Raw genomic sequence first — 144,179 nt, forward strand, 5'->3', positions numbered from 1 at the left:
CTAAATCTCTTACACACGTTGCGCAACCTTTCGGATATTATATATCTGAAAACAAGAAACTGGAATAATTACGTTAAACAAACAAATTTGTTTACTACGTGAATGTCAAAGTCGGCTTGATCCTAATCAAGCTAAGCAGTACAAAGCTCAGCATATTGTCCATTATTGTGTTCAGGATACTTTTGGTATTCATTTCATCTCAGATCAGGCCCCTTTTATACACTTACAGATGCCCCAGTTTCAGAATGTGTTTGTTGCGCCTCAGGCCTGTCAAAGCATTCAGAAGGTTTCCAAGTTTGCTTTAACCATGGACTAGGCGCTGATGTGTTCCTAATGTTTAAACCTTCTTGTCCTCAAACTTGTTTCATAACTTTTAGTAAAATGACCTATAAAACAGCCCCCTTTAGCCTATTCTGCCGCGTTCTGGTTGCAGATGACATTATAGGCTTCTGTTTAACGCAAGAAAAGAAAAACACCACACGGTTCTATACCCGATTATTAAATTGTCTTATATGCTCCCTTTGTTAGAGTCTCTGCTATCGGTGGTAAAAATGGTATATGAATTGTCAACATGAATATAGTTTTGGGGATAATTTGATTGATTGTTCAAGTCATCGGAGTTGAAGTTAACCTGCAATGGCGTTCAAGTAGGCCAATCAGCAACCTTCTTGTTAGCCCAGGGTGCCCTCTCAAAAAAGGTCTACTGATAACCCCTTGCCCGCACGATGTGTGGCCAGCAAGAACGGTAAACATGCAAAGACCACGTCACCTCAAATTCGCACTTAAGAAAACACAATGGACATTGACCACCAACATGGCGAAACCAAGATTATTGTGGTGATGTCAGCAGCTGAATGGGTTCAAACGAAGAAAAATCAATAATCTATGGTCAAAACACTTCTTGGAATTTGACAAGAAGTTGTGTATATAATTTATTTTGTTCATAATCGGCGACCCATTTGTCGCTTTCTCGCTAATGGTATAACAAGTTTAAGCTGAAAGGTTGACAGAGTATACCGTGTATGGTCCGCGTATCTCAATAGTTCCACACTCGAGTTTTATCTGTAAAAGAGTTGAATCTGTTGACCTAAAGGGCAAAGTGCCTAGTAAAACTAATAGCGACTATAACTGTCAACGATTCTAGATCATTATGAAGAACTAGTGTGCATCTGCTCAACGCCTTTCACGGCGACCCGTTCAACACGGGAAATTCCCTTCAAATTCACACACTCGGGAGACATTTTCATCAGTTTAAGAAAAGTGATTTTGTTAAACTTACAAAGTCGCTCGGCATCGTATAGTATATATATTCCTCTTTTGAAACAGTACCCTTTTTATATAAATAAGAGCCAGTAAAGAGGGGCACTTTTTGATTGAAAAAGATGCATTTTGACTAAAATAATCAGTTTCCTATGGAGGTCACACCACATTTTGTCATTTTTTGCGGGGGTTGTCCCACTAAATTCAACGGCAAACTCGCTAGCAATCTCGCACCACCAGAAGTCGCATGGTTTATGAAACTAGATGAAATAAGCTTTCCATCCATGTAACAAGTTTTGTGATTGGTGGACTGCAAAAAGGGGCACTTTTTGTGTCAAATCATGAAGTCCGTTAGAGAGATTGCACCCCCATAGTCTGGACTACGAGCCATATGGGTAGTGCGTTATGTGGCGGAAAGCTAGACCTCTTCATACCGCGCGAAGCACAAACATCGTTTAATCGGAAGCAGAATACGTCGTTTGGCAAAGCTTTTTGCTGTTTTAATCCATCGTTCTTTATGCTCAACAATAAATTTATATCTAAGAAGCATTTTGGTTCATCAATGTAGCGTTTTTAATGTCCAAAGGTATATTTGAATCGTGGAATTTTGTGCTTTTCTTCGACTCGAAAATCACTCGACGTGGCTGGATTAGTTAATAGGGGTGTTTTTTGCAGAATATGTGGTGGGCATGCCAAAAATGCTAATACTTCGTTAACAAAATTGCCAAAAATATGGGACCACATAAAATTATCATTCAACACATTAGTAGAAGGGTCCCATGTAATTTTTTTGTTAAATGATGTACAGAAATATCTTGACGAATCAATTTAGTTTGTTGTGTAACATTAAACAATTTTTGTCATTGTTTATGTGAACTATATGTTCAATATTTCTGTATAATCTACTCTACATTATGCGACTTTCAATTAAATTGATTTATTACTCCTACTAACTGCAATGTTTTTGTTTAAAATAAACCTTGTGCTTCCTGCCACTTCTTACGAAGTCTAGAAGTTTGATCCCCTAAAATGTAAATGAATTGTTCCATTCCTGGCTGTGCACTCAAGCCGTTACACAGTCGGCTCACACACAGCGTGAGGGATTATCTGCTCAAAACGGGGCCAAAGTTCTTCATTATGCAACTTTTTTGTTGCCAATAACGTGTGGCAACAAGCCTTTAGACAAATAAAACTATTTGAACAGGAGCTGCTGTTTACCACAATAAAAAGCAAACTTTGAGTTCTGGCGTAATCACTGATTTAAAAAAACAAGGGACCTTCCGATAATGGGAGGCAGTTGCTGTCGTGTGGATGAAGGGTACACACGCAACTTTTTCCGGGTGTCCAGGCTCTGGGTGTGACTGAAGAATCCCAAAATCCAGTTGCTCCATCGAGCTTCTAAGCGTGTTAGTCTCAGTTTGACTGAGGGAATTTTAAGTAACTTTGAGTAGGGTTACCGACCCGTTGTTTTCACTGTTTCTTCGGTAATAAGGAAGTGAAGAGGAAGTCATGAAGGGGCGGAGCCTCCTCCTCCCGTTTCTGCTTCTTGTCCTTCCAGTGGTTTATGGAGGAGTCATACCGGAACCAGGTAAGTTTGAGGACAAGTCGGCCTAAGTTTTTTGTTTTTGTTTTTTTTTGCCGTAAAGCGCGACAAAGGCCTCCGATTGCACCTGCGGCAGGATGTCGGAGAGCGGCTTTGTGTAGTCTTGGTGTAATTCGTTATTGTTGAGTTAGTAAAAACCTTACAACACTACGTCGTGTGCCCGGCAAAAGGGCGTAAGGCCTTACGCCCTTTTGCCGGGAACATAAAGTAGTTCGTCCCAGTAACAAAAGGACGTAAGCAACAAAATGGCTCCTGACATGAAAAATATGTCATTTTTGTTTGTTCTTTTGCTAGAATTACCCTGAAGACATGTTTCCCCATTCCCCATGCAGAATTTAACCTTTCTAGAATGACTTTTGCATGGCAACAAATTTACCAAACTTTCCCGCTCATAATTCTTGAAACACAAATTTTAACATAAATTGCTTACGTCCTTCTGCCGGGAACTTTCCCTTACGTCCTTTTGCCGGGCACTTGAATGATTATAACAACAATGTCTTGCACCAAGGCTATAACCTCTGTATTTAGAGGTTTAAATGCACGAGGGCACACGGCTGTTATAAAGATTTATGATAGATATTCATCAAACTGCCCGTTTTCCTTTTTGCGTTTTTTTTTCCATGGGAGAGAAGTTTTCGCCCGAGGGGTAAGCTCACACCGAGCATGAGATGGATAATATTGAAGTTTTAAAGTTACTCCAAAAATATGGCGAAAGAGTGAGGTTCTTCGTCAGTAAGTCTTAGTAGTAAACAGTCATGTAGTTGATATTCAGGAAACACATTTTCCGATGAATCATTAAATTGTTAGTCTAGGATGGAATTTAACTTGAAAGGAAAAAGAAGACAATCAAATCTTGTATTCAGCGCCGACGCCAATGGGGCCAGGGAAAAAAAAAAAAAAAAACTTACACGCGCAGCAAAACAAAACTATAGAGGGCGCTGTGTAAAGAATCTTGTGCGTGAGAAAAACGTCGCGGAACATTCAATTTCAAGAAGCAAGTTTGGCAAACTTTTGACGAAGAATATTTGAGGTAATTATATGCAACTTCTAAAATAGGGATACTGGAATGGATGGTAGACTACGTGTTTCTATTTTTTGGGAAAGGTGGGTATAAAAGTGTTCTCCGGCATGATAGGGGAAGACGACAGTTGACCCAGACTCGGTTCGTAAACACAAGATAAACTCACGTAGAACGTACAACGTGAGGCCTCCCCTTCCTTGAGTCCCTCTTTCTTTAGTCCTAGACTATAACATGAGGTTCGTTCCACTATCGTTCCCACGAACACGAACCTCATAGTTCTAGGAGTAAGTCCTCCCAAACTGCGCCTCTCGTCGCACACATTGTCTCCGGCTTTTTACTCGCACCTGTACATAATTCTATCTGCACCTGACACAAATTCCTGTTGCCTAAGTCAACACATGCGCTCACACGCAGTGCGTACACCTTCAACCATTATTTGAAGGCTGCACTTTATAAGGAAGAAGAAGAATAATGTGATGGGTGTGTGCATCCATGATTCAGATTAGGGGATTGCATACGGATAACTTTCCGTATGGCGCCACCACTTTTTCACTCATTTTTACAAAAAGGGATATCTCATTGAGGTCAATTAGATACTGTTTTTATTTCATTTCGAATGAAAAAGTGGTGGCGCCATACGGAAACTTTTCCTACATTTTCTAGAAGCGAAAACCTTCCGAGTCCTGCTACCATTTTCTTACTCCTACCTAGAACAATGAGGTTTGTTCCCCTAACTTTTTGGACTTTGTGGACATGATAGCGGAACGAACTTCATAATCGTATTTTTTTTTCCCCCCTTTTTTTTCTTCTCCAGAAGACGATCAGAGCATACTGATCGAAACGTCGAGTTAAACCAAGGGTTCTTTTCAGATCCACCCCAACTCATTAGAGATAGTCATTACATGGTGCTACCGTAAACCTTTCCATATAATAATAGACAAATCTGCCCCTTGACTAAAATGGCAAAATTTATTACTGATTTGTTACCAAAACTTAAAGCAGTTGGTTGTATGTAATCAGCATATTTACTCATTATTACTATTACCCATAAATAAGAAATTAAATTAAAGCATGCTGTTACTGCACCATAAAAACTTTTGGCTTCGGTATTCAATCATGTCATTGTGTACCTATCATTTACAGAATTCTATCTCTCACCTCCCCCCCCCCCCCCCCACCTCTGCTAAGCACAGAAAATCTTGCTTTTAGTAAAATTCCACGCAGGTAGGGACTAGAAAACCCAATCCACTTGCAAGGCTCCGATCCAGGAAATGAAGCGGGGTCCACAGATCGGAAGGCAGGGCAGAAACCACGAGCCAACTTGACTGGCCTTGATTTCTGTTGAGTTAACATTGCAGAATTTGTCCAAACATGTTACTGATAAGGTTGAACGATATCTAGCCCTGGTAGGATGTCAGTGCAATAGAGGAGTCCAACCTGGGCTAACTGATATCATACTTGGCTCATTGGCCTAGAAGGATTGTTTGTATTTGAGCTCATCAAGGCTCTCTTGTTAACAACACAATCATCCACAGATTAGAAATCTACATTGTTGACACAAACCAAAGGTAGAAAAATACATTGAAGGACCATGTTCAGATAGTGCACTAAAGTTAGACTGTCTAATATGAGTAATGGACCTCATAGATTTATGATTACTCTTTATTGAGCTCCTCTTTCACCTCCCAAACTTAATTTTATCGTTGGTTTTTATTTTTCAGAGCCCACCCCTGGCTTTGAGGTACAACTGATTGGCGGTGAAACCCCGAGCAAGGGTACTCTACAGGTAAACTGAAACATTTCCTGACCTTGCACCTTGCCACCTCAGACACAATAGGAGTTCACCTCATCTGTCAAAGATCATCTCTTGTGCCTAAGGCTATGTCCGAAACGGCCACTTAGGCTGTAGCCTACTGCTAACTCACGCTGTTTTTCAATACTGACGAGACGCACTGATCTAGCTGTAGCCGAAATCGCTGTTTCAGACACGGCCTAATAACAAAGCATTCATTTCTGTTTCCAGTAAACATGCTCGGGGGATTAATTGGGTTGGTAGGGAGGAAAAAGAGTTTTAGGAAATTGTTGAAATGTGCACATTGAGAAGAAAGGAAGTGATGGGTGCAAATGATTTAAATTGATTTCTAATTACATTGTGCAATCAGATTTGATAGAATATTTTAGTTGGGTCTTGAATTGTGGTTTGAAGTGAAACGAGCAGTTGGTCAGGAAACTTAAAACTATTGATACTTTTTGGGGGGTTGGCAGGGTTTTAAACATTTTGATTCTTTTCTTGTAAAAGCAGTTCTGGTCCAGTAAACATTTTGAATAACAAACTTGTCTTGTGGACTTTCCTACCAAATTCATGCCACATACTTGATCACTGAGGTGCACTTGATGTCATTGGTGTACCTATTTTCCTTTTCTTTCCAGGTACGTCATAATGAAACATGGGGTTCTGTCTGTGCAGACGGCTGGTCTAGAGAGTCTGCTAGCATCCTCTGTAAACAGTTGGGCTTCTTCGATGCCCTAACTGCCATCACCCTGTCACCCTCTGAAGGGGATCTGATCTGGTTAAATGGAATCACCTGTTCTGGATCCGAGACTGAGTTGGATGAATGTATCTATGAAGACTTTGGAACACCTGTTACGTGCGACAGCGGAGAAGTGGCTGCTGTTGTCTGTACTATGGGTAAGCTTTGAATGTGGCCATCTGGCGGAATATAGCTGTACCTTAACAGGGGCTTCCCTTAACTTTGTATTTCACTCACCAGCCAGATGAGACAACAACATTTTTGGGTCACCCGCCCGCAAGATTTTTTTCACTAGTCCACTTGTTTTCACTTGCATTTGCCGACTGAGGGACCGTTAATTTTGAGCCCATGCTTATCTTGATTCAAGATATCCCTTGGCAGCATTACAACGTTGCTACCATTGCTATACCTTACATTGATTAAAGAGAGCAAGCATACTGGTAGCTACAGTTGTGTCCATGTAACCACCCGTCTTACTCTGTTCAGCGCTTTGATTTTTTTTGTAAAGGCACTATATTATCATTGTTGTTATTATTGTTATTATTATTGTTATATCTGACCACAGAGCAGCCAATGGTTCGTCTAGTTGATGGTGGAACTCCACTAGAGGGTAGAGTAGAGGTACGAATCAACGGTGAATGGGGAGAAGTCTGTAACTTCCTGTGGGACATTGAGGATGCCAACATCCTCTGCGCTTATTTAGATTTCCCCTACGCCTTGGAGGCATCCAAAGACAGGTGAGTTTTGGGGATCACAGAGATTTCCTTTTTTTCTGTGTTGGTTTTGATTGAGATATTTCAAATAATATTAGTCGAATTGGATACTTGGTTCTTTTGTCCGAGTCCTGTGTAAAAATGTAGGCATGGAAAAGGGATCCGTTTTTGTTAAACTGAGAAACTGCAATCACTATTGGGACATGGACCATGACAGAGACAGTGGTACAAGTCAATGGACTCTCTTCTTTGTTGTAGCCAGTAGATCACTACCACCAAGTCCTATGACAAATCAAAACCTCCGCCCAAACTTACTCTTTCATGTTTTTCAAAGTCAGCACCTCGCATTATTGTACTTCAATAGGTTTTTTTTGTTTGAATTCAGAATCCATGACATTCAAATAAAAGACTATTCCTGTTAAACACAGGTTTCAACCAACTGGAGAAACTGGACCCAATCTACTTGACTCTGTGACCTGTTTGGGAGAGGAGAAATCATTCTTTGACTGTAGCTTTAAGTACAAACCAACAGAATGTGGAGGACATGCTGGTGTGGTCTGCCAGTCACGTAAGTCATTCTTATAGAAGTTTTTGTTCATTGTTTCCAGCGGTTGGCGAAGCCACCGAAGGAGCGTACTGTTTCTGATGCAACTTTCCATGTGATCCTCTGTGAGTGCCATTTTGGTGTCTTTTTCTGATGCGACTTTCCATGTGATCTTCTGTTAGTGCCATTTTGGTGTCTTTTCTGATGCGACTTTCCATGTGATCTTCTGTGAGTGCCATTTTGGTGTCTTTTAAACAATTGTACAATTGACCCCTCAATGGAATTTATTGTTAAACCTGGAACCCACAAGGGCAATCTTGACTGCTCTTATTGACTCCCCAGTTATTTGAAGAAAGTTTGATTGTTCTCACTTATCACAGCTGCCAGAGATGAAGTACAGGTCAGATTAGCTGAAGGGCGTGGCTCGTTCCAAGGCAGGGTGGAGCTTCTTCACAACGATGTCTGGGGCACAGTTTGCGACGATGGCTGGGACTTGGAAGATGCCCATGTGATCTGTCGCCAGCTCGGGTTCACCGGTGCTGGCGAGGCAGTCTTAGGGGGAGCATTCGGTGAGGGGAAGGGGCCAATCTTGTTGGATGAAATCGCTTGTCAAGGAACGGAGAGGGGCCTTGAGTATTGCGGCCATAATGGTTGGGAGCAGAGTAATTGTGACCATAGTGAAGATGCTGGTGTGGTCTGCCTGCAAGGTAATGGTCTGTCCATCCAATCTCAAGCACTCTTTCAATCAATAAAACATTTATTTCCACATTCACATCACATGGAGGCGTCATCCTAAAAGCCGAGGCTTGTGGCGGATGTCCCTGTTACAAGATTACAGAACAAAACAGGAAAACAGCACTAAATAGACGAATAAATAAATACATACCACTAACGGTATCAATATATCCGTTTTGCTTATACAGTGGATGAAGGGGATTTCTCGTTTAATATTAACAAAGTGAAGTGAATTATTCTCAACATTTTGACTAACCTGCACTAGTCATCAGTGGGAGACATAAATCTACTCCACAGAGCATTAGTAAGAGAAGTTTTCAGGAACAAATCCTCAAGTAGATACATGTACACAAGGTGTCACTGCAAGTTAAAACGCACCCTTTATTTTAATTAAGACCAGCTTGTTTCTTGAACAAGACATTTGAAGAATTAACGCTTGTGTTTGCTCTTTGTAGAGGGAGATCTGGCTGTTCGTTTAACCGATGGAGCAAGCCCTAACCAAGGCCTCGTTGAAGTACTCATGGACAACGTAAGAAATTATTGTTCCTTATATGAAGGAAGATATGACCATTCTTGAATTGTGGTTGTCTCAACCGAAATCTTCTTTTACCCAAACCTATCGGATGTCTTTTGAAGATCTTTGGATGTAATTAAATTCCAATCCCTACCCTGGGTTAACTTGACACACTGAAAGAGAACCAGCTACAAACACTGTGCATAACACAATGCTTTGCCTGGTATCCTGTTTCTGCCAAGCAGTGCCTTTTGTGCCTTGTACATTTGCCATTATCTACTTTGGGACATCTTAGTTTTTGTCTTGTAGAAGTCTTTTAACGAGTAATCCCAATTTGATTTGGAACTTATAGGAATGGAGAACGGTCTGTTTTGCATATTCCGGCTCTGCAGACGCTGAGGTGATCTGCCGACAGCTGAAATACTCCGGGGCTGTGTCTGCCCTCAATGCTGAAGACATGGGTATAATAACGCCAACGAACACCGATGTGCTAACTCTGGTCTGTGCTGGTAGCGAGTACAAGATACAAGAATGCAATACTTACTTTAAGAATAGATTCTCCTGTGCACCAGAGCTTACTGGCGCTGTTATTTGCTCAGGTAAATAGATTCTCCTGTGCACCAGAGCTTACTGGCGCTGTTATTTGCTCAGGTAACTGGTAGCGAGTACAAGATACAAGAATGCAATACTTACTTTAAGAATAGATTCTCCTGTGCACCAGAGCTTACTGGCGCTGTTATTTACTCAGGTAAATAGATTCTCCTGTGCACCAGAGCTTACTGGCGCTGTTATTTGCTCAGGTAAATAGATTCTCCTGTGCACCAGAGCTTACTGGCGCTGTTATTTGCTCAGGTAAATAGATTCTGCTGTGCACCAGAGCTTACTGGCGCTGTTATTTGCTCAGGTAAATAGATTCTCCTGTGCACCAGAGCTTACTGGCGCTGTTATTTGCTCAGGTAAATAGATTCTCCTGTGCACCAGAGCTTACTGGCGCTGTTATTTGCTCAGGTAAATAGATTCTCCTGTGCACCAGAGCTTACTGGCGCTGTTATTTGCTCAGGTAAAGTTCAATGGTTGGTTGGCTTACACGTTTTATCTGGGCACACTTATATAGAGCTGCTTAAGCACAAACAAATTATGCTTACCAGAACAGGGTTACCAGCCAAACTACCATGTCACATGGACAATTTGTGACTGGTATCATGCTCATTTCTGCTGGTCCAAAGTGAGGTGGAAGGCAGGGTAAGATTATCATTCAGCCAACCCTATCATCTTTTACTACCTTATTAGGGGAAATTGTTGATGACACTCCAGATGTTCCTGTTCGTCTGGTGAATGACGGCCCTGAACCCAGGACTGGAGAGGGCCGGGTTGAGATCTACCAGGATGGTGAATGGGGCAGTATCTGTGATGGTGATGATTGGACACTAAGGGAGGCAACCGTTCTCTGCAAGCAGCTTGGATTTATTGCAGCCGTCAGGGGTAAGAAGGCAGTCATTTACCGCACTGTTGAAATGGCTGTGCCTGCAATTTGTAGGCATAATATTCTTATTACTTTAGTATGTTTACCGATTTTGAGCCACTCGATGATTGCACCAAGTATGGATGCCAAGGAACTTATGAAGTCTAGTTACTAGACACTGAAAAATGCTTTTTATTGTATATAATGCAGGAGCAAAGTCGGAAGAATACGGTGATCCGACTACAGGGCCTTTTTGGATGTCCGCAATCAGTTGTGACGGCACAGAGGACAAGATAAATGACTGTCGCCAGGAATCGTGGGCCAGTAATTGCCCACTTGAAAACAACATTCCTGCTACGGCTATCTGCATTACAGGTAAAGATGGATAGTTTTCTGAGTTCTATGACAAATCCCCTCCCTACCCCCTCCTTTCTGTCACGATTTAATATACTAAAGGATGGGGTCAACAATTAACAACAAGTTTAACAAGGAAACATTTTTTTTTTTTTTGTCATGAAAGGCAGGCTTATATATGTCAAAGTCCTTTATCCTCGATTGGGCCAGTTTATGCATTTATTAACAAACTTTCACAAATGTATGCTCAACTGATCATCAAAGTTGTAAGAAAATAATGAAAGAAAAAAGAAAGATAAACTTTGCCGGCATACATTAGGATTATAATGTGGTGAATGCATCTTGTTTGTGCACAGTTGTACTATCATGCACCAACAGTTGACTGCAGTTGAAGTTTGCAACATCAGCAGCAGATTTCAAATGAAGGGAAGAGCGAATTACTTGTTAATTACGATATTGTCATACTACTGAAGTTCAATTCATTGATGATAATAATTGCAGAACCACTGGACATTCGTCTGGTTGGTGGTTTGACAAAGTACGAAGGCACTGTGGAGGTCTACTTCAGGGGTGAGTGGGGGTCTATCTGTGATGATCTGTGGGGCATAGAAGATGCTAAAGTCGTCTGTCGACAGCTTCACCTTGGTGAAGCTGTGTCTGCTAAGACTCGGGCGTACTTCGGGAGAAGCGAGCTTGAACCGATCCATTTTGATGATGTTGAGTGTCAGGGAGAGGAGTCTACTTTATCCGAGTGCCTCATGGATGCCCTTCAGATCTGCAACCACTTAGAGGACGCAGGAGTCGTGTGCAGTGGACACGGTAAATTTGCTTTCTCTTGCCATTTAAATTTTATTTAAATGTTCCAAATCAACCCTACGTAGCTGGTCTCTGGCCTCAATTTTGTTTGAATGTTTTTTTTATGAGCCTTAATCACTGATTGTTACAAAACAACTGCAGATTATACTAAGCTCTTAGATTATACCCATATACAACAATTTGTGTTAGCATTGTGTACTCAGTATTTTCCTGAGCTCTGGGAAAAAAATCACAGGCATATTGTTCTCGAGTGAGATTTGAAACCAATGACCTTTGCAATATTAATTGCCATTTATTAAACTGCAGATTATTTTATCATTGTTTTTTTTTTTGGGGGGGGGTTTCAACTAGGACACCTTTGTGTTGTTATCAAGTATCTGAACTGATCTTTTGAGTGCGTCTAGTTTCAAGATTTAGATTTGTTCTTTCATATAACTAGGACACCTTTGTGTTGTTATCAAGTATCTGAACTGATCTTTTGAGTGCGTCTAGTTTCAAGATTTAGATTTGTTCTTTCATATAACTAGGACACCTTTGTGTTGTTATCAAGTATCTGAACTGATCTTTTGAGTGCGTCTAGTTTCAAGATTTAGATTTGTTCTTTCATATAACTAGGACACCTTTGTGTTGTTATCAAGTATCTGAACTGATCTTTTGAGTGCGTCTAGTTTCAAGATTTAGATTTGTTCTTTCATATAACTAGGACACCTTTGTGTTGTTATCAAGTATCTGAACTGATCTTTTGAGTGCGTCTAGTTTCAAGATTTAGATTTGTTCTTTCATATAACTAGGACACCTTTGTGTTGTTATCAAGTATCTGAACTGATCTTTTGAGTGCGTCTAGTTTCAAGATTTAGATTTGTTCTTTCATATAACTAGGACACCTTTGTGTTGTTATCAAGTATCTGAACTGATCTTTTGAGTGCGTCTAGTTTCAAGATTTAGATTTGTTCTTTCATATAACTAGGACACCTTTGTGTTGTTATCAAGTATCTGAACTGATCTTTTGAGTGCGTCTAGTTTCAAGATTTAGATTTGTTCTTTCATATAACTAGGACACCTTTGTGTTGTTATCAAGTATCTGAACTGATCTTTTGAGTGCGTCTAGTTTCAAGATTTAGATTTGTTCTTTCATATAACTAGGACACCTTTGTGTTGTTATCAAGTATCTGAACTGATCTTTTGAGTGCGTCTAGTTTCAAGATTTAGATTTGTTCTTTCATATAACTAGGACACCTTTGTGTTGTTATCAAGTATCTGACCTGATCTTTTGAGTGTGTCTAGTTTCAAGATTTAGATTTGTTCTTTCATATAACTAGGACACCTTTGTGTTGTTATCAAGTATCTGAACTGATCTTTTGAGTGCGTCTAGTTTCAAGATTTAGATTTGTTCTTTCATATAACTAGGACACCTTTGTGTTGTTATCAAGTATCTGACCTGATCTTTTGAGTGCGTCTAGTTTCAAGATTTAGATTTGTTCTTTCATATAACTAGGACACCTTTGTGTTGTTATCAAGTATCTGAACTGATCTTTTGAGTGCGTCTAGTTTCAAGATTTAGATTTGTTCTTTCATATAACTAGGACACCTTTGTGTTGTTATCAAGTATCTGAACTGATCTTTTGAGTGCGTCTAGTTTCAAGATTTAGATTTGTTCTTTCATATAACTAGGACACCTTTGTGTTGTTATCAAGTATCTGAACTGATCTTTTGAGTGCGTCTAGTTTCAAGATTTAGATTTGTTCTTTCATATAACTAGGACACCTTTGTGTTGTTATCAAGTATCTGAACTGATCTTTTGAGTGCGTCTAGTTTCAAGATTTAGATTTGTTCTTTCATATTCTGCGCCTTGAACACCCAGCAGGGTGGATATGTGCGCATTACAAGTCTTATTATTATTATTATTATTATTATTATTATATAGATACAGAACCTGAAGTACATATTCGTTTATCCGGCGGTGATGACACCACTGAAGGACGTGTGGAAGTCTACAGTGAAGGGAAGTGGGGAACAGTTTGCGACGACGGCTTTGACATAAGTGACGCGGAGGTTGTCTGTAGGCAGCTTGGTTTCCCCGGTGCCCTACGTATCTCTAGTCAGTTGGAGTTTGGTAAGGGTAATGGCCCAATACTGCTGGACGAGGTACAGTGTGAGGGAACCGAGGAACGTCTACTGGATTGTGAATCGGCCGTTGCGAATGATATCAACTGCGTACATGAGGAGGATATTGGAGTGGTCTGCCGAACGGAAGAAGGTACTGGAAGACAGTTTGATTTTAAGGAAATTGTTAGTAGTGGCCTCGTGTACAGGAATCATATCCTCTCTGGTGTGTCTGATCTGTATAGTCTTGGTTTAGCCACTTGTCTCCTTTAAGCAAGACACTTTGGATGGAATGTAAAGCTGTAGGTCACTAATAGAAAGAGTTTGCCCTGATGTATCTGGTGTTGAGTGGTGAATGCACAGCAGCACCTTACAAGGTGCTTCATAAATGGGTCTCAAAACCCTGTCTTTAAAAAAATTAATAATAGATGCTTTGAGCCAGCCGTAGATAATGCACTTTATAAAAACTAGTTATTTCTATTATTATTATTTTATTTATACCAAATACCTTCCTTAGAGACTGGACCAGAGACCTTCATACGTCTTGCTGACGGAGGGGCAGATAACCTTGGCCGTGTTGAAGTCTACGCTGATGACACCTGGGGATGGGTGTGTAGCCTAAAGTGGGATAAGATCGATGCAGACATAGCGTGCATGGAGCTTGGGTTCACCCAAGGGGCGTACAGAGTATCAGAAGAAGGCGACTTCGGTGAGGGTATAGGACCCCTACTCATGGAACAGGTTCATTGCAGAGGAGGTGAAAGAAGATTGACTAATTGTGAACATTTGCGGTATACGTCGGCAAATTGTGGGAGTGGTTTCGCAGCCGGCGTGGTGTGTAGACCAAACACAGGTATGTTATCCAGTCAAGTTTCATTCTTGACACTCTCAAAGTTTGCATAATGGCTTTAGGATAAAACCTTAAACCTCATAAACCTTACTTAAACCAGAAAACAAAAATTGGGTTATAAAGGTAGTGTGAGAGAGCACGGCTGTTGATCTGGAACTTGAAGTAGCTTGATGGGCTCTTCCTCCAGCTGTACACAGACACATAGTCCTAGATATAAGGAACTGTTTCTGGTAGGGGAAATTTTCAGAAATCCATAATTAAAATCTTACCTGTAAGATGCAACTGATCTCATCAGATTAACATCTCATGTTTACACACGATTTTTAGTAGTGGGTTTGGAAATGAGATATTCCTCATAAATAATCGGCTCTCAACTCATCATGCAAATCTATCTGAGTGTTTGCGCTGGAGCCAGTAATGCACACTGCAGTATGAGTGTTTGCGCGGAAGCCAGTACTGCAGTATGCACTTATTCCAAATATGCGTCACCTGACTGTTCTGACGAGCTATTGTGCATGCACACACGCCCACGACAGGCATGTTTTTTTAAACTAAGAAAAATAATTGAGAGCTTAATTTTTTACAAAAAAGACAGATTAGTGAGGAATATCTGGCGTCCAAAAACAACCGCCAAAAAAGAATGCAGCCTTGGAATATAAATTTGGTAAGATTCTTACAGCTAAGATTTAAATTATTTCACCCTTGAAACGGACCTTCACATGCAGGTCGTCACGGTAGTATTTATAAGGCTAGGTTTGAAGTTGGTTTTACAGAGCATTTTGGATTCATATTGGATTGATTGATTGATTGATTGATTGATTGATTGATTGACTGACTGATTGATTGATTGATTGATTGATTGATTGATTGATTGATTGATTGATTGATTGATTGATTGATTGATTGATTGATTGATTGATTGATTGATTGATTGATTGATTGATTGATTGATTGATATTTGATTGGCTATGTGTACATTTACCAGAGCCCGAGATGCCCATCCGCTTAGCTGGTGCCCAGTCGGAAAATACTGGCCGTGTTGAAATCTACCACGAAGGCCTGTGGGGAACCATCTGTGATGATTCTTGGGACCAAGTTGACGCAGACGTTGTATGCAGACAGTTGGGATTTAGCCAAGGGGCTGTCAGGGCTGCTGTGCAAGCTGAGTTCGGAGCAGGCATCAACACAATCCTGCTGACCGATGTGAACTGTTATGGGTCTGAGCAGACTCTGGAAGATTGCAAGAAGTCAGAGTGGGGAGAGAATAGTTGTGAGCACAGCCAGGATTCTGGAGTTGTATGCATCAATCAACTGGGTAAGACTGGAATTCATATTCATAAAAGCTCAGAAACAGCATTGAAACAAGACACAAATTTACTCATTTTTCTTAAAGAAATGAATTCAGTAAGTTGTAATGCTCACTTTTGGTTATTTAGATATGCAAATAAGATGTTGAATCATATCGTTCTGTTTTTTGAAAAAAAGTGTAAATTTTTTTTTGCTTTTTATTTTTTATCTGACAGGACCTGATGAACCAAGTGTGCGCTTGGTGAGTAAGGGGGAACGAACCAATGCTGGTTATGTAGAGATTTACCATGATGGAGAGTGGGGTACCATCTGTGATGATGACTGGGACTTAATGGATGGGGATGTGGTTTGCAAGCAGCTTGGGTTTGAGCATGGTGCTCACTCAGTTATCGACAGAGCGGGACTCGGTGAAGGAATGGGTCCAATCATGCTAAGCAGCATCAACTGTGGGACTGAGGAGACGATGTTGGAAGATTGTCCAAACAGTGGATGGAAGACTCACTCCTGCAGCCATATTGAAGATGCGGGCGTGATTTGCCGAACAGATCCAGGTAGAAATTCATTTACAAGAATAACTGTCAATATATCATCCGTGGTTCCCACCCCCAAAATATGCTGAGTTTTTTTGCACTACTGAGATGTTTGAAACCTTTTGAGGAGAAAGTTAATCAGTGTTCAAAACAGTAGAAGAAACAGTCAGAGTTGAAGAAAAATCGCCTCTTTTTTGTGTGATCTTTTATTTGATTATTTTAAACCTGCATTCCATTTTTAGAACCAGAGATTCCTGTTCGTCTAGTTGGGGGTGCCGTGCCCAATGATGGTCGAGTTGAGCTGTACTACGAGGGAGAGTGGGGAACCATCTGCAACGACGGTTGGGACATCGACGATGCCAATGTTGTCTGCCAGCAACTTGGTTACCCCGGTGCTGAGAGGATCTCAGATGGAGAGTTCGGGCCCGGTACTGGAACCATATTACTGGATGAGGTGGCTTGTGATGGGACTGAAACCTCATTGGAGAACTGCGGTCACGACGAGTGGAGAGTTACAAACTGTGTTCACTCTGAGGATGCTGGGGTCCTCTGTAGACAAGAAAGTATGTTAGAATATTAAACTGTGGTCATTGTAGAAAATGGCGTTAGTGTGAGCCTCAGAAATGGCTTATGCCCAAACATGCCGCTCAGATCTAGTATGGTACTGACGTGCATTACCAGTGTTTAGTTGAGCTTTTGTTACTCATTGATCCACCCAAACAGTAGCCAAGGTTTTCATGGATTTAATCTGGTAAAAGAACCCAGTGCACTTATCGAAAAGAGAAGGGGTTTGCCCTGGTGTTCCTGGTCTGATATGCAGCATATTGTCCCACAGCACCGTGTAAACAATAACATCCACATACCTTGCAAGAACAAATACTGAGCTCTTTGATATACCCCTAGGGAAGTTATTATACACATAATGAATGTTTATGAGTGCAATGGTGCGAATATGTTCATGAGTTGAAAGATGGAATGTTCCATTCAACGAGGCGGAGCCGAGTTGAATGGAACATTCCAGCTTTCAACGAATGAACATATTCGCACCATTGCACGAATGAAAAACATTCATTATTTGTTTTATATAACATCCAAGTAGATCTTTGTCATTTTGATTGAAAGATACAACTTTCAAAACAAACAATTTCAACTGTAGAAGCTGAATGCTAGTAATTTTACTATGCCTTCTTGCAGTAACACCTGCTGCGTTACCAAAGACACGCGCACGCAGTGATGTTTTTACTCAGCTCTTTCGTTCCATCCGAAAAGTACCATTGCACGCTGCCAGCGTGCAATGGTACTTTTCGGATGGAACGAAAAAGCACGGTGAGTGACTCAGTGTGCAATGGTACTTTTATTTTCTATCACGTGACGGACAATCCTCCAATCAAATGGCAAGGATCTGCTTGGGTGTTATATAAAAAGCTCTATTTATGAACCTTGTATTATTATTTTGTTAAAGCTTGGTAAAAAATGTAAGTTGTAATTTGAAGAGAATTACAATGTGATCATAAAAGGAGCGGAATGCCAGTAATAAAAGTAAATCCAATTTCCGCTGCAGATGGTGAGGATTCTGGAGCTAGCGGCAGTGGGGGCAGTGATAGTGGTAATGTCCGTCTTGTTGGTGGTTCCTCTAGTGCAAGTGGACGTGTTGAGATCTATCATCAAGGACAATGGGGGACCATTTGTGATGATGAGTGGAACCTGGATGAGGGATATGCTGTCTGCATCCAGCTTGGATTCTATGGAGTGACCAGGGTGATGGGGGAAGGGGAGTTTGGTCCTGGTGATGAAAACAGCCCAATCATTGAAGCTGTGGATTGTGACGGCACACAGACTACACTTGAAGACTGCCAGATCATAGGCTGGGGAACGACAACCTGTCATCGTCAGGATGCTGGTGTGGAGTGTCTGACAGGTATATGAAACCACTCAAATCATTCAGATACTTCAGAAATGTTTTCCTTTAAGAAAGTCAGCAATCAAAAACAGCTTCAAGTTTTGTAGATTGTTATTAAAGTTTAATATTTTGGTTGTTTACCCATACACCGATGTGTGTACCGATGTGTGTATGGGTAAACAACCAAAATGAATATTCTTTAGCCCCGATGCAAATGTAACATCTGTTATTAAACTTATTGAACTCATCCTGCACAATAATAATAACAAATTCTTATATAGCGCATTTCACAATAAACAGTATCAATGCGCTTTACATTAGTCCCCTGGTCATTGGGCCAATAAACATCCCTTTAATCTTTCTCAGCTCCCATTAGGGAGTATACAGCCCCGAGCTGCCGTGGCGCTCCGAAAGCTTTTCATTCACAATATCAACCTCTACCCTCGCAGGTACCCATTTATACCCCTGGGTGAAGAGAAGCAATTATAGTAAAGTATCTTGCTCAAGGACACAAGTGTCACGACCGGGATTCGAACCCACACTCCAATCTTTTCCATTATTTAGAGATTAAGGAAAATTCATGCCATTTGGGTCAGATTTGAAAATTTACCAACATAAGCTTTTCAATGTTATCTTCACCTCTTAAAATAAAACTCAATTAATTTGACTTGTTTCGAATGCAATTGATCTGGATTTGTCGATTGAAAACTTTAGAGCCACCACCAGAGGTTCCTGTACGACTCGTTGGTGGTTTGAGTCCAGCGTCTGGCCGACTGGAAGTCTTCAGAGATGCCATTTGGGGGACGGTGTGCCGTGACTTCATCGACGAGACTGATGCCACATTGGTTTGCAAACAGCTTGGTTTCCCTGGACTCCTAAGTATTGAAGGAATTGAGGCTTATGGCCAAGGGGACTTTGGGATGCCTATTTGGGCAGAGATGCGCTGCACTGGAACTGAGCTCTCTGTAGAGGAATGCACATGGGGTGACAATTTAGGAGTTACTGGCTGTAACCATACCAAGGATACTGGTATCAAATGCCAAACAGGTAGGTTTAATTTTATTACTTAGCAACAACCACAAAAGGTATCTGTTTCTTGTACACTTACAATCACCAATAGGGTTGTTACCGTGCTTGGACAGGAAAGAAATTAGTGGTGGAGTTTGAGGAAGTAAAACATTAAGTGAAACCCTTAAAGGAAAGAAATATCAGGTATTTTTGTTCCCTCTCCATCTTACAGAGGAAAGAACTGTATCTGATAATGTTAGACTGGTTGGAGATGAACCTAACCTGGGGCGTGTTGAGGTCCGCATTGATGGGGTAGAATGGGGAACCGTCTGTGATGACTTGTGGAACCTTGATGATGCTGAGGTGGTGTGTCGAGAGCTTGGTTTTACCAATGGAGCTGTACGTGCTGCAGTTGAAGCTGAGTTTGGCCAAGGTAGGGTTGACAACTGTTTAACTTGTATTTTGTTGCAATTTGAGTATACTACCCTTACACAGATATGTATTACTTTACCGCGTTTTATGAAAAAATTCCACACTCAAATGATGATTAGAAAAGTGTAATTTTATGGAATAACAAGTCCTTTTTTCAAGGTATAATTTGAATAAGCTTAGGGACCAACACAAAAGCAGAAACAAAGCCAATCTTACTTCACCATCAGATTTGTAAAACACCGCACCCACACTACAGTTTGTGGTTTAAGGATTCTTATGGATGATGTTGAGTGTATTGGTTTAGAAATGTCAATTCTTAACTGCATCTTATTGTTGGTTGTTTATCCTTGTTTCAAACAGGTACAGGTTTAAGGATTCTTATGGATGATGTTGAGTGTATTGGTTTAGAAATGTCAATTCTTAACTGCATCTTATTGTTGGTTGTTTATCCTCGTTTGAAACAGGAACAGGTTTAAGGATTCTCATGGACGATGTTGAGTGTATTGGTTTAGAAATGTCAATTCTTAACTGCATCTTATTGTTGGTTGTTTATCCTCGTTTGAAACAGGAACAGGTTTAAGGATTCTTATGGATGATGTTGAGTGTATTGGTTTAGAAATGTCAATTCTTAACTGCATCTTGTTGTTGGTTGTTTATCCTCGTTTGAAACAGGAACAGGTTTAAGGATTCTCATGGACGATGTTGAGTGTATTGGTTTAGAAATGTCAATTCTTAACTGCATCTTATTGTTGGTTGTTTATCCTCGTTTGAAACAGGAACAGGTTTAAGGATTCTTATGGATGATGTTGAGTGTATTGGTTTAGAAATGTCAATTCTTAACTGCATCTTATTGTTGGTTGTTTATCCTCATTTGAAACAGGAACAGGTTTAAGGATTCTCATGGACGATGTTGAGTGTACCGGTTCAGAGATGTCAATTCTTAACTGCATCTAACTGTTGGTTGTTTATCCTTGTTTCAAACAGGTACAGGTTTAAGGATTCTTATGGATGATGTTGAGTGTACCGGTTCAGAGATGTCAATTCTTAACTGCATCTTTTCTGGGGAGGAGAGTCAGAACTGTGGGCACTCTGAAGATGCTGGTGTTGTCTGCCGGATAGATGAAGGTACAATTGTATGGGGTGACCCTTCTGAAAAGAAAAAAATCTCAAACACTGTGTTCTTAAAATTCTTCAATAACTTTATTCCTTAATGTAATAATGTATGGCCCTTTTCACACTATTCTATTCCCCCTGATTTCCCTTGAGGGATAATGGCTGGCCTTTTCACACTGATGATATCTGCCTCCGGTCTTCCCTCGCAAATGATAAACACCAGGGAATAGCCACCCCTGCTTTGGAATAGGGGTAACTATTAAAACCCTGGGGTGTTTCTTGAAATGTGCAACTGGAACTCTGTGGAATAGGGACGCAGTATGAAAGTGCGTTGGGGTAAATGTTTGGTAAAAAAAAGGTCTTGGAGCCTCCCCAGGGCTATTGCCATGGGGATAAGAAATACAGTGTGAAATGGCTCAAGATACATAATGACCCCTAACCTTCAAATTGGAATGACTAGGTTCGGTTCGGTTATAGATGTGGGTGATTGTGTACCCTGACTCTAGTGTATACTTATGGTATCATGGCTTGATAAAAATTTTGAAAAAAACTTCATTGTTTCAGGTGAATTAGGATTGCCCTCGACTTATATGAAAGCGTAAGGAGTGCATCACAGGGAAGTTACACATTATTGCATCTGCCTCGCCTGGTTGAATGCAAACTATTTGGATGTTCTTTTCAAGCTAGTGTCACTAATATCAGTCCGTACCAGTTTATTCTTGTCTATACTGGTTCAAACCGGTTCACTTTCTAACTTTGACTCGTTGTGGATTTAAACTAGAGTTGACAAGATCTCTTGTCTTGTAATTTTCAGTGCCAGATGTAACTGTACGCCTTGTTGGAAGTGAGAACAGTTACGAGGGTCGTGTTGAAGTCTTCTATGAAGGTGAATGGGGAACAGTTTGTGATGACTATTGGGACATCACCGATGCTAATGTCGTCTGTAAGCAACTGGGCTTCTCTGGGGCTTCTAATGCTTCTTTAGGATCTGGCTTTGGGGAAGGAGTGGGAGCAATTCTCCTTGATGATGTACAATGTACAGGCAATGAAGAAAGACTTGAAGACTGTCCCAGTGGAGGTTGGAGAGAAGAAAACTGCGAGCATTCGGAAGATGCTGGAGTCATCTGCATTGGTAGGTATCCAACATATTTGAGGTTATTAAGAAGAAATGTTGACTTGTAGCCATCTTTAATGAAGATACATGTAGCTTACAGTAAGCTGATCATCAGCTAGGCTGGTCTCCTTTCTATTTCCACAAGGATAAATACATGCACTGCAGCCTCGCTACCATGGGCAGCGCACCAGATCAATGCCTCTCCTCACTAACCCCTGGAAGGGATGTACTAAGAAACAACGCTGATTGGCTCATGAAATGGTTATGCATTAGATGTAAAGTGCGTGGCGCGGAGTTTTAAGATATTTACATATTGATCACGCTTTTTTATGGACAAACACGCTTTTGAAAAACAAAAACAAAAACATTCTTTAAGACGAAAGACATGCATGCACGCCTAGACAGTATGGAATACAGGCGTTTATTAAAATGTGCTAGATTCTAGCACATTTTTAATTAACCAATTGTAGGGGTTATGAACGAGCAAGGCATGCTGGGAAAAAATGGTGTGGCGAGTTCGATCACCCCTGGGAATGAGGTTGCATGCACTAGGCTTACAAACCCATGGTTTTATTAAATGGACAAATACATGCAATGATGTACAATGATGTACAACCACTTGTCTGACAAAAATACTCCAAACACAAGGTTGGGGTTTTGCATGGTACACATTAAGTAACCTTACACACACACAGTATCATGGCATCCAAGGTCAAAGGTTAAAGGGTGGCTGCAGTGTTTTTTTACTCATTTAAACGATTAATCATGACTTTTTAAACCTGAAATATTTATTTTTATTTTGTAGTAAATGCGGAAGTGTTTAAAAAATGGTTTTCAAGAGATTAGGGGAACCCACCCCGCCCCTAAAAGGGAGCCTTCATTTGCACAAACATGACATCATGTCGGTAACCCGAGCCGCTGGGCCCCCTGGCTGTATGCATATAGAGACATGTGCACTGTGTGGCCTGGTACCTAGGCGCGTGTAGTTAGGGGACCAGACTCTTTTTGCCGACGATATGTTTGAATTCCCGAAGTGACGTCGATGGTAGGGGGCGGTAACAAAAGGGGGGGGGCATGACTTATTCGCTAATTACGCAAGTCAGATATGTTGGGAAAATATGTTTTATTTGAATTCACTGCAGCGTCCCTTTAATCTGGCAGGTATCCACCAGGCTATAAAAGCTGGTATTCTTAGAATTAGGAATTAGAATGTTTTAGAATTAAATTTAATTTTCTTTTCTTAATAATTCAGCGGAACCTGCACAAGTTGTAAGACTCATTGGACCGGAAGCCCACATTGGACGCGTTGAGGTTCGTATTGATGGGAGTGACTGGGGAAGCATCTGTGATTCCGAATGGGAGTACGAGGACGCTAACGTGGTTTGCAAACAGCTTGGTTTTACCAGCGGAGCTGCGCATGCCATAGGGGGAGATAGATTCGGCGAAGGTAATTATAACAGTAAATAAGGGTTGTTACGCAAGTGTGAGAAATCGGTAATCACCTACTTTAATGTGTAGCACATGTATCTGTAAAAGTGAAGACTGTGACGAAGCAGTCTTTCTAGTCTGGTTCTAGTGTAGTTCTAATTTTGTTGTTTTAATTTGTCTCTTTGCCTAGTACCATTATGTGCGTGGGTTTTTTGTGTGTTTAATCCATCTTTTATCCATCTTTAAATTGCCGCTTTTGTTGTTGGATGTTGTATGAAATAAAAATTAAGAGAAATAAATAATATAAGTTGACTGGTAAACATAATTAATTACACCTGCTGCTGAGTTTAAAAACAATTAGCTAAAATTATACTAACCCTTTACTACAAGAATAATTTCAGAATCCTTATGAAGAGTAATGCCCAACTAAGAATGGCTTAGCAAACCAAGTAGTCACGGCGCTAGAGTGTTAAAGCACTCTGCCTAGAGTTCATCACCAAACCCTGTGTGCTTGTTTTGATTTGTTACAGCTACCGGCGATATACTGATGTCTAGTGTTCAATGTACGGGTTCCGAGACAGCAATAATAGACTGCCCTCGTGCTGCTGAGGGCGAAAGGAACTGCGGCCGCAGTGAATTAGTTGGTGTTATCTGCTGGATGAATGAAGGTGCAACTTAACGAATATTCAGTTTTTATAATCTGCTTCAATACTTACATAGGGAGAGATTGGAACCTGCTTATACCTGTTCATTCTTGTTTGAACTGGTTTACACTGGTTCCTTATTGGTTACAAACTGACACCAAGAGTTGAAAAAGGCAAACGCCTATTAGATTTGGTCTTGTCTCTAGGATGTTAAACTGAAAACTAAATACATGCTATTCTCTCAGAGCCCTATTTTAAGCAACTATTTTCCCTAAATTTTCAGTGCCAGATGTAAAAGTACGCCTTGTTGGAAGCGAGAACAGTAACGAGGGTCGTGTTGAAGTCTTCTACGAAGCTCAATGGGGAACAGTTTGTGATGACCGTTGGGACAGTACCGATGCTGATGTCGTCTGTAGGCAGCTAGGCTTCTCTGGGGCTACTGATATTTCTGTAGAAGCTGGCTTTGGGGAAGGAGTGGGAGCAATTCTTCTAGATGAAGTAGGTTGTACAGGAGATGAAGAAAGACTTGAGGACTGTCCCAGTGGAGGTTGGGGAGTAGAAAACTGCAACCATTATGAGGATGCTGGAGTCATCTGTGCTGGTAAGTCGCAGAATATCAGAACAAATGTTAGGGGAGACTTTCTGAAACAATAACCTGAGTGAACCCTATTCAAAGCATGAGACCATGCAGAGTAAATGCTACACAGTGAACCTTCCCAGGAAGTCAACATGCTATTCGCTGTTAGACTCACCTCACTCAAAGTGTCCTGAGCGGGTTGCCACATCAAGCCCTGCACACACACACACACACACACCCCCACACGCACCCCCACACATCGTAAGGTGTACATAGATATATACGTAGGCATATTGTTTCAATTTAGAAGACTGTTTTGCATGGTTTTTTGTTTTATTCTGTATAGCTGAAGTCCTTGGTGGTGATGGTGATCAAGTGACATCCACAATCCGCCTGGCTGGTGGCCCAAATGAAAATAACGGCCGTGTTGAAATCTACCGAGAAGGTGAATGGGGGACCATCTGTGATGATCAATGGGGTCGTAGTGAGGCGAGGGTCGCTTGTAAACAGCTTGGATTCACCGGAGTGGAGCGAGTCGGAGAGTTTAAGGAGTTTGCAGACACTAGCCTTGTAGGTGTCCCCATTCTGTATAGTGTGGATTGTGTTGGAATTGAAGGCTCACTAGACTATTGTGAAAGTACTGATTGGGGAACAACAAGGTGTACTCATGCTGAGGATGCTGGTGTGGTCTGCCAGACAGGTAAGAAACAGTCGTCATGCTTCATTATATGTACATGTACCTACATACATGTACTAGCAGCATTAATCAAAGCTAGTTACATGTCAACATGTCAACAAAAAGGCATTTATGAATGGGAGTAAAAGAGGAGTGACTCGTTCTTAAACTGATGTTTAAAACCTTGCAAGGTCAGGCCTTTCTTCTGCCTCATTCTTGTTTTTCTTCGTCCATTAGAGTACGGTCCTCCATCTGATGTAAAGAACGTTATTAATTCAGAGCATTTATATATAGCGCTATACGAAGAACAGCATTTATATATAGCGCTATACGAAGAAGAGCATTTATATATAGCGCTATACGAAGAAGAGCATTTATATATAGCGCTATACGAAGAACAGCATTTATATATAGCGCTATACGAAGAACAGCATTTATATATAGCGCTATACGAAGAACAGCATTTATATATAGCGCTATACGAAGAACAGCATTTATATATAGCGCTATACGAAGAACAGCATTTATATATAGCGCTATACGAAGAACAGCATTTATATATAGCGCTATACGAAGAACAGCATTTATATATAGCGCTATACGAAGAACAGCATTTATATATAGCGCTATTCGAAGAACAGCATTTATATATAGCGCTATACGAAGAACAGCATTTATATATAGCGCTATACAAAGAACAGCATTTATACATGTATATAGCGCTATACGAAGAACAGCATTTATATATAGCGCTATACAAAGAACAGCATTTATATATAGCGCTATACGAAGAACAGCATTTATATATAGCGCTATACGAAGAACAGCATTTATATATAGCGCTATACGAAGAACAGCATTTATATATAGCGCTATACGTAGAACAGCATTTATATATAGCGCTATACGAAGAACAGCATTTATATATAGCGCTATACGAAGAACAGCATTTATATATAGCGCTATACGAAGAACAGCATTTATATATAGCGCTATACGAAGAACAGCATTTATATATAGCGCTATACGAAGAACAGCATTTATATATAGCGCTATACGAAGAACAGCATTTATATATAGCGCTATACGAAGAACAGCATTTATATATAGCGCTATACGAAGAACAGCATTTATATATAGCGCTATACGAAGAACAGCATTTATATATAGCGCTATACGAAGAACAGCATTTATATATAGCGCTATACAAAGAACAGCATTTATACATGTATATAGCGCTATACGAAGAACAGCATTTATATATAGCGCTATACAAAGAACAGCATTTATATATAGCGCTATACAAAGAACAGCATTTATATATAGCGCTATACGAAGAACAGCATTTATATATAGCGCTATACGAAGAACAGCATTTATATATAGCGCTATACGTAGAACAGCATTTATATATAGCGCTATACGAAGAACAGCATTTATATAAAGCGCTATACAAAGAACAGAGCTTTTTACAGGAGACAAAAAAACAAAACAAAACCACCATGTAATGACTATCTCTTAATGATTTGGGTTGGTTCTGAAAGAGATAGGGATAGTCATGTGTTACCGCGAACCTTTCCATGTCGTATTTTCACCATGCAAAGTTTCAAACAAAACCAAACAAAAAACGATTAAGGATTGATTGTGGAACAGGAATGTCTTTGGGAGATGTTCAAATTTAGGCAACCAGATTGCTTCTCTCAGACCCACAGGAAGCTCATTCCATAGACGCTGGAAAGCCAGGTCTGATCAGCTGATGATCAGAGTCGAAGACTCTTTACTTATCATTGGACACTGTTGGGAAATCTTGTTAAGGCATTTTTTATAAAGTCAGTGACACCATTGATAAAGGCAGATGTCCCTGTAAAGTTTATATCTCATTTGAAGTTGCAGCTAGCCTCGGTGAATGTGCCAAGGCAAGTTCTAGATCTACACTAATTTGTGTATTGCTTAACTGACCCTTGTAGAACCATCACCCGAGGTAGGGGTGCGTCTTGTCGGTGGTTCAAGTCCAGAGTCTGGTCGAGTTGAGGTTTATAATGACGGTGAATGGGGAACAATCTGTGACAATATCTGGGACCCAGCACATGGAGCTCTGGTGTGCAGAGAACTCGGCTACAGTGAACTCTACAGTAATGATGGCATAGCGGAGTATGGACAAGGAGAAGGTCCTATTCTTGCTGGTGTAATATGTACTGGATATGAAGCAAAGCTAAAGGACTGTGGTTGGGGACTGTGGGATACCCTTGCTTGTACTCACTCTGAAGATGTAGGAATAACTTGTCAAACAGGTACATCAAGTTTTGCTTTTCAATTACAGCTTCTATTCCATTGTCAGATTGAGAGTTTATTATATGGCGTAGCATTACACTTTACTTGTCACCTACTCACACAGATTCTTGTCCATGGTTAGATTGAGAACTTATTGTTTGGCATAGCATTGCAAACAACCCTTTGCTACCAGTCACACACCTACTGACACAAACTCTTGTCCATTGTTAGATTGAGAATTTGTTATTTGGCGTAGCATTGCAAACATAATTAGCCCTTTCCTTATTACCTAGTCAAGGCAACACACACAAACAGTTTATGAACAGACAGATTATTTTAAGAATCCAGAGATGCCAACTGAAGACAAACATGTCGAGGCATTCCATTGTGAACATGCAGTGTTTGAACTTAAACACAATGCATTGTGATTACCCTTCATTACAAAGAAGGGCAACTGGTACTGAACTTTATACTTCAAACTCTACCTTTTTCTGTGGCTTTGGTGTTAAAATCTTGTAAACAATTTTGAGAAAGTTTGTTGTCAATACTCATGGTCAAAAGATTCCAGAAATTTTGTGGAAAAAAATTCTGCGGTTGAGCACGGAAGTATTCGTAAAATTTAGGAGTAAGTGGTAAACAATGGCTTTGTTTTAAAAACTTACTTTATAGGTTCTCCCTTCTCTTTCAATAAATATGCACAGGTGCAGCCGGTGGTGGTGGTGAAGGCGATGAAACAGGTAAAATTGATCACATTACTTTACTTCCCACAAAATGCAGAGAATTTATCTTAGATGTTATTACATCATCCATGAAATGTATGATTTGGGTATTGATGTGAAAAGCGTGAAAACAAAGTTTTCTTCTCTCAGAAAATTGTAATGGCGACCTCCTATGCAATACACAAAATTAAAAAGCTTGATAACCAAGCTACAAAGCTCAACAACAGAGGAGGATCAAAATAAATACTGGCTCTCAAATGCTGCGTCTTTTTTTGTCAAATCAACTCCACATTGGTATAGAGGCACTATGTGTCACACAGTCAAGAAAACATGACAATGGTAAGGAAGCGCTTGCAATGCGCTCCTCATTGGTATAGAGGCACTACGCGTCACACAGTCAGGAAAACATGACAATGGTAAGGAAGCGCTTGCAATGCGCTCCTCATTGGTATAGAGGCACTACGCGTCACACAGTCAGGAAAACATGACAATGGTAAGGAAGCGCTTGCAATGCGCTCCTCATTGGTATAGAGGCACTACGCGTCACACAGTCAGGAAAACATGACAATGGTAAGGAAGCGCTTGCAATGCGCTCCTCATTGGTATAGAGGCACTACGCGTCACACTGTCAGGAAAACATGACAATGGTAAGGAAGCGCTTGCAATGCGCTCCTCATTGGTATAGAGGCACTACGCGTCACACAGTCAGGAAAACATGACAATGGTAAGGAAGCGCTTGCAATGCGCTCATTGGTATAGAGGCACTACGCGTCACACAGTCAGGAAAACATGACAATGGTAAGGAAGCGCTTGCAATGCACTCCTCATTGGTATAGAGGCACTACGCGTCACACAGTCAGGAAAACATGACAATGGTAAGGAAGCGCTTGCAATGCGCTCCTCATTGGTATAGAGGCACTACGCGTCACACAGTCAGGAAAACATGACAATGGTAAGGAAGCGCTTGCAATGCGCTCCTCATTGGTATAGAGGCACTACGCGTCACACAGTCAGGAAAACATGACAATGGTAAGGAAGCGCTTGCAATGCGCTCCTCATTGGTATAGAGGCACTACGCGTCACACAGTCAGGAAAACATGACAATGGTAAGGAAGCGCTTGCAATGCGCTCCTCATTGGTATAGAGGCACTACGCGTCACACAGTCAGGAAAACATGACAATGGTAAGGAAGCGCTTGCAATGCTCTTCTCATTGGTATAGAGGCACTACGCGTCACGCAGTCAGGAAAACATGACAATGGTAAGGAAGCGCTTGCAATGCGCTCCTCATTGGTATAGAGGCACTACACGTCACACAGTCCGGAAACATGAATTGTCATGTAAGGAAGTGCTTGCAAAGCGTGGTCGGATGAACTTGACGATGGTATTATAAGGGTTAACTGATCAGCTTTATGAGTCATTCTGCAGTACACCCTTCAGGTTATCGTGTGTATCTTGCTGACATGCTTAGAAGAGGGTAAGCAAATACAATTATTTTTCTCTTTTTGTATAGATACACCTACAGAAGAAACCTCCCCTACAGAAGCAACCTCAACTGGTGATGTCAGACTCGTTGGATCAGTTCCAAACGCTGGGCGTGTTGAGGTCCGCATTGATGGGGGTGAATGGGGAACCGTCTGTGATGACTTGTGGGACCTTAATGATGCTAATGTGGTGTGTAGACAACTTGGTTTTACAAGTGGAGCATTCAGGGCTGCATTTAGTGCTGAGTTTGGTGAAGGTATTACTCCAGTGTTTTTTTTTCTTATGACTGTATTCCTAGCCATGGCACATTGTAACAGCAAGCAGACGCCTGGGGACTTGCATTCATCCAAACATTTCCTATGCAAAGAAAAAAAGGATGCCTCACAGACCCGGTATACAAATGTTCTTCTGATGCAGTTGGCAGACGTTTAAACACATCTGAACTATTTTTAAAAATTTAATTTGGGTGGGGGGGGGGGGGGGTCAAGCACGATAGTTGGTGTTATTTTAACATGAATTCGGAGGTAAGCAGAGCCATGAAATTGGGCCCAGGTCTTTAAGCTCTTGTTTTTTTAAATATTTGATATTAATCATATGGGGAGCACGAACACATTTTGGGTTACTCCTGAGGTCATTGGTTCAATGTATTTGAGGCATGATTTAATGTGAACACTGGCATGATGCCTGATCAGTAAATCTTGGTAATAAAATACTTTTCATGAACCTTTATGTGTTGTGTTTTATCTTTTGAAATAGGCGAAGGTTTGATTCTCTTGGATGATGTTGAATGTACTGGTTCTGAGACGACAATTGCAGACTGCTCAAGCTTAGGACCTGGAGAAGGGAACTGTGGTCACTCTGAAGATGCTGGGGTTGTCTGCCGATCGGATGAAAGTAAAACTGGGTTATTTGAATACAATTTACAGCTGTTAAGAAAACATACTTACTGGTTCCTACCAGTCTATACTGGTTCTAACTGGTTCATCACTTGGTTTACCAAACTGGTGCATCACCTGCCACCAATGAAGCCTCTTTAGGGTGCATTTTTACCTGTCCTATATAATAAAATCTTTTCAATACTGGTGAAAACTAGTTCAAACTGGTGAAAACATGTCAGTCCCATGTTGTGGATGTAAATTTAAGTAATACAATTTGAACGTGCAAAGCTGTTAGAAATTCCACCCTTCTTTGACTGTAGTGAACTGTTTATTGTCTCTTAGTTGTGAAGGATTAAGAATACAAACTGATCAAATAGTTTGATTGCTAGGGAGCTTTTACTTACAGAATATCATCCCTCAATTTTCAGTGCCAGATGTATTTGTACGCCTTGTTGGAAGTGAGAACAGTTACGAGGGTCGTGTTGAAGTCTTCTATGAAGGTGAATGGGGAACAGTTTGTGATGACTATTGGGACATCACCGATGCTAATGTTGTCTGTAGGCAACTGGGCTTCTCTGGGGCTTCCGATGTTTCTATAGAAGCTGGCTTTGGGGAAGGAGTGGGAGCAACTCTCCTTGATGATGTACAATGTACAGGCAATGAAGAAAGACTTGAAGACTGTCCCAGTGGAGGTTGGAGAGATGAAAACTGTGGACATTCGGAGGATGCCGGAGTCATCTGCATTGGTAAGTTGCAAGAGAACCATCAAAATGATAATATACAAACCCTGCTGATGGATACTCTGCTTGACACATTTCATTCCCTTTTTTTTATTAAATAGAAGCTGGTGGTGGTGAAGGTGTTGATGGTGGTGGAGGTGTTGATGGTGGTGAGATGATAACCACACTCCGCCTGGCTGGTGGTCCAAATGAAAATAGCGGCCGTGTTGAAATCTACCGAGAAGGTGAATGGGGGACCATCTGTGATGATGAATGGGGTCGTAGTGAGGCGAGGGTGGCTTGTGAACAGCTTGGATTCAGCGGAGTAGAGCGAATTGGAGACTTGGGAGAGTTTGCAGACGTTAGTAGCTTTGGTAGCCCCATTCTGTATAGTGTGGATTGTGTTGGAATTGAAGGCTCACTTGACTATTGTGTAAGTAATGATTGGGGAACAACAAGGTGTACTCATGCTGAGGATGCTGGGGTTGTCTGTCAAACAGGTAAGAAACAGTAAAACACTTCATTATATGTACCTACATACATGTACATTGTACTAGCAGCATTAATCAAAGGTAGTTACATTTTAACATCCGACCCAGAAAGATACCATATCCCCATTGAAACAATCAAATAGCAAAACCAGGATTTTGGAGAAGGTGATTTAACGACCTTTGTCGGTAACCTTGGTTGTAATCAACTCAAGAGAACGATTCTTATTCAGCTAGTTACTTACCACTTACTTGACTTATTCTTCCTCACTTTTCTTCTTTCATCAGAATACAGTCCTCCATCTTGTGTATCTCTTTACTCATAACGCCTCTTTTGTTGTAAGCTGTAGGGGAATCCAGTCTAAGAACTAAGACCATTTTGTTATAAAGCTGCTTTTTTAAATGTAGCTGTAAATTTCAACTGTGACGTGAAGTTGCAGCTAGCCTCGGTGAATGTGCCAAGGCAAGTTCTAGATCTACACTAATGTGTGTATTGCTTAACTTACCCTTGTAGAACCACTACCTGAGGTAGGGGTGCGTCTTGTCGGTGGTTCAAGTCCAGAGTCTGGTCGAGTTGAGGTTTTTAATGACGGTGAATGGGGAACCATCTGTGACAATATCTGGGAACCAGCAGATGCAGCTGTGGTGTGCAGAGAACTCGGCTACAGTGAACTCTACAGTAATGATGGCATAGCGGAGTATGGACAAGGAGAAGGTCCTATTCTTGCTGGTGTAATATGTACTGGAAACGAAGCAAAGCTAAAGGACTGTGGTTGGGGACTGTGGGATACCCTTGCTTGTACTCACTCTGAAGATGTAGGAATAACTTGTCAAACAGGTACATCAAGATTTGCTTTTTAATCACAGCTTCTTTGATTTTTTTTGAATTGCATAAAGTTTGGAAATATTTCAACATCAATCGTAGGAAAAAGATCACTTTTTGTATTAATTTTTGAACTATTTTAAAGTCCCTAAAATGAATGCTCCAAACGTGGAAAATTTAACAGATGTTTAATATCGGTTAGTGGTGTCATTCTGTGCTTTTCACCTCAGTTGCCTTAAGTTTAAGTCTGGACTGGGAATGGAGCCTTCTATGTGGATTGGGTTTGTCAGTTCCTACCTGATTGCATGGATGTTCCTAATTTGCAATTTCATCCCATGCAATTTCAAAAGCAAAACTTTCCACACCAGCCCATATAGACAAAAAATCACTTGGCAAGTTAAATAAAATAAATGAATAACCGATTAGCTTGATGAGTCATTCTGCAGTACACCCTCCAGGTTACCATGTGTGTATCTTGCTGACAGTTTTAGGAGAGGGTAAATAAATACAATTTTGTTCCCCTTGTTGTGTAGATACACCTACAGAAGAAACATCCTCTACAGAAGCAACCTCAACTGGTGATGTCAGACTCGTTGGATCAGTTCCAAACGCTGGGCGTGTTGAGGTCCGCATTGATGGGGGTGAATGGGGAACCGTCTGTGATGACTTGTGGGACCTTAATGATGCTAATGTGGTGTGCAGACAACTTGGTTTTACAAGTGGAGCATTAAGGGCTGCATCTAGTGCTGAGTTTGGTGAAGGTATTGCTCCAGTGTTTTTTCTATTGGTATTTAATTAGTTTCCCTGGGTTGACCCTGTTGTGCTTATCTTGGTGGCCTTTTTCTTTTTTTTCCGGGACGAACGTGTGCAGATACTTACTCAATAATTAATCTTCCTGCAAACAAAATATGCATCTGGGTGAGTCCCTGCCATGAGCTAATAGAACGATCACTCACCCTTATTGTGGTGACGTCAGTGCACTTCGAGCCAGCCCCAAGTGACCCGATCCACAATCTTTGTATCAAAAACGCTTTTCACAAACCTTTGTGTGTTGTGTTTTCACTTTTGAAATAGGCGAAGGTTTGATTCTCTTGGATGATGTTCAATGCACTGGTTCTGAGACGACAATTGCAGACTGCTCAAGCTTAGGACCTGGAGAAGGGAACTGTGGTCACTCTGAAGATGCTGGGGTTGTCTGCCGATCAGATGAAGGTAAAACTGGGTTATTTGAATACAATCTACAGCTTGTTTAGAAAACATACTTACTGGTTCTTACCAGTCTATACTGGTTTTAACTTGTTCATCACTTGGGATACCAATGAAGCCTCTTGAGTGTGCATACTTACCGGTTCCTACCATTCTATTGTCGGTTCTAACTGGTTCATCACCTCGTTTACCAATGAAACCTCTTTAGTGTGCATACTTACTGGTTCCTACCAGTCTACACTGGTTCTAACTGGTTCATCACCTCGTTTACCAATGAAACCTCTTTAGTGTGCATACTTACTGGTTCCTACCAGTCTACACTGGTTCTAACTGGTTCATCACTAAGTTTACCAATGAACCCTCTTTAGTTTGCCTTTGTACCTGTCCGATAGCAGTATACAATTCCAATAATGGTTCAAAATGGTGAAAACTAGTTCAAACTGGTGAAAACTTTTTCCCGTTTATTGTGTCACTCACCATGAGCATCTTTAGATGGATACCGGCGCATTATAAATTATTATTATTATTAATAAAACATATCAGTCCCACAACGTGGACGTAAATTTAAGTAATACAATTTGAACATGCACTGACCATTCTGAAAAAGATCAATGTTTAAAGCTGTAAAAAATTCCACCTTTCTGTGACTCTAGTGAATTGTTTGTTGTCTCTTAGTTGTGAAAGATTAAGAATACAAACTGGTCAAATATTTTGATTGCTAGGGAGCTTTTACTTACAGAATATCATCCCTCAATTTTCAGTGCCAGATGTATCTGTACGCCTTGTTGGAAGCAAGAACAGCAACGAGGGTCGTGTTGAAGTCTTCTATGAAGGTGAATGGGGAACAGTTTGTGATGACTATTGGGACATCACCGATGCTAATGTCGTCTGTAGGCAACTGGGCTTCTCTGGGGCTTCCGATGTTTCTATAGAAGCTGGCTTTGGGGAAGGAGTGGGAGCAACTCTCCTTGATGATGTACAATGTACAGGAGATGAAGAAAGACTTGAAGACTGTCCCAGTGGAGGTTGGAGAGAAGAAAACTGTGGACATTCGGAGGATGCCGGAGTCATCTGCCAAGCAGGTTAAGAACAATCACTTTGTACCTAATTGAAAATAATAACAATGAAAAACAGCAACAACATGGCAATGAGAAAACTAACTGTAAATATGCATTGCTCTATGTATGTTTTAGCTGTTGACAAATCATGAGAAGGGAGGTTTAGTTGTTAACCATTTCCAAAAATTAATTAACCGGCGGGGTTTTGGGTGGGATACATATTGGAATTTTGCTTGGAGTTTTGCCACATCTTAGAAGAATTATTTTGAAATTCCAATAGGATATTGATCGATTGCTGGATGATCAAACTTGAATCCCAGTTGATCTTGTAAGAAACTGGGATGTTGGCGGATTTTTCTCTCCATCCAGGTTACCCTTTTTGTACCTTACTGACGGGCTAGGGAGAAGGTTACAAACTTATTTGTTTTTCCCCCCTCGCAGAAGAAACCCCCTCAGAAGAAACCTCCTCTACAGAAGCAACCTCAACTGGTGATGTCAGACTCGTTGGATCAGTTCCAAACGCTGGGCGTGTTGAGGTCCGCATTGATGGGGGTGAATGGGGAACCGTCTGTGATGACTTGTGGGACCTTAATGATGCTAATGTGGTGTGCAGACAACTTGGTTTTACAAGTGGAGCATTAAGGGCTGCATCTAGTGCTGAGTTTGGTGAAGGTATTGCTTTTTTGCTTTTATTTGAACTGTATTCTCAACCCTGTCAAACGCAAACACCTTGGGACAAGGATTATTGCAAATATTTTCTGTGCCATTAAAAAGGCTTCCTGATCAACCCATTTTTACAGTGTAAGTTTTTCCATGATGGAACTATTTTGGGAGATGAAGTTTAACAGTTTTACACGGTTAACAAACCCAGATTTTCCATTTTGGAGACAGTTTTGTGCAAGCACTTAATAATCAAAAACATTATTCACATCTCATGTGTTGTGTTTTCTCTTTTGAAATAGGCGAAGGTTTGATTCTCTTGGATGATGTTGAATGTACTGGTTCTGAGACGACAATTGCAGACTGCTCAAGCTTAGGACCTGGAGAAGGGAACTGTGGTCACTCTGAAGATGCTGGGGTTGTCTGCCGATCAGATGAAGGTAAAACTGGGTTATTTGAATACAATCTACTGCTTGTTTAGAAAACATACTTACTGGTTCCTACCAGTCTATGCTGGTTCTAACTGGTTCATCACCTGATTTTACCAATGAAGACTCTTGAATGTGCACCTGGTTCCTACCTGTCTTTACCGGTTCTAACTGGTTCACCACCTGGTTTAACAATGAAGCCTCTTTAGTGTGCATACCTACTGGTTTCTACCAGTCTATACTGGTTCTAACTGGTTCATCACCTGGTTAACCAATGAAGCCGCTTTAGTTTGCATCTGGTTCCTACCAGTCTATGCTGGTTCTAACTGGTTCATTACCTGATTTACCAATGAAGACTCTTGAGTTTGCACCTGGTTCCAACCAGTCTAAACCGGTTCTAACTGGTTCACCACCTGGTTTAACAATTAACCCTCTTTAGAAAGCATACCTACTGGTTCCTACCAGTCTACAGTGGTTCTAACTGGTTTATCAATGAACCCTCTTTAGTTTGCCTTTGTACCTGTCCTTTAGCAGTATACAATTTCAATACTGGTTCAAACTGGTTCAAACTAGTTCAAACTGGTGAAAACATGTCAGTCCCACGTCGTGGATGTAAATTTAAGTGATACATTTTGATCATGCACTGACCATTCTGAAAAAAAAAAACGTTTAAAACTGTTAGAAATTCCACCCTTCTTTGACTGTAGTGAACTGTTTGTTGTCTCGTTGTTGTGAAAGATTAAGAATACAAACTGGTCAAATAGTCTGATTGCTGAGGGAGCTTTTACTCACAGAATATAATCCTTCAATTTTCAGTGCCAGATGTATCTGTACGCCTTGTTGGAAGCGAGAACAGCAACGAGGGTCGCGTTGAAGTCTTCTATGAAGGTGAATGGGGAACAGTTTGTGATGACTATTGGGACATCACCGATGCTAATGTCGTCTGTAGGCAACTGGGCTTCTCTGGGGCTTCCGATGTTTCTATAGAAGCTGGCTTTGGGGAAGGAGTGGGAGCAACTCTCCTTGATGATGTACAATGTACAGGCAATGAAGAAAGACTTGAAGACTGTCCCAGTGGAGGTTGGAGAGAAGAAAACTGTGGACATTCGGAGGATGCCGGAGTCATCTGCCAAGCAGGTTAAGAACAATCACTTTGTACCTAATTGAAAATAATAACAATGAAAAACAGCAACAACATGGCAATGAGAAAACTAACTGTAAATATGCATAGCTCTACAATGTATGTATGTATTAGCTGTTGACAAATCATGAGAAGGGAGGTTTAGTTGTTGACCATTTCCAAAAATTAATTAACCGGCGGGGTTTTGGGTGGGATACATATTGGAATTTTGCTTGGAGTTTTGCCACATCTTAGAAGAATTATTTTGAAATTCCAATAGGATATTGATCGATTGCTGGATGATCAAACTTGAATCCCAGTTGATCATGTAAGAAACTGGGATGTTGGCGGATTTTTCTATCCCTCCAGGTTACCCTTTTTGTACCTTACTGACGGGCTAGGGAGAGGGTTACAAACTTATTTGTTTTTCCCCCCTCGCAGAAGAAACCCCGTCAGAAGAAACCTCCTCTACAGATACAACCTCAACTGGTGATGTCAGACTCGTTGGATCAGTTCCAAACGCTGGGCGTGTTGAGGTCCGCATTGATGGGGGTGAATGGGGAACCGTCTGTGATGACTTGTGGGACCTTAATGATGCTAATGTGGTGTGTAGACAACTTGGTTTTACAAGTGGAGCATTAAGGGCTGCATCTAGTGCTGAGTTTGGTGAAGGTATTGCTCCAGTGTTTTTTCTATTGGTATTTAATTAGTTTCCCTGGGTTGACCCTGTTGTGCTTATCTGGGTGGCCTTTTTCTTTTTTTTCCGGGACGAACGTGTGCAGATACTTACTCAATAATTAATCTTCCTGCAAACAAAATATGCATCTGGGTGAGTCCCTGCCATGAGCTAATAGAACGATCACTCACCCTTCTTGTGTTGACGTCAGTGCACTTCGAGCCAGCCCCAAGTGACCCGATCCACAATCTTTGTATCAAAAATGCTTTTCACAAACCTTTGTGTGTTGTGTTTTCACTTTTGAAATAGGCGAAGGTTTGATTCTCTTGGATGATGTTCAATGCACTGGTTCTGAGACGACAATTGCAGACTGCTCAAGCTTAGGACCTGGAGAAGGGAACTGTGGTCACTCTGAAGATGCTGGGGTTGTCTGCCGATCAGATGAAGGTAAAACTGGGTTATTTGAATACAATCTACAGCTTGTTTAGAAAACATACTTACTGGTCCCTACCAGTCTATACTGGTCTTAACTTGTTCATCACTTGGGATACCAATGAAGCCTCTTGAGTGTGCATACTTACCGGTTCCTACCATTCTATTGCCGGTTCTAACTGGTTCATCACCTCGTTTACCAATGAAACCTCTTTAGTGTGCATACTTACTGGTTCCTACCAGTCTACACTGGTTCTAACTGGTTCATCACTAAGTTTACCAATGAACCCTCTTTAGTTTGCCTTTGTACCTGTCCGATAGCAGTATACAATTCCAATAATGGTTCAAAATGGTGAAAACTAGTTCAAACTGGTGAAAACTTTTTCCCGTTTATTGTGTCACTCACCATGAGCATCTTTAGATGGATACCGGCGCATTATAAATTATTATTATTATTAATAAAACATATCAGTCCCACAACGTGGATGTAAATTTAAGTAATACAATTTGAACATGCACTGACCATTCTGAAAAAGATCAATGTTTAAAGCTGTAAAAAATTCCACCTTTCTGTGACTCTAGTGAATTGTTTGTTGTCTCTTAGTTGTGAAAGATTAAGAATACAAACTGGTCAAATATTTTGATTGCTAGGGAGCTTTTACTTACAGAATATCATCCCTCAATTTTCAGTGCCAGATGTAACTGTACGCCTTGTTGGAAGCGAGAACAGCAACGAGGGTCGTGTTGAAGTCTTCTATGAAGGTGAATGGGGAACAGTTTGTGATGACTATTGGGACATCACCGATGCTAATGTCGTCTGTAGGCAACTGGGCTTCTCTGGGGCTTCCGATGTTTCTATAGAAGCTGGCTTTGGGGAAGGAGTGGGAGCAACTCTCCTTGATGATGTACAATGTACAGGAGATGAAGAAAGACTTGAAGACTGTCCCAGTGGAGGTTGGAGAGAAGAAAACTGTGGACATTCGGAGGATGCCGGAGTCATCTGCCAAGCAGGTTAAGAACAATCACTTTGTACCTAATTGAAAATAATAACAATGAAAAACAGCAACAACATGGCAATGAGAAAACTAACTGTAAATATGCATTGCTCTATGTATGTATTAGCTGTTGACAAATCATGAGAAGGGAGGTTTAGTTGTTAACCATTTCCAAAAATTAATTAACCGGCAGGGTTTTGGGTGGGATACATATTGGAATTTTGCTTGGAGTTTTGCCACATCTTAGAAGAATTATTTTGAAATTCCAATAGGATATTGATCGATTGCTGGATGATCAAACTTGAATCCCAGTTGATCATGTAAGAAACTGGGATGTTGGCGGATTTTTCTCTCCATCCAGGTTACCCTTTTTGTACCTTACTGACGGGCTAGGGAGAAGGTTACAAACTTATTTGTTTTTCCCCCCTCGCAGAAGAAACCCCCTCAGAAGAAACCTCCTCTACAGAAGCAACCTCAACTGGTGATGTCAGACTCGTTGGATCAGTTCCAAACGCTGGGCGTGTTGAGGTCCGCATTGATGGGAGTGAATGGGGAACCGTCTGTGATGACTTGTGGGACCTTAATGATGCTAATGTGGTGTGTAGACAACTTGGTTTTACAAGTGGAGCATTAAGGGCTGCATCTAGTGCTGAGTTTGGTGAAGGTATTGCTTTTTTGCTTTTATTTGAACTGTATTCTCAACCCTGTCAAACGCAAACACCTTGGGACAAGGATTATTGCAAATATTTTCTGTGCCATTAAAAAGGCTTCCTGATCAACCCATTTTTACAGTGTAAGTTTTTCCATGATGGAACTATTTTGGGAGATGAAGTTTAACAGTTTTACACGGTTAACAAACCCAGATTTTCCATTTTGGAGACAGTTTTGTGCAAGCACTTAATAATCAAAAACATTATTCACATCTCATGTGTTGTGTTTTCTCTTTTGAAATAGGCGAAGGTTTGATTCTCTTGGATGATGTTGAATGTACTGGTTCTGAGACGACAATTGCAGACTGCTCAAGCTTAGGACCTGGAGAAGGGAACTGTGGTCACTCTGAAGATGCTGGGGTTGTCTGCCGATCAGATGAAGGTAAAACTGGGTTATTTGAATACAATCTACTGCTTGTTTAGAAAACATACTTACTGGTTCCTACCAGTCTATGCTGGTTCTAACTGGTTCATCACCTGATTTTACCAATGAAGACTCTTGAATGTGCACCTGGTTCCTACCTGTCTTTACCGGTTCTAACTGGTTCACCACCTGGTTTAACAATGAAGCCTCTTTAGTGTGCATACCTACTGGTTTCTACCAGTCTATACTGGTTCTAACTGGTTCATCACCTGGTTAACCAATGAAGCCGCTTTAGTTTGCATCTGGTTCCTACCAGTCTATGCTGGTTCTAACTGGTTCATTACCTGATTTACCAATGAAGACTCTTGAGTTTGCACCTGGTTCCAACCAGTCTAAACCGGTTCTAACTGGTTCACCACCTGGTTTAACAATTAACCCTCTTTAGAAAGCATACCTACTGGTTCCTACCAGTCTACAGTGGTTCTAACTGGTTTATCAATGAACCCTCTTTAGTTTGCCTTTGTACCTGTCCTTTAGCAGTATACCATTTCAATACTGGTTCAAACTGGTTCAAACTAGTTCAAACTGGTGAAAACATGTCAGTCCCACGTCGTGGATGTAAATTTAAGTGATACATTTTGATCATGCACTGACCATTCTGAAAAAAAAAACGTTTAAAACTGTTAGAAATTCCACCCTTCTTTGACTGTAGTGAACTGTTTGTTGTCTCGTTGTTGTGAAAGATTAAGAATACAAACTGGTCAAATAGTCTGATTGCTGAGGGAGCTTTTACTCACAGAATATAATCCTTCAATTTGCAGTGCCAGATGTATCTGTACGCCTTGTTGGAAGCGAGAACAGTTACGAGGGTCGTGTTGAAGTCTTCTATGAAGGTGAATGGGGAACAGTTTGTGATGACGTTTGGGACATCACCGATGCTAATGTCGTCTGTAGGCAACTGGGCTTCTCTGGGGCTTCCGATGTTTCTATAGAAGCTGGCTTTGGGGAAGGAGTGGGAGCAACTCTCCTTGATGATGTACAATGTACAGGCAATGAAGAAAGACTTGAAGACTGTCCCAGTGGAGGTTGGAGAGAAGAAAACTGTGGACATTCGGAGGATGCCGGAGTCATCTGCCAAGCAGGTTAAGAACAATCACTTTGTACCTAATTGAAAATAATAACAATGAAAAACAGCAACAACATGGCAATGAGAAAACTAACTGTAAATATGCATAGCTCTATGTATGTATTAGCTGTTGACAAATCATGAGAAGGGAGGTTTAGTTGTTAACCATTTCCAAAAATTAATTAACCGGCGGGGTTTTGGGTGGGATACATATTGGAATTTTGCTTGGAGTTTTGCCACATCTTAGAAGAATTATTTTGAAATTCCAATAGGATATTGATCGATTGCTGGATGATCAAACTTGAATCCCAGTTGATCATGTAAGAAACTGGGATGTTGGCGGATTTTTCTATCCCTCCAGGTTACCCTTTTTGTACCTTACTGACGGGCTAGGGAGAGGGTTACAAACTTATTTGTTTTTCCCCCCTCGCAGAAGAAACCCCCTCAGAAGAAACCTCCTCTACAGATACAACCTCAACTGGTGATGTCAGACTCGTTGGATCAGTTCCAAACGCTGGGCGTGTTGAGGTCCGGATTGATGGGGGTGAATGGGGAACCGTCTGTGATGACTTGTGGGACCTTAATGATGCTAATGTGGTGTGCAGACAACTTGGTTTTACAAGTGGAGCATTAAGGGCTGCATCTAGTGCTGAGTTTGGTGAAGGTATTGTTCCAGTGTTTTTTCTATTGGTATTTAATTAGTTTCCCTGGGTTGACCCAGTTGTGCTTATCTTGGTGGCCTTTTTCTTTTTTTTCCGGGACGAACGTGTGTAGGTACTTACTCAATAATTAATCTTCCTGCAAACAAAATATGCATATGGGTGAGTCCCTGCCATGAGCTAATAGAACGATTACTCACCCTTCTTGTGTGTTGACGTCAGTGCACTTCGAGCCAGCCCCAAGTGATCCGATCCACAATCTTTGTATCAAAAACGCTTTTCACAAACCTTTGTGTGTTGTGTTTTCACTTTTGAAATAGGCGAAGGTTTGATTCTCTTGGATGATGTTCAATGCACTGGTTCTGAGACGACAATTGCAGACTGCTCAAGCTTAGGACCTGGAGAAGGGAACTGTGGTCACTCTGAAGATGCTGGGGTTGTCTGCCGATCAGATGAAGGTAAAACTGGGTTATTTGAATACAATCTACAGCTTGTTTAGAAAACATACTTACTGGTTCCTACCAGTCTATACTGGTTTTAACTTGTTCATCACTTGGTTTACCAATGAAGCCTCTTGAGTGTGCATACTTACCGGTTCCTACCATTCTATTGCCGGTTCTAACTGGTTCATCACCTCGTTTACCAATGAAACCTCTTTAGTGTGCATACTTACTGGTTCCTACCAGTCTATACTGGTTCTAACTGGTTCATCACTAGGTTTACCAATGAGGCCTCTTTAGTTTGCCTTTGTACCTGTCCTTTAGCAGTATACCATTTCAATACTGGTTCAAACTTGTGAAAACTAGTTCAAACTGGTGAAGACATGTCAGTCCCACGTCATGGATGTAACTTTAAGTAATACAATTTGAACATGCACTGACTATTCTTTAAAAAGATAAATGTCTAAAGCTGTCTAAAACTACAGCCTTCTTTTACTCTAGTGAACTGTTATTGTCTCTTAGTTGTGAAAGATTAAGAACTGGTCAAATGGTTTGATTGCTAGGGAGCTTTTACTTACAGAATATTATCCTTCAATTTTCAGTGCCAGATGTATCTGTACGCCTTGTTGGAAGCGAGAACAGTAATGAGGGTCGTGTTGAAGTCTTCTATGAAGGTGAATGGGGAACAGTTTGTGATGACTATTGGGACATCACCGATGCTAATGTCGTCTGTAGGCAACTGGGCTTCTCTGGGGCTTCAGATGTTTCTATAGAAGCTGGCTTTGGGGAAGGAGTGGGAGCAACTCTCCTTGATGATGTACAATGTACAGGCAATGAAGAAAGACTTGAAGACTGTCCCAGTGGAGGTTGGAGAGATGAAAACTGTGGACATTCGGAGGATGCCGGAGTCATCTGCATTGGTAAGTTGCAAGAGAACCATCAAAATGATAATATACAAACCCTGCTGATGGATACTTATAGGAGCTTGACACATTTCATCCCCTTTAGAAGCTGCTGGTGGTGGTGAAGGTGTTGATGGTGGTGAGATGATAACCACACTCCGCCTGGCTGGTGGTCCAAATGAAAATAGCGGCCGTGTTGAAATCTACCGAGAAGGTGAATGGGGGACCATCTGTGATGATGAATGGGGTCGTAGTGAGGCGAGGGTCGCCTGTGAACAGCTTGGATTCAGCGGAGTAGAGCGAATTGGAGACATGGGCGAGTTTGCAGTTGTTAGTAGCGCAGGTGTCCCCATCCTGTATAGTGTGGATTGTGTTGGAATTGAAGGCTCACTAGACTATTGTGAAAGTACTGATTGGGGAACAACGAGGTGTACTCATGCTGAGGATGCTGGGGTTGTCTGTCAAACAGGTAAGAAACAGTAAAATGATTCATTATCTACAAACATACTAGAAGCATTAATCAAAGCTAACTACATTTTAACATCCGACCATTAAAAGATACCATGTCCACTTTGAAACAGTCAAATATAAAAACCTGGAATTTAGAAAAGTTGATTTAAAGACCCTTTTCTCTTACCTTGGTTGTTATCATTTTTAGAATATGATTCTTGTTTAGCTAATTACTTACCACTGAGGACTTATTCTTCCTCACTTTTCTTCTTTCATCAGAATACAGTCCTCCATCTTTTGTATCTCTTTACTCATAACACCTCTTTTGTTGTAAGCTGTAGGGGACTCCAGTCTAAGAACTAAGACCATTTCGTTATAAAGCTGCTTTTTTAAACATAGCTGTAAATTTCAACTGTGACGTGAAGTTGCAGCTAGCCTCGTTGAAAGTGCCAAGGCAAGTTCTAGATCTACACTAATTTGTGTATTGCTTAACTTTAATACCCTTGTAGAACCACTACCTGAGGTAGGGGTGCGTCTTGTTGGTGGTTCAAGTCCAGAGTCTGGTCGAGTTGAGGTTTTTAATGACGGTGAATGGGGAACAATCTGTGACAATATCTGGGACCCAGCAGATGGAGCTGTGGTGTGCAGAGAACTCGGCTACAGTGAACTCTACAGAAATGATGGCATAGCGGAGTATGGACAAGGAGAAGGTCCTATTCTTGCTGGTGTAATATGTACTGGAAATGAAGCAAAGCTAAAAGACTGTGGTTGGGGACTGTGGGATACCCTTGCTTGTACTCACTCTGAAGATGTAGGAATAACTTGTCAAACAGGTACATCAAGTTTTGCTTTTCAATTACAGCTTCTATTCCATTGTCAGATTGAGAGTTTATTATATGGCGTAGCATTACACTTTACTTGTCACCTACTGACACAGATTCTTGTCCATAGTTAGATTGAGAACTTATTATTTGGCATAGCATTGCAAACAACCCTTTGCTACCAGTCACATATTACTTTTTTTCTCATGCTGTAAAGGTGAAGCCGGTGGTGGTGGTGGTGGTGAAACCGTTGTTGGTGGTGTTGATGGTAATGAATTGACATCCAGAATCCGCCTGGTTGATGGACCAACAGAGAATAGCGGCCGTGTTGAAATCTACCGGGAAGGTGAATGGGGGACCATTTGCGATGATCAATGGGAAGAAGATGAAGCGATCGTTGCTTGCAGACAACTTGGATTCTTTGGACTGGGTCGACTTGCAGCAGTAAATGAGTTTGGGGGAGTAAGCACAGACAGCCCCATTCTGTATGCTGTGGATTGTTCTGGCTCACAGAGCAGTTTAGAGGAATGTGAGTTTGGAGAGTGGGATACGGGAAGGTGTACCCATAGAGAAGATGTTAGTGTGGTCTGCCAAACAGGTACAACTTAGTTTCACCTCGGCTATGACTCCTTAAGAAAGGGTTCTAGTCATTGCTTTTGTTTCATTTTAGTTGGAATTCTTCCTAGTTTAGGTGACAATGGGTATATTTAGAGATTGATACATTTTTATCGGATAACTTTCCAACGTGTGTACTTAGACTGGTTTGTCGGACTGCCAGGGAGTCCAATCAGAGCATATTCACATAAACTGGATTGTTTCAGAAGTGTGATAATAATACTGTGTACTCTTAATAGCGCACATATATAAAGTAAAATACTCAAGGCACTTGAAGCAACAAAGATTTGAAGAAAGATGTATGATCGCCCATTTAAGGGTTGACAAGGTTTACAGCCACTGCTAGTCCATAGGTTTCACGACTTCCAATGTGCAGCCAATTTTATGTCTGAGAGCACTGATTGAGAACTTGGAGGTTGTTTGAACCCATAAGCTCTCATAGCAGGGAACGAGCTCGTCCGGCTAATTGGCTGGCCAAGTAGTTAAAGTGGACTGTTTTGTGCCTACTGAGTACTAACCTTTGAGTAGCCACTTTGGGTCCAACATTCAACAAACGATCCATGTTTGTTTGTAGCACTTGTTTGTGCAAGACTTAGTCAATCTCTCTAGTATAGAATGAATATTCACTAAACATTGATTTCATGATGGCAGTCATAAAGACAGGTACGTGTACAGGTTACTTACAAGTACATTATTATGTAGGTAGGTGTGAATTATGTAGGTCAGAAAACAGACAAAGCAACAAAAACACAAAGCTTTGAAAATATCAAATACCCTTCAAACATATAGCATTACACAATCATGGTGATAGTTGATGAGCAATAGTCGGTTGATGAATTGACCAGAATTCTTGGTGTATGTATTAGAGTCAACAGGCCCAGACAATGCTGTTGTGAGGCTTGTCGGTGGATCAGACTCTGCTGGACGTGTTGAAGTCCGAGCTAATGGCAGTGAGTGGGGAACAGTCTGCGATGACTACTGGGATCAAGACGACGCTGATGTGGTTTGCAGACAGCTTGGTTTCAATGGAGCAGTGAGGACTGTAGCGTTCTCGGAATTTGGCCAAGGTATTATTACTGCTTAGATGACACCTGTGTCTTTAAGCACTAAACCATGTTTGCTTCATAAAAAATGGGGGTAGTGCTTTCTGCTCTACCTGCCAGGCTTCTGATGGATGATAGTCCAAGTCTACATCACAACGGACTGTAAAGGGGGTAACCCTGTTCCAGTCCCAGGAGTAGGTGGCAATGGCCCATGTAAAAAATGGTTGATTGTAGTCCACACCTTGAAGTGGCCTTCAACAACAAAAATAATAATAATAATATTAATAAAAAGTATTTGTTTTTATACCATCCATTAACTGATTCGAAATGTGCCTCAGGGGTCCATACTTGGTCCACTTCTTGTATTTTGTTTGAGTGTCGTCTCTATACTGTTGTAATACTTGTAGGTTTTGGAGATATTCTGTTGGATGATGTTGAGTGTGTGGGTACGGAGTCAGCAATCGCAGACTGCCCCCACGCAGGATGGGGAGTTAGCAACTGTGCTCACTCTGAAGACGTTGGTGTTATCTGTATGTTGAATGAAGGTACGACAATAGGATCCCCTGTGCTGTCGATCTCATTTGATCCTATTGAATATGTCTCAAATTCCACACCAATCTCATTGAATCCCATTAATTCCATTCAAATTTTCAATGGGATCCCATTTTATCTGGGTGTGCACTACTCCCTGCTTAAGCCCCAATGCCCCACAACAAAAAACACCCGAGCCTTAGCTCAGATGCCATTTGTTAAAAAGTTGTAGTTTTGTCCACATTCACCCTCCTTACAAACTTAGATTGAGTCTCACTAAATCATTACGCCACCACCATGACTCAACTATCTCACCGCGACAGACCATAAACGACTTGCCACAAGTCTACAACTACACAGAACTGTTGAGCAGGTTGCGTTGCAAATACCCACACACAAACAACACTGGCATTTGGTTTTGTTTTAACTGTTTTTGTAGTGCCTGAAGTGACAGTGCGACTGGTGGGTAGCGAGAACAGTAACGAGGGTCGCGTTGAAGTCTTCAATCAAGGTGAATGGGGAACAGTTTGTGATGACTATTGGGACATCACCGATGCTTATGTCGTCTGTAGACAACTGGGCTTCTCTGGGATTTCCGATGTTTCTTTAAGAGCTGGCTTTGGGGCAGGGACAGGACAAATTTTCCTTGATGATGTACAATGTATAGGAGATGAAGAAAGACTTGAAGACTGTCCCAGTAACGGTTGGGGTGAGGAAAACTGCGACCACTCGGAGGATGCTGGAGTCATCTGTAACAGTAAGTGACAGATATATGCAAGAAAATAAAACTATGACCCTTGTTTTGTATAAATGAGAATTATCACTGATACTGCAAACAGTTTTTTAAGGGAAATTTTTCTCCTCACTTGGGTTTGATATATTTTCACTGGTCTTTTACTTTGTTTTAGCCCAGTCCGTTGCTTTTGAAGTGAGACTTGCTGGACAATCGGAGCCTAACCTTGGTCGAGTTGAAGTCCGCAGGGGAGACGGTGAATGGGGAACTGTCTGTGATGATCTATGGGATCAAACTGAAGCTAACATAGTTTGCCGACAGCTTGGTTTTAGCAACGGAGCAGTCAGGGTGGCAGCTGATGCTGAGTTTGGGGAAGGTATTGTTTTTAATTTGCTTGTGATGTTCGTGAATGTTAATCTTGTTTTCAGGTGTTCCTCAAGGGTTGTACTTGGTCCTTTATGTTGATAGTTGACGGGTATAAGTGGTACCAGTTTCAGGGAGGATCTTAATCCTGTGTATGTTTCCTTTCAAGATGTCCATGAATCAATCTTGATTTCCCAGGTGTTCCTCAAGGATCTATACTTGGTCTCTCATACTGATGATTATCAATATTGCTCTTAAATCCTTTCAATAGGTGAAGGAAACATTTATTTGGATGATGTTGACTGTGAAGGAACAGAGACATCAATTGAAGACTGCCCGAACGCAGGATGGGGAACTAATAACTGCGGACACTCTGAAGATGTTGGTGTTGTCTGTGCAACTGATGACATGGTACAAGGTACAAGAACTAGAATAGTAATGCATTTTCATATAGTATTTAAGCTCTTATCGAACGGGTTCCCATACACCCATGCCTATTTGTTATGCCAATTGTTGCCCTTCTAGTGCCCCTCTTATCGAACGGGTTCCCATACACCCATGCCTATTTGTTATGCCAATTGTTGCCCTTCTAGTGCCCCTCTTATCGAACGGGTTCCCATACACCCATGCCAATTGTTGCCCTTCTGCCCCTCTTATCGAACGGGTTCCCATACACCCATGCCAATTGTTGCCCTTCTGCCCCTCTTATCGAACAGGTTCCCATACACCCATGCCTATTTGTTATGCTAATTGTTGCCCTTCTAGTGCCCCTCTTATCGAACGGGTTCCCATACACCCATGCTTATTTGTTATGCCAATTGTTGCCCTTCTAGTGCCCCTCTTATCGAACGGGTTCCCATACACCCATGCCAATTGTTGCCCTTCTGCCCCTCTTATCGAACGGGTTCCCATACACCCATGCCAATTGTTGCCCTTCTGCCCCTCTTATCGAACGGGTTCCCATACACCCATGCCAATTGTTGCCCCTCTGCCCCTCTTATCGAATGGGTTCCCATACACCCATGCCTATTTGTTATGCCAATTGTTGCCCTTCTAGTGCCCCTCTTATCGAACGGGTTCTCATTTTTCCTTCTGCCCTCAAAGAGTCCATCATTACTCCTGTTATTAAGAGGAGTTCTTTGGATAAAAACTCTCTCAAAAACTACCGGCCCATTGCCAACCTTCCTTTCCTGTCCAAAGTCATCGAGAAGGCAGCGTCACGTCAAGCAATGGCCCATGTGGACAGCAACAATCTAGGTGAGCCCTTCCAGTCTTCGTACAAGCGTCACCACAGTACGGAGACAGCCCTTCTGAAGGTGAAAAATGATCTGCTGGGTTCCCTTGATAACAATAAGGCTGTCCTCATGGACCTTCTTGACATGTCCGCTGCCTTTGATACCGTCGACCACGACATCCTTCTGGCCAGGTTAGAATCCAAATTTGGTATTGGTAGCACTGTTAAATCTTGGTTTTCCACCTACCTCAAGGATCGTGTCACTAAAGTCTCCATTGATGGCGAATTCTCCTCTGATCATGTCATGCGGTACTCCTTACCGCAGGGTTCTGTTTTAGGCCCACATGGGTTTATCTTATACACCTCCCCAATTGGTAATATCATCCGCGCTTTCAATATCTCATTTCATGCTTACGCGGATGACATACAACTTTATGCCGAGTTTGATCCCAAATCAAATGGTGACTGTGAACAGGTGCTTGCAAGGTTATCTTCTTGTATTGGTGTGATCAACGAATGGATGATTCAAAACACGCTTCGCTTAAACCAGGATAAGACTGAGTTCTTTCTAATTGCCAATAGAAATGTCTCTGCTGCTCTTCCTGATCTTCGTCTGAGCGTGGGCGCTTTATCCATTCGGAGATCTACATCAATCAATTTGATGAATCTCTCACCATGACTAGTCAAGTTAATACCATATGTAAGTCCGTCAACTTCCACATACGTAACTTGTGGCGTATTCGGCGCTTCATCACCATTGACGCCTGCCATCATGTCGTTAGAGGACTCGTCCTATCCCGCCTGGACTATGCTAACTCCCTTCTTAATGGGGCGCGTGAGGCCGATCTTACTCGTCTGCAACGCCCTGCAGAACAAAGCAGCGAGGTTAGTTATGGCTTGTGGACGGGACGTTCCCTCTATCGACTTACTAAGGGAACTTCATTGGCTCCCTGTCAGACAAAGAATTGCTTTTTAACTCATGCTGTATGTCTACAAGGCTATCAACAACCTTGCCCCTAGTTATCTTTCTGCCAATTGTTGCCCTTCTGCCCCTCTTATCGAACGGGTTCCCATACACCCATGCCTATTTGATTTTCTTCAGAGTCGACCCTCAACTATGCAGGTAGTCCATACAAGTTTGTAAATGTTCCAACCCCTAACATCAATTTATCGAATGATTGTTTTTTTGATTGGTCATTGATTTTCTAATGGGCAATTGGCAGCTCGCCATGGCAGCCTTGCGTTTTAGTTTTTAAAATCCTCACTTTGGGTGGTTTTGGTTGTGTTTAAGAGCCTGGTGTGACATTGCGTCTTGTTGGAAGCGTAAACAGTTACGAGGGTCGTGTTGAAGTCTTCTATGAAGGTGAATGGGGAACAGTTTGTGATGACTATTGGGACATCGCCGAGGCTATTGTCGTCTGTCGCCAACTGGGCTTCTCTGGGGCTTCTGATGTTTCTATAGAAGCTGGCTTCGGGGAAGGAGTGGGAGCAATTCTCCTTGATAATTTACAATGTACAGGAGATGAAGAACGACTTGAAGACTGTCCCAGTAACGGTTGGAGAGAAGAAAACTGTAGTCATCAGGAGGATGCTGGAGTCATCTGCATTGGTAAGTGGCAAGATCAAACATAATAAGTAACCTGGATACTCCCATTCTATTCACTGTGGATTGTGACGGGACAGAGAGTAGCTTGGAGGACTGTGTGAGTGGTGAATGGCATACCTTAGCCTGCTTTCATTCTGAAGATGTAGGAATATTGTGCGAGGATGGTAAGAGAACAAAAACATGATTGTAATAATTGATTTTTCAAGATGATCAACTTGCTTCAGTTAGTCGCGTCAGGTGAACATGTTGTTGAGAAAAGCGATAGTTGAAGATAGAAAAGGTCTCTGTGCAAAATCATGGTATTTTGTCCCCATATTTGTTATATTTGTGACTGTAAATTGTTACAATTCAGTCTTTGTGATGGGAGGACAGATTTTCAATAAACCATTTTATCTATCTACATGTATCTATCTATCTATCTATCTATATCATTACAATATCAGCAATTATAATGAGCGCGTTGCAATTATTTTACACTTTCAAACTTCAGTGTAATTTAAATGTTAAATTTGGAGATGGACAATAGTTTTCAGGAAAAAGACAAGTTCTCAGTGGTTTGAGTCTTGTATAAAAACAAATTTATGGTCAACCAGTAAAGCCACATCCCTGCATTCTAGTACAAAGAAAGCAATAATAAATTTTGATACATGTAGGTCAAACTTAAATACAGAACATAAACAATACATGTTATTATAATACTCTGTACAATAGATACAAATATATAACAAATTAATATCGCCCCCATTTTACATTAGGAAAGCAATCATTTATTTGTTTTGCCCAATAGAACATCCGCAGGCAATGCTTACAGTACGACTTGCTGATGGCCCTTTACCCAACATGGGACGTTTGGAAATATTTAAGAACGATACATGGGGAACCGTCTGCGATGATCTGTGGGGTCAAACAGATGCTGACGTGGTTTGTAAACAGCTTGGATATACCAAGGGAGCCGTACGCACAAGTGTGTTAGCAGAGTTTGGACAAGGTACAGGGATGGGATTTCTGTGTATCAAACTGGAAATCTAATTTTTGTTTATATTTCAGACAGTTTTATAAAATATGAAGATAAAATCATAGTATAGAGAACACCCCAGATTGCAAAGTAGGGTTCTTAAAACCAAACACAAATATATGTAAGCAGGCTTCACGCTTGAAAGCTTTCATGCTTTGCGCTCACAGGTTTTTGTTCAACAAGCTATTACATTCGTTAGAACAACAGTTGCAGCTACCAAACTCTCTGCTTACTAGATAAGACACTTGCTCATTGTTCTTGGAGGATAGTCAGCTCGTTTAAACACTCCTACTATCCGTACAATTTTTGAAGAAATCTGACAGTTTAGGTTCACCTTGACTCTGCGTTGAATATCTATGCATGTGTTGAGCGCTAAGTAGCTCCTCAAACAAGTTTTGAACTTGTGCGAGCCAAAAATGCGACCTGCCAACAGAAAAGAGACTAAAAACTGTACGTGCTCTGGGCAGTCATCTGATAGCACCCTTTTTTGACTTTATAAGATTAGGTCATGTTTAATCTCATCGAACTGTAATAAACATGGCCAAATGTTTTCCTCTGGACCAATCAGAATGTTTTATAATATGTATATATGCTTGCATCAGTGACTTGAGCACGTACTAACTTGACGCGTAATGCGACCGTGCGCTTGTTTTGAAATAAGTTCAGATGCTACTTGTATTCTATTTTCGTCGTTCTTTTGATGAGTGCCTTATGGTATGAAACAGTCTGTCCAGAAGAAAGAAGTTTCTTGTCATAAAGCTATACAGAAATGTATCGAGCACTGTGATTTGTGATAGAAAACAATTTCATTTGATACATATATTTTCTTGTCTTTTTGGTGGGAAGGTACCGGTGAGATATTACTTGATGATGTTGGCTGCCAGGGCTTGGAGTCGAGGATTGAAGAATGCCCAAGTGCAGAATATTCTGCGATTAACTGCAATCATGCGGAGGACGCTGGTGTGGCTTGTAGACTCAATGAAGGTGATCATAAACTCCAAAAAACATTTGGGTACAGACCTTTCGCAGACGATGTCATTATTTTATCGCTTGCCATGCTTGAGTACACAAACTCTACTTTTGTGGAGACATCTTCTGTTCTTTTCTTTGTCTCTGTAGTTAAGAACCTCCATTAGACTTTACATACAAGTGCCCACTAGGACTAAAACTCCCACTTAAACCCATCAGAATCACCAGAGCTTTTAGTCAGGTGTTCTTCCGCTCGTTCTTTGGTCATGACACGCCACAATGGGAAGGATGGAATTTAATAACATACTAACTGATAGAATGTTAATTTTTACACAGAGCCTGAGGTGGTAGTACGACTTGTTGGTGGCAGTGAGCTAGAGGGACGTGTCGAGGCTTTCAATGGAGCTGAGTGGGGTACAGTCTGTGATGATAGCTGGGACCAGACTGATGCTGATGTGGTGTGTAGACAGCTCGGCTTCACTAACGGAGCAGAACGAGCTACAGTTGCAGCTGAGTTTGGACAAGGTCAACATTTTACAAGCTTTACATTTTATAGAAAAGTTCAGAGGAGGAGTCTTCATGACCCTTTAGCAAACTGATAATAAAAAGTAATAAAAGAAGATATTTTTAAAAACAACACTTTTCTTTTGAAGGCGCTGGGAGTGTGGTAATGGATGACGTTGCATGCTCAGGATCCGAGATGACATTAGCGGAGTGTTCGGGAGTAGAGGCATCGGGAATCAATTGTGACCATAGTGAAGATGCTGGGGTTGTCTGCCTGCCCAATGCAGGTAACTGACTACACTCCTTGACATATCTCAGTGGGCCCACGCACCACGGCCCCAAGCCCCCTTTCAATATTTGCTCTCATTGCCCGAACTTTGGTGCTCAGATCAACATTGAGATGGGGGACGGGTGAGATGTTTATTGTCACGAGGGAAGTGGACAGGGAATGTTTATGCTGTGAATGGGTGGCCCAAGCATTTTGGCCGATATTGTAGATTAAGGGTATTTATAGCCGAGTGTCATGAACCAGCAGTCGAGTTACTCAAGTTCTTGTGGCCAATTAGGTGTCGGTTTGAATCCTGGTCATGACACTTGTGCCATTGTATAATTGGACTATGGCAACGCACTTTTACTTGGAGCAAACACAACTCAAATTAATAGACTTCAACATCTTCAGAATTGGGCTTCCAAACTAATATTTTGTGCTTCTAAACATGATCATGCAACTCCTTTTCTCAAAAAGCTACATTGGCTCCCGGTGAAAGGTCGCATTCAATTCAAAATATTGGTGCATGTGTATAAATGCTTAAATGGACTTGCACCAGCATATCTTTCATCTTGTTTTTCTTTTCACATTCAAACCAGGGCTGGGCTTCGCTCAGCATCAGACAAAACCCGTCTTGCTGAAAATAAACCGAGCAGCAAATCTCTTCAATCCGCTGCATCTACATGTAAATCATTTTCCTTAGCTGCTCCAGGACTGTGGAACCATCTTCCTATCACCATACGCACCTCAATTTCACTGCCTATTTTCAAGAAAGCACTTAAAAAACATCTTTTTCCTTAGTGTCTGTTTATTGCTTTATTGTTCATTTGTTGTATTATCTGCATTGCTATTGTTCGTTTAAAGCGCTGTGGTCTAAATGGAATGGCGCTATATAAAAACCCATTGTATTGTATTGTATTGTATTGTATAATGCACTACTCTTCACCCGTGGCTAAAATGGGTAGCCGAGAGGGCAAAGATGGTTCTTGTGATTGATTGAGCTTAGTTTGGGGTAGATGGGTCGGGCGGTTGGGTTGGCATCGTGGTATCTTTCCTCGCCTTGCACCTGTAGGACCCAGGCTTGATCCCAAACTGGGTTTTCAATCCCTACCTGATTACGTGGGTTTTCCCTTTAATAAATCTACTGGGTTTCCTCCCATATCCGCAGAGTCACTCTATTAACAACTACACTGACCCATTCATAATGCAGAATCTACTTATGGTGGGGTATCAAACTTCTATCATTTAGAATCACCAGAGTCTGATTTGATGTTACGCCTCGTTGGAAGCTCAAACACGTACGAGGGACGAGTAGAAATCATCAATGGTGGTGAATGGGGAACCATCTGTGATGATTTGTGGGATAAAGCTGATGCCGATGTGGTTTGCAAACAGCTTGGTTTCGCTAATGGAGCTGTGCGACATTCTAAGTCTGCTGAGTTTGGTGAAGGTAATATTTAATTAGATTTGGTTTATTACTAATTATGCAATAGAAATACATACAAATGTGCTAAGAGTCAATTTAGTCCAGCTGCTAAGGCCCATATGTGGACAAATTGTGCACTTTGTGGTAAAAGCATGAAACTTCCTGCAGTTGTTATATACACCCTAAAGATCATTTTAAGACTTGGACCCATCTTGGATCTCACCCATTTTAGGGGTGGGGCTACGTTTTAAGAAAGTGGGGGGTAACAAATTTAATATGTCAGTTTTGACTATTTGAAAAAATATTCTGCTCATTTTTTTAGACTAAAATACATGATAACAGTTCAATAATTGTTTGAAAATTATTAACTGTCTTGAATTCTGCCCATTTTGTGGGCGGAGTCAAATTTTTAAGAAAGAAGGGGGGTAAAAAATATAATAATGTTAATTTTGACTAAATTTGCTTTTCTCTGCTAATTTGTTTTAGACTAAAATACATAATAACAGTAAAATAGTTATTTAAATAGTCTTTATTTCTGCCCCTTTTGTGGGGGGAGTCACATTTTTTGAAAGTGGGGATAAAATAAAACATGCCATTCTAGCCCCTTGATTGTTGTACTGATGCATGCAAAACCATGTAAATACATGTATAGACATTTAATTACAATATGTCTACATTTTCAGTATGCACTGAATAATTGTTTGCAGTAACAGTGTTTACAATTTACTCACAGCACTTCTTTGCTCCCTCTTGAGAGTAAACGATTGGGTGCTAAACAAATCGAACCAGCAGTGATGCCTTGATATTGAGTATTCTTATACAGTTTTTGCCTCTCCAAATTCCCACAAGAGCTCATTCGAACTGATGATGTGGCCCGACTCTACCTATCAGCCCCCAAAATGCTATACAGATACCTCAACCAGCAATACCCAAGCATCAAGTTCACCATGTTCACAATGGGACAAGGGCAGTCTGGCAAAAGCTGTCTAGATGCCTGATCCCCACCACAAAGAAACAAGACAACACCCTCCACCACAGTTTCCAATGAAAATAACCAACATTGACCGTTGTACACCAGTTCTTCTTCCATTACCCTAGCATCTAAACACACCCTCTTGTTCAAGGTTCCTACAACTTGTGTCTCTGGTGTTCAATATATAGGACAGGATAGCCTTTGTCGGAGTTGTGAGTTGGTCTGTTGGAGTTGTGGGTTTGCCAGTCTGAGTGATTCAACGCCGCCTTTCTGCTTTCTTTTGTCATGTCGCTCGCCTGGCTGACAACACCCCAGCTAAAAAGGCTCTTCGCATCGCCAGCAACTCCAGGGGAGGCCTAGCACCAGCTCCTGGCTGGAAAATATCCAGAGGCCGTCCAAGATCATCTTGGGGTAAACAACTGCCTGGCCTATTGAAATCGACCACAAAGCTCTATAGGACGTGGACACAGGAGATCGGTGCGACTGACCCTTGCTGTCTCTGCAGTTGATTAATTGAGTCAGAGTGAAGAGAATTGGCTAGTTGGAGTGACGAGTTAGTGCGGAATCGGTTCAGGAGGTACATTTTACCATTCGGAAGGTCTATCCCCGGGAACTGGATGGTGCGATCCTATTTCATCAGGAACTTGTGCCGTCTGGACCTTGCCACTGCGTGCGCCGCTTTTCTGCTTTAGCTTTGCAGAACCATCACTGATATGGCACACTCTCTTTGGATCATCTGAATAGGGAAATTTGCCTTACTCAGGACTGGTAGCCAATCAGTCTTTGTGCAGCTAACAGCACCAGCGATGGTCCTCATGGTGCTGTTCAATTGAATATCGAGTAGGCTTGAGAGTTTCTCCAAACTGGATCACAACACTCAGCCCACAGTGGCAGATAGCTAGCGCCGATGAGCAAAGTGTTTCGGCATTTGCTACCAAGAATTTACCAGTGAGATTGTGGATCATATTGTTTCTGGTCCCAATTTTGACAGCCACCTTCTGCAGAGGAGTTTTAAAGGCAATTGTAGGGTCACCGCAATGGTATGGACAGTTTCAACCAGATTAACACCACCAAGCCGCCCTAAACTTAACTATATGTTTCCCATACCCAAGGTCAACCACATACCACTACTCACTTTCTTCCGTGTATGTTCAATCAAGCAGGCATAAGGCCAATATACCCTCCGCTCACAAGAAACTTCATCATAAAATGAGGGATTCTTTAACCGACCACCGAATTGACTATAGTGCTGCAGAGCTCATCACTCTCATTCAGCCTTTTATCTCTGTAATCGAGAAGCCAAATGCCAACTGAACGTCTCCTGGTCTGGGGCTCTTCTTGAAAACTGTGACCCTACAGTGTATCTAGGTGTCACCCTAGACCGCTGCCTCTCCTTTAAGACCCATGTTGCGAAGACCAAAGCCAAAGTCTGTGCAAGAAACAACATTGTCAGCAAACTTACTGGGAACAAGATGGAGTGCCATCCCAGACACTCTTCGATCAACAGCCTTAGCCCTTTGTTTTTCATCTGCAGAGTATGCGTGCCCAGTCTGGGAAAGATCTACCCACACTAAGAAGATTGATCCAGCCATCAATGCTACATGCCGACTCATCACTGGATGCCTCAGACCAACACCAACTGATAGCCTGTACAAACTTTCTGGTATAGCCAGACCACGAGCGAAACCCTCCATTCAGCCACACACCTGCTAAGAATAGACTCGGTCCAAGAAAAGCTTCCTCAACAAAGTCAAACCAAGTGCAGAAGCCGGAGCTCTTCGAACTGCCATGTGACATGAGAGACTTGGTAAACTTCCACCTAGAACATCCATGGACATAAGTGATTCGGAAGAACTCCTCCCTGATGCTGACTCAGGTTGGGCTGAATAGAAGTGCCTCAACAAACTTAGAACATCAACTGGCCGGTGCAACGTGTCTCTCAAGAAGTGGGGATATCTAGAAGACGTTACCTGCATATGTAAGACAGAGCCACAAACTATGGAGCAGGAATACAGAACTAAGGACCTTGCTGAAACACAATATATAGTGTGTGTGGACACGATAAGAAGAACAAGAAGCCACGAATGCCACCACGAATGCCTTGAGAGGCCATTGAAATTTCACGACACTCTTCTTCAAAACATCAGCCTCCACCTAAATGACATTTGGCTTCTTCTCTTCCTGACCATGGATATCGACCCTCTATCCACAATACCTTTCCTAAACCCCCATTAACTTGGGTCGTACTGGTAGATTTCAATGGCCTCTCTAATGGCCTCATCAAATACCAACTCACCACTTTTCTTTTTCCCTGTACATGTTACCTATTTCAGTATTCCGACATGTATGCTACAGCTCAGTGATCATTCCAACACATCCCAACCGAATAACTACACTGTATGAGTGGATTCATCGCCAACCTGCAAACCTTTCTCAAAATTGCAAAAAAACTGCTAATATAAATTTTACTTATTGTTCTGGCCTGCATGGCATGGTGCCAGATCAGACTGTGTGGGTATAATGGCGTGATTTGAGAGCTTGAGTTTGCCATAGCCATAGCATACATAACCGACGATTTTACAGCACATGTATGTCTGATGTCATTACTATGACAGAGTATCAGATTTTGCCGGCCCAGGACATACTTTCATTCCTGTATTGTTGATGAGATTGTTGGCTGCTTGTGCATTCTTGGCTGTATTACACATGTGTAATTTAGACACACCCTCGTTTACTACTCTGGCCCCGCCCACAAAAGAGGGGATAAATAAAGAAACTATTTAAACTCATGGGAAAAATGTATTCTTTTATAGTATTTCTATTCAAATAACATAAATCAGCTTAAAAAACAATTAAAAAACAGTAATAGTTCACTGAAGATAAAACTTTGTTTTTAAAACGCCCACTTTTAGAAATATTGAAACTCCGCCCACAAAAAGGAATTTTTTCACTAATTTATGTTCTAACTTATAATTATGATTTTCAAGTTTATATTTCTGGTCCAAAGAACAAAAAAATTATTCTAAGTATGATTTTGCCCAATATTTATATCAAAGACCCCCCCCCTTTTTATGCAAATGAGGCTCCGCCCCTAAATAGGCGAGACCCAAGGTGGGTCCCGGTCTTAAATTGTTAATTAGCCCAATACCAACCATCATAGCAAATTTCATGCTTTTACCACAAAGTGCACAATTGTTCACCTTAGCAGCTGCACTAATTAAGAAATGTTATTAAGACATAGTAAGAATTTTTGTTTTGAAATGATGTTATTTGTCCTTTTTCCTTTGTCCAGGGGATGGATTGATTCTACTTGATGATGTGGAATGTACTGGTACAGAGACTACCATTATGGACTGTATTAGCTCTGGATGGGGAGTTAACAACTGTGGGCACTCTGAGGATGCTGGAGTCATCTGCCATTCAAGCCAGGGTATGCAAACTAGTGTATTCTAATAATATTATAAGAATAATAATACTTTATTTTTTAATATTTTTTTTTAGCCTTTGATGGGAAAGACCCGCTGGGGACGAAACGTCAGGCCATTGACTATTTTTGTAATAATAATATTTAAAACACTTTTTAATGATATTAAATAATTAACCTCAAGGGAACCTGTCTGGGTTTATTTTAAAAGATCACGTTTTGAACAGAGAAAAATTGACTGATATAAAGATTCAAACCAACAACCTCTAGATTAAGTTGTGTGTGAGTTTATTAAAAACTAAAGAATGAAAATGAAGTAACTTTTCCATGAAATTACTGTTACTATTTAAAAAACCAAAAATTCTTCTTTACCAAATATTTAGATGAGCCAGAAGGTGGAGATTCACCCGGTAAGTTTAGTCATTTTGTTTTGTTTTTAATTTCTGTGTTTTGTGATTGCATAGTTAAAGCGCCTTCAGTGTCACTAAGTGACGAATATACCCTCTATATAAGAAACCACAATTATTATTATTATAAGATAATGATGACTCACAGCAGTTGTATGGCGCCGTATATCTATTGCAAAACTATTCAAAGGCGCAAGCTTCTTCCATAAAGTTAGTAAATAAATGTCTGATGGGTCCAGGTTGACCCTGCGGTGCTCATTCGGCGGAGCTCCTGCCAAGAGCTAATCAAATGATCACTCGCCCTCTCGTGGTGACGTGATGCACCTCGGGCAGCCCCAAGCAACCCGTTTCTAGGGAAGCTAATCGAATGCACCCACTGTTTGATGTCTAAGCAGCTGTTTACACTGATTTTTTTTATAGATTCAGTGACCTTACGATTGGCCAATATGGAAGGTGTCGATGTAGTAACTGGTAGGCTGGAGATATTGCATGATGACCAATGGGGCACTATTTGTGATGACTCTTGGAGTGTTATCAACGCTAGGGTGGCATGCCGTCAGCTAGGCTACCCCGGGACTGCAGGCTATGCAGCAGAGGGTCTAGGTAGTGATCCTATCTGGTTAGATCAGTTGATGTGTAGCAGGGAGGAAGAATCTCTAGAGGAATGTCAATCTGATGGATGGGGTGTTCATGATTGCTCTCATGCTGAAGATGTCAAACTATCCTGCTTCACTGGTAAGCTTACTTCATTTATGGATTTCTATCTTGCTTCACTGGTAAGCTTACTTCATTTATGGATTTCTATCTTGCTTCACTGGTAAGCTTACTTCATTTATGGATTTCTATCTTGCTTCACTGGTAAGCTTACTTCATTTATGGATTTCTATCTTGCTTCACTGGTAAGCTTACTTCATTTATGGATTTCTATCTTGCTTCACTGGTAAGCTTACTTCATTTATGGATTTCTATCTTGCTTCACTGGTAAGCTTACTTCATTTATTGTGAAGCCAAGGACTCTCAGAAAGTTTTAGTTTTTTTCTGGTTGTCATGCCAAGGACTCTCAGAAAGTTTTAGTTTTTTTCTGGTTGTCATACCAAGGACTCTCAGAAAGTTTTAGTTTTTTTCTGGTTGTCATACCAAGGACTCTCAGAAAGTTTTAGTTTTTTTCTGGTTGTCATACCAAGGACTCTCAGAAAGTTTTTTTTTTTCTGGTTGTCATGCCAAGGACTCTCAGAAAGTTTTTGTCTTTTCAGTACTCTTGTGAGTCCTGTGAAAAAACTACATCAATATGACTAGGAGGGAATTTGAACCCACGACCTTTGCAAATCTACAGCAGTGTCTTACCAACTAGACCACAGAGATTGCCTGGTAGCTAGAGGCAGTTTGATTCCTATATTTTAGCAGCGGGTACCGGTATGATTTAGTAGATGTTAAATTTTCATCCTGGATAATGAAGAACAACTTTTGGTTTTACACCAATGTGTGTTAGCACTGTTAGTACTTGATCAGTACTATCCTGTAAATTCTGAAAATTACTCTAGACTGCTCGGCCAAAACACCCTCCGCCTCATAAATAAGTAAGGAGAGTTATTATCAAATTTGGCTTGAAGATTTTCGCCTTTGATGTCAAACCCTCCTTGTCTTTTCATTGATTGTGTTCCTAAACGTGAAAATCATCACAATTACTTTCCTGTTTCCAGATGCAAGCATTCAGCTTCAGCTTGGCGGGGACGGGGCAACCGCCTCTTCGGGTCGTGTGGAGGTCTTGTTTGACGGTGTCTGGGGCACCATCTGTGATGATGACTTTGGTTTGCAGGATGCTGATGTCATCTGTCGACAGCTTGGGTTCGACAGGGCCGTGGACATTGCAGGTGAAGGCAACTCGTTTGGACCTGGCGGAGAAAGCTCCCCAATCTACTTTGATGACTTGGCTTGTGATGGAACTGAAGAGAGTTTGATCTATTGTCAGTTCCCTGGACTGAAGATCACTAACTGTCAACACTCTGAAGATGTAGCGGTGACCTGCCTTTCAGGTAAGTGAAGACTGCTGGCAGATGATGATTTCTCAAGATTGTGTTTCATATAAAAAAATTACACGTATATAGCCCGGTTCATACTTCCTGCGAATGCAAATGCAAAACAATTTTTTTACGTCACAAATTTGCAACAAATAATTTGCAACTCCTGCATGTCACGTTGAAATTCGCTTCCCAATAGCATACGTTGAAGTATGAACCGGGCTTTACTCATTTAGTCTTCAAAACTAAAGAGGTGTGAATTTAAAGGGTTTAATGTGTATCATCAGACATCTAGTAATTAAACTAAAACTCATTGCATATTTTCCATAAAATCAAAGTGTTGCTCTCAGAGTGGGAGAAGGCGTTTCCTTTTTTTGTATCAAACAAACTGGTGTCTGTATGCATTGGGGGACCTACCCAGCCCCCACCCCCTCCGGATTGAACTTTGACACTCTGCGTTGTCTTTCATTGAAATATGAACTTCAACACCGTTTTCAAATTTTAAGTCAAATTTTTACGCCTTGTTTTCATCTTATGGGTAGCACCATGGTGTTGTCAAACATAAAGGCATTATGTGAGTATTATTGTTATATTTTTTCAGAGGACCAACTCGTGCCCTCAGAGGTCATTCCCAAGTTGGACTCTGACGAAGGTGAGGTGCGCCTCGTTGGCGGCTCAACAGACTCTGAAGGACGAGTTGAGATCTTCCACAATGGTCGCTGGGGGACAGTATGTGATGATTACTGGGACCTGACCGATGCAAACGTTGTCTGCAAACAGCTTGGCTTCATCAAGGCTATCCAGGCAGTAGGATCAGCTCGAATGGGGCAGGGGGTTGACCCGATCTTCTTAGACGATGTTAAATGTACCGGATTAGAGCAAGGGTTAGCAGAGTGTGATTCTGCTGGTTGGGAAATCACTAATTGTGGACATTCTGAGGATGCTGGGGTCATCTGTGCAGCAGGTAGGATACTCACCAACTTTAGACTTTTCAATTTAAACAACTTTTGTTGAGTGATGACATTTTATTCAATGTTGTTGTTTTTCGTTTTTTCTTCTGTGCTTTCTCAGCTTTCTGAAAAAAAGTTGTTTTAACAACTTAAAGCCCAATTCATAGAATTGCTTAAGCAGAAGTTTGACATTTTTCTTCTCAATACCTGTCATAAATTGTACATGTGACATGGTAGTTTGGCTGGTAACCTTAATATAATAATAATCAAAGTCTTATATAGCGCTGGTATCCACCAATACAGGGCTCAATTTCATGGCTCTGCTTACCGTAAGCACAGAAGCGGCGCTTACGGAAGCAGGGAATTCTGAACTTACGGTACGCGTATTTCACGGGTTAGCGGCGAATTTTGGCTTCTTGGAGTGCGTACTTCACATTACTAGGTATTCTACGCTTACAAGGCTAGCGCAGAAATTCGGCGCTTGCACGTAAGCGGGGAATCGTGTTTGTAAGCACAGAATTCGGCAGTAAGCAGAGCCATGAAATTGGGCCCTGGTGCTCATGGTGATTGCTCTAAAAATCTGCACTCTTGTCATCTGAGCTCCAAGTGCACTGCTTGTGATATCTAATACAATAGTTATAGTTATTATTATTAGCTACTATACACAATTTGCTTAGCTACTTCATGTGCTTAAGCAGCTTCATGAAATTGGACCTTGGTCAAAGTCATATTTTCAAATACTACCTTAAAATGTAACTGAAGCATGGAGGATTTCTACAGTAACCTCTTTTACTTAAACAATGAAACCTATTTGAAAATATATGATGTCCAAGCATTAAACGCCACCACAAAGTTTTGTTTCTTGAGCCTTTATTTTGATTCAATTACTTTCTATCCAGCCACGGAGGGTGAGCTTCGACTACGCAACGGTGAGGCACCCAACAAGGGGAGAATAGAAGTCTTCCATGACAATCACTGGGGGACCATATGCAATGGCAATTTCGATTTGGAAAGCGCCAATGTGGTCTGTAGGCAACTGGGTTATCCTGGCGCTGCTGAAGTGAAGAACATGGCATACTTTGGGGCAGGCACTGGCCCCTCCCACATGCTTGAGGTGGATTGTTTAGGAACGGAGTTAAGATTGATTGACTGTAGTGCTGCTGATTGGATTGAGGAGAGCTGTGGACACGAACAAGATGTCGGAGTGGTCTGTAACTCAAGTAAGAAATCTTTTTTAGTTAGCCTTCAAGAAAGACTCTCCTAGAGTCAAAATGTCAGGCCATTAACTCTCCTTCGATGTTAGTTAAAGCCTTGCTTCACTGCTCCACTTTTTAACTCCTGGCTTGTGTGTTACAAAGTAATGTATGTATTTAGGAATTAATAACTCATCAACAAAAATTGCAAGGTTGAAAACATATTGATAGTACTTTATTGTATAAAAATAAGGGAATAAAAGGGTAGCGACGAGTTCAAACACGGCTGTTTAAAGCCGGCAGGGTCGAATTGCCGTTTGTTAAAGGCCGGAGCCAAAGGCGAGTGCCTTTATCGCACGGCAACGACCCTGCAAGGTTTTTACAATTACAGACACTTTGACAGTTGAAAATTCGAGGTTTGAATATTGATAGTATGTGCGCGTGGGTTGTGTGTAAGCACGCGCGCTTAGAAATAGATTACGCGCACATGCTTAGAAGTAGATTACGCGCTGTTACTAATAGCTATGAGATGCATTCCGCGTGATAAACAGCCGGTTATAAACACTGGTCATTATCAACCGTTGAAACACTCCCACGTGACGTTCTCTCCACCAATAGGAAAAGAGAAACTGTCTGGGGTATTTATGAGTTCAGCTTTATTTCTACTGTAAATTTTAAACAAAAAATAATAAGCAGTCGCAAGAAAAACAGTTGAAAATTAAGGTAAAACTTTGGCTGTAGAGAATCATCCGACACTTTAAGAAATTTCAAACAATACCCCATATCGATATTAAAGAAACATAACACTTACTCTTGTAATAATTCTGGCGATTATTTTGTTATAGTTGCGGATGGAACGGTGCGCCTGGTTGCAGGGACCTATGGCCCACATGAAGGGCGTGTGGAGATTTATCACGATGACCAATGGGGAACAGTCTGTGATGATAGCTGGGACATCAACGATGGAAATGTCGTCTGCCGTAATTTGGGTTACGCTGGTGCTAAGGAAGTGAAGGGGTTGGCGTTCTTCCAACAAGGTATCGATCCGACATGGATGGATCAAGTAAACTGTGCCGGAGATGAAGCTTTATTGGCTGAATGTCTTTTCGACGGTTGGGGAATCAACGATTGCTCACATGCCGAAGATGCTGGAGTTGTGTGTAATATTGGTGAGTGTTTTCAGCGTTAGTGCAGATTGGACGCCAAATAAGGGTGATTATTTGTACCATATGCAAATGATTCCCTTTTCATATTTTGCTCAGCAGAAGATTAATTGTTAAGCACTGTTGTCTGCTAGATAAGCAGCTCTATGAAATTGCACCTTTTCCATAGCTGAAGCCAAAGTCATTTTTCAAAGACGGCCGTAAATTCAAAAGAATTGTAACTGAAGCGTAGAGGATTTGTACAGTAGCCCCTTCTACTTACACTATGAAACCCCTTTGAAACAAAATTATGTCTTATCATTTAACACCATATTGAGCCCTCATATTGATTACATGACTTTCTATTTAGCCATGGAGGGTTAACTCGGACTACTCAACTGAGAGACGTACCACAAGGGTAGAATTGGTTGCTGTGTGGTGCAACTGCATTAGTTTGTCTCTACTCTTGGGGTGATGAGTTGAATAATCAGCTCAAAAATTACTATTTATAGCTGACCTAGATGATCCTCTTAGAAAGGTCAAGGTGATGTTGCGAAGGGCATTTTGAGGCATACAGTGAAGGGAGCACCAAGGCGAGCACCAGGGGCATCAGAGGCCTTGGCTTATGTGGCCTCCATACAAAAACAGAGGTCCAATTCAAAAGAGCTGCTCAAGCACAAAAAGTAGTTGAACAAAATGATGCTTTACTACTAGAAAACGGTCACCAGACAAAATACCATTGTACAATCGATGACTGATATCCTGCTTGTTTTTGCACAGCTGAGAATTCTTTGTAAGCAATATTTGTGTGCTTGAGCAGCTCTATGAAATTGGGTGTAGGGTTGATTTTCTGATCATCTGTACTTTACGAACAAGCATTGGTGTAAATTTCTCTGTCTCGTTTGTTGTCCAGAATCAAACAACGAGGGTGACATTCGACTGAGTGGAGGATCATTGACGAGCGAGGGTAGAGTTGAGATGTTTCTGAACGGACAATGGGGAACGATCTGCAACAATGAATGGGATGATGCCGATGCGTTGGTCACCTGCTTGCAGCTGGGATATATCTCTGCTGCAAAGGCAACCATTGGCTCCTCCTACAACGTCGGTGAGACGCTGCCCATACACCTTGACATGGTTCGCTGTTTTGGAGGCGAGGAGCGTCTTGTTGAATGTGTTCATAGCACCACAAGTCTGAATTGTTCCCCGGAGCAGAGTGCAGGAGTTCAGTGCACCACGGAGCCCTAATACACTGGTTCTCTAAAAACACGGTGCCGCAATAACTCTAAATACTTGACATTGAAAAGGCTTACTGATTAATTTTGTTACAACAAATAGAATATCTGATTTTATGGCTAAAAGTGCCTCAAATACTTCATTATATCATGACTACTCGCAGCTAATATTTGTAACATCTTCAGCCCCTGTTCAAATACAATGGCTCGTTCTAAAATCAATGCTTTACCATTCTATCAAAAACTAAAATTTGCTTTTAGTGAAAACGTTGACTCCCAAATCTGTTCTGGCCTGGATTCGTTAATCAGGCCATCAGACAACTGTGCTTTGACCAATCAGGTAAGTGCTATTTTTGGGCGGGGCTTAGTGAGTAGCCTATTGTTGGACTGATTTTTGCTAAGATACTGTTTTGGTGGCCTAAAGTTATGAGTGTTTTGTTTGGTCATAGTATCATTTTTGTTTCTAACCTAGCAGGATTTCTAGCTAACGGAAGAAATGTCTGTTTTGTTTTCTTTTGGCTTTTCATATAATCAAGTATCAAGTTCTTCTCATCTTCTTCTGATTTATGTTCTTTCTTTGCCTTGAAAAATCTGTTAAAATCATTTTATAAAAAGCCATGTGTAGGTCAGTTATTGTACTAAAAATTGAAACTGTTCCAGTTTTCTCACAGACCTTCTTGCATGCCTGTAAGACATATTGTAAGACGTATTGTACTTGACATATTTTCTGTTTTAATGCAGTTTATGCAAATCCAAGTGTTTGAGAATCCACAACAAATATTTTTTGAATACTTTATGACAGGTTTTGTTCAAACAGTGAAATGTACGTCCATATTTTAATAGATAGATAATAGATTAGATTTCTTTAAAGATGTTTACAAATGTTTAAAAAAGCAAAATTTTATTTTGAAGGACAGTTTGTCCACAAAAAAAATAAATGAAATGTACACATTCTCTTGAGATTGTGAATTAAGACGATGTTTACGTACTTCAGAATCATTCAGGCTCAGATAATATTTTGTTTGAGCACCAATAAGTAACTTTGTAATGCATACTTAAAGAACCTCCAAAATAGTGAATAATAATTTCCATTTTTACACCTTCTTTGGTATTGTCGCATCATCTATATTTTGAGGTTATGGCAAGTATTTCCTGATCTTAGTTTATACCTCAATTTGTATTTCCTGATCTTAGTTTATACCTCAATTTGTATTTCCTGATCTTAGTTTATACCTCAATTTGTATTTCCTGATCTTAGTTTATACCTCAATTTGTATTTCCTGATCTTAGTTTATACCTCAATTTGTATTTCCTGATCTTAGTTTATACCTCAATTTGTATTTCCTGATCTTAGTTTATACCTCAATTTGTATTTCCTGATCTTAGTTTATACCTCAATTTGTATTTCCTGATCTTAGTTTATACCTCAATTTGTATTTCCTGATCTTAGTTTATACCTCAATTTGTATTTCCTGATCTTAGTTTATACCTCAATTTGTATTTCCTGATCTTAGTTTATACCTCAATTTGTATTTCCTGATCTTAGTTTATACCTCAATTTGTATTTCCTGATCTTAGTTTATACCTCAATTTGTATTTCCTGATCTTAGTTTATACCTCAATTTGTATTTCCTGATCTTAGTTTATACCTCAATTTGTATTTCCTGATCTTAGTTTATACCTCAATTTGTATTTCCTGATCTTAGTTTATACCTCAATTTGTATTTCCTGATCTTAGTTTATACCTCAATTTGTATTTCCTGATCTTAGTTTATACCTCAATTTGTATTTCCTGATCTTAGTTTATACCTCAATTTGTATTTCCTGATCTTAGTTTATACCTCAATTTGTATTTCCTGATCTTAGTTTATACCTCAATTTGTATTTCCTGATCTTAGTTTATACCTCAATTTGTATTTCCTGATCTTAGTTTATACCTCAATTTGTATTTCCTGATCTTAGTTTATACCTCAATTTGTATTTCCTGATCTTAGTTTATACCTCAATTTGTGTGTACGAGACATACCTACTTTACCTCAAAAGTTTTTAAGAGGTGGCAGTATTTTTAGGAGAATACAATTTTTTGAAATCTGTGTATGTAAACCTGTGTCAAACATATTTTGTTTTAGTTGAAGAAGTTGAGTGAAGCAGTCTTGGGCAAAGTGGCAAGCTCCTGTGGTTGAGTCTTCAAAATGTCAAGTGTTCCAGGAAAGATACCAGTCAGAAAGGGCTTCATGTCTTCAACCATAACTCCATGTGAGGGTACAGACAGTAAACATTGAATATGGCAAATCAAGAAAGACTTTGTAATGCATAGAAGCTCAAAATGATTCCCATCTAATGAAAAGTCTTCTTTGTGAAATCAAGCTATGCTGTTTGACCGCACCCTGGGTTCAACTCCATAGAGCTGCTTAAGCAGAAAATGATACTTAACAAATGTTTGCCTTGCAGAAATGAGCAAATTGTATATGTGACAGTTTGGCTGATATGCACAATTGTATTGTGCTTAGCTCATTTTTGGGCTGATTCAGCTTTATGACATTGTCCCCAGGGCTTAATATAATTGGAGAGAGACAAACAAATCATATCAACAGACACACCTTTTTAACTTTTTAATTTTTATTTATTTGTTTAACTTAATTTCCCCCATCAACCCCAGATATTGGCTGTGAAATGTGTCGCGCCCCCCCCCAAAAAAAAAACACCTTAATTTTGTTATTGGAAAAAAATAATATTGGCCTACTAAGAGATCAGTGAAATACTTGAACCCACTAATATTACCCAAAAGTTTGTCCAAATTTTATTTTGTGGTTTTCTTCAACCCTGTTTACACTTTTTTTTCCAGTTTTGATTAATTTGTCCTTTAATGATTTGTTATCATTATCATTTAAAAAAAAGTATGAAATTTATTTTATTTTAATTACTTTAAATTAAAAAACAATATTTAGTTTTTGATACAAAATGCAAAAGAAATTAATTTTTTTTTTTTTGACTGACAGGCGCAAAAGTGTCATTATTGAAATTTCCAGTGCAATTTAAGCAAACTTATTATGCATCACCCGTGTTAAATGTCTTGTTTAACTTATCTTCTGAAAATGTGTTTTTCCTTTGTAGCAAAGGACAGAAAAGGTCCAAAGAGACATTAAAGCAATTTGCCTCGACATAGAAGTCATGATTCACCTACCATGAAACCACAAAGGTATTTCACACAAAAAACTAACGCAAGTTAACCCCAAAAAGATTTTGTTTTTTGTTTTTGATTAATTTTGATTTTTGTTTAAACCATAGAAATTGAACAGGGAATTTGCTGACTGCATCAGAGGATATTTTTTGTTGGCAGCCATTTTTGTTTGTATGGCAAAATGAAGCAGTCCCATGTGTCATTACAGGGCCTTTCTTTGGCTTGTGCTCTGCTCCAGTTCAGGCTCTGCTCGCTGTATGAGCAGGAAGCGCAGCGAATATAAACTAGCCTATACATTTTTGGAGCAGCGTGTATTTTGCACGCGATGGATTAAACAGCAGCTGGAGCCGGAGCCAAGCCGAGGTTTGAGAAAGGCCCCTGGTAAGGTCTGCCATAGGCTTATGTCACCATGGCCAAATTTCATAAAGCTGTTAAGCAGAAAATACTACAAATTTCTTAGCTAAGCAAAATTGAGTGGGGCACCAGTGACAACAATGTACATGTGTTGTGTAAACTTAAAATAATTTTGGCTGGTAACCTGTTTCTGTTAAGCAAGTTTGTTGTGCTTACAGTCTTTATGAAACTGGGCCCTGATGTTGATATTTCTATTATTTTGCTAACATGACAATACACTAAGGAGACATGAATGAATAAGATGCACAGCATCTTCCTTGATGCATTTCTATGTTACCAATTTTGTATTGAGAAGACACGGGTGATGCATTTTTAATGAGAGTCACTCTTCGAGTGAAAAGATGATATTTTACCCCCATTTTCCTATGAACTACCCCCATATTTTTGGGGGGTTTTACTGGTTAAAAGAAGTTTTTGATGGATCAGCCACAGAAGATGGAGGTGGTATTTTATGGTCATTATTACTATGATCATCAGGCGATTGTCTACTCCTAAATCTGGCATGTTTGGCTCTCTCTAAGAACTGCTGCCTTCTGGTCTTCCTGTCCCCATCCAAGCGTAGACATAAGGAGCTTGATGAGGTTGAACCTGGATGCTTCCTGCCTTGTGAGCTTGAGAAACCATTTGGTTTATCAGGCAAGATGAATGTCACACTCTTCCTAGGTCTTTCAAATCTGAACTTCAATTCTGGTTTTGTCGTCGTCACAGAACCTTTGTTGTTTGAGTTCAGCTGTTGCATGAGCTCTTCAGAGTTGGCCGATGCTTGAAAGTGGAATACCTTCCCTGGTTCCTCTTCATCAATTCCTTTGTTGTTTGAATTCAGTTGCAAAATGAGTTCCCTTTGGAGTGTTTGTTGCTTGTCGGTTTGCTGTTTTGACGGGATATTCTTAATACTGACTTCTTCCTTTGCCAAGTCGATCGCTTTGGTCTCCTGCTTCCGGGCTTGTTCTTCGATCATTTTCATCGTCAACGAGATGTTATTCATGTCCTTCTGGAGCATCTCACCATCATCGTCATCCTCAAGCTCAATGCCTCGAAGTTGTAACCTTGCCAGTCTGGCACGATCCTTTGCCTCATTTCTCCTTTTTTGTCTTGACTTCGCCAAATCATGTCTGTTTACGGTGAGATGTGGGCTGCTTGGTCTTACATGGCTACTTCTCCCACAATTCACTGCATCACCTCCTTCCTCGACGAGTGGAGCTACTTGGAAAGTTACTCTCCCATTTGGTCGGACATATCTGAAGGTCATTTCCCTGGGAAGAACCAAGGGAGCTCGTGGGCCATCCAAATTTCTTGCCTCACCACTGTCTCTTCGAGGAACATTGTTTAAGGTAGAGGCACCGGAGGTGGATAATCCTGAGGAAAATGATGAAGTGTTTGTGCTGTCTTTATCATTCGAGTTAAATTGAGATGATGAATTCCCTGGTTTTCCATTATTTGATTTATCAGCTGTGGTCGAAGATGTTGGATGAGCAGGAAGAGGTTTATTATCATCATCGTCATCATCTATACCACTGTCATCATCATCATCATCATGAGGTTCAATATGTCTGTTTTGGAATCTGGCTTCTTTAGCCCGTGTGAAGAACTGCTCCCTGCGTTTGGGTCTCTCCTCATTCTTGGTCTGAGTTGAAGACGTATGGTTGCTCTGCTCACCAGACTCTGTATGCTCATGAGGGACACTAAATGTCACGCTCTTCTTAGGTCTAGCAAACCTGAACTTCATCTCCGGCTTTTTCGCCTCCGACCCTTTGCCATTAGAGTTCAGTTGAAGCATTATTTCTCTCTGAAGAGTCTCTTGTTTTATTTTGCTGCTCTTACTGACTTCAAGATGTTGTAATTGGCTTAGAAGGTCTGCGTCATCACTTGAGTTCGGGAGTTTATTTTCTGTTCCAGTGCTAGACCCATGATCAGATTGATATTCTGCATCTTTTTTGTTGGAATTCAATTCTGCCAAGGATGAAATCTTTTGGTTGAGATCAGCAAATTTACTTTTTTCAGGTATGTCCGTGTTGGGTGAGGGCGTTTCTACAGTGTTCGTTAATGGTGTCTGTGTCTTTAAAGAAACCTCCTTTGTATTGTCTAGAGTCGCCTCATTATCTTCCTCTACCTTAACTTCAATGCCGCGTTGTTGAAACCTTGCTTGTTTGGTATGTTCAAATGCTTGCTCTCTCCTTTCCTGTCGTGATTTATCCATGCGAGCTTTTAAATTCTGCAGTGATCTACTCATTGAAGTTAGTCCATACTTCATTTCACTGCTGGGTGGTTTGCTATCTTCTTCACAGCAGAGTGGGGCAACAATGAAAGTTACTTTCTTCGCTGGCCTCGCAGCAGCAACATCTAGTTCACTTTCCAAAGCCTCTGAACTTGGTCGGCTTGGATTCTGTTCAGGTTTGAATATGACATTGCTAGCTTCACTGACCATCAAGTTGTCAAGACAAGAATGGAGTGCTACATCAGGAGTTGCTGGTTGTTTTGTAGGATTGGTTGTCCTTGCTTCTGTTTCTGTGAGGCTTGTCCTCATGAAAACTTCACAGAGTAATCTTTGTTCAAGTTCTTTCTCATGTTCAAGTTGAATGTTCCTGATGCGAGATCTAGTTGTCTTGGCTCGTTCTACTGCCTGTGCTCTTTGTTTCACTCGAGCCTTGATCGATCGCATACTCTTCCTTAACGACAAACAACCAGACTGCTCTAAGACATTACTCTCTGCATTTCTTTGGTGAGCCATATCATAGGGAAGTCGCTTAGTTGGTCTGAGATATCTGAAATTCAGTTCTTTTCTAGATGCTCTGGAACCTTTCCCATGTGTGTTAAGCATCAATGTTGACAGTGATGGAAGTGGGTGGTTGTTACTTGCATCTAATTGGGATGCCTCACTGATGTCGGAAGACTCCATAAGTTTCACCAGTTCATCTGTACTTGGACAGGTTTCAATAGCTTTGGGAGCAGATGAGATAAGAACTGATGAATCTTGAACTTTTGTCTCATAAACGTTCTGTTCAGGAGCAGTTCCAAGAAACTGAACTTTTTTATTTTCTTGGTTAATGCTACCCTCAACTTTTGCCCTCTCTTGTGTCGTGTTTGAAGCGGTCATGTCACTGTTACAATAAGTTGTTTTTTCACAGGTACGTGTACGGGTGGTGTCCAACTCTTCACATGTGTTTTTTTCATTGTCACTTTCAAACGTTGCATCCTCTTCTTTCATCGGTGGTTTGATTAAATCACCATGGCAATAAGATGGTATATCATTTATGACAGTAGTGTTGAAGTCAGACTTTTCATTTATCATCTTCTCATCGTCTGCCTCGCCACTCACTTCATCTAGAATCACAGATGATTTAATGTTTTCACTCTGTTGATCAGAAGTTTCTCCGAAGAGGGTCGTGCTCAGGTCAGAATGGTCAGGTGTTACTTTTTCATTGTCAACTTCAACACAAGCCCCTTTTAGTTTCATCGCAGTCTCACCATAGCATTGAGATGGTTTTCCAATCATGGTAGGTGTGTTCGAGTCATGCTTTTCACTTATTTGCTCTTTGTCAACTCCAACACTAGTTTCCTCTTCTATGGTTGGAAGTGTTTTCTTGTAAGGATGTTGATAGCGTGTGTTCTTATTGAAGATGGTGGTTGTACTGAAGTTAGACACCTTACACGGTGCTTCCATGCTGTCCTTGTTTATACTTGCTTTGTCTTCTGCAATCTGTGAGGCGATGCATCCACCCTGGTGAGGAAGTATTTCTTCATCAGAGACGATGGTGTTCGATTTAGTCTCATCACATACTGTCACCTCGAGACTCCCTTCATTAATCATCTCTGAGGTTGTGATGTTGCCATCGTGATAAGACACATCTTTAAGGAGTTTTGTGGTGTTTAAGCCAGAGTCCTCTGCCTTGTTCTGCTCATTCTGCAAGATTTTCTCATTCTCATCACTGATCTTGAAACTTTTCAGTTTTTCTATCAAGTCATCTAAGTCTTCCATGATTTGTGATGTTATTTTCTCCTCGTTAGAACATTGAAGTTGGATGGGTGTTTCTTTGGTGGTGTTTGAGTCAGGCTCGTTCACTTTCCCCTGCTCAGTCGATAAGTCGCACTTGTTCTCATCACTGATCTTAAAACTTTTCAGTTTTTCTATCAAGTCATTCAAGTCTTCAATACTTTGTGATGTTTTTTTCTCTTCACCAGAACATTGATGTTGGATTGGTGTTTCTTGGTTGGTGATTGAGTCAGTCTCATCCTGCTCAGTCTGTAAGTCGCACCCATCCTTAGGGATCCTCCAAGCTTTAAAATTTTTTGCAAAGTCCTCCTCGTCCGATGTTATTTTCTTTTTGGCAGAACATTGAAGTTGGATGGGTGTTTCTTGGGTGGTGTCTGAGCCAGGCTTATTCACTTTTCCCTGCTTAGTCTCTTTTCCCTGCTTAGTCTGTAACTCATACTCATTCTCCTCACTGATATTGAAACTTTTCAATGTTTCTATCAGGTCATCTAGATCTTCCATACTTTGTGATGTTATTTTCTCCTTGTTAGAACATTGAAGCTTGATGGGTGTTTCTTGGGCGGTGTTAGAGTCAGGCTTATTCGCTTTTCCCTGCTGTGTCTTTAACTCACACTTATTCTCATCACTGATCTTCCAACTTGTCAGTTTGTCTATCAGGTCATCTAGATCTTCTATATTTTGTGATGTTATTTTCTCTTTATTAGAACAGTGATGTTGGGTAGGTGTTTCTTGGCCGGTGTTAGAGTCAGGCTCGTTCACTTTTCCCTGCTTAGTCTGTAAGTAACACTCATTCTCCTCACTGATCTTAAAACTGTTCAGTTTTCTTATCAGGTCGTCCCAATCTTCTATACTTTGTGATGTTATTTTCTCCTTGTTAGAACATTGATGTTGGATGGGTGTTTCTCTTGTGGTGATTGAGTCAGTCTCATTTACTCTTCCCTGCTCAGTCTGTAAGTCGCACCCATCCTTAGGGATCCTCCAAGCTTTAAATTTTCTTACAAAGTCCTCATCTTCCGATGTTTTAGTATCCTCCTTGTCTTTTACTGATGTTCTTTGTCCATCCACAGTTGTTATGGACGTGGTCTTCCATTCCTTGATGTGAGCTTCATCACATGTACTTTTGTTGACGACGTTACCAGAGATGTGATGTTGGCTTGGTGATTCTCCATTGCTTCTGGTTACATTTGATTCAGGCTCAGTTGCTTTGTTGTGGTCATTTTCATTCTCAGTAATATGCAAACCTTTAATCTTTCTAGCAAGTTCTTCATCGTCCGTCCTTCCATTTTCTTCTTCTTTTGTTGCTGATTTTCGAATCCTTTCCATGGAAAATACTTCAGCACAGTCACTCTTGTCAATGTTACCAGAGTTGCAGTGTTGGGTGAATGTTTCGCTGGTGATTTTGACAGTGTTTAAGTCAGACTCAATTGCTTTTATATTCTGTGTGGTTTTTGAGTCAAACTTTTCGGTCATATGTACTTGTTTCAGTTTCTCAACAAGGTCATCTTCATCAGCCATTCCTCTCTTCTCTTCTGTTTTCATCAATGTAGTCTGCCCTTCCTTGGCACATTTGTCAGATGCTATCTCATTGATTGGGTTACTGGGAGCGATGTTGCCAGAGTCGTGATGTTCGCTTAGTGAGTCTCTGGTGGTGATCAAGTCAGGCTCATTTACTCTTTCCTGCTTAGCCTGTTCGTAGGTCTGCTTCACTTCACTGCTCGATGATGTTGTTGGAATACTATCATATTTAGTGCAATTATCCATTGCCTTCTCCCGCCATTGCCTAAGGATATCCTCAACCAGCTTGGATCCAGTTGATGGAGCTGAGGCAGTAGTAAAGTAAATGGGTGGACACAATAGCCAGAGTGCTTGACTCAACTTGCTGTAGTATGGACGATGTTTGAGTCTGCAATCCGCAATCCTTCGCAGCAGATTTCGTTTTGCTCTCAGTAATCGTGAATATCTGCGAGGATGTCTAGGAATTGTAGTACGAGATTGTGCTTTGGAGTTCAACAGATCAGCCATTGGTACCGTTAGAGCATCCCCACCCTGACTGACTTCCACAGGTCCTCTGTTAGGTGAAGGGAGTGGTGGTGGATGTGGTATTGCAGATGGTATGTGTGCCATGTTAGATGCTGGTGTTGCCAAAGAGGTTGATGTTTTTACTTTCACTGTGGATGCAGATGATGATGCAGCATGAGGATCTGCTTTTCCCTGCCACTCCATGTCAGAAACATTCAGCTTGTCACAGGGTGAAGTTTTGTGAAGAGGTTGGCGAATAAAGACATGGTCCTGCTCAATGTGGAATCCTGTACTATCCCATCCTCCACGTATCTTCAAGATCCGCTCCCATTCCATGGTCTCAGCTGGCCGCAAATCAACATCCATTTCCTCATCGGCTTTCTTCAAACCATCAACCTCATTTGTGTCCATGGAAACAACTTCTTCATCAATTTCCATGTTTTCATCTCCATCTTCTTCGATCTCCATGGTTTCCTCCACATCTGTTTCATTAGTTTCCATGTCAACCGACTTACCAAGGAAAAAATCACAGAATGAGTTGAAGAGATGACTTCTCTTCTGGCCCCACCCATTGTTAGAGTTGTTCAGGTTTGGAGATGGGCGACTGGCTTGTGCAGCTCCGGTTTCTGGGATAAGAAAGAACAAATGAATTTTCGAAATCAGTTAAAATTATCTAAGTGGTGTTTGAAGCTTTTTGAATGGTGTGAAGGATAAGAATAAACTATAAATATGAGTAAACTTGCGGGTACAACCATGTAACAATTCTCTTTTTGGGGAGAAATGGCTCTGAAAAGAGCCTGTCTTGACGTTTCGAACAGTATACCCTGCTTGACATGTCTTCAGGAGCTTATACTTACATTATCTAGTCAAAGGAACTTTGATTGTGAAAACCTTTAATATTGTTCGAACCTGTTTTAACCTGAATTAATTAATTGAGCTGCTGGGTTAAGGGGTGCATTAATTCCTATTGGACTGTTTTATAAGGTTTGTTTTCAAGTTTTGAGTCAGTGTTTCTGACTACTTGAGGGATGGTGGAACTTTGGTGAGATTGAAATTAAGTAATCTTCTACACCGTCATTCTAGATAAATATGGACCATGAAACTTATGCACGGTGTGAATCTGTTTAATAATGCTGCAACGTGATGACAGTAATTGTCTGAAAATTCACTTGCATATAATTCACAACATATTCTATTAAAAACGAAGAAAATTGCAAACTTTTCGCGTTCATAAAGTGAGCTTGCCGAAAAAATGTTACAAAGATGTGATGATTTATATCATCAAATCGTTCAAAATCAAAGTAAAATTGAGAATAGGCCTTATTAATACCTAAACTTCGGCTCACTATACTACTCTAGTAGTCTTATTTCAAGCTTAGGCTAAAACATGAAACAACAGGGAAAACAATGCTTCAGAAGTGACCGACAAAACCACGAGGTGTGACGGATTTCAGGGGGATTGTAAAACAACAAGAATAATATATGCTTTGAGAGTAGCATTGTTTTAGTGAGCTCAGTGGCCTTGCTTGGAGGTGGGGGCAATGACGCAAGAACCACAGACGGATTTTGTTTCAAGGGGCTTATTGATAAATATGTCTTAAGTGTGCGTTTATGTGTATAAATTTTTTATGATATCCATCTTGAAATATAAGTGTGAGGATTGTGACTTATATATAATCCAACAGTTATGTATTATTATCTCAAAACAATTAAAGTTTTTACAAAGATAAAATGAGTGAAGATGCGCCATCATCTAAGCCTTGTGTGAAATATAGTTCACATCTTTAAACGAGTCCAAATTCGAGAGTGATTTTTTACGGTAAAACCATTTTGTTACTACGATCTCTTCTGAGTAGTGGTTGCTCAGAGAAGTGCCGCTTTGCATTGGACGTTTCGACTAGAATGCTCTGGACGTATTCAAATTAAAACAAAACATCTTTTGATGACAGTTTTATACTTTTGTTTTAACCTTGACAGCCCCTGTACAACTTGTAACTATTGTGTATGTCTAAAGATTTAAAATAAATAAATAAATAAATATAATCTTGTACGGGGTTTCAGACATTGGCCGGTGAAGTTGGTTTGCAGTAACACCATGTGTGTATCTACTTGCTCTGGTACGGGGTTTCAGACATTGGCCGGTGAAGTTGGTTTGCAGTAACACCATGTGTGTATCTACTTGCTCTTTTGGGATTTGTCTTACTTTATATTTTACTACGGTGGAGTGTTTTTTTTCGGTTCGGGAGACTGCTCAGTTTTGAAAAGAACTTTCCTGTTTATTAACTGCTACCTGGGCGGAAGATAGTAAATCGGTCGGGCTACCATACATTCGCTTAGGATCGTGGGGAATTCCTTTATTGTGCAGATGAGTGAGTTAGGCCTACTTAATTGGTTTCAATGTCGACTATTCATATCAATCTAATCTTGTTCAATAATCACATGGAAAACTCGAACTGCAAATCTCTCAAAATGATGCTGTTTGTTTGAAATTACCCTCAACAATTTTTTGTTTTAACACTAACAGTGTTCTGTAATTGGTGAGAAGCGATTTATAAAACAAAACACAAATTTGCCTCTGGAAATATAGCAAGACAAACTGTCTGCCATTTTGTGAAGTAAAAAATTTGTTTCAACGAAAAGCGACACCGTGTTATGGGAAATGACATTTCAAGGGATAATGTGTGCGTGTGTGTGTGTGTGTGTGAATTATTATGTTCTACGTTTTAATTGTATTTCCAACTTTATTCATTTCATAACAATGTTTGTATTGCCCAAAGCGCCCATCCGAAGGCAATGTACCTCATGGGCTTTATTAACAATGTGTGCGCTACGTAAAATTGTGTTTCCCAGCAGATTCATAGTTCATGTACATTCGTATTTTTTTTATTTCCCAGAACTATTATCAGTCAAGATATAAACACTTTAAAAACGCTGAGAATTTGAAAAGCTTTTTCAGGTAAGTTGAGATTGTTAAAAGTTAAGACTTGTTTTCGCTACTGTTTTAAAAACCCAAAATAGCAGATCTGAGTGGACGGACCAAGTGATGCTTGGACTCCCAACTTTACTATCTAACAATGAAGCCCCCCCCCCCCCCCATCCCATACCAAATTGTTTCGGGGAATGAACTTGTGCCGCAGATAAATCATCGCATTCGGTCAACGTAAATGGTTTATTAGTCTGTTTTTCCACAAGACTGGAAAGAAGTGTTTATAACATATCGGCGCTTGAGTAAAAATGAAAATGTAAAATATTCTTTTCCCCCTAGTAGGCCTATTACAATTTAACATCTTTTTAGAAAAGAAAAAAAAGGTCCATCAAAATTAAGTTTAACAACCTTAATTCAACCGTAAAGCCGGGCTTTCAAATTAAATGTGTAACTAAAAAAAAAAAAAAAAGGAAGCGACATATTGAGAAAGAGACATAAAATCTGCCGGATACTGCCAATGTCTGACCAAATCGTTGGTTATGAGAATACACAATACAGTTGCGTATAAAGTAAACATAATATCTTCAGATAACCCCCAAAAATATGTCCATTTCCGATAGGACGCATACCGGACCTATACACTTTTAGAAAAAAAAGGTTTTGTATACACATTTGAAAAGTTTAAGCTCCTTTTTCACAGTTTATTTTCTTCAATACGAAAAAACATGTTGAGGACAAATCAGTTCAAATTTATAAACTTACCCGCGTCCAGTGAGTTGACTGTGTTCGACCGGACGGTGAAGAATCGACGGTAAACCGCTTGCCACAATCGTATCAAGAGCCAAACCAACAAGGATAGTCCAATACTCGGCAGGAAGATGACGGGAAGCACTAGGAGGCAGAACGCCGTGCGGATCGGTAGTAACAGCCGCTTTGCAGCCGCTCCCCGAAGAAACTCCAACTGAACTTCACCAAGATGGGGTCTTTGGTTAGAATCATGGATGTGGAGTGGTCGAAGGGTTGTCTTGCGGTAGTGTCGATGGTCTTTACAAAGCAGCTGGATCATAAGCATGATGACTCCAAGAAAACTGGAGAAAATGGACAGGTTGATGGCGTTGCCGCCCACTGCCCACCGTTCGAAGATCCATCCACATTTCTCAAACAGCGCCTTCATTACATCATGCCATAGATCGGTGGTCGGTAGAGATGAACCCATAATCGGCTCTGCTGACATTGCTTCGTTCTGGATAGATGAAGTTATCCCTCTGCCGTCAGGAGACAGAGCAAGGTGCCAGGAAGCGAGGTGGTAGTCAGATGCAGATGCTCCTTCCGATGATGGAATGAGTTCAGTAGGAGCTAGGTTGGTCACTCTGGAGGTGAAGTCCAGAGGATGCACGCCGGTTGAAGGGTGCAGATTGGTGGAGAACAGAAGTTCAGCGGGAGCAGTTTCATTTCGGTTGTCTGGAGACGTCTGAAACCTCAGGGAAACTCGTCTGTGCTCAACACGGTGCCTCAAGATTTGAGTTGATGGAGATACCCATATCAATGGAGGTCTTTGGCTGGCAGCAGCCGTCATGTGGTCAGTAGACAGGTTGGTGGTCAGCGATGGTATGGCATCGGGGGGGTACCCTAATGCAGGGTCTGCCGGTACTCTCGCCACAAGATCGGTTTCAACTGGTTTATCTTCATCGAAGAACATGCCAGCAAGTGACATGTTTCGCCGGAAATCTTGCAGTGGATGGTCGTAACCGACAGAGAGGTGATCCTGTTGGATCGGTTGCCTCGATGTTGGAGGCGGGCCAGGAGATGCCGATGCAAGGAGCACCAGGTCGTCAAACTCCGGCTGTAGTTGCATGCCCGTGGCTAGGAGGAGGGTTGGTGTCGGAGACTCCAACTGGCCGCTCTCCTTGAGCAGCCCCGTCAAGAAACCAAGGGTCATGACGACAACTTTCAAGACAGAAAGTTGCTTCAACAAAAACATTTTTCAGTAATTGTCGGATGATCAAAAACGCTCAAAACAAAAGTCGCATAAGTCGCAATCTCATCAAGAAGTCAAGTTCACTCGATGAGATCAAAAAGTTTTCTGGTTTATTTGTTGACAAAACTTCAGGAGGTAGTCGTAGTTGCTCTGCAAACGCACCTAGTAATGTGACGTATGACTTCAGCACAACCGCGCGGATAATCGCGTGCAGTATTAATTGTGACGCAATAATCAAATCGAATTTCAACAAAAGGCACATCATGCGCGATGAACCTTGCACGCGCGTTCCTTTGATCAAACATCACCGTCTTTTAAACTAGAAGTGGCAGGGAGTTGTCTCAACAATTCACCATTTTTTGTTTATGAAAATTTTACCCACTGGAAAAAAAACGTTTTATACTCGGCCCGTTTTTGGTAGTAATAACATAGGTAGTGATTTAACGAAGTCGTCCTTTCTTGAGATTTCTTCCTGTTTGGTGTGGGGTGGGATTGTTACTGGTTTTACTTTCTTTTTTTTGGGGGGGGGGCAAAACTAAAATAAAAAAGGAATACCTTCTTGAAATACCAAATAGTGTAGCTTTTCAGTTCAAGTTTATTTTGTAATCCGTCTATGTACATATCAACAATGAAAGGCCATTATATAATTATTATTTTTTAAATACAAAAATGTATTATTATTGCTCAAAGTTATCATGCAAATAACTACAAATGACAAAACTAACCGTCTACCACAATAACAAATCCCTTGCAAGCCTGTACTGAATTTGGCAATTCAATTCACAAGGGAATTACTTAAACCTGCATGTCTCATTTTGGTTTTCATTGTAAAGGTATTCTACAGGATTGGTAGGGGACAAACAAACATGGTTTAATTTAAGTCTGAAAGCTTATACAGTACTGATTATGTAGTTCATCACTTGAAATTTCCCTCTGAATTCCAATAAAACAAGCTGAAAGCTGTTAACAGGTGATTTTGGCTGTTAAAAATCAAAGTTAAGGTCAATGTGTTTACATTCTGATAGTTCTGCATTGTTTGCCACTTTTTGGATAAGGCTCAATGTTTCCGCTGGTTTGTTAGTTCATTATGGCTGATGGCAAAAAACATGAACATTGTCTGCAACTGTTTCGTCAGCTCTACCAATCCTGTATTTAATACACCTTAATAATCACTCTAAAATAAAGATGAATTCCTCAATTAATAAATATGCCAGCTGCAAGAACAGTGTTTTTATTTTGCAAAACTGTCAAATAACCTTAAAGCAGATTGCTTAATATTATAAACGGATTACTGGCTGGACAAACCCTCAGATATCTGAGAAAACGGTTCATGAATGATTTTTTTTCTTCTTTGAGTGCAAATTTATCCAAACCGTAGTACTAAAAGGAATTGGTTTCTCAAAATAGTTTAAATCTACTATCAACAGCTGATGTGCCTCTCATCAAGTATTACTAATTTACAATCTTACGTTTAAGAAAGAGATTATTAAACTGATAAATATATCCACCATGTGAAGCTTGTTTTCATTGTTTGAAGAAGAAAAAAGGCGGGACTGAATAGAAACTTATTTTAAGACCAATGACTGTAGTATATACATGTATAATTAAATTTACAATTATCAATTGCTCAAGCAGATTGTTATAACTTTATGATACAAATTTACACAAAGTCAAAATGGTACCCGACTATTTTACTTCCAGCCTGTTTCGTTACATTGACTTCAATGGAAGAAAACCGAGAAATTAAGGTAAGTAAAGTATAGCATCCTTTTCCATCTCTGGAAAAATAACCAGACTCTGCCAATTATTTTCAGAGGGACTCATTTGTGTTTTACTATGCGTCTATGTTTCTAACGCCCAATTCTGCATCTATGTTTCTAACGCCCAATTCTGCATCTATGTTTCTAACGCCCAATTCTGCATCTATGTTTCTAACGCCCAATTCTGCATCTATGTTTCTAACGCCCAATTCTGCTGACTGTTTATCTTCATTGTGTTCCAAGTCTTACGATGAGTCTTAAGCGCCATCTACAAATGAGAAAAGGGGAAAAAGGAACTTACTTAAATATTGCAGAATATCTTTAGATTGTGGGGAAGTAAAAAACAAGGGTCAACTTAGTCAGATGTGAGATTCATTCATGACAAAATCTGAAACTTGGATCTACATTTTCCTGCTCTTTGATCTACTTCTCAGAAGCTCCTTGGAATATATAACTCCAGTGGTTATTGTAAAAAGGAAGTGCCATTAACTTATGATTTATTTTCATCTGGAGAAATTTCACCATGATGACATAAAAACATCTGAATTCAGATAAAAGTTTGAAACATCCCATCTCTTACATAAGTCAATTTTTCGAGAAAAGGGAGATATGACATTAAAAGTAATAATTACATTGAAAAGGGTGAGAGTTTCCGTGTTGGTCTGTAAAGATCTTTGAAAATGCTGTTAAAAACTCTTTCTAACAAACCTCTGCAATGTCCACTTTTCTCTCCCAGCTCTTAACCGTCTTAGCCAGCTCGTACAGGTCAGCTTTCTCCTTGACATATTCCACAACGTCTGGTACCCTGTAGTCACCAAGCTGCTGACGCAACCTCCGATTCAATTCCTCTGCCTTAGCACGCTCCTAAAAATAGTCAGGAAAAAGGTATAAATAAATAATGACAACATTAATACACTAAATTATCTGTTAAAGTTTGTTGTGTTGTCATTCAGCCTTTGAGAAAGACTCTGCTAGGGTCGAAACGTCAGGCCATTGGCTATTGTTTGCAATAATTATGTTAACATTTATTTTATAGGAGAATCCTGTATTTTAGTTCTTCTTTAAAAAAAAGTTGAGTATGTAACTCACCGCTTCCACAGTCTCTGTTTCTACGTCAATCCTTGTCAGCAACTCATTCCTTGAGCCAATTTCACTCTTAAGTCGGTCTGACTCTAGTGTAAGGGTGTGGAGTTTTTTCTGTAGAAAAAAAAGAACAGGAATACAATTTTAAACACTAAGTCAGTAAAGAAAATCTTCCTGAACTGATTTTAAAAAAAACCCTGAATTCTTCTATGAAATGAGTATGTTCAAGGTCAGTGAATAGAAATATCTTAAGAAAGGAAGAGTCTCAAAAGTCTACATACAAAACAACGTCCCACAATTCTAAAGACCGCTAGATCATTACACCAAAGTGTTTGTTGGAGTGAGAACACATCTATCGTACATACCTTATAAGAATTAAGAACCTGGAGTGTGTTCCCAGCCATCAGTTTCAGTCTAAGAAGATCCTGATTACGCTCATCGATCTTCTCCAGGTACTGACTGTTCTCAATCTTCAATTGTTGAAAGTCCACCTCATGAAGGACCTCTCCCATCTCTTCTTTCTGTCAACAACAACCAGATTTAAAGCTCAAATCATTGTATTAGCTACCAAGCTACCAACAGTCCAAAAGCTTCAAACAGTCTAGCTTCGCAAGAATACAATCAAAATAAATTGGAACTGCTACTGGCTGAAAAGGTGCTGCATGTTTTTGTAGATTTGTTGTACAAATCTTTGTTTAAAGCGTTTTGCTGTTGTCATGGTTTAACATTAAAGTGAAGTGAAATTAGTTGTGTCGAGGCTTTAAATTTTTGTTTCAAGATAAAAACCCATGATTGTCATGTTCCCTGTCTGCACTCTAATGCAGATCAATAGGAAGTGGCTGTATCCCCCAAACACCAGACTAACTCAGGCCATGTCTGAATTAGCGGCTACATCTACGGCTATGGCTAGATTTCTGCGTCATCATTGTTGAAGTATTAAGTACATGTATGTCCTTAGCAACAGCTGTAGCCACTGATAGGTATACGACCTCATTTTGTTTAATTCACACCCAAAAGCCAAAGCTGCAACTACAGTAACACTAGCACCACCAGCCCTGCCAAGGCTGTGTAGATTCACATGTTTCACTAACACCACCAGCCCTGCCAAGGCTGTGTAGATCCACATGTTTCACTAACACCACCAGCCCTGCCAAGGCTGTGTAGATCCACATGTTTCACTAGCACCACCAGCCCTGCCAAGGCTGTGTAGATCCACATGTTTCACTAGCACCACCAGCCCTGCCAAGGCTGTGTAGATTCACATGTTTCACTAGCACCACCAGCCCTGCCAAGGCTGTGTAGATCCACATGTTTCACTAGCACCATCAGCCCTGCCAAGGCTGTGTAGATTCACATGTTTCACTAGCACCACCAGCCCTGCCAAGGCTGTGTAGATTCACATGTTTCACTAGCACCACCAGCCCTGCCAAGGCTGTGTAGATCCACATGTTTCACTAACACCACCAGCCCTGCCAAGGCTGTGTAGATTCACATGTTTCACTAGCACCACCAGCCCTGCCAAGGCTGTGTAGATCCACATGTTTCACTAACACCACCAGCCCTGCCAAGGCTGTGTAGATTCACATGTTTCACTAGCACCACCAGCCCTGCCAAGGCTGTGTAGATTCACATGTTTACAAAGAAACAATCCAGCATGACCTAATACCTGTTTGAGCTGCAAGTGCAATTTCTTCTTCTGGACCTTCAGCGTTGAATTCTTGAGTCTCAGTTTCTCGATCAGGGCATCTCTAGATCGTTGTTTGTCCTCAAAGTAGCGCACAACTTTCTCAGCGACAACCCTCCCTGTGCGGGAGTTCAGTGACCCCTTCAGGATGTCTCGCTCAAACTCGTAGGACGACTTCTTTAACTCTGTGAGTCGGATGTCTGCTTCTTCCATCACAGCCTGTAAAGGAGGAAAACAAATCAAAATCAGGTCAACTTCCCCGGAAAAATGTCAGATAAAAATTCTCACTTTAAGACTCTAGCATAAATCTAGCTTTGACAATCTTGGTTATGTCCCTTACACCTATGGTTACCATCCTGTCTACGTTCGTTGGGGCAATGGGGGTTACGATTATCACAACCATAAACCTTACCCACCTTGTATGTGTCTAAGATTTTCTCTGTGTCCTCTTTGAGTTTATCAATCTCCTCTCGAAGCTCTTCAATTTCGCGCTGTGCTATGTCGCATTTCTGCTCTGCGGTAAGCTTCAAATGTTTGTCTACTCCACTGCCTTTGGACTTTGACCTCTTGCGCATCACTCGGGCATCGTGTGTGGACTGACTCGGAGCAGGAGCGGCAGCCGTTGTCGTTGCAGCTGCAGTGAGATTGGGCTCAACTCGCTTGAGGTATTTCTCAAACATGATGGTCTCATTCTGGACAACTTTGTTCCCTATGCTGTAAGTTAGTCAAGAAAAGAGGTTTCTGTTAAACTATAATAAATTTAAATCTGTTAATAATAGAAATAAACAATTATTTATCAAGTTTAAATTAAAAAGCAGATTCACAGAAAAGCTCTGTGGGGTCGGTATAACAGTCAATGTAGGAAATTCACAATTTCATCACACGATCATGTTCTCTAATTCTAAGTTAGTTGCAATGTGAACCTTGTTGCAAACTCAGCCTTCAAAAAATTCAATGAATCATTCATTATCATACTGCATTACTGGTAGTAGGGTTACGGTTATGTATTGATCATGCTCATCATGCATTGATTCTACTTTAACAGTGACTTAGTTCTAACTGCGATCATTTTAATCATAATTATTGTTCAACACTAAAAAGTCTGAAAAGTATTAAAGACTAAATGTGTACTTAAACAAACATTAAACGAAACTCGAAACCTTCAATTCAAACTATTTCTAGTAATTATCAAGATAATAATTAACATTGTCAAGCAAGGTCAAGAGAAAAGGAGCCAAACTTCAAACCAAAAACATCTTACCATTTTTTAGTTCACTTCAATAAACATACGACATGGTATATAGTAATATTTGAATAACATAAAACAAATGGAATGGGTTTTAAAGTAACTAAATCAATATCTGAACTAACTAAAGGAAAGTTTAACCCCCACCAGCATCACCCAAAATATAAAATTACTAATTATCTCATGCATGACGGCTCACTCACTTCAACTCCTCGATCAATTGCTGTAATTCATCATCTGTGTGTTCATGAAGAGGATCGTCCTGAGGATCCTGTGACGATGTGGCAACACTTTCTGAGTCTGCCATGGTGGATTATTAAGTACTTTGTAAATTCTGAAGAAAAGGACCAGAACTTATCGGTGTCCTTCGTAAGTTGGCTGTATCCAATGTACACAAAACATGATCTGAATTTAATCGTGCACTAAATTTTAGACACGTTGGCGCAATCTCAACGTTGAGGGCTTCTTCCTTAGTAACGGTAGGCCTCCCGTGTTGACAAAACCGGCTGCAGAGAGCTAGAGCTAGAGCGAGCGAAGCTACTGGCGCGGCGATGATGTGTAATGAATGGGGTTTTGTCGCTTAAGCCTATACGGCGGCGCCCGCTAGCTGATTGTGCATTTTGAGGGGAAACAAAAACAAAGCCGAACGAACGAACGAAATAAGGAAACAATTATTTTGTTTTTACTCTTCAAAAAGACAACTCAACTATTTTACTCTGCAACTAAACAAACGCATGTTGAGAGAGAAGAAAGAGAATGGCCATTGGATCACACTCCAACTGATCATACTTTTCACGTAAAACTTCGAGTTTTGTTATAACTACTGTCAAGGATGTAACAGCTTTTTTTTAAACAAAATGTTTCCTTCGGGCTAGGGGGACTCGGGTAATACAAATTTCCAAATAAAGTACCTGCAGTCTATATGTATCGACTAGTCACCATCAATCGGCATACAAACACAACCAGTCAGTTTATTAAAACTAAATATACACGGGAGACTACGTATTATTGGTAACCCAGGCCGCAATTTCAAACAAATTTATTTTAAAACAATAACCCTTCTCTTTCAAATCATACCAAATAAATAAGCAGGAGGACCTAAACTAATTGATTTGTCGAGGCGTTGCATGTGATGAGGTGTCAAATTATTTAGCTGCGGTTTCTGGGTGTTCTTTTGATACTTAGTCTCGCCATAAATTCTACTACCGCCTATTAGATTTTCGGTATTCGGGGGACTTCTCTCGTATTCCGAAAATCTAATAGGCGGTAGTAAAATATGAAGCAAGCAAGACAAAAACCCATGTTATTATTTATGTTAAGTTTTTAATGGTAGAGACTAACTATTATCAGTTGTTTGGACCACATTAATTCTTCATCAGCTATCTTGTTTTCAAATCCGAGCTGTGTTATAAGGCCGCTCTTTATTTATTCAGCCAGAAATGCAATCACTGCATGCTTAAAACAAATAGAGGGCGCACTTGATCAGATTCTGAAATCTCGGGTTAGTGGGTTTCTCTCTGCGAGAAGTGGCGAGATTAGCAGGCCTACTAGAATCAAATAATGTCTTTGAGGTCATTTTCGCCATTTTATGAGAGAGTACCCGGCCGACTGTCGACTTTTATTCGCACAAAAGATCGGCATTTCACTTAGTTTGCCAGCCAGTTTTCATCTATTAGAGCAACTGGAAGTCGGCTTTGCGATCTGGTTTCACTTTTCTGTGTGGAAAAAGACGGGAAAGGGGTAAACCGGCCCTGTGTTTTTCAGGGTGTTGGTCGTTTCTTTCTTTCCAAGCTGAACGTCATTGCTTCATCGATTGTTGTATGCACGAGGCGCACTCATTATGGACTGACATCAAGTAGCCTTCACAGAGAGTCGCGAGTAAGGCGACAGAAGTGTAAAACTTCGTCCCCGTTCGGCTCGAAAAGGGCCCGAATACGCCACTTTGTGGGCGTCTGGGATTTTCCCCCTTTTCTTCAGGGTTGTCACCAACTCTTCGCTGAGAAGCCAAGTGCTTCTTGGGCGGAGTTTTGGGCCGAATTTTCAAGTCAAGATTGCGAACCGCAACGTGAACAGTGATAAAATGGCTATGAGCCGTGCACGTGTGTATGCAGATGTGAATACACACAGACCGAGAGACTACTGGGATTATGAATCTCATGTCGTCGAATGGGGGTAAGTTTTAGCCCCCAAAAAGGAACATAAAGGAAACAAGAACAACTTATTTTATTGAATTCCTTTGTATAAATTGGTTTAACAAGTTTCATAGTACCTAAAGTCCTACCTGGCTAAATATTACAATTATAATCAGTAAAATTGGAGATTGTTCTGGTTTCTGGTCGCATCAATTTTTAGCCTGTATTTCATTTCTGTCGCATATATAACGTTTCTACTGTACTACATGTACCTACTTTACATGCCTATTTCTCTACTACCATCCCTTTTTCAATAATTATGACGAAAAACACGATCTTACAATTTATGTTATTTGTTGATCAATTTTCTATAGTATATTTTGTTTAATTTTGAAATGTGTGAAAAAATGGTGGTTGGTTTAGACAACTACCTTACTTGTAATATTATTATTTAATTACAATTAATCATGTTTTTTTAAACTAACTTTTAGTTATAAATAAATTAAGAGGAAAACATTGGGTGGTCAAGAAAAATTGTGCAGATTTGTTTAAAGTCACCTGGAAATAGAATTTTTTTTCTTTCAAACATAAGAGTATATGCTTACGAACAATAAAACAATTTTTTTAGTAATTGTTTGTCACGATTTATATGTTTAAAAAATATATACAGTTGTTTGGGGGCTGACTCCGCCTACCCCTTTTGTGACGTCAATCGAGGCAGACTTTGCCTGCAATGCGTATAGTAAACACGCGTGCAAAGTACATAATATACGTCCAAGTCGTGAGTTGGTACATTTCAGAAAGTGTTTTTCTGCATTCAGCAGCAATACACCTGGTCGGCATTGCCGGAAAAAACACAATTTTTTTTTTTGAAACGTACAAACTCACGTTTTGGTCCGTACATGTACTTTGCAATATTGTGTTTACTCTACGCATTACAGGCAAAGTCTGCCTCGATTGACGTCACAAACAGCGCCCTCTCGGGTCGGGGTCTACTCTTAAATTTGTAAATAACATAAGAACTGATTTTTTAAAACCTTAGCTAACTGTTTATTCACATTCCACTCATCAAAACACATATATGAGTGACAAAAGCTTTATTTTGAAAAAATACCACTTCCAGGTGACTTTAATGTTTTGTTGACCAAATCACAATAAAAAACATTGAATTTGTATTTGTGTTCCTAAGAAAAACAAATCATAATTCTGAAGGGAGTTTACATTTATGTTGCGGTAGTCTATTTACTTTGATTTCAGCCTTATTTTGTATACCACTCTTTTTTTTGCATTTTCTGTTGAAAATAATTGAATGTCAAATCATTACTCTTTAAAAAACAGCCAACCCAACTTACATTGATATCAAAGTGTACCCATATCATTAAAACCAGCTACATTTTGTACGGAAAGTTAAAACGTTTTGGACAATTTGTGAACAGGGAAAACTTTTTGAAAACTAGGTTACAATAAGGCTGTGTAAGGTGTGGCGCTTTCAAAAGTTTCTAAATTATTTTTCTTGGAAAAGCAGATAATAAATTGCATTTTTTTTTGACAGGGTTAATCCTTTTTTCTTTTTCAATAATTGGAAAAACTGATCAAGTGTTCCTCCAATGTAATTGGTTTAAAAATGAATAATATGCAGTTACTTCAAAGTTAGAAGGCAAATTCCTTCTAACTTTGACAATGGATGAAGGTAGTTTTCTTCTTCCATGTCTGTTGTACCATTTTGCAGGTTTATTGACTTATCATTCCACTGGTAGGAATGTTAATTTAGTAAACAGATGAGGCTTGTGTGTGGATTACTTTGACATATTGACCAAACCTTTGATCATAGATATTGAAGTTGACATCTTTTTTTATACTTCATTTGTAAGCTTTCATGTATAACCCTCAAACAGCCAATACCTACAAAAGGGAGTAGAACATGTAATCATCACCATGGTTTACCCTGAACTTTTTTCAGCATAAACAATCTGTTCATTAAAAGCATATTTTGATATCAATGGTTAAATGTGACCTGAGTAACTATTAAAACAGTGTTGCAGGGCTGTATGCTTCGTTTTTGAAAGGGCAAGGGCACCAAGGCATTTTCTCTTTGGCAAAGGGCACCCTATGAGGAAATTGTAAATTTCTACTGGAGCATTTCAAGGGCACCAAGGCAATGGCAAGGGGCAACGGAGGCAATCGCCTCCGTTGCCTCCGTGAAGTATCAGGCCTGGTGTTGCATAATAAATTAGAGCTCTTTATTCCAGTGAATGTTGTTTTTTCTTATTGCTAATCAACATTCCAATATATTTGTTCAATATCAGGCAACAAGATGACTATCAGATAGTTCGCAAGCTCGGCCGTGGCAAATACAGTGAAGTATTTGAGGCAGTGAATGTCACCAACAACGAGAAGTGTGTGATCAAGATCCTGAAGGTGAGTTGTGGACATTTTTATTTCTTGTAAACCCAGCCACAATCCCTTACCCAGAGATACCAACATACACGATTTGGGCATAGCAAATACGATTTCGAGCCGTGACTACGACGCTACGATAATACTCAATAAAACACGCTAAACAAGCCGCCCAATATAATTTTATTAAATCGTACAATACATGCAAACAACGAATGAACTATTAAGTGGAAATAAAAATTAAGAAAAATATCCAAATAATTGTAACAGAAAAGAAAAAACACTTTTTATTTTAGAACGCAAGGTTGAATAATAGCGGCGAATACACTCGAACATGGTCGTTGGGTGCCCTCTGATCCCCGCTGGCTGGCAGGATGAGTGTTTTTACGCTAGTGCATTGCTGCAAGATCGTACCCATTGATCTCTATTACACGATGGGGAATAGTGCACACGTGCGTGGGGAATGAGGTTGTGTGTGAGCTAACGTGTCACAGTAACCTCATTCCTCACGTATCAACTATTATTGTGCCCACGCTGTCTGTACATGTACTTCATCGAAGCTTGGCACAAAAAGTACGAAATAATGGCGACAAAAAAGGAGACCTTCTGAACAAAAATACCTTCAACTGAGTGGCCTGTGAGATCTAAGCTAGACAGTTTCCATGTTTTCTTACTAGTATTTGTAGCACCGATGTCCAGACAATGCCCAAAATACGGCCACATATTTTTTGCCCAAAATCCGGACACGTTTTTTTTTTTTTTTCCTTCTCTCTCCCAATAGCTTGTTGTTGCATTTCTGATCATTAAAACAAAAACATTTAGGTAAGGCCACCCTGTTACATTTATTTTTTAAACAAAGTCAGAAGATGAGGGAATTCTTTTTTTTTTTTTTTTTCGTTTTTTTTTTCACTGGTCATTTTAAACATTTGTTGCTGTTCTGTTGGTGCATACAGAGGTAATTGTTATTTCACGACAATGCCTGAAAATGAGCTAATTAGCATTGTAGAGAGTAATAGAAAGATCGGTTTAGGGAGCCCAAGCTGCGCTCGCCCTTAACTTTTGGGAGATGCTACTCTTTTTTACAATTCAATGTTGGCATCTCTGCTTACCAGAAATGCTCAGAGATCTAACATTGCATAGAACAATAGTTCCTTTGTGTTCTTGATCCAATGGAGTTCACAGCCTTAAATTTACCATTCACAAAAGGCAAAAAGTAAATGTTGTCAAATGATTCTTCCTAAAATGGATAGCTGGATGGCAACTACATGAGACATTATTAACCCAAACTACCCCACTGCATATTTTGCTTGATTCTGTTGGACTGAGGACTGCACTAGTAGACTTATTATTAGGACTACTTATTATACTTTTACATGGGATCATGCATACCACCATAATCAGGGTCCAACAGTTTGGCTGTTGAGAATTAATCCTGTGGTGTTGGATTTTGTTAGGGTGAGGAAAGGATCCAAGTAACACAGTCAACAGAGATAGGGCTAAAGGACACATCTTAAAGACACTGGACACTATTGGCAATTGTCAAAGACTAGTCTTCACAGTTGGTGTATCTCAACATATGCATAAAATAACAAACCTGTGAAAATTTGAGCTCAATCGGTCATCAAAGTTGCGAGATATTAATGAAAGAAAAAAACACCCTTGTCACACGAAGCTGTGTGCTTTCGGATGCTTGATTTCGAGACCTCAAATTCTAAATCTGAGGTCTCGCAATCAAATTTGTGGAAAATTATTTCTTTCTTTAAAAATACGTCACTTCAGAGGGAGCTGTTTCTCACAATGTTTTATACCATCAATCTCTCCCCATTACTTGTCACCAAGTCAGGTTTTATGCTGATAATTATTTTTAGTAATTACCAATAGTGTCCACTGCCTTTAAAGTTTGAACTGTGAAGTTTACACGGGTACGCACTTTAGCAATTCCTGTTGTTTTTTTAAAGTTAAATCAAAACCTGTATGACAGGTACTTAAATCATTGGCCATTTTGGCACATAACCTACCTGAAATCAAACTCACCGTTCTTATACTCACATGTTTTTATTTCAGCCCGTCAAGAAGAAGAAGATCAAGAGAGAAATCAAGATCTTGGAGAACCTTCGTGGAGGACCCAACATCATCAACCTACAGGCAATCGTCAAAGACCCTGTGGTGAGTACAGTACTTGAAACCTCTGCTGGCTTATAGTTGTGTGCCTTTTCTATTTTTTCCATGTTTGGCATTGGTGTCCTATCTAGTGCCCAGTACTGCTGGTGCCCTCCAAAATGTGGCCTGCTCCACAAAGTGGTATTGCCACGGAAGATGTCTCATAATTACAGGCCTGGTATTTTGTATTAAAAAAATAATAAAAAAATTATTGCACTCACTACAGGCAGAACAATGTATTACTGAAATAAACTAATATTCAATTTACTCAAACGAGATATTCCTTTCGGTAAAAGTAAGTGACAAACATAAGGTACTGTCATGAAGTTGGAAAAATGGATTTACAAACCTGAAAATGCTTTGCATAATTTATGTGTAAGGAAACCCATTGCCAATCCATTTGAAAGGGGGACCCCAGTTGGTGAAAATGCTTTGCATAATTTATGTGTAAGGAAACCCATTGCCAATCCATTTTAAAGGGGGACCCCAGTTGGTGAAAATGCTTTGCATAATTTATGTGTAAGGAAACCCATTGCCAATCCATTTTAAAGGGGGACCCCAGTTGGTGAAAATGCTTTGTGCGCTTTGGCTTTACATGTACACCGATGCTCTATTTTTAATATAAACTTGCCAGCAGTCAAAACTTTCCAGCTACAATCCTGTCTTGATTGTCACATCATCTTAAATTGAAAATGTAAAACATAAATCATGCCGACATACTACACAAACAGCAATGTTCTATTTTTATGTGCTCAAAATAATGATGTCAATTCTCAACAAAGGGATCAGTCCTCGGGGGAAAGAGCAACAAAAAAGGCCCAGGGGAAAAGTTCAAATTTGATACGGTTGATAAGGTATCATGACATTTACTTTGAGCCGGGCTACTCGGGGTTTGGTTACACTGCTGTGCAGAAAGCCTGGATGTATTACAATACCAGTTTGATTGAGGCATTGGGAACAGTGAATCTTAAAGACATCATGTGGCAACCATCTCTGTCATGTTCCTTGTCTTCAATAGCAATGATAAACACTTGTTGTATTCACAGTCATGAAGGGATAATAGTCTGTGAATAAAGGGAATCAGACTATTTTCCCCTTCCGGTCTCCAATCGGTCACTGTGGTTTTAGAGTAGACACCTTTCGCTGACACCTCTTTTGGCTACTACTGTCTGCCAATAGTTCGCTAGTTTAGGAGTTAAAATGAATCTTAAGACATGGTGTATACAGTACATCTCACCAGATACACACACCATCTTAAATACATTGCATAGTACGTGGTGGGGTGGTTGGTGAATCTGATTGCTATAGTGCTGTAATACCAAGAATTAGCGAAAGAGATGGCATAAGCTGAAATAATCAGTGTCCTGTGTATTGAATAAGATCTTTATTCTTCAGAAGCTGAAGTCAGCTACATGTACAGGGACAAACGAAAGATTGACACCAAAATACAGAAGTCCTATTTAGTGATTTGTTTTTTCATCCTCAATCATTGGAATACTCAATCATATTTGTAAACTTTTAACTGAACACCAATTTTCCGTTTTTCTTTTGTCCGTTTTTAGTCACGTACACCAGCACTTATATTTGAGTATGTCAACAACACAGATTTCAAGGTAATATAAATTGTTTACCATTTAACTTTGTTAATTTTGTCGTTACCTGTGGTAATAAGTTTTAATTTTGATATTGGCTTTATTTAAGTATGTCCTTTTGTTCACCAAACAGTTCAAGGAAACTAAAGTTCCAGATTTGTTTGTTGGATACAAATGAGTGCAATGTTGAAGAACAATAAGGCAATACAGGAAAGCAAGATTTCACCAATAATTACAGCTACATGTAGTTCCTGCATGGGATAGGGGTCACAATGTCAGGAATCTTCAAGGAAAATACAACAAGAACATACCTTTTATTTTGATATTTACACAACTAACTGAACAATTTGCATTCTCTCTCCAGCAACTTTACCAAACTTTAACAGATTACGAGATCAGGTACTACCTATTTGAACTTCTGAAGGTAAGGGAAATGAAAAGTAAACCCAAAGTTAAATTGGTTGTTTATGGACTAGTTCAATGTCACCGCTGGCCCTTAACAGTGGTTCACTAACAACATTAGTTTACTACATATTTTCTTTCGCTCATAGTTTTCTTTCAACTTGCGAAAAGACTATCTGTTGGAAAATGAGTACACAACAAAATTTAATTGGACCTTGGAGCCCCTCATTAAATGCCTACATACCAGCTTCTTTATTGTTATGTTGCCTCCGAAATAGCAAACTGGATAGCTACATGAAACCTCAACAAGAGGTCCTTGCTTTAGCTGTCATGTTACGGGACGTGTAGTGGGATCTTGAGTTGGTTTTACCACCAGGACTAATATAATTACTTTCTATATACTACCCACAGGCACTAGATTACAGTCACAGTATGGGCATAATACACCGAGATGTCAAACCACACAACGTAATGATCGATCATGAAAATAGGAAGGTATGTAACAATTGGGGCACACCCATGTGGGGGCCTTATGCTTCACAGCCACAATGGCCTTAGTGCTCCTGGTCATTGCCTTGGTGCCCCTTGAAACTTCCCATTAAAAATTTACAATTTCCTCAAAAGTGCCCTTTACAATAAGAGAAAAAGTCTTTGTGCCCTTTCCCTTTCAAGAATGAAGGATCCGACCTGCAATGTTTTATAAGTTGCCAGCCCACTTTCGTTTGTCAGTAAAATAATATTTTTCTAACAAGAGGGAAGTGAAGTCATACCCATGTCTCTGTTAACTGTTAAAAAATAAATGGTCCATATTTTGGCATGGCTATTATTTGACCTTAAACTTTATACATGAGGGCAGCCATCTTGATTTTGTTCTCCTGTAGCTCCCAAAAAGAGGCTTGGATGCAAAATAGTCTGGGCCCTTTTTGGTGAAAATTTAACCGGTATTTAGTTATGCCATTACAAACAGGGAACTTGACATGATAAGAGTGCGATGAATGTCGGATACAGAAAAACATTTACCCATTTTTACACTTCCTGAATTTGCAACTATATCATGGATAATCAGTATTTGCATTATACATTCCCTTCCTAGAATAATTACTATTGTTGAGGAAGTTCCTTGTGGAATATTTTGACTCTATATTCGATGTCCACAGTTCCAATTTATGAAAGCATCCCATCATATTCGCTTGATTTTCATTTTGAAATTTCGTCAAAAATAGTGTTCTTGAATGCGTGGTTTTTGTTGCCAACAAAGTTTCTGTGTTTTTATCATTTGTTTTGTCACTGAAAAATGTTGTATAAGCTAAGAATGCCTGCTAACACACAGTCTGCACAAGCACAAATTGCCTGCCAAGCTGTGAAATAAGCGCTCCATTCCCTGCTAAGCGCTAATTCTTGCTTATGGTAGGCAGAGACATGAAATTTGCACCTGTTTTTCTCCAAACCACACACTCTTGAAAGAGATTCAATACACGGTATCACTGCAAGTTTGTATCTTAGTGTACCTCAACTATGCTACCCTTACAGTCATGTTAATTATAATTACAGGGTTACAAACTAACGTAATTTTGCTTAGATTTTTTACTGGTGTACTTTTCTTAATCTTACGTAATTTCTACTGTTATGCACCCTCAAAACCGGCTGGTCTTGGAGAGAGTGCAATATAAACTCAATCAATTATTTTTAAATTGTTTCAATACCATGTGAAGATTTCTAATACTTTAGTGTTTTTAAATCACCACAGCTTCGTCTGATCGACTGGGGGTTAGCCGAGTTCTATCATCCAGGACAGGAGTACAATGTAAGAGTGGCGTCCAGGTACTTCAAGGGGCCAGAGTTATTAGTTGATTACCAGGTGAGTCGGTCATTTATCTTGATCAAGGAGCATGTCTTACACATTTCATAGTGTAATGTGTAACATTTTTGAAGAGGAAGTGGTTAGGAAGAGACTCAATTGGTTAATTCTCCTTGTTATAAAATTTTGCTTTCATTATGAATTTAACTGATATGACCTTTGACCCCTACAGCTGTATGACTACTCATTAGACATGTGGAGTCTTGGGTGTATGTTGGCCAGCATGATATTCCGCAAGGAACCCTTCTTCCATGGCCATGACAACTACGATCAACTGGTGCGCATCGCCAAGGTGCTGGGCACCGATGAACTCTACGAGTACCTGGACAAGTATCAAATCGAACTTGATCCAAGGTTCAACGATATTCTTGGAAGGTACGTTTGAATGTTCTGATTTGGTTTACACCCACAGGCTTTAAATTACACTGAGGTCATGGTCTCTGTTGCCCCTAGTATTGGCCTTGGTGCCCCTAAAAATATTTCCCTTAGTACAATGGTTTTTAGAGGGGCGGTTTTTAGAGCGAACGAAACCCTAGTGTGTTGAACTATTATTTACAGGCATTCAAGGAAGAGATGGGAGCGATTTGTACACAGTGAAAACCAGCACCTTGTGAGTCAAGAAGCACTGGACTTCTTAGATAAGCTGCTACGGTACGACCACCAAGAGAGGCTTACTGCAAGGGAAGCTATGGATCACCCTTACTTCTGTAAGTACACCTTCCTCAGCACTCAAGTCTGGTTAGCATGGATGAGTTCGCTAAGCAAGTAAGCAGAGACTTTCTGCACACATTTGCAGAATTTCTGTTTCATGACCGCTACCTACCCTTAGAAACGCAAACAACATGCTTACTTGATACCAGATGAGTGGTTTAACAATTCAAATCGGTTGTGGTAGCCACACAAATCTTCTCGATCAATTGTGCAAAAACACTTTTGCCAAAACGCACGTGTTTCTGCACAGACATTTGTTTATATCGGTTAAACAAAGGAGCAGATTAACATCATTCATGGAGACGAGTTAAGTAAATCAGGATGATAACCCACTTTCAGAAAAAGAAAAACTAAAGTTCAAGCCCTGTTCAAAACTAAAACTGTTCCTGGATAAAAATCTGTCTGAAAAATCTCTCAAGTCCAAATTTAAATGTTGTATCCTTTTCTTCTTGGTACAGATCCTGTGGTGAAGGAGCAGAATAGATCCTTACCAGCTATGATGAACGTACCAGTGTCCACGTCGGTCATTTCAACAACTGCTCCAACAAGTACATATGGTAAGTTTCAATTTGTCAAATTTTAAGTTTTGCCTTTTTTTAGTAGGGACTACCCCAAACCCCCTTGCACTTATTGGATCGTTCATACTGACAGCCAATAATGACGTCATACCAACAGGCGACCATCTGAGGACAACATGCCTCCTCCCTCAAGGATCCCCCAAACAAGTCTGTAGAGAACACTATTATTATTGTTGCGATCCTGCAACAAGAACTAGAGCGAGAGTACTGTATATTATTCTTAGTGTATAACCACAGCCATGGTCAGAGCAATTCCCATAGTAGCCTATATGCTACAACTCACTACTGTTGTATTACTACCCTGGTATGGGCCAGCACCCTCTATTGTCCTTTGAATAAACTATATGTCTTGTTATTACTTGTACACAAGCCTCGTCTCTGCCCTCCTTTATTTTGTGTCTATCTCGCACTTGCATGGAAGAAGGGATGGTGACATTATTATGATTATTTATTTCTGCTTTTTTTCTTGTCTTTCTCCAGCTACCAACACATCTTCAAGAACGATGGCAGCAATTCCGGCTGGCTCCCCAGTTATATCAGCACCGTCAGCACAGCCAATGCAGCCCATCCAAAACCCTAGTCCTGCAGCTGCCGTCGTACCATAAGTCAGTCACCACCTGTTACATCAAGAACATCACCTCTACGGTACTATTAATCACCATAGTTATTGTGGGCACTTTGTTTTCAAGAAATACAAATATTCAAAAAAATACTCCCCAAAAAATAAGCGCTTGTTGATTTCGGTCGAGAGTTGGAATAGATGTGTTTAGTGTTTGGCGAGTTTTATACCCTCATGGAGGAGACCTGTGCAAAGCAGACAAGAGTTGCGATGTTTTTTTTTGTTTTTCTTTTCCTTTTTTGAACCCATGTTTTCCAGCTGAGGTTTTTGTGAAGTAATATTGCTATTTGCTTGAATATTGGAGTTTCGCAGGTAACTGACTTTCAGATCTGGTCACAGCTTATGAATTAGAGTTCCCTTTCCACCAAGTTTACTTGTAATGCCATTATTCTAGAGATTGTTCTACAGCCCTCGTTTTGTCTACGTCAAGGACAGTAGCGGGACTTGTTTTCAATTTGGTCCCAGTTTTGTTGCCCAATTTGCACCACAGTGATAATCTGTCATGTTTTACCACGATCCCCAGTTTTCCTTAATGGATCGACACGTTTTTGTAGTTAACTGTTTTTCACTGTTCCCACAGATGGTATGCGTCCACATTTGTCACCAAAACAAAGTTAGAGACTGTGTTTAAAACTTACAACTTGTTTTACTTTTTTTGGGTGTTCTCATCCAATTTTGGTAAAAATTGTAAAAAGTAAAGTGTTTCTTTTGCTCTTTTACTTTGTATTTTGCTTTGTTGATAACCTAAGTACAAAACGGCAAAACACAATTCCATTTCTAAATTAATTTTGGTTTATTCTGACTATGCAGAGATCCCCCCCCCAAGAATTTTTCTTTTTGAGAAGATATTCTCTGTCATGCATTTACATGCCCAGAGTACTTGAGGGTCTGTGTTTAACACGCTGTATTCACACGAAGTAAGAGCAAAGATTTGGAAAAGGGGACAATCTGTTTTCATTTTTAGCCCTCGGTTTTGAAGCCTAAATTTGTGCAGAATAAAACCAATTAGGGTTTCATGTAGAGATATTGGGCATGCAAGTTTCTGGCTGTTTGTTTTTCTTGTATTTTTGTCCTTTCTTTTTAGTGCCATAGAAACTGAAAAACACTTTACAAATATTGGTGTGGTTTGCGGTTTTTTGTTCTTTTGTAAAAAAAAACAAAAACAAGTTGAACATCTGACATATTTATGTCATTAGTAAAGACGTCATGAAGAAGATCATGATGGACCTGGGGTGCTTAACTGCTGCTTCTTTTGACATGTGCTCTTCCTCACATGTATAAATCACCAACATTATGTCTGAACCTCGTATAAATGTTGTCAGGGGTCACCCAAAGTTGTTCAAAGTGTTTCAAATCAGTCTTTTTCCAGAACCATACCTTGTCACAAAATATGTCTCCAATAAATGGATCCTGTCGAACTTGTACTGTGTTTATCAGAGATCACCGATTAGAGTTGGGGCAATTCCTTCAACTGTCCGTCCCTTTGCTGTGGTTAGAAACCTCACTCACCGTAAATGATTCAGAGGTTGTTTGTTAAAACTCCATGGCTAAATTGCCTCGTTTTTTTTCTTGGTTTTTTAAATCTCACACCCTGTTTGCAAATATAAGTTCTCTAAAATTTTTCTTCTTTTTATAATTTGATTTTGAATTTATCTGCCAAGAGGAAGTTCTTTGTACAGAAATATCACAACTGATGTAAAATAAGTTTTGTTATCTACACCTTTAATATGCTGTTTAAAGTAAATTAACCAAAATAACCAATTAACTGAGATGAATGATCATGGAGGAAAGTACATGAGTCGGCAAAGTTTTGCCATGTGCTACTACAACTACTTTGTTGAAAACGGACACATTTATAATTTTAGTCTTGTAAATGTGCTGTATTGGTTTTTGTATTCGTTTCTTGTTTATCGTATTTTAAACAATGCTAACATGCAGGGAACTAATCACAATACGTTTTGTTATTATACCAGGACGTGTTAAAATTGCAATATTAGTGATATTGTAACAGGTTGACTTTATAGGGTGTATACAATATTATCTATAACAAACAAAAGAGAGTTAAACAGTGTCCATGTCGAGGCTTGGGAGATGGAGCCCAGGCCAACTTTTATTGAGCTGCTAAACTCACTTAACACAGAAAACCCCCTGCTAAGCAAAAACCGGTTACCAGCTTAAATCTCAAATGATTATAAATCATCTGGTACACTGCTAAAGTTTGCTTAGCAAGTTGAGCTAAGCAAGGTTAAATTTGCCGCAAAATTCCATGCTAACAACCAATAGAGTCGATGCTTTTACAGGACACTTTAAGTGCAGAATTCTGTGGTAAGCAGAGCCATGAAATTTGGCTCTTGCCAGCAGCTCCATAAAATTACCGAGGAATTACAGAATTGACTGAAGGCTCATACTGTGTGATGACCCCACACCAACATCAAGTACTTCTCAGAAATAATGAAATGGTGTTAAACATGAAGACATGAATAAAACTTCAATCTTGACATCAATAAGCAACCCTGCTTGAAATGATCTTCGCCACATATTTGATGAGGAAATAAATCCAGTTTTGAGTTCTTACTGGGAAGTGCAAGGTTTTTTGGATGGAGCATCCATCAAATATTGAAAAAATAATTATGCGATAACTTACAGAACAGATACAATGTAAGCTGAATTATATTGGATTATCGTGTGGTTGAACAGAGAAAATTTACAAAGGACTTGAGTCTGCGACGTCTGTGTTAATGTGCCTGGAGTGTGCTCTCCCAAGTGAGCTATCTAGCCCAATGTTGGTGGTTTCCCTATTAAAAGTTAATACATGTATCTTTGTTTGGGGTGCCAGTCAGAAGCAAGTTTAGGGCGTAATTGTTCAGGTTGAAGTCACTCTCTGTTAATTTTTCTTTGTTCAACCCCAAATTAATTCAAAATTTACCTAGTCAGTTTTCCCTGTGGTTTATCACATAAAGTACTTTGGTTTCCTTCCACGTCTGGATGGTTCAACTCAATTTATTTTGCAAGAAAAGAAAGAGAAAATTAATGATCTGATTTAAGAAAGCTGAAAATATTTTGTTTTGCGTTACCACTTGATAAGGTTGAAGTGGAGTTGTACAGGGTTTTTACCAAAGATGTACACCTTTTCTCATTTTATTTTTAGTCTCTACCATTCTGTTCATACTTTGAAACAAAGCCTTTGACATGTTTTCAGTTTGGTGTTGTCTTTGTTTTGGGATTTTTTTATGTTGTTTTTATTATCATTTGATTCTGCCCTAAATGATTTGATTCTGGTATGAGATAGGGCTGATGTGATTTTGTTTTCATGTAAAAAGAGATTTAAAAAATGACAACGTACACAGACTGGCATTTTTACTGTAGATCAGAAATCAAAAATGCAAATCGCAAAAAATGACGACAGAACAACCCTTTGTATTTCAAAGTAACAGTTTACATGTCAACTCCTTTATATTCTACTAGATAGTGTAGAGATTTAGCGTTGTATCAGTACCAGAGATTTGGGGTGTAATTAGGTGAAGTCAGTATACAGTTTTAGAAGTGGAAGTGTGTTCCCTTTTACAACAGATGATTTTGTCCGTTAGTAATGTGCTTTAAGGGGTGATGACAGCTACTTCCAAAACAACTGTTAACAATGAGTGACTTCACACCACTCAGTACTGTGGTTGAACGAGTCAGGAGTTGTCTGCTCAAGGTTTTATGGTCATACAAAGGGAGAGTCTAAAAAAGCAGGTGTAGAACTCTGGCTGGTAACTAAATTGCCACTTTTTATTGGTTGGTGGATCAGTTTGTATACCCGGCCAGTTCACACAAATTGCTGACAGGCGGGTTACAGAAGAGTAGAGTTCTGGCTTGCTATTAATCATATTAGTTCCTAATCAACTAGATCACAAGCCAACAGATCATAGTGGCCTTTGGATAAAAACTTCTAACCTGAATGTTTAGAACCTCCCTTATGGGACACAAAGACCCAGCAAAACAATTAACCGACAAAATACTGTAATTATGACAATTTAAAAAACCACCAATAGTACCACAGGAGGTCAACCTTAATTAGTGTGATAATTTATATAAGATTAATACAAATGTGTGTATTGATATTACAACTATAAACAAAAAGCATTGATGAACAGTAAATAACCGGTTGTGTTCAACGAGGGCTTTATTTAATGTTTGGGGCCTATTTTGCTAATTCCGAGAGGAAGAAAAAAAAAAATAAAGTGCATCTTGAATGATGTTGAGCTTTACATTTTGTGTGATTGTTTTTCGTTTCATTCTTTGCTTCTTTCTTGGCAAAGCAACACATAGCGATCCTTTTAATAACTTCAATGGGGAATGCGAATTCCAACTGCCCCTTGTCACCCTTCATGACCCACCCAAACAACTTGAAGTAAATAAGACAATTATTTTGGGAAAGATTTCCCTATCCTGCCACCACTTGTCCACTAATTTCCCCCCCCCCCCCCCAAAAAAAAAAAAAAAAAAGAATGTCTCATTCGAGTAAAGCTGGCATGATCTGGAAATGTTTCAATTTTTTGTTCAATTGAAACTTCGCCCTATCAACACACACACCCACTACGGGGACCACTACATGTACCAACGATGTACCTAACCTTTCCCAAAGCTAAGACTAAGAGTAAGAGACAAATTAAAGAAGCTTTTCACTCCTTTTTACACCGACCTGCTCTTCACCTTCATGCTGGTCGGACTACTGAGTCTATTTTGATTGAACCATGGCTGTTTGAACATTTCCTTCTAAATTAATAAACACTTAGTCTGTTTTTTTTCCTTGTAAACTGATATATGCAGATAAATATTACCTCACACCGGGAGTTCAGAGCCTAGCCGTTCGTTGGGAGGTAGTTTCCCACGTAGCGCCCTCTGGCGGTATGTTTGGTACAAAGTCTTTGTTGCCAACAGCAACAAACGATGGGGAATGATGTAATCCTAAAATAAACCATCTTGGAAAATTGAAAAATGAAGTTCATTAAACAAGTTTATTTAGTTTTCTTGGTAATTTTGTTTCCTAGCTGGTAGAGGTTGATATACAATTATTGCGATTTCTTTTACTCAAGTTGGCTTATTCACTATGCATGTCAACCGATGACAACCACAAGCTGTGCTTGTCAGTTCGGGGATGCTCACAATTCTGTATGCATATAATGCATGGAGGAATCCTCCATGCATAATATAAGCAATGAGTCACTACGATTGACTTGCATCCCAATCTTTATTATCTCAACAACATAATAATAATTATTAATAAATTAATTTGCAACGTGACTTCTTCTAACTAAAGATAAATACTAGTTAATTAAAACCTAGAACTGTATTAATTTGATGGAGCAGGGGCATATCATTAATTTAGATGCTTCAACATATTTTTTCGTTCATTCATTATTTTTAGCTCTCGTGTGTAGTGGCGGCATGACCTCCCTTTGTTCATTTGCACACACCGACACTCCTGTCGTCATCTCCCAGGTAACCCCGTCCATGACACCCACAGAGCAATCCTCAAACATACTACTACGCATGCCCACGATCTAGGCACTCGACCGTAACTGCGGCGCTGCACAGACTTGAAAGGAACATGTGCGCGCTACGCAAAATAGTTCCCGAATAGGGCGAAAAGTGGCGCGGCCTTTGAATTGTGATAAATTTTTGCCTATTTTGTGTTTTGTTTTGTTTTGTTCTCACATGATTACCATCTCAGAGAATAGTGAATTGTTCGAGAAACCAAAAAGTGTGAAGCCATTAAAAACTGTTAATCACACTTTTTATGATTTTCTATCATTTCAAAAGTGATGCCAATTTGATAAAAAGCAACTCATTTATGAATTCTTCATTGATGATGTTTGTCAAAGTCACTCGTTATTCTATTGACCATTTAACTCCTGCATTTTTGTCATAAACAGATCTTGCAGTTCATGATTAGTTTGTCTCTGAAACCTCAAAGTTCCCAACAGAAAAACTGTGAGTAGTTTGACTAAGTATAATATTTCCTCACTGAATAATATAGTTAAAACAACAAAGACGTGAACATTTCTTTGCAGTATTTTTCTGATACAAATGTTTTCATATCTATTTAGGAAAACGTACGAATTGCGATAAGTGGATGTGCATTTCAAGTCATTCATTTAATTGAGAATCAATTTGTGTTAAAGTATTAATGACGATGATAGACCGAAATACTTATGGTAATTGTTTGCCTCATTATTTGATCCATCCCACAGCAGCGTAAAGCCCCTTCTTTCGTCCATCACTGCTTTTGTTTTTGTTTCATTCTGAGAATATCGAGCGCCTTTTCGAAAACAAAGCTGCAGCTTTTCTTGTGGTTTAGTATCTGTCTGTTTGGTTAAGTCCATTTCAAGCCGGAGGCAACTATATCGTGATTTCGAAAAGGCTGTCTTTGTTTACGCCACAACGGCTGCCTGTGTGTCACTGGTACCCGCCCGGTTGTCCAACCCCACGTAAAACTATGCACTGTTTTGGTTACCAACTGTCCTCAAGCGAGCGGAGTAATTTATTGATGCCGCTGTGTGCTTCGGTCACCAGGAAACCAACTCAAGAAACAACGTACACATTGCAAAGCTCACTTAACAACGAGAGATCCAAGCGAGCACAGCCCACGTTTGGGGTTCCCACTAAATATTCACGCCTGCAATAGTAAATCAACCATATCAACATGTTTAAAAACACATTTCAGAGCGGTTTTTTATCGATATTATACAGCATTGGCAGCAAGCCCCTGCAGTTATGGACGAAGAAGGTATGTGGCGGACAATTAGTCCTAATTTTGTATGTTTTTATGTGGTCATGATGCAAATAATTGTGATGTTAAATTTTCATGCACTTTCGTATGCGAGGTAGCCATTTTGTGTTATCATGTAATGATCTTTTGATATGGCCGACCATAGCAACTGATTGTTGAGCTGTTAATATATTACTGTTAAGGTTATAACCTCAGTTTTTATTTCGTTAACATCATTGTTACATAAATCATTTGTAAATTGTGAGAATCAATGGATATTATTGTCAACAGTTCCATTAAAATTGAAATCCCTAGCAACACATGCCAACATAACAAAAAAATCACTGATAATCAATTTGTTATGCAATTAATTAATCATTTGTTGTACTTTTCCCCATCATTAAACTGTAAAGTTGGGTAGTCTTTACCAACAGTTTTTTATTGTTTCTGTTTGGGTATTTTTAAGGCAAATTTAAATATAATTTATAAATATGAACCATGACAACTAATCTATGCTAAATTGATTGGAAGGTCGGGCTACGGGTGACATTGTTTTATGTCATTGCCAGATAGACAGACTAGTGATATTGTGTTTGTACCATGGAGCTACCTCCATGTATGTTCTATGGACATTATTATCAATATTTATCAGTCTGTTATTCCAAATGCCCGCTGACCAAACATAGTGTAGTTGTTAAGTTTTTGATGGAATCGTCAGCACTCGGCATAATTCAATGCCATGGACATGGTGTGTTAACACATTGCTTGGAACATTTTAAACATTGTCAGCTGAGCTGTATAGCAATCATGTTTGACTTTGATATCATTGTTGATTATTTGTTGTTCTTCTTTTGTTTCAGGTCCAAAACGGTCACATTAAACGCATCACAGATAACGACATTCAGTCACTAGTTATTGAAATTGTAGGAACAAATGTCAGCACGACGTTTATCACATGTCCAGAAGAACCCAAAAAGGTTCTGGGCATTAAGCTCCCCTTCTTGGTCATGATCATCAAAAATCTCAAGAAATACTTCACATTTGAGGTCCAAGTTCTGGACGACAAAAATGTAAAGAGGCGGTTCCGAGCCAGCAACTACCAAAGTACGACGAGGGTAAAACCTTTTATTTGCACAATGCCGATGAGGCTAGATGATGGATGGAATCAAATTCAGGTAAATACAGCAAGTTGTTGTCAAACATTAAGATCGCTTCTAAATAAAACACAACTAGGCCACTACTTTAAGGAATGTTACAGAATTGGTAAGAAACTAAAAATCATGAAGATCACAGATTTGCATAAAACTTACACGGTCTAATGATGATGATAGAAGAAAGCATCCCATGAAATATTTCTGTCTGAAATTTCATATTTGATGAGAAATAAATAATCTAATTTTTTCGTTTTGAGTTTATCGCACAGGGAGTGTTTTATTCATTTTTGTTTTGGCATCGATGGAATGCAAAATCTGTTAATGGTTTTTCACTGTCCTCTCGTGACCCAGATGGCCGATCGATCTCAAACTTCTATAGGTTTGTCAGTTTATGTATATGGTGGATCACATAAAGTGCTTACACTGCCAGCAACTTGTTTGCTAGCAAAGCCACTACTGTAATGTTCCTTAGAATTTTTGTGAAGGTGTTCTTGGTGCCATTGGTCTCTTAGTTAGAGATTCTTACATCATGAAAAGACATGCAACTTCATTTTTCTTTTATAAAACAACTTCAAAACTGGAAAACTAAGCAGTTCCCCTGTTTTCATTTTTTTCTTTTTCTAAATAGCGTGGATGTCATCCACACAAGAACATGTTCTTCGACTTTACTTTGCTTTCTGATTGTTTTTCCTCAGAAAAATAAGGAACAAGTTTCTATCCTCCAAAAAACCTTTGATATTCTATCCCATATGGAAATAATGGTCAGCCCTTGTTTGCAATATTATCTTACTTTTTGTCAATTCATTATGCAAATTAAGACGCACTGTTTATCTTGTAATGAGTACCAACCCTGAGCAACGATGATAATGCACAATTGGCATATTTGTCTACATTTATTTTGTTTTATTCCTCAAGCATTTGTCATTCTTCCAGTTGTTTCTTTTATTATTATTTTGATCAATCAATCAGAGGGAATTAATATGATGTCACAATAACACAGACTTGGAATTATAATCTTTGTTATTCTCTTGCCCTTGCAGTTTAACTTGTCAGACTTCACAAGACGCGCTTATGGTACAAACTACATTGAGACACTAAGAGTACAGGTAAGCAAATATTTCCAGTTAATTGTAATTAAATCCAAGCTCCCTTCAGTAATTGGCAAGGATCCTACTTAACCTAAAACACCCAAATGGTTTATACCTGACTATGGTTGTCTGCCTAGTGGCAAAGCGTAGACAGTTAGTGCAGTCCTAAATCCAACATAATCGAGCAAGCGAACTGTTGAATTTGGATAGTTTTTAAATGCTTAAGGTTGCAAAACTTGCACTAGCAAAATGGTCAGCAGAATCAAGTAAACAAATGCTGGATTTTGATTGGTTAAGGATGGCAGATGTCGTTGTCAAAACATCTTTCCAAGGTGAATTACACCTTTTTTCGAAATTTATTAGTTGTATTGGAACAAAGATGCCCATTATAAACAGATTCATGTGTGTTGAACAAGGCTAGTTGAATGTAGTCTGGGCTAACGATAAGTGCTAGTCCTACATCTGGTTTACCTTTTAACATGAGTATAACTTATTTTGTTTTTATTGCACTTTCCCCCCAGATCCACGCCAACTGTAGGATCCGCCGTGTTTACTTCTCGGACAGATTGTACTCAGAAGATGAACTGCCAGCAGAATTTAAGCTGTACTTGCCTGTAAACAACAAGGGTAAATAGCTGCAAATGAACTAACCATTGTCTCAATCTACCCTCCATATTGTCTGACGAGCCTCAGTCTCCAGTTTGAACACCGGTGCTCTTCAGATGATCCTACTTTGTCAACTGGAATTTGAAAAACTCAAGGCAATTTTTTTAAACTAATGTTATCCGAATTACATGAGAAACTTCACTCGACAGCTGGAAACAGAGCTTTAAAATGACGTCTTGTGGTTGATGACTGTCGGGATATAGGCTTCTCTGATTAGTGCCTAAACTACACAGCGGCCACAACCTCTGTTGCCCTGGTGTTAAGCCTTGGTGCCCCATCAAAAGTGTCCAAGAAACTGCAAGGGTCATCTTTGCAAGTGTTGAAACCTCACTGCTCTGTTCATTGGTTGTTTACGGGCTTCTTAGACCAACAGGACATAATTTCATGGCTCTGCTTACTGCAGAATTCTGCGCTTGCACTCACCAATCATTTTATGCTGAGCAAGCGCTGAAGAAGTCGTGCAAGCTGTGCAAGCAAGAGGACTGCCTAACGGGAAGTAGGCACAAGTAGGTGTGATGTTAGTGCTGATTCTTTGCTGATAGTCAAGAAGAGCCATGAAATTTGCCTTAATGTTTGTTTTTACTCATCTGAAACTTAAAAAGAACAAAACCAGGTATTGTGTTTACTAACTACGAAGTCCAAAAAAATCTAAAAAATAGTTTTGTAGTACAGCTCACATAAACATGGATGTGTGTAGGACTATCCTTTTGGGGATTTAAGTGGACAATTTTTTAAGCGATTGTTTCTCCCTCCCTTTTTATAATTACAGCCATGCCACTTTTTATTACTCTGCTGTAAAACCAATCAAAATTTATGTAGCTATTGTAATTTTTGTATTTAATTTTATTTAATATTCCGAGAAATTGTTGTTCATGTTCATTTCCTGATTGCATTTCAATTTTTCCTAGACATGGATGTGTGTAAAATTGGAGACAATCAGCTTCAGTAAAGTTGTTCATTCAGATACTGTTCAATTTGCATAAAATTTCATACCATGTTTTGTTTCGTTCCAAGTTGATCAACGGGAAACTGTTTAGTGTTTTGAAATGAGTTGATGTTTTGTAAAAGCAGTCGCTGTTCATGCACTGGGCTATTATTATGACTGTAAATATTAATTACAAACTGTATTTTATTCAGCAAGTGACTGTAATAAAGACTAGATTACCTTATACAAAAAAGAGATTTGTCAATATTTTGCTTTATACTACATGATATTTTGATAAGTTGGGAATTTAGTTTAAAGGTAAACAACGCAAAAAAGTAGAACACAAGTTACCCTAGAAATGGCGTGAGCAAGTTTGAAAGTTTGAGATTACAGAATGTTTACTGACTCGGAAATATCTATTTTGGGGCAATATTATTTATAATAAAACAAAACACATGTACATTTATGTAGATATCATGAACACTGGTTCAATCAATATCTCATCCATGTTGCTTTTATAGAATAGAAAAATATATCTGCATATATCGGGCAAAACTGTATTAGGTTTGTGTACGGTAAAATATAAAAAAAGAAATTTACAAAGAAAACAATACTTGACAATATTAATAACGTTTTGCAGTAGAGGGCGCTATTTCATAAATCCTTCAAAAAACATTATTGTCAGTAGAGGGCGCTATTGAACATAAAATATACATTTTTAGTAGAGGGCGCTATAATGTTTTACTATTGTCCGTAGAGGGCGCTATGTTATTTGCCTTCCAGAAAATAAAAAATTATTATTATCAATAGAGGGCACTATATCATTTGCCAGAAAATGGACATGGCGGTGTTTACAATTCGTGTTGTGGTTCGAATCGAGTTGATGGAGAAGACAACTCGGTTGATGATGAGAACCTACCATTGTAGCTACTTAAGGGTGGATGACCAATATGGCTTTGGATGATGCAGGTGATTACTCTTAGTTCTGTGACTGTTTTCTATGTCAAAGTTTTGCCTTTTGTTGAGACCATGCATATATTGAGCTCCATGTTGCCGAGTCAAAAGACGTGTGAACATGCAGTGTGTGCTGGCTGCCCCCAACAAAGCCCTGGTAGGACGTCAGTCAGTGCCATTGCACTGACGTCCTGGGTATAAAGGTTCTTTACAATGCGAAGACAAGTTTGACTACAATTTTCTTTATTTTTTACCTGATTTGAGAAGCTGAAATTCTGTTCAAACATTCATAGTGTCCCTCACTATATTCTCAACGAGAGTTCACAGCTAACAAATATCCATTGAAGAGATTATATCCGAAAATATGTCGAAGTTCTGCACTAGCGATGTTGATCATCGTGTACCACTTGATAGTGTGAGCCCAAGTGGGCATGGCTTTGAGTACAGTGCGTTATCTTGCCGCTATTCGCCGTCAAAACAGGGTAGGTGCCGTTAACTCGCTTTCAACTCCTCCAATACATTTTAAAATCCAGGAGGCACAAAATATTCCAGCTCAAATAGAATTTTTATAATTTTCAGTTTGAATTTTGGTTACAAATATGAAGGGTTTTTTCTTGTGAAAAAAAAAAATAAATTCTAAGCGTGCAGAAAAAATCGTCTGCCGCGCGCCACTTGCTTTTTCACAGTGCTTCTTGTACATGTGCGGACAACAGAGGGCGCTTTCCTGCGCGCGTATATTTTTTTTCTTGGGACGGTTAGCATGCGCTAATTTATGGTAAAAAGTGGCCTCATTTGTCCTAGGAAAGAAAAAATGCTTCCGGCTCATGAAGTCTTAGCACAAGACGTCAATGCTCGGTATCGCATAGTTTTGTGTAAATTGCTCACCAACTATTATCCATCTGCTTAGTGTGTGGTTAACGCAGGTTGACAGCGATTTGGCTGCAAATAGTAGGCCGCTAGTGATCAGTGCAAGAAAGTGTTTACACGGAAGTTAGTGCACGACGTGGGATCGGAATACGCTAATTTCAATTTTCTTTTCGCAAAATATTAACACCAAAGGAGGAAATTCATTGAGTTCCAACTACAAAGAACATGTGAGTAAAAGTTCAGACTCCCGAGTTAGGTAGAAATATTTTTAACAGATTTTTGAAAATTTTTCGCAATGGTACGGGACCTTTATACCCTGGACTCCGTCGCGTTGCCTGCAACGGAGGAGTCCAACCTGGGCTACCCCTAACCAAGAAGAAGACAATGTAAGAATGGTTAAGTAGGATTTAAAACTTTGCATGGTGGAAAGGTTTGCGGTTACACCATGTAATGACTTCATGTATCTCTTAATGAGTTGAGGATGGAACTGATTACTGAAAAGAACCATTGGTTTCAACTCGACGCTTTTCTCCAGAAGACGATCAGCATACCATGCCATGATACTGTGGATTGAAACGTCGATTTGAAACGGCTGTTAACAGTTGTTGGTACATCATAAATGCATGTAGTTTTACCGCACCGATTATGAAGTCTTATCGAGAGAAAGCACGAACAACATTCTTTCAAATTTCCCTAGCTTTAGGGAACTTCTATGAATGTTGGCGAGAATTAATTAACACTGGTTGTGCCTTGTTTCTGGCTAAATATGGCTCACTTTTAACATCGGTCTTGTCATAGTCCCGATTGTGTCATAAACAGCTAACCATGATTTATACATCATAGAGAGTGGAGGTGTCTGTTTAGATGATCTTCCCATCAAGGGAACTCTGCAAACTCCCTTGTGGGGATATAAACGCCAAGCTGACAACAGCCAACCTCTCTCCTACAAACATTGGTTTAACGTCTTTGATTATGAATTACACAAATCAAGAAGATGTGATTCAGTAACTAGACGACAATATTTATTCTAGTCATTCTGAAATCAGCGGTTAGCTTGGTGAGATTTGAACCCACAACCTTGTGATCGTGGCCGAGCAGTTAAAAAGCACAGTCACCGAACTCAAGCTCTGACCTGTTCTAATCAGGGGAGTGTGGGTTTGGGAGTCATGACACTTGTGTCTTAAAAGCAAGTCACTTAACCACTGCTTCGTCCTTTGAATGGGACGTATAGCTGTAGGTCCCGTGTGTTATCAACTATCAACGCACATAAAAGACCCCAGTACACACTTATCACAAAAAGAAGGGGTTCGCCCCCCCCCCCCCCCCCCCGGTGTTCCTGGCAATGCCACTACCATGTATCTTCAATTATGAAGACTGCACAAGAAAGGAAGAACAATCATGTGTAAACGCCAAGTTTTTTAAGTACGGGCAAGTCATACCACTTTGATTTCAGATTAATCCCATACTACTCCAACCTAGTTCATTTTATTCTTGTTTGAATACAGACTATGATGCATGGCAGGGCTTATCAAATGATGACTCTGTCAAAATGTGATGACATTTGAAAATTGCAAAACAAACTGTTGTTAAAAAATTACATTCAAGTTCATGAAGTTCGTTGTGACTGTGGAACGAGTCGGTACATTCGAACTATGCTATTAATTGATTTACAATTTCACTAGCAAAATACCATAGTTATTCTCATTTCAAAGTCGTTGTTTTAGGGGGTCAGCATTATATTTAGGTGGTAATCAAATTTGTTGGTTGAGATAATTGGCCAAACTGATAAGGCAAACCCATGTGGTATTTGATATTGCAGTCACTTTTTAAAATCATTTAAAACAATATATTTATTGAAAGCTCACCAGAAGAAAGGTTTTTTTAAAGTACTAATACAAATATTATTTGTTAATGTGATCCCTGGAGCGTCCTATTTTCAGATTGAAACCCCCTACAACAATGTACCCATAGCAACCAGTGTGTAATGTGTATCAACGCTATAGCTTCTTGGTACCTAGACGTCCCAACACAATATTTTTGGGGTTTTATAACTTTAAAGTCACCTGGAAATATAATTTTTTTCTTTCAAGCATAAGAGTATATTCTTACGAACAATAAAACAATTTTGTTAGTAATTGTTTGTCATGATTTATATGTTTAACAAATATATAAAGTTGTTTGGGGGCTGACTCCGCCTACCCCTTTTGTGACGTCAATCGAGGCAGACTTTGCCTGCAATGCGTATAGTAAACACACGTGCAAAGTACATGTACGTCCAAGTCGCGAGTTGGTACATTTCAAAAAGTGTTTTTCTGCATTCAGCAGCAATACACCTGTACACTGTACAATACACATGTACTTTGCAATTGTGTTTACTCTACGCATTACAGGCAAAGTCTGCCTCGATTGACGTCACGAACAGCGCCCTCTCGGGTCGGGGTCTACTCTTAAATTTGTAAATAACATAAGAACTGATTTTTTTAAAACCTTAGTTAACTGTTTATTCACATTCCACTCATCAAAACACATAATTATTATATTAATGACAAAAGCTTTATTTTAAAAAAATACCACTTCCAGGTGACTTTAAACTCTCCTGCCATTGTTAAAATTATGACTTCTTCGGTGATACCTAGATCGCTAACTATTTTTTTCCTCGGCTACCTATGAGGAAAAAAGATTACTTTAAGGATCACCTCTGTCTAGATCATTTGTATGATCTGGACAAACATCTATGATTATAATTATCTACATGTATAAAACTACTTGGCCTAGGCTACTCACATTGTGACCCCCAAGTAAAAAAATAACCAACATGTGACAGTTTAGGCCCAATCGGTCAGGACACACGAGACGGTGAGAGAGAAAAACCCACAAATAATATTCTCACAAACATTGTGCTTGGTCATTAAAAAAACCCCAAGCATTTCGGACAAACAAGCATTTCAAGTGAAGCTCATCCAATCCGAACATATACCTTGTATGTTACAGACCCTATAAATCACAGGACGTCCAGTAAAATAACTATGGGTCAATTACTCCAGACAGCAGGATCATTTTAACTATTCTATCCGAACCGTTATTTTATTTAAACATTTAATATCAAACTCACGTTTATTACACATTATGAAAATATCAATCTGTTAATACAACTATAATAATATTTTCAAAAAATCATTGGTTAATACAATTTGTTTTTCTTTTTCTAAAATCATTAGTAGGAATACTACAAGTTTGAACGACATCGACCCAAATCATGGAGTTCTCTCCATTGCTATTCAGTTACAAAATAGATATATTTAAAAACTGCAGTTGAAAGCGATCTTGTCCCACCAGTGAATACATCTGTCTAAATAACTACCCCCCCCCCCCCCTGAAGGAGAAACAAAAGCATTCACCGAGTTTCAGGAACTGCTTTATAGTCATGTCAATTTACAAGATTTGTTTTAAGCGTACAGGTTTATATTATTATGAATAGTTCATCAATCTAAAGAGTTGACAAGATTTATCCCTCAGGCACGTGATTTGTCAGGCTTTCCCATGGTCGTATCTTGCCTGCCAGATAGGCTCTGGAATGTACAAGCTCACCTTCTCAAACAAATTCATAGACATTTATTTGAAAATTTAAATGTGAATGGATTCTCTTCTTGGAGTTTTCCTGAAACTGATTGTCTGTAAATTGCCACTTGTGGCATGGGCCTATTGTGAAAGCAAGAAGTAGAGCATTTGATCAGTCGGCAGTGTTGTTCCCAGTTTAGCTTAGCAATGTTGATGTTTAGCTAAACAGATTAGTGTTGTGCCCAGTTAACTAAGCAGTGTTGACGTGTAAGCTGAGCAGATTAGACGTAGGTCCTGCAGGTGTTGTTAGTCTCCCATTCGTTATCTTTGGGGATAGTTTGGTCATAAGGTTTCACATCTGCCGCCATCTTCGCATCCCTCACCTGGTGGTAAAGGACAGCACACTCAATTAGACCAAAACAAAAATGGCGCCAACAATGAACAATAAGAGTGTTAGTTATTACCACGTGTGCACAAAAGCACGGAAAAGGTGCTACAGCAAGAACGGCGATTGTCAAGCAAATTGCAAAATCAGAATAAATATTTAACTTTATATAGAAACGCCTTGCACTCGCAGCAAAGTGGGCAATGTTTAGCCAATAAAGGTTTCCTTCTCTGTCTATGTAGCCCAACCAGTTTTTATCTCCCCAAATTTCAAATGTTATCTCCCCGCGAATGAGAAGCCTTTACTGGATACACTTCTCAGATTGTGTATTCCTGGTGCTAGGGATGATTCTTCCTATCGTGGGATTAATTCGCTCCGGATTGTTGGCAATATCCCCAAAACGCAACCCTTTTGAAGTGGAGTTTTCACAATTAGTTTTATTGTTGGTAAGATTATAATCAATCAAACGTTTCAAAAAACCCCAAGATATACTTTAAAGTAAATTCATTCTCTTACCTTTTCAGTAGCTCTGAAGACTCTGAGTAGATTCTCACCAAGAAGTTTCTTAATATCTTCCTCGGACCAAGTTCCCTTCTCGATGAGGGCAGCAATCAGATCAGGATACTTGGACACATCTTCAAGACCAGTGGGTAACCTGGTAAGTCCCAAAATAATATTCTCAGGTTTTGTTAGATGGTAATCAATAGTTAAAATCTTCACATTTTTTTGTAGCTGTTGTTTTCATTGATAATCCCTTATTTCTCCTTTCGTAATCCGTTATTTTTTTCCCCACTTGAGCCATTTTGGATTGATAATTCAATATTATCCGTTGGTGATTTAATCAATAATCAACACTGGTATGTCGTGAAGTGTCTTCGTCACTGCTAACGTGCGTTTTTAGTTCTTTTAGCATTTTTGTACAAGTCTTCTTATTTCTGACTGGTGTGCCTCTTGTAGCTTTCTTTCCTCGACTTGCTTCCTTCGTTTGCTTCTGGACTGTCTTCAACTCAACTACTGATTTATAGTTTAACACGTTTCTGGCTTGATCAATTCGTAAATAGAAATGACGTGATTTGAGATGTGCTAAGATGACCAAAGACTTCAATAGATCGCCTCCTATCGATCCTGCATTTTGGGTACCAGACTAGGCGCTTTCTAAACTACGGCTTAGCTTGTGCTTGGGCTCAGGCTCTGTCAGTTAGTTTGAAAACGCGTGCATTCGGTACGGAGCTTCCAAGAAGGGCCCCGAGCCTAAGCCAGATCAGAAACCAAAACAGCTTCATTTCAAAAGGAGGCCGTACTTCTCATTTCCATATATAGGTGTTTTCGAAACGCAGACTTGGTACTGATTGGTATTTGGAGTACATAATTTGAATATCAGATAATTTAACTTACGTTCCTACGCCGTCGTAATCACCTCCAATGCCCACTATGTCGATCCCTTTACCATTGCTGATGCCACGGATGTGCTCAATATGTTCTGCAAAAACAAGATCGAGAACAAATTGTTAGGTTGCTTTTTTACGAATCAAAATCCCCCGGGCTGAACCATAGATTCACCACGGTCCACATAGGTCTACACTCTAAGAAATATAAACGAGTCTCACGTATAACTTGCTCCATCGTAGCTTCGCTTGGGTCAGCACTGACGTTCATTGGTGGACAGTTGATGTACTCCGTGTAGAAATTCACCATAACGACCCCTTGGTTTTCAACCTGAGTTATAAAATAGCAAATAAATCACAGTCATTATTGGACGAGTAGTTGGCAGGTCAGTGTGGTTCTGACTTTAGGCTTTGGTTCATCGGAGTATTTATGACCAGTATCTAATGTACAACATGATTGGAATGTGATTTTGAAATGAGTATGCACTTACGATGCGCTCCAGCACTGAATCCGGAACGTTCCGGTACGAGCCGCAGACGGAAAATGCCGAAGAATGACTGTAAATGACGGGAGCTTCGACAATGTCAAGGACAGCATTCATGGTGGCTACTGAGACATGGGATAAATCCACGAGCATTCCCAGTCGATTCATCTCACGGATGACTGCCTGATGGGGTAGAAAGGGAAATCAAGGTCATTGTATGTCAAGGTCATTGTATAGCTGGTATATAAGGCCATTGTATATAGCTGATGTACTATAAGGTCATTGTAGAGTACTATCAATTATACTGCTGGTATAATGTCATTGAATAGCTGATGAAAGGTCATTGTATAGCTGATGAAAGGTCATTGTATAGCTGATGAAAGGTCATTGTATAGCTGATGTACTATAAGGTCATTGTAGAATACTGGGAGGTCATTGTATAGCTGGGTTAAGGTCATTTATATAAGGTCATTGTATAGCTGATGTACTTTAAGGTCATTGATACTAGGTCATTATATAGCTGACGAACTTGACGCCGCATTGAGGAAAGCTACACTCATAACATATACCATGTAACCTTTTGTATCCACGAAAGTCTATTCATCTATCAACCAGTTTGGACCTTACCTCCCCAAAGTCATTTATTCCACCGAGCTGGAATGGGGTTGGGTCACTCTCCTCCAGCCAATTGTCGGCCCTGATGTCAACAAACAAAATAAAGCAAAATATATCAACTGAACTTTAGCAAGTAGGGGCCTATATTCCAAATGTTATATTGATAAATGTTAGTGTCAGGTTTCCCTGGTTTGAGTGTAGAAACAAAGAATGATACTTTTGTTTAAAAACTTTGGAAGAATGTTGAAAAACACGTCTGCTCACGAAATGTAAGTTCACCATTTCTTGTGACAATGCCTTGTCACGTTCCTGTGCTTTGTCTCCATGAACTATCTGTTTATAAGTCAATAATTAATGTTTAAATGATTTACCATGGGGTGTTGCAGCTGTGGGTAACCGTCATGTAGCGGACACCCAGTTCATAAAGCATGCGCAATACGCCCAGATGACTGTCAATGTTGTGACCGCCCTCAACGCCGATAAGGGAGGCAACTTTGCCTTTACTGTGGGCGTCCACAATATCTGAAATTGACAAGAACGCAGAATGTTGTCTTTCAAATGCCATGAAACATTTTTATGTTAATCAATGTCTCACGCAATTCCATTCAAAGTACAGAACTGGTGTATATTACAGGGTTTGCTCTTAGTCGTTTTCAGTTCACCAGTGGTCACTAGACTGGGCCCCTAGGGTCTTTTTCCGCAATGATAAAGACAGGTACCAGCTTGGGGTTCCGTCGGTCAATTTTGGAGCAGTGTGCATGTTGCACAGTGCTTGGAAACACCAAACCATGATCAAATAGAGCCTAGAGCCAGGGTTTGGAATATTACAAGCCCGACCAGCCCTAAGAAGAAGTAAACTAAAACTACAACTTGCATGTAAAACTGTAGGAGTGTTGGCTCGCTGAAAAAAGAACCGGTGTGGTCTGACGTTTCGAACAGAATTCTCTACTGTCTTCAGAAGAGAAAGTACATAAGCGTATTATCTATCCTGAACTGGTTCCCTTGACCTACCATCGGCAGATGTAGCAAACTGGAATGACTCGGGATACCAGTCACACATTCTTTTGATGACGTCAATCTGGTCCAGTATATGATTAATGGCATCTTTGTATTGGGAATTACAAGATGTGTAGGCGGCCCAAAACTAGAAAGTAAACAAAGGGGAACAAAGTGATTATTAAAAAACACATAACCATAGATCTCTATTATGTTGATATATGAGAGATCAATGCACATTTTGCACTGACGTCACACTAGCAGCCACTGTGCGTCCACCTTGCACTTACACGCGGACGACCCAAACTCACAAAATGGCACAGCCAATACTGCGAGTGATGATGTCAGCATTTAGTTTTATTTCTTATAGCTGATATATTATAGTACACGGTACTTAAATAGCTGAGGGGTAAAGAGAGCATGTGTTAGTTCATTTTCTAAAGGTTTAGCGAAGGGGGTAATGTTGAGAGGGTGGAGCGGAGTTTGGGGAGGGGGCCGGGAGGGGGGTGGGATGAGGGGTGCTCTCACTCACCTGGCCCCCGACTTTGCCCGTCTCAAGCCGGGGTATATCGGTGTGAAGTGTTGTTGACCCGCTCAGATCGGCACTCAAATCAACGTCTTTCAGCCTGTTGTTGTACAACTTTTTCAGTTGCCATGGCAAATCATTGTGGCTGTAAGAGAGGAAAAGGAATACCCACTGATTATAATCAACCGACAAAAAATTGATGCAAAATGGGAAACAAGAGAACGGGTATTAAAATACCGTTTATTTTTGAAAGAAATCCCAGAACTGATGGAAATTCCTATTTTGATGAGAGGGCAGGGCCGTTTCTATTTCACAAAGGGCACTTCAATTGAGACACCTTTGAAGGGGCACCATCCTTCACTATAGACGTTATGTCACAGTACAATGCAGGTAGGGAATTCTGTCCGCCCATAGTCCGCCGGAGATTCTCTTCCCCATTATGGGAACAAGGGCTGGAGGAGGAGGGTTAAAAAGAGGGCGCTATCATAAGTAGTTTGAAACAGTTCGCCGTATGATGGAGAGACAGGATCTTCGGGGAGAGAATTTCCTGCCACACCGGCCTTCGGTTGCTATCATCCGTAAAGATAATGCGTGTGTGTGTGTGTTTGAAAACAACATTGAGGTTTTCAACTTGTTTGTGTTTTATCAGTTGCTGTTTGAGTAGGATTAGTATTGCAAATTCCTCTGGTATTCCACCGTAGGAATGTACACTGGGCACATTTTATATTTTGACGTCTCATTGTGACATTGCACTTTTCGACATAACATGTTGCGCTTGTTGAATATCTAACTTCCATAACAGTTGAGGCGAGTGGTTGGTTTGGAAGCAGCTCCATGTTAGACTAATCCCAAGTAACCGCGGCGACCTGTATCCGCAATGATAGCGACAGGCACCAGTCTTTATTGGATAGACATAATATAATGTGTTAGTGCATTGACTTATAACAACCAGACTGATTGTTAAAAGAGAGGGGACAGTAGAACAAAGGCACTCAAAAGTGACCCTGTCCCCCAGTCATTACAATCCATTGTATGTTTATGTCCTCACATTTTTACATCCTTAACATTTTAGTCTATGGAGAGTGTTCAGTTAGAGGCATAAACGAAAGTCCTCACGTGAATGTACAGATCAAATTGTGTGCGTGTAGCATAGCATGCAATGTCAAAGGTACATCTGTCACAAATCAGCAAGTTGTAGAGGCCGGTACATCGCGTTGCGCACGGGCCTGGATTCCCTGGGAGAGAGGGTGTGATATCTCGGCTTGACTGCTAACAAAAAGTAAGGAAACTTTTTTCAATCCAGTATATTTTGTTATTATTTGTTACTCTCTTTGTATGTGGTATATATCATTGCAAAGCTGAACTGTTCCTCTTTAAAATGATACCGTAATTGCAATGATTACATGTTGCTGGACTTGACCACGTTAATGAGAATGAGACAAAGTCACAAATCAAATGTGCCAAAATTAGCAATTTTGTGTTACTGTGTGAACAATCAAATTGACACTGTAATTCAAACAAGCAAGACAACTGATCTTAATCCACTTTATTGAGACAAGAAGTTTGGTATTATACAAAAAGTTCAGTAAAAAGTGGATGATCCGAAGGCGTTGATGACAGCCTGGCACCTTATTCTCATGCTGCACACAAGTCTTGTGATGCGCTGATGATGAGGGATGGCGTTCCATTCTTCATTAAAGAACCTGGTTAGGTCAGCCACAGTTGGTGGTTCTGGCGCGGACAGCGAGGCCAAGCTGGTCCCACAGATGTTCCATGGGATTCAGGTCTGGACTGTTAGCAGGCCTATCCATCTGGTGCACCCCAACATTTTTCAGGTAGTCAGTCACCAGTCGGGCTCGATGGGGGCGAGCGCCGTCATCTTGAAAGATGGCATTTGGAGTCTGCCAGTATGGGAATGCATTCGGCTGTAGAATATCGTCTTGCAAATACCCATCAAACAAGGTGTTTTTCATGAGATGAGGGTAAATTGTGTCCGATGAGCTCACTGGTGCAAATCATTGTGTAAACCATTAATGGTTCTGAAAAGCTTGATCGGTTCGATTATTGAGCATTACCTATTGACCATTCACAGACAACAGTAATTTTGGCACATTTGATTTGTGACTTTGCCTCATTGTTATTCGTGTAGCCAAGTTCAGCAACATGTAATCATTGCAAATGTGAGCAGGTGTACATTGACCCGGACATTTGGAACCCCGGCGCGCCTGTAATAGTCACTCCCCATGTGTTTCTGATTCCAGATCCTTTGGTGTCGAACTGCAAATGGTTTTTCCATTTGATACCACGAGGTTAATCAGTTTAAGGACAAACCATGATTTATGGTTTAAACCACGGAGGCCGTAATTCAAATAGTTCAACCACCAGAGAGAAAGGATCAACAGTGGATGTTTCCCCGTATGGTTAAATCAATCAGCTTCTGGAATGCCATTAGTTTCACTTAAATATCAATGTTGTACAGTATGCATGCCTTCCTCTACTTGCTTTTTGGTTACATAAACTAAACATGGTTGTCAAAATCTATTCTCATTGATAATAAAGTGAATGATACCGATCCTTATAAGAAACACTTCCATTCAGACTTTTGTCAAAGTCGAGAAAATGCCATTTGTTTGACGAACGTATTGCTCTCTAACCATTTACTGCGCAGTCAAAGTTAGGAGCTTTACAAGACCGTGCGCAAAATCACGTGCAAAACACAAACCTTTTTGTTTGCCTGTTTAACAAGCAAAGTATATAACCTTTGATTTTTTGGCACCGTTCAATGTCCATCCATACAGGAAGAATAATATCTAAGTAATAGGAACACACGATACAAGACTTCTCGTGTCACTGAGACGAAAACTATGTTCGTGTAATTGTTTCACTCATTTAAACAAACAAATACAGCGTTTCAGCAAGTAATTTTAAGGAAGCTTTTTGTCACCATTTTCTTTAAACCGTGTAAGTTAATGGTAAATCTGTGAATTTATTTGTGTATTACCAGCAGAAGTACTTTAATAGGACGTAAACATTGATGTCAAGGTGGGAAGATTTGGTTGCCATGGTTGCCGTGGTGTAGGAGTGTTGAACCATGTTAAACTATGGGATTGGAATAACTGTGAAATGTTTAATGGCACTGCAATTAAACTTATACGACCCGAATATTGCTGCATGAAGGTTGTGAACAAGGCTTAGATTTGGAGGCAATTTCCCTGACTGCATTAAATATGATAGCAACATATATATTAGTGAACTGTACACCTGTAAGGAAGCTACAGTGCAGAGATAATATGATCAGGGGAAGTAAGAACTCGGCTGTTACGACGTTATTAATACTGGATGTAAACAGTAGTTATCGTATGATGGTACCCTACACCCAACCACTTGACCTCTTGACCTCAATGTAGACTTAATATTTAAAGGCAAAGTACAGCATTAATAATATTCATTTTGGTTTTTCACCCAGATACCCCGATTTGTGTTAGCACTGTATACTCGGTAAACTTTCACGAGTTCTGTAAACAAATATCACAGGCATATAACTCGGGTTGGATACGAACCCACGACCTTTGGAATTCTAGAGCAGTGTCAAACTAAACCAGACACCTATTTTACAGGATAAATCGTTATCAACAATAAGCTGGCATTTATATACAGCGCCTTTTCCATAAGATGCACTAATCCCTTGGATGTCTCCGTCACATAAATTAGCAATTGTAGAACACAAATGTGACAGTATAGATGTATATAAATGCTTACTAACATGGAGTCTCCAGACTCTAGAAATACTGAAATACTGTCACAGTTACAGAGAAACGTTACTGTCAGAAACGTTTCTTAGATTATGTATTCCAATTCTTCCTGCATGGCATAACCGCTCCGGATTTTCAGCACTATCTGAAAATACTAGCAACTTTTCACAGAAATTTTCACATGTTATGTTTTATTTTATTTCTAAACTATACATCTATATAGGATTAAAACAGTCAAGCTGTTCCAAAAACCCAAAATGTCTTTCCTTTAAAGACAGCAATCTCCAAACTTCTATGCTAGGATACCGAGAAGTACTTAAATCAACCCAGTAATCTTTCTCATTGGTTTAATATTGACACAACTGCCGGGTATTAACCTGTCGAGTAAACATCACTTTTAACTCATAACCATTCAACGAGATTAGATTTGTTTGCAAAACTCTTACAAAGTACATAATCGGACAACCCTTTCAATATTAGCCCAACCTATCGTGTATACACACAATTCTTAACCGTTGCCAACTCACGACGGCAGGGACCCGTCCCTTCAGCAATTTGCTTTTCTGTACATCAAAATTGCTACACTTTCGTTGTGCTTTTCAATTGGCTTTTTCTAAATTGATTCAAAAAGGGGAATCCTTTTAAAAAAATCTGGAATGTTTTTGGGGATGGCAATGCTATAGGCTAGGCCTACATCAGAACAGAATTGCGTTCCGTGAAGCCCACTATATCGACCATGGTCTATAGAGGGAATGGTCGCATCGGAGAAGTATTAATGCTCTACGCCCATCTTCCAGGCACTCAAAGGCACGCCCATCTTCCAGGCACTCAAAGGCACGCCCATCTTCCAGGCACTTAAAGGCACGCCCATCTTCCAGGCACTCACAGGCACGCCCATCTTCCAGGCACTCAAAGGCACGCCCATCTTCCAGGCACTCAAAGGCACGCCCATCTTCCAGGCACTCAAAGGCACGCCCATCATCCAGGCACTCAAAGGCACGCCCATCTTCCAGGCACTCAAGGCACGCCCATCTTCCAGGCACTCAAAGGCACGCCCATCTTCCAGGCACTCAAAGGCACGCCCCTCTTCCAGGCACTCAAAGGCACGCCCATCTTCCAGGCACTCAAAGGCACGCCCATCTTCCAGGCACTCAAAGCACGTTTGTCCGAATCACATGAAGATTGTAAGCAATAAAAAGGGCCACTGACACAAACAATAAGGCTTTACTATACCCTTACATTGTTTGTTTTTACCCTTACACCGATGTGTATTAATTGCCAACACACGAGTTCTGGTCAGAATTCACTCCTAGCTGTCCCACTGGCTGGTATAGTGTTCAAAACATCCTTATTTAAATGTAAAATAGTGAACAAGTTGAGGGATAAGTGACATGGCGAGCTAATAGTTCCTGCTGGCCAACAGTCAGCCCAAGCCCTGTTGCAGGTTCCTGCTGGCCAACAGTCAGCCCAAGCCCTGTTGCAGGTTCCTGCTGGCCAACAGTCAGCCCAAGCCCTGTTGCAGGTTCCTGCTGGCCAACAGTCAGCCCAAGCCCTGTTGCAGGTTCCTGCTGGCCAACAGTCAGCCCAAGCCCTGTTGCAGGTTCCTGCTGGCCAACAGTCAGCCCAAGCCCTGTTGCAGGTTCCTGCTGGCCAACAGTCAGCCCAAGCCCTGTTGCAGGTTCCTGCTGGCCAACAGTCAGCCCAAGACCTGTTGCAGGTTCCTGCTGGCCAACAGTCAGCCCAAGCCCTGTTGCAGGTTCCTGCTGGCCAACAGTCAGCCCAAGCCCTGTTGCAGGTTCCTGCTGGCCAACAGTCAGCCCAAGCCCTGTTGCAGGTTCCTGCTGGCCAACAGTCAGCCCAAGCCCTGTTGCAGGTTCCTGCTGGCCAACAGTCAGCCCAAGACCTGTTGCAGGGACGATTAGGGATGACATTGTGAAGCTGCCTTTACTCTTGTCTTAGGATTGGACATTAAGAGAGGGAATCTATACAATGTATTCAAACTGAGTTTATCAAAATGATGTCTGTATTTCTGAGCTTATTGACGGTTCGTTCGGAAATCTGGGGGGGGGGGGAGGTGAACACAATTTATTTATTAGCCTTAAATGTAGGTCATGTATGTACGAAAAAACCTTTGAATTGACAAATAATTGATTTATAGAGCACAAAGCACACCAATACAGATTCTAAATGTTTTTGTAGAAGAAATACTTTGTGTTTGTTTTTTCTTTCCAAAAATGTCTCTAAAAAAGTACAACTCAGCGTTACCGAACCGTGGCCGGCAGTCAACAAAGGGGTTGGCCTCCGTTTTCAAGACCTGCCGGAGTATTGTGGCGTATAAAAAAAAGATATTTAAACAAAACTATAAATTGTTGTGAACATTAAAGAAAAATGGTGTCGATAGCGAAATTGAAGCCTTCTAAACTGTGAATAGAGGTACAAACCCATTGTGTGCCCAGCAAGATGGCGTAATTGAGCAAGTGTTTCAAGAAAAATGAGCATGAAAGTTTGATCTCTTGTCTGCCATTCATTAGTCATTAACAGGGAGGTTAAATTCTGCATGGGAATTGGAAAACATAATCTTTGAGTAGTGTGTTACTTTTTGCTTTGAGTAGTGTGTTAATTTTTGTTTTGAGTAGTGTGTTACTTTTTGCTTTGAGTAGTGTGTTACTTTTTGATTTGAGTATAGTGTGTTACTTTTTGCTTTGAGTAGTGTGTTATTTTTTGCTTTGAGTAGTGTGTTACTTTTTGTTTTGAGTAGTGTGTTACTTTTTGCTTTGAGTAGTGTGTTACTTTTTGATTTGAGTATAGTGTGTTACTTTTTGCTTTGAGTAGTGTGTTACTTTTTGTTTTGAGTAGTGTGTTACTTTTGCTTTGAGTAGTGTATTACTTTTTGTTTTGAGTAGTGTGTTACTTTTTGCTTTGAGTAGTGTGTTACTTTTTGCTTTGAGTATAGTGTGTTACTTTTTGCTTTGAATAGCGTGTTACTTTTTGCACCGGGATAAAAAAGAATATAATTTGTTTTTAAAAAAGGAAGAAACTTCACTTTTCATGATATGCATTCTTCATGAAAAATGGCGTTGGAGTAATAGTCTATATGCTACACTTCCAACCCACGAGAAGTACACCAAAACAAAATACAGAAACATTTTTTCTTTAGACATATTATGGTCAAGTAGAATGTGAGAGCATGTTTAACCATGGTTTAACCCACGGTATTGTGTATTTCCTTCAAATGGCCGCAAGACTAGAACCGATACGCGCACAATGATGGGAATGGCGCGTCGGTACACCGCGGTGGTTGTAAAGTTAAACTATTGGCCTTCATTGGTTTGTCTATGAAAACGAATTTATGGGTGTTGACATGACTTATGATAACCACGTCTATAAAGCAACATTTGGTAACATAATAACCTCTTGAATTGTGAGGCCAGCGAGGATTTTACTTACAAAAAAAACCCACTTTAATTGTTAAAGTAAAAACAAGTTTTGGAATGGATGACGTAAATTAGTATTGTACCATTGTCATTAGTATACACCATCAATCAAGGTTTTCTGGTAGTGTAAAACCGTTTAATTTAACCACTTATTTATCAATTATGATGGTCTTGATTTTCTTGGTCGGCTACTCGAGTCATTGAGACAATCTATATTTTTAGTATGGGGCTGTGAGGTAACAAGTATGGGGCTGTGAGGTGAGGTATGGTTGGAAATGAGTTGAATATGAATATTTATAGGCAGTTGGCGTCTGGGATGTATTGGTATCGAGAACGAGAACCACGCGGATCAGAAACTTCAAACTTCAAATTTTGTTTACAGATTGCAAGTCGCTGCCTATTCAAATCAACGTTGCGCATGAGTGGGGCCTTACTATCCAGAGGTGTTGGGATGGTGTTTCGAACAGTCGTATCGAACGTGGTATCGCTGTTTTTGTTACCATGCTGGAGGCATAGAGCTCAAGGGTATAGTTTGTGTCTCACCTCTGAGGGTCTCTGTTCATCACCTAACAATATATAGTCTGGGTTTGTTTCTCTATCCCAATTTATTCTAGATATTTGTGAATATAAATACATTATTCCATTACAATATATGTATTACCGACCGCAACATTAACTTTGAACGACAAGAATCATGGTGTGAGTTAAAGGCAGGGTAACCCTTTGGGTAATTACTCCAAAATGTATGACCAAACAAACTTACTTTGTGAGAAGCATGTCTCATAAGATGGATATTCTTCCTGCGTGGATAACCACTCCAGGTTTTTTTGCAGATATTTCAAAAAGGTCCAACCTTTGAAATGACATGTTTCACAGGTTGGTTTCATCGTATATAACTATAATCTAAACGAGTAAAGGATTAAAACAATCGAACGGTTCTATGAAAAAAGGGGGGCATCTTTTGCCTTTAAGCTCAAAGTGGCCCCGTATGCAATCCTTCCTCACAATGTACACAATATAATATTAAGATTACTGGCAGAAGAAGATAGTTACTCGACAGATTATTGACCATCAAAACTTACTTGATTATAAAGCCGGAGAGCTGTTGATATAATGTATACGAAAATTGCTTCAAGCTTTTCTGGGGCATCTGAAAGCTCACATTATGCAACAATGGTGTTTTTCTTTCTTTCATGGTTTTCTTGCAACTTCGATGACCAGTTAATCCCCAAATCTTGTTATTTTTATTTTTATTTTTGTATACATACGTTTGGGTATGACGCCACTGGTTTGTGACTTTAATTTACCCAAAGTATACACTGCTTTTAAAGTGACCCTGTTTTCTACATCGAATGAATGCATCAAAAAATGTTATCCTTGAACCCAGAATCAAGTCAACTACAGTTTCGAGCACCGCTGAGTGCATTTCCCAATGCCATTGAACCGCATGCACTTTCAATTCAACAGGTTGCATGTATAACTAATGGTATTCAACCAGCGACCTGCCCTCCGTTTGGACCTGAAACGAGTCCCCCACCCCAGATTTCACTGACTGCATTTTTGTCACACTCATGATCTTTCAGTGGCACACGAGTACAGACAACCAGTTACAGGCAATCTCCCATGCTGAAGAGAAGACATTCACAATTTAATGTTCACATATTGGGGATCGTAACACATTGTTTGAAAAATACCCCTGAGCTACCAAAGTGGTCTTGTAGCATGCACTGCAGTTTGTTGCCTCCAAGTTGCCTATAAAAGTTGACTCGTGTGACAAGACCCTGACAATAATTTGACTCCAATGTAAGTCATTTGGCACGTGGGTTCAAGTTGAGGAGTTTCCCCACCTTTTGGGATGGGGTGGGATTGTCTCTCACTTACTTACAATAGATGTATCCTAGATTGTTTGATGTGCTACGTAAAGGTATCCAGTCATTATTGTGCGTCTATGCTACTAGTACTACCAACGTCTCTTGTAAAGCAGTTGGTGTGTTGTTTAAACAACATTTTTATACGATAATAGGTCTATTTCCATTTTACTGTTACTTTAAAGTCCTCCACGATTTTTTCGGTCCATACTAATTTGACATCACTCGTTTGAATGTTCCCCGTGCACACAACGTTCTAGGTTAAACAGCTTTCAGTGTGTAGCTGGGCCAATGATTTGGAACAATCTCCCAACTGTCATTTAGAATCTGTTACTCTAACGGCATTTCGTGGAAGTTCTTAAGACTCAACTTATTCCGTTATCTCATCTTTCAAGTGCGCTGTGATCCATTGAGCCTTATTAATATAAAATGTTATTTGTTGATAACAGCGCAGCAGACTACTTGTTTCAAGTCTTCTTTTATCAACTGGGAAAATGAGACACACCGTCACAAGGTGCACACAGTAAACAACAACAATAACTTGGGGAATAAACCTCTAGACTTACCCGTCAATAAGAGGCGTTTCAGACATGTACTGCACTGCGAGATCGCGGCTTGCCGAAGAACCATCTTTCCTACTACGGGAATTAGAAACCGGTACAGCTATGGCCACAGTTACCACTACCGCCACAAGTGTGATGGCCAAACCAATGGCAATGTAATGCTTTCTGTTAAGACCCATCTCTTGACCTTGTCCACTCTCTTCTAATACTTCAATACAAGCCTCTCCTGGAGTCTTGTCTTTACTAAGGTGCAGAAGAGCTGTTGTGCGTTTGCGTTTCTCCAAGTGGTGTGAGCGGCGACAATGCTGACAATGCTGTTGTAGCTACCAGCAATTTCTATTGGTCCAAGCAGGAGGCGCTGGTAACCACAGAAGCAGTCAATTTGGTTTACTGGTACCATCATGATGGTATGCAACTGCCGTAAAAGTTTGGTTTAGCCGGCAGAGGGCGTTTCCTATTTCGGCTGCCATCATACAGTTTGTCGCGAGAGCATAATTTTATTAGTGGTGTTTTACCGCACTAAATAGGCACAAATTTATGCGCCAAACTAGTTATCATTTGTTGTGAGCCCACACAGTTACATTTGAATAAATGTTTTGGTGTTGTGCAATTCGATTGTGGTATATAACATTCTATCCGGAGCTGGGCTCTGTGCTTTAACTTTGGTGGTGATACGCGTTAAAGTTGGTCGTCAGGCTTGGCAATTTGAGGAGTTAATCTGCCTCATGAAACTGACAGAAAGTCAGTTTGAGAAGAGCACATTTTCCAGTGGTGTTTTTTCGGGGTAATTATCAAAAATTCCAAAAGCACAGGATGAGAGACTGATAATTTTGTTAAGTGTTTGTTTTATTAAAAAAAAAAAAAAAAAAAAAACAACTCAGCGTTAGTCGATTAGTGACGGTTGATAGTGTGGTGCACCCGTGTCGAGGGAGCATTTTTGTATCAAGAAAACAAAGTGAAAGGGCAAGAGCGCCCTCTCGCCCTGGTGCACTGCACTCGGCTTCCAAATGAACAACCCGTTATTTGATTTTTAAACGTTTGATTGGTCAAAATGACTATTCAGATGCGTAGGGGAGGGTCGTGCGAGTGGGGGCGGGCGGGGATTGGGGCAACGTTGAAATGAATTAAACCGACAGTTTGGATTATTTGAGATGTGGTTTAATTAAAATATAATACATATACATTATATAAGCAGACTGCTCTATAACATCAGGCTGCGTATACATACTTAGGGTTGGCCACCCCTTTTAAACTCAAACACACACATATCATGAAAAGGTCCTATACAGGTTATGTTGAGTCAAATGTTTTTTGACCTAGCGGTAAACTACAGAGATTTTTTTCATATGACTTATGTTTGGCAATGTTTGAAAGTGAACGGACTGACAACATGTGTACCATCACACTGAATCGTGGAGCAGTGAACAAAGGGCCAATGTAAATTGAACCCTCACTGATTATAAAGTCAAGAAATTTAAATTTGCTGTTCCAAACTGCTTATTGTATTGATTATAAAGTCAAGAAATTTAAGTTTGCTGTTTCAAACTGCTTATTGTATTGATTATAAAGTCAAGAAATTTAAATTTGCTGTTCCAAACTGCTTATTGTATTGATTATAAAGTCAAGAAATTTAAATTTGCTGTTCCAAACTGCTTATTGTATTGATTATAAAGTCAAGAAATTTAAATTTGCTGTTCCAAACTGCTTATTGTATTGATTATAAAGTCAAGAAATTTAAATTTGCTGTTCCAAACTGCTTATTGTATTGATTATAAAGTCAAGAAATTTAAATTTGCTGTTCCAAACTGCTTATTGTATTGATTATAAAGTCAAGAAATTTAAATTTGCTGTTCCAAACTGCTAATTGTATTGATTACAAAGTCGATACCAGTACAAGTTCTCAATAGAAAGCAATGTTGACTCTGAGTCGAGAAGATGTTTGACGGCTTCTAAAAAACCCTGTATACATGTACCAATATTGCTTATTTCCCTTGCCCAAAAGTCGACTAAGATCGACATGAACGTGATGTACACAATCCCTTGTTAGTCTGCTGCCACCTAGCATTCCATTGTCTCCCATTGTTTTGTCGATGTTTCCACTATAACGGGGTTATCGAATTTGATGCAGTTTTCGTATGCAGGTTTCGTGGTGTGTTATGTTGAAAACTGGGGAATGAAATTTACCGTGACGAAGACACGTGTTAAGACAAAACAATGAATACCAAAGTACAACAGGTTTTAGTTTTTAGTTCCAGACTCAATCTTTTAACAACATCCCCCATAATTCCATTGACACATTTGAATCGAGCTAACATGTTCTACTCATTCACGTGGGGGCGACGGTAAATTATTTCTGCGAAGGGGATTGCTTTTCGGAAGGGGTGGGCTCTCAAGGAGCCTCCCCCTTTATACACCAATGCGAACTCTGCTCCTTGACCATTCGTATAAGGGAACGAGTAAAATTGAAATTGAAATCTTTGCGGAGAAGTGAAGTATTATTTTGTTGGTAGACGCCATTTTGTTTTGGCGAGTTGCACTGTGATGTTTTCACTTTTAGACCCAACTTAACCATTATGTACAGAGTGTATCAGGAGTTCATGTGATGAGTTGTTACTATTTTTGTTAAATATACGTGTCAACACTTATCATGCACACTGGTTTTTTTTTAAAAGGTTAATAGTATAATACACAATACTTACAAAATAATGAGTCGGCTGTAATTCTTATGATAATTAAAATAATAATAGTATTTACACGGTAATAAAAATTATCTTTTATGCTTCGTCCTGTGTTTAGGAGATTCTGCCCCGATTTGTGTTTCCCCTAACGCTAAATATTAACATGGGATGAAGGAAGTGGATTCAAAAGAGGGCGCTATCATGCGACATTTCTACGTTACGGGGACAGAATCTCCTACCACACCGGGAATACAACAATGCTATACGTTTTGTACAAGAATACATTATGCAACTCTACCATAATTGATCTTTTAGATTGTGATGTATTATCAAAACTAAAAGATTCTTGTCGGTGAATATAGTTATTAATTTATGACGCGTCCAACCAGGCCAAAACCAGCCACTTCTCAGAAATGAGTAAAATGTTGTATAATGGGAGACTTAGGAACGCTAGGTGGCAGCAGACCTACCAGGTTCATTTATATTGTTTACATTATTCTGAGCATGTGCACAATGGGTTTACCGGGTAAGCCTGCTGCCACCAAGTGTTCAAAATGTCTCCCATTGCACCAATGATGAGAAGACCACTGAAACATGACCCATGCTATCAATGGTGAAAATACAAAAGCCATGATATCAAGGTGGTATGATGTCTTAAAGTATCTCATTTTAGAATTCATTTAGAAATAATATGTAACTTAATGATTCCCTTTCACCACCGTGAATTGGATCAATAGGAAAACTCTTCTTTTCGTCTCTTGGTGAGCAAATATAATCTAGTTCTGAATTTTGGCATGGTTTTGTCACACAGCGTCAATTTATACAGACTTAGAATAAAGAATTTGTTTCGTTCTATCGAAATCCTATAATACAGAGTAAATAAATAATAAACAATTTAACTGACTATGATAAAAGAAGGGTACATCATTGGTGTCAAAGTCGCGACATAGCATTTTGTAAGGGGAAACTTTTGGGTCGCTAGGTGACAGCATACTAACCAAGTAACAACCATTGTTCTCAGCAAAGTGCACATTTTCAGAACAACGTAAACAATGAAAATTTACCTGGTAAGTCTGCTGCCACATAGCATTCCAAAGTCTCTTTTTGTAAATAATACAGAGTGATTTTTTGATAATTCTGACTTTTTATTTTGTACATTTTTTTTTGCGGGGGGGGGGGGTATTGTTGTTGTTACTTTTGATGTACCGTCCCTTTATCGGGTAATAAACTCCAGTTTGGCAATGTCGTGATGATCCCTGAATAGATGTCATGCTCTCGCCCCCAAGTATAGGCGAGCGATCCATAGGTGTTTGCGCATGTCTCATCGATGTCAAAAGTTCACTACTCATGCGCGGTCGACAAAGCTGAGTTCCAGCGGTCGACTGGGGACGTTGGTGAGTCGGAACAGATAGTCCATGTCTTCGTGATGCCACTCCACACGGAATCTCTGGACGAGCTGGGGAAAGCAAAACGATTAAATTGTTATCCATCTTTCTCTTTCCAAGGAATCTCAATCGACCGAGACTTGAAAGACTAAAGCCTAGTTCACACCTCCAAGGAATCTCAATCGACCGAGACTTGAAAGACTAAAGCCTAGTTCACACCTCCTGCTGTTTTAACAGCCATTTTTTCGCAGGAGTTGAGCACAAGGCCACCGTTGCGAATTATTTGTTGCGAATTTGTGACGTCAAAAATTTGTATCGCATTCTTATTGGATTTATTATGAATCAACGTATGCCCTTAATAGCTTACCCTCGCCATTAACAGGTATATTTCTTGCTCGGCTAGCCTCCGTCCGACACACATTCTTGACCCGGTTCCGAACGGTAGCACCAGGAACGGATCGATGTTCTCGCAGTCTTCGTGTCCCCGAATCCAACGTTCCGGCTTGAATTGTTCCGGGTCCTTAAAATACTGGGGCATCCTTCCGGATAGACAGTGTACCCGGACTAACGTCTGCAAAAGCAAAAGCAAACGCAAAATCACACATCTAGTTCAATAAGATGCATAGAACAACCAAACGCAGAAATAGATTTAGCTGCTGCAAACTACTTGCCAATCAAAAGAACCTCTGGTATAAATGCAAACAAAATATTTAGCCTGACATTAAGAACCCTCTAGAAGACGCGTTTTAAAAATGTAAGATATTGTTTGAAAAATGACTCATATGCTACCAAAGCGGTCCTGTAGCATGCACTGCAGTTAGTGGCCTGCAAGTTGCCTGCAAAGGTTGCCTCGTGTGACAAGATCATTTTAGACTCTAAGAGTTGTCTGCACAAGAAGGTTATGCCGCCCTCTTTTGTCAACCGTCGTATCGTGAATAGTTCAACTATATTCAATGGTCCACTATAAGTAGTAACAATAATTAATGTTTTATCTTACACAGGCTGACGTGTGATTTTGAGAAACCTGGAAAAGTTGTCGTCATGCTAAGCTCTTCAACCGTTTCGCAAAAATTAGGTAAATTAATTGTCTGACATGAGTTTTACCTGAAATATTTGTGTTTAAAGGTGTGGGCAAATGCACCCACCATTGTAAGGTGTTTTTCATTTCAATAGACCCCATATTAATTTTCTTTGTTTGACTTGAACACCACAAAGGATTAATAAACATCAACTGCAGGACCCCACAACCCCCGATCCGTGAGCATGGTGTCTAGTGTGGCTTTAATACTTACATTCGCTGGTATTCTGTAACCTCTAATCGAGATGTCATGATTTGATATTCTGCTGGTTCCGTCAACTGGTGGATAAACTCTGTAGGAGGAAAAGTATGGGTCTAGTTTATACTTGTTAATAACACAATAAAAATGCAGAACGGATAATGAGCTGCCTCTGCCGTGTAGCCAAATATTTCAATTGTTTTTAGAATATATTAAACATGATTTGTGGGGATAAACAACATCATTGTTTATTGTCGTCTGAAAGCTTCACTGTTCCATACTCTCTCTGAATTGAAGTCATAGTTTGGAAAACTGTATCTGAAAATTTTTAAAAAGGTGTTACGGTTTAAAAGAGGTTGGTTATCGAGTTTTGTTTTATAAGAATCGATGATTGATGTTTCCCGGTTCCCCCATACAAAGGTAATTCACACTCCGCTATAGCAAAATAGAAAATGGGTTTACAAAAAAACATCACAAAATAGAGTGTTGTTAAAGTTGTGTGTGTGGGTTTTTTCTACATAAAACCACTGAACATAAAAAATAACCAACATTTGATACGCGAATCTTTGTCTGATTTTGTGACGTAAGTAGATCACATGTTCATGCTCACCTCACTGTCTCCTTGACGAATGCCTTTAGGTACGGTATGTTCTGTAGAGCTTCTGCCGTAGCGGGCGTCCCTACCGGAAGCTCTCTAGAGACCTCTTCGTACAGACGTTCTTGTACTTCCGGGTTCTTTGCCAGACAGTAAAGACAGAACGCCAGAAGGTTTGACGTCTAGAGACAAACGGAAGAAAAACAAATTATTTGATAAACTTCAATGCAATCATACTACTAGCCTGAACATCTGACGTCACTCTTCGAGGCTCGTGAAATACACAAGATACCAATCTCGTGCGAGCGTACTTTGACATCATGTCCATTTCACATGGAGGATCGGGGTCAAATTCTACGTACATGTATACATAATATATAAATTACATGCATGTACATGTACATGTACTTTTTGTAATGTTACAAACATTATGAACACTACATGCAGACGACCGAAAATGCAGCTGACAAACGTCATCTCGGACCAATCAAAACACAGAATGAAAGCTTATAGTCACTGCACGTTTATCCAATGAAATCACTGGCACCGTAAAACCAGTGCATGTCCCTGATACAACCTGCGGATAAAGACAGGGAATCAGTCTGTGATACCGCAACCTGACAACAGTTTTTGAAGCTAGTTTTGAGTAGAACAATTTTGATTTATCATAACTGTTTAAAACTGATGCTTACCGTATCTATAGCCGCAAATAGCAAGTCGTTCGTTAGAGTACAGATGTCTTCGAATTCAAAATTGTCCTTTGTAAGTAGATAGTTTATAACCGTGGCCTTCTGATCGCTCCCTTGTGTCTGATTGGCAGTAGGTGATGTGACGTCACGTTCTCTCATGTCGTTTATGTATTGTGTGACGTGTTCCGCTGTTTTACTGTGAAATGAAAGCGTTGACGTCATAATAAGCCAATCACAATGTATGACCTTAGTGAATTGAACTTGACCTTAGGTAGGATTATCCTGCAAGGCTGAGTCTATTCTCGACCTAATTAATTTGTATTTTAGAGGTTATCGAATAGTACTTATCCCTGTCCTGTACTAAACAGTAAAACATTGTCTTCCTCTATATGAATGTAAAACAGATTTTTTTTTTTCCAGAATCGGTGATCACATTTTGGGGTGAAAACAAGAAGAACATTGCGGCAAGACAATGAAATATTTTTGCAGTGTACTAATAATGTGTCACTCTGTCCTAATGACATAAACTGCAAATGTTGGGTTTTTACATCAACAGAACAAACTGACTATTATCATCAGAAACTCACGTACTTATAGATATAGTCTTGTACCGCGGCAAAGTTTGCCCATGCCTTGGTCCTGATACCGTACTTGTAGAGAGGGAAGCCGAAGGTGAGGTTACAGAGACCGGTAAAGAAGTCCATTGTGGATGAGATGAGGTTCGCTGCCTCGGAGTTGGTATCTTCAGCTGTGGGGTTTAGACAACCTATTCTCTTACCCAAGATGACTGAAAAGGAGGCTGTTGATAAAGCAAATATTCATATTTAATGATGATTATGATGATGATTGACAGCATTTGTATGACGCCGTATATATATTTTAAAAACATTCAAAGAATGTTTTTTGCAGGGACATTTCTGTGTCTAGTCTAGGTACAGGCCTGGCCGGTACAGAAGCCTGACAGTAACTTGTTCAACGGTACTTCAATAATGTATGACACTCACACATGCCTTGGATGAGCTCCTGTTTTACGGACCGTTTTCCAATTTGGTCGACTTTGGCTCACAATTGCCTTCAAGTTCATGTCAATTCGTTTGAATATTGAATTGAGCACAAACTTTTACTGTAGTGCCAGTTTGCGGATTATACCCGTTTGTGGATTTAGCACTGCGTAACATTATGAAATGATTCATTAACTTACACTCCAATGCCCATTTGTAGATTTGGCCGAGGTAGTTTGGTACCTCCCCGTTCTGGTCGCGATGTGCTGCCATGAGGTCAATGAAGTCTGTGGCACATTCCTCCATGCTAGGGATCCAAGTGGCTACACTATTTGGTTTCAGCATCACATGTTGAAGCGAGGATCTCCACGTCTTCCACTGCTCTCCTTGCCTGTTCAACAAAGAAAATTCAAACAAATCAAGGAGACGCCATTTTTTTCATAATTCCTGACACAAGAGGGGTGAAACCCTTTGATTACAATCCAATGTATGTATGTATGTGACGTCATCATATAATCCAGATGTTCTCGGCCGAGTGAGGGCTGAAACAACCTTCAAGTCTGAAACTTCCAATCTCGTCACTGCATCCTTCTAGGAATGTACATGTATTGTGGCTGGGATGGGTGTGGCCAAGTCACAAATATGTCCCAATTCGGTAAAGGCATATTCAAGCCGCAAATGTCATAGTGATATTATGATTGGCGTCTATATAGGTTACACTTGATGTGATTGCGCGGAGTATTGAACTACCTAACTACAGCTCCACTTACAGGTTTGCTATTCCGGCATTCTTCTTTCGGATCTTCCTATAGTGTGCCATGGGTTCCATGATAATCCGGCGCGGTGTCTTGCCTTCCATCCGGAACAAATCAGCCACGTCCTTCGGATCGAGAATGTGGACTGCTTCTGCTCCGGCAATGTTCTCTTTATATATCGGACCGTACTGTTTGAACCGGTCTACTATGGCTTCGTGCATCTTCTCTAAGGAGTAGTTTCCTGTGAGTAATTTTTAAGAAGAAAGTTAGCCATTGCAAACTGCTTACCAATCAGAATGATCAAATGGTTATTAATGCAAACAAACAGTTAATGGCCTGACGTTTCGACTTAATAGCAGAGTCTTTCTCGAAGGATTAAATAAATGTAAAAAAAGTGAAAAGTTACGCATATACTTAATATGCCATTGTGCTACTTAAAGATCGCACCGGACGTTTGTTTCATAAGCCGAAGGGTATTTGGCTCATTTTTAAATAGTCATCTACGTGGTCACAATATTGTTTTAGATGCAAACGTTCCACTTTCGGTTAAAGACCTGCTTGAACGAAAATGTCAAGTCGTGAACTTTGCTGAATTCCACTTAAAATGTTTTCGATGAATAAGGAAATCGAGTCATATGATTATAAATAGGTTTCAATTGTGTAAAAAAACAATCATTTTGTATGCCCTTGTCAAGAGCTTTTCTGCTAGATTTGCGAAAAGCCCCGTTACGTAATCACTCTCAAAACGTCATAAGTAGATAAAGCCGCTTTGTTGCTGCGTGGATGTATAACAAAGCAAACTCCCACAAATGACGTCAGCGGCATTGTCCTTTGACGCCCGCTCTCAACGGCAGAAGTGTTTTTAGTTTTTCAAAAAACCTTTAGGTAGGGGCCTGATTTTTTACTCGATAATTACGAAAAGTTCAGAAGTGTACACATATCAAAATTACATTTAAATGGTGAACAAGTGCATTATAAACAAGTAAAAATACCATTTCTGTTGAAAACATTCCGCTCAGGTAGCTGTTTAACAGTTCGGTTGTGATCTTGAAATCGGTTGTGATCTTGAAATCACAAAATAATTCTTGAAGTTCCTTCTTGGCGTGTTAAAAGTTGAATAAGTTGGATTCAAAAGCAAAATGATCAGTCGCAATTTTGAGTATGATTTTTGTATAAATAGCTTACCAAGTTTGGTGTAGTCTAGCAGTGACCCGAGTACGGGTAACCCTCTTGGGCCAGGCATCTCGTCGTATGGTTTGGCCGTGGACAGCGCGTTTGCCCCCGTAGTCCTAAAGCTGGTAGCGTCCACGCGTGAAGCCGGTGGCGTTAGAACGTCAGCAGATGTCCGTATGTCGTGGTTGGCTAGAGGACAGACGCCGGCTTGCGCTGCGTTCACCGGGCACGACGTCGTGGCCATTCGGACAAGATGTACCGGGCGTGACTCGGCTGCAGCCTTAGCGAGCTGTACCATCACGTTGCTCTGGAGTGCCGAGAACATCTTTCAAAGAGCTGTTTCAAAAGATTGGACAAGCAAAATAAAGTTTACAACAACTTGATGAGATGGTGAAGATGATTTGTACTTATGTGATGATTTGTGTTAGTTCTAGAAGAATCGAAATGATATATAGCTATAAAAACCTGCCCCTTACAACAACACATTCCACATCTGGAAGTCCCTCCTCCAAAGAAAAAACACACACAGAACTGACCGAAATCGAAATATGGCAACAGTTTGGCTTTCCTTTGTATCCAATCTGCTCCCAAACTGTGCAGCGTGTTTTATATAAACCCACAGGTATAAAACACATACCCATGGTTCTTCATGGTACTACAGCCGTTACTTTTCGGAATGTACCCCCTCATGGACATTATGCCCTCCGGCAAGGGGACATTATGCCCTCCGGCAAGGGGACATGATGCAGCCAGGGAGCAAGGACCTACATGGACATTATGCCCTCCGGCAAGGGGACATGATGCAGCCAGGGAGCAAGGACCTACAGGTCTTTATGCAGATTGTATTTGGGTGTGATGAAATGAACTGATAGTTGTTTTTGCATGTTTTAAGCCGAGAAATAACTCTAAAGGCAGGAAACTAGTTTGGTAATATTTAATAGATGTTAAATTTGCATCGGGGATAAAGAATATAAATTTTTGGTTTTTACCCATATACACCGATGTGTGTAGCACTGTATACTCAGTACTTTCCCGAGTCATGTGAACAAAATCACAGGCATTTTACTCGGGTGGGATTCGAACCCACGACCTTTGCAATTTTAGAGCAGTGTCATACCAACTAGACCACCGAGATTGCCCGGTAGCTAGAGGCAGTTCGAATCCTATGTTTTAGCAGCGGGTACTGCAAACGATTTAATAGATGTTAAATTTGCATCGGGGATAAAGAATATAAATTTTTGGTTTTTACCCATATACACCGATGTGTGTAGCACTGTATACTCAGTACTTTCCCGAGTCCTGTGAACAAAATCACAGGCATTTTACTCGGGTGGGATTCGAACCCACGACCTTTGCAATTCTAGAGCAGTGTCATACCAACTAGACCACCGAGATTGCCCGGTAGCTAGAGGCAGTTCGAATCCTATGTTTTAGTACTGAGTATGTTTTAGTACTGAGTATACTGAGTAAACAGTGCTACACACATCGGTGTATATGGGTAAAAACCAAAAATTTATATAGTTTGGTAATAGTCAAAAGATAAGTATTCTCACTTGGTGTATCCAATCATTTTTATGCTTTAAAAAAAACTGTGTAAAATTTGGGCTCAGATCATCGAAATTGAAAGAAAATAATGACCGGAAAACACCCCTGTTGCATAGAATGGTGTGCTTTCAGATGCTCGCAAAAGGCTTCATGTCCACGTGATGGCCGACGCTGATAGTTCGCAAAGTAAAAGGAAAACCGTGAAAATTCGAGGCATATTTTTGTGTGAATCATTATTTCTAACCCTATGGATTTTATAAAAAACGGTTCCAAACGCTTTTCATTGACCAACTCGCCCGATCCAAAACAACGTGTCTCTTTTAAGATTAAAATCTCGAATCATTATGGTACGAAAATCCGCCAGTGGTTATGTACATTCTTCGATAGATGGTTGATGAGGTGGTTTCAACGATTCGCCATCTGATCCCATGAAGATGTCCTTCAGACGTCGATGCGCTGCTGGGAGCAAGGACCCTGTCCGATATAAGAATGTCGTTACACCCGTCGACTGATCACCACTTGCGCGGTATAAAACTCAAAATTAAGATTCAGTAAAAGGGGATAGGACCCTAAAACATTCCTCCACGTCCACACGACGACAACAAAGTCCCGTCCAGCAAACCATACGCTACTCGTTAAAATACAAACCCAAGAATTCCAGCGCTCGAGAAGTGACATTGAGCTGAAATTAAGAAGTATAAGAAGTAATATAGATCTATCTGTTGACTTTTTTACGGGTGAATTTAAACTATTTCAAGATCGGCTTGGTGGGGGAGGATTATTTCCCCGCCAGACGTCACCAGAGTAAGAAGCTCTGGTTCGTATTAATTAAATAATGGAATTTGTAACCTGTTCCACGTTGCAAAGTTTCAGACGTCCCTGATTGCGGTGATTCTATGATTGGTGGTATCACATCCATCTCTAAGATGCTGACCATTGCCTTATGACCTCTTACCTTGGTCAAGAGGTCATGTCCAAAGTGAGCCTGCCCGATTGTGCCGTCCTGCGATATACTGAGAGCCTGGGTGCAAGTTGATACAAAGTCACGCCCTAAAGGCTCGTGAACCCATTTAAAATTTGTCCAAAAATGTGTAACTCTGCCGAAGGTGGTTGCCATGGTTCGGTCACAGCTGGGGTGACAATAGGGACATTGGACGGTCAGAATGCAGCGGGTAAAGATTGATCTAGTTCGTGATATGGGACTGTGTTTTGGGGTGTCCTTGTTATTCAAATGTGAAAATATACATGATGGGAATACAATCTAGCAAGGTTTGCGGAGACACCATAATATATGATACGTCATGTACATGTACTATAGATCCCTCTATATTATGAGCTATGGTGGTTCTGAGGTGTGGTTTGAGTTTTAATATTTGCTGAGTTGTGTTGGTTTTGAGTTGTGGTGGTTTTGAATTTGTTGGTTTTGAGTTGTGGTTCAACAGAGTTGTGGAGGTTCTGAGTTACGAAGCTCTAAACTCCCGGTTAATTTTCAGTGACCACCACCGTGACCGTCCAGAGAGACTTAGGTAAACCTCGCCAGATTCTCAACTCAAGTCTCTTTCAATTTATAATGAGAACAGACTAACAACTGGTTTGTGAAGGCAGAATACTTATTACGAATAATTTCAGATGGACAACTTATAGCTTGACCTTAAACAACTATAATTCGAGCGTAAGACTCAGCCTAGCGCAATACAAGGGCGGATGCTGCATTGCAAAAAATAAACGCCGAGTACAAAAAAGGAAAACAACTTCTGTTAAGGTTAGGCTCGATGTCCATTATCAACCCTCAGAATCCCAAACAAGACAAACAAGCAAACTCTCCCAAAGGTCAACCGCCTGAAATTCAAGCAAATCATAAAATAACTCCAATGTCCGTTATTCATTACTACTCCCCCGAGCTAGTAATATTTGGCCACGCCAAAAAAGCATGCACGGTTATTTGTCCACATTACTTCTGGCTCACTAACCCCTCTCCCCTTCTTTTGAGGGACCAAACCGGATATAAACCGCTATTTATAAAATACGAGCTATATTTGTGTTCTTTTCAGATATTTGCCGCCAAACGGGGCCTCTAATCAGCTGCTTTTTGGCAACGATCGGCTTAAGGATTGACACCGCGGCTGGGTGTGATTGAAGCATCCGATATGCCGTCAATTCGTTGATTCTTACGGTTCACGACACGGCGATGTTGTCCACTTGGCCAACGACCCCGTCGGAATGTCAAATTGTGCAGGGTGGAATATTAAGAGAACAAAAGCAATTAAATTGCTTTTTGTTGTCGTAGTCATTGCTTTCACAATCAGCATGAGTTTCATGGCTATCATTTACTATAATCCGTTTTTAATTTCTTCTTCTTTCTTCTCTTTAAAAAAAATTTGTATTCATGACCAACGACGACGAGTGAACCAATTTTTCATCAGAAATGATGTACAATTTCGTCGTGTTTTTCTGTAAATGTCATTATTTCTGGATTACATAATTATGATCATGATGAATTGATTTTGCTTTCTCGAAGCATCCTGCTGGATGGTCCATCAGACAGTTTCGCCCAGCCTTTCCATCTTGCTCAGCAAGGCATAGTGTTCCCGGTGCCGTTCAGTTCCGTGCCTGGTTCTGAATAACTCCCACGTGATAATTGAACTATTTAACTCAAGTTTAAAACTAGAGCACTCCAATATCTCTAACCTCGATCTCAAGATTGCCACAAGATTCCGAAATCGTGCTCAATTAATTTTGTCTTTTGCTCATCGGCGAGAAGCAACATAACACCATCGACAATTTGCGGCATCCACAAACGGAGAAGTAGGTCAGAGAGCTCTCTACTTCAGCCTGGCGATCGTTTATTGGCGCCCCATCACGCCCGCTACATTTAACCGTCACTAATTTCAAATTTCGATACACGGCACGTGAGGCTTCGCTACAAAACAAAGTTGGCGTGTTATACATTGCGGCGCGTTATCGTCGAGATCGCTTCAGTGGATGTCAACGATGCTGCGTTTCATGGAAAATGAAATAAGTTTTTTAAGTAGCTATAGGAGTAGACGTCATTATAGACGTCATATAGTTCAGATTGCCATCTATCACAATCCAGTACACCCTTGCATGAAACAGCGTGAATTGTATCCTAGTAAAGGCAGTGTATACTTCACTCATTTGGAAATATAATGAAGGGAAAATAAAATTATCAAATCAACCAAGAAAACCCAAAGAATAAGACTTGACCACGCCCGGTTACAAATTAGAACAAAATAAGAATGTCGCCCAACTGACGTTTATGTTATCATTACGTGTAAAGGTCGAAGGATTTCTGTGAATGGCAAATGGGGTTTCTAAATCAATGAAGCATCTACATCCTAAGTTTGAATCTTATTTCGATCTTTATTATAGTAAAATGTGATTGTATTTATTACAACTTGCTCGTGGTAATTTTATTCCAAAGAATTTTGTATAAAATAGAATTTAAAAAGGAGGTGATGTTTTAATAGAATTGAGTCTTCGTTTCGACGATCCATTGTCTATTCTTGTTCTTGTTTTGTATTGGTCCAGTTATGGCATCTCACTACAAATTAATTTCGACTTCAGGACGATGCATCCTTACGAACTTTATTTCGCTTCTTACATCTTGGTGATTATTTATAGATTACTTTTTCGTGTGTATTTTCTGTGTGAGTTCATCCCTTTTAATGTATGAGTTTGAAACGATATTTCTGCCAATCATTTTAAAGTTCTTTTCCCAGTACAGTTCCTTGTCTAGTTGTACTTCAGTAGGAGTCTATGACCTCATAACGTCGAATTCTGTCCCTGTTTCGCACAACTTTGGATTTGCCTTTTCAATTCAACTGTCGCTACAATTGACAAACCTTTCACGTTCAGGATAAGCACCTTGCATCCAACTGAGAAGTAAAGTGCACCATCCGCCCATCCCTATTGGACTCAATCCAAGCGGGAAAATCGCCAATTAAACCGACTTAATGAGGCAAGTGAACGAAGCACCAATTTACGATTTTGACACAACAAAAAGTTTGAGCCGTGCGGAAGAAACATTGGCCACTCTGAAT

At 40.1% G+C, this 144,179-nt stretch overlaps 6 protein-coding genes and 1 non-coding gene across 10 annotated transcripts in view; 3 read left to right on the top strand and 4 right to left on the bottom strand.

Annotated features, from left to right (window-relative positions):
• Positions 1-5,912: 5,912 nt before the first annotated feature.
• On the top strand, positions 5,913-67,287 carry LOC117288817. The gene is made up of 68 exons (XM_033769667.1): positions 5,913-5,936; positions 6,315-6,573; positions 6,981-7,152; positions 7,557-7,696; positions 8,053-8,379; positions 8,863-8,936; positions 9,274-9,520; positions 10,212-10,403; positions 10,594-10,758; positions 11,239-11,556; positions 13,478-13,810; positions 14,174-14,509; positions 15,492-15,821; positions 16,030-16,365; positions 16,587-16,911; positions 17,943-18,262; positions 18,959-19,291; positions 19,485-19,685; positions 20,669-20,809; positions 21,612-21,929; positions 23,164-23,358; positions 23,870-24,007; positions 24,267-24,584; positions 24,907-25,260; positions 27,204-27,527; positions 28,209-28,244; positions 29,739-29,966; positions 30,467-30,604; positions 31,017-31,334; positions 31,430-31,807; positions 32,310-32,633; positions 33,152-33,379; positions 33,693-33,830; positions 34,586-34,906; positions 35,324-35,554; positions 35,845-35,982; positions 36,787-37,107; positions 37,532-37,762; positions 38,076-38,213; positions 38,889-39,209; positions 39,627-39,857; positions 40,148-40,285; positions 41,089-41,409; positions 41,827-42,057; positions 42,373-42,510; positions 43,095-43,412; positions 43,501-43,863; positions 44,354-44,677; positions 44,883-45,263; positions 46,147-46,347; positions 46,731-46,868; positions 47,294-47,611; positions 47,763-47,963; positions 48,222-48,368; positions 50,476-50,793; positions 51,578-51,778; positions 52,652-52,789; positions 53,111-53,299; positions 53,428-53,565; positions 54,796-54,996; positions 59,238-59,375; positions 59,753-59,779; positions 60,197-60,511; positions 61,477-61,809; positions 62,396-62,758; positions 63,644-63,964; positions 64,783-65,106; positions 65,993-67,287. Exons 1-68 carry the CDS (start codon positions 5,913-5,915, stop codon positions 66,325-66,327), a joined length of 16,500 nt encoding a protein of 5,499 aa, XP_033625558.1. The 3' UTR covers positions 66,328-67,287.
• A 15,277-nt stretch (positions 67,288-82,564) lies between these two features.
• On the bottom strand, positions 82,565-87,023 carry LOC117289115 (coiled-coil domain-containing protein 113-like). 2 transcript variants are annotated; one of them, XR_004518926.1, is made up of 8 exons: positions 86,800-87,023; positions 85,767-86,064; positions 85,333-85,569; positions 84,032-84,187; positions 83,673-83,780; positions 83,292-83,447; positions 82,724-82,851; positions 82,565-82,669 (listed from the first exon to the last, which is right to left on the bottom strand). XR_004518926.1 is itself a non-coding variant. In XM_033770086.1 (7 exons), exons 1-7 carry the CDS (start codon positions 86,901-86,903, stop codon positions 82,774-82,776), a joined length of 1,137 nt encoding a protein of 378 aa, XP_033625977.1. In that variant the 5' UTR covers positions 86,904-87,023; the 3' UTR covers positions 82,565-82,773. The 2 variants fall into 2 exon arrangements, 1 of the variants encoding a protein (XP_033625977.1); XM_033770086.1 differs by having other exon boundaries at positions 82,565-82,851.
• Positions 87,024-88,143: 1,120 nt separating this feature from the next.
• On the top strand, positions 88,144-103,295 carry LOC117289085 (casein kinase II subunit alpha). The gene is made up of 11 exons (XM_033770033.1): positions 88,144-88,768; positions 91,035-91,146; positions 93,190-93,291; positions 94,848-94,898; positions 95,242-95,301; positions 95,691-95,774; positions 97,027-97,137; positions 97,310-97,512; positions 97,696-97,844; positions 98,307-98,405; positions 98,907-103,295. Exons 1-11 carry the CDS (start codon positions 88,677-88,679, stop codon positions 99,029-99,031), a joined length of 1,188 nt encoding a protein of 395 aa, XP_033625924.1. The 5' UTR covers positions 88,144-88,676; the 3' UTR covers positions 99,032-103,295.
• Positions 103,296-105,642: 2,347 nt separating this feature from the next.
• On the top strand, positions 105,643-109,895 carry LOC117289705 (cilia- and flagella-associated protein 20). Its single transcript, XM_033770944.1, has 4 exons — positions 105,643-105,817; positions 106,660-106,974; positions 107,994-108,059; positions 108,563-109,895. Exons 1-4 carry the CDS (start codon positions 105,734-105,736, stop codon positions 108,674-108,676), a joined length of 579 nt encoding a protein of 192 aa, XP_033626835.1. The 5' UTR covers positions 105,643-105,733; the 3' UTR covers positions 108,677-109,895.
• Positions 109,896-114,890: 4,995 nt separating this feature from the next.
• LOC117289607 (dipeptidase 1-like) lies at positions 114,891-129,313 on the bottom strand. Its single transcript, XM_033770808.1, has 10 exons — positions 129,024-129,313; positions 119,410-119,548; positions 118,893-119,025; positions 118,253-118,403; positions 117,894-117,963; positions 117,273-117,449; positions 117,004-117,112; positions 116,792-116,876; positions 115,913-116,051; positions 114,891-115,394 (listed from the first exon to the last, which is right to left on the bottom strand). The coding sequence occupies exons 1-10, from the start codon at positions 129,197-129,199 to the stop codon at positions 115,293-115,295; spliced, it is 1,281 nt and encodes a 426-aa protein (XP_033626699.1). The 5' UTR covers positions 129,200-129,313; the 3' UTR covers positions 114,891-115,292.
• Positions 129,314-132,893: 3,580 nt separating this feature from the next.
• LOC117289354 (cytochrome P450 10-like) overlaps positions 132,894-144,179 on the bottom strand; it is a 21,055-nt gene continuing 9,769 nt past the window's right edge. For 2 of the 3 annotated variants that reach the window (XM_033770447.1, XM_033770450.1), the window contains exons 2-10: positions 138,586-138,909; positions 137,416-137,641; positions 136,846-137,036; positions 136,236-136,443; positions 135,648-135,840; positions 134,971-135,137; positions 134,376-134,454; positions 133,451-133,654; positions 132,894-133,154 (exon numbers count right to left, since the gene is read on the bottom strand). In XM_033770447.1, coding sequence (XP_033626338.1) covers positions 133,044-133,154; positions 133,451-133,654; positions 134,376-134,454; positions 134,971-135,137; positions 135,648-135,840; positions 136,236-136,443; positions 136,846-137,036; positions 137,416-137,641; positions 138,586-138,898 — 1,692 coding nt within the window. In that variant the 5' untranslated portion in view covers positions 138,899-138,909 and the 3' untranslated portion in view covers positions 132,894-133,043. Of the gene's footprint in view, positions 133,155-133,450; positions 133,655-134,375; positions 134,455-134,970; positions 135,138-135,647; positions 135,841-136,235; positions 136,444-136,845; positions 137,037-137,415; positions 137,642-138,585; positions 138,936-144,179 lie in introns of those variants that run through there. The other variant, XM_033770449.1, reaches the window with a different exon arrangement.
• Trnaf-aaa lies at positions 139,636-139,708 on the bottom strand. The gene has a single exon. It is a non-coding gene; the product is annotated as a tRNA-Phe (tRNA).

The sequence above is a fragment of the Asterias rubens genome, chromosome 4, assembly GCF_902459465.1.
Source record: "Asterias rubens chromosome 4, eAstRub1.3, whole genome shotgun sequence".
Lineage (NCBI taxonomy): Eukaryota > Metazoa > Echinodermata > Asteroidea > Forcipulatida > Asteriidae > Asterias > Asterias rubens.

Bases quoted from the DNA above. Each gene is read 5' to 3' on its own strand.
- LOC117288817 (XM_033769667.1), top strand. From the start codon at position 5,913: ATGCTCGGGGGATTAATTGGGTTG. The intron at 7,697-8,052 runs GTAAGTCATTCT...CACTTATCACAG, and splicing joins TGGTGTGGTCTGCCAGTCAC to CTGCCAGAGATGAAGTACAG. The intron at 14,510-15,491 runs GTATGTTATCCA...TACATTTACCAG, and splicing joins GGTGTGTAGACCAAACACAG to AGCCCGAGATGCCCATCCGC.
- LOC117289115 (XM_033770086.1), bottom strand. From the start codon at position 86,903: ATGGCAGACTCAGAAAGTGTTGCCACATCGTCACAGGATCCTCAGGAC. The intron at 84,188-85,332 runs GTATTAGGTCAT...TGTTGTTGACAG, and splicing joins TGCACTTGCAGCTCAAACAG to AAAGAAGAGATGGGAGAGGT. The intron at 82,852-83,291 runs GTTTGTTAGAAA...TCTCATTTGTAG, and splicing joins GAAAAGTGGACATTGCAGAG to ATGGCGCTTAAGACTCATCG.
- LOC117289085 (XM_033770033.1), top strand. From the start codon at position 88,677: ATGGCTATGAGCCGTGCACGTGTGTATGCAGATGTGAATACACACAGA. The intron at 91,147-93,189 runs GTGAGTTGTGGA...TTTTTATTTCAG, and splicing joins GTGTGATCAAGATCCTGAAG to CCCGTCAAGAAGAAGAAGAT. The intron at 93,292-94,847 runs GTGAGTACAGTA...GTCCGTTTTTAG, and splicing joins CAATCGTCAAAGACCCTGTG to TCACGTACACCAGCACTTAT.
- LOC117289705 (XM_033770944.1), top strand. From the start codon at position 105,734: ATGTTTAAAAACACATTTCAGAGCGGTTTTTTATCGATATTATACAGC. The intron at 105,818-106,659 runs GTATGTGGCGGA...CTTTTGTTTCAG, and splicing joins TGCAGTTATGGACGAAGAAG to GTCCAAAACGGTCACATTAA. The intron at 106,975-107,993 runs GTAAATACAGCA...TTGCCCTTGCAG, and splicing joins ATGGATGGAATCAAATTCAG to TTTAACTTGTCAGACTTCAC.
- LOC117289607 (XM_033770808.1), bottom strand. From the start codon at position 129,199: ATGGGTCTTAACAGAAAGCATTACATTGCCATTGGTTTGGCCATCACA. The intron at 119,549-129,023 runs GTAAGTCTAGAG...CCTCTCTTACAG, and splicing joins GAAACGCCTCTTATTGACGG to CCACAATGATTTGCCATGGC. The intron at 117,113-117,272 runs GTAAGTGCATAC...TTTATAACTCAG, and splicing joins ATTCAGTGCTGGAGCGCATC to GTTGAAAACCAAGGGGTCGT.